The sequence below is a fragment of the Myodes glareolus genome, chromosome 7 (assembly GCF_982192425.1).
Source record: "Myodes glareolus chromosome 7, mMyoGla1.1, whole genome shotgun sequence".
Lineage (NCBI taxonomy): Eukaryota > Metazoa > Chordata > Mammalia > Rodentia > Cricetidae > Myodes > Myodes glareolus.
This window is the reverse complement of record NC_142032.1, coordinates 22,924,194-23,068,372: the sequence shown is the minus strand read 5'-3', so window position 1 is coordinate 23,068,372 and position 144,179 is coordinate 22,924,194. Positions and strand designations below refer to the sequence as shown.

Sequence of the window (144,179 nt, the reverse complement as noted above, 5' to 3'; positions counted from 1 at the left end):
TCCTTTCTCTCCTCTGTCCTTCTTAGCGGGATGTTGTTCATGTAGACTGGGTAGTATCACTAGCTGAGCTATTCTATCACCTGAGGAAATTGCTGTAATGCCTTTCAGCGATTCCATCATGATCTTTACAATGCCTGTGTAATCAGGGTCAATTATGCCAGGATGAACTCTTAGGTCTCTCAGAGTTGTGGATGATCTTCCAATTAACAGTCCTACTGTACCTGGCTGTAGGGGACCTGCAAAAATCAGAATCCACTACCTGGGCTCCCATTTGGGGTGTTAATACGAGTCTGGTGGTGGCACAGAGGTCCAACCCCGCTGAACCTGCAGTGGCTCTCCTTGGTTCTTGGAGTGCCTGAGTGTTGGCCATTGCTAGTGGCTCACTTTCTGCTCCTGCTCCTCCATTGCCCCATATATTTGTAGGTCCTGAAGGCAGGGGCCCCATTGTCCATTTTTTGACATGGGACCAAGGGGCTGTCCATTAATGTCCTTCACTGATCGACATTCATTCACCCAATGTTTTCCCTTTTTACGTCGAGGACATATTGCTGGTTGTAGCTGCTGGCCTGTTTGTGGCCCTTGGGTGCCCTGTCGAGGGTTAGATCTTCAGGGGCAGTTACGCTTTAGATGGCCTGTTTGGCCCCAAGCAAAGCAAGCTCCTGAATTCTCTCTGTCTTTTCCTAATCTCAAGACAGCAGCTGCTAAGCCCACATTTGTCAAAGGACCTCCAACCTCTCTGCATGCTTTCATCCAATACTCTAGCCCTCTGCTCCTATGCGGGTTAATTGCAGCCCTACATTCCTTATTGCACTGCTCATACACTAATTGCTTAACAAAGGGCATAGCAGTATCAGGATCCCCAAATATTTTACCTGCTGCCTCTATCATTCTGGCTACAAAATCAGAGAAAGGCTCTACGGGTCCCTGTGTGATGTTAGTTAAATTGCCAATAACTTCCCCTTCATTGGGCAGAGATTTCCATGCGCGAGTGACAAGAGCATTAATTTGATCGTACACCTGGGGGGATATCCATTTTGTTGAGCAGCAAATCTGCCCTGCCCCAATAGCATATCTGCATCCCAAGCTGCTTGAGCATCCCCAGCAGCTAAATTCCTTGCTGCCTGAACATTGGCAAATTCAATGAAAAATGCTTTCCAATCTAGATATTGACCAGGGGGAAGACAAGCCCTTGCAAGGTTCGTCCAATCTGCTGGAGTCATCGCATATCTGTGTAAGGCTTCCACTTGAGCCACTGTAAAGGCAGTGGAAATGTTGTAAGTCCGAATGGACTCTGCTAAGGCCTTAACAGTTTTGAAATCTAATGGCTCATGATATCTATTACCTTGTTGGTCTTGAAAAACTGGAAAAGCTGTCAACATTCCTGTCCTTACTTCCCTCCACACTTCCGGGTTGAAAGTCATTCCTCCTTCAGCGCCAACCACTTCTGGATACGGAGGTGGAGCCAAAAGGGTTAAGCTTCACCTTCCTTCTTTATTTTGCCCTGAATTTTATTTCTGGCCTTTTTTCTGATCTTCATCTGATACATAGACTGTTGAAGAGATTTTAAGGGATTCATATCCTCTTCTTCTTCCTCCTTATCTTTCTCTAACTCCATTGAGATGTTGGTATCTGAATCCTCTAACTCTGACAGACTAGGGTATTGTCTTGCCTGTCCTTTCCATTTCCTTCTTGTCTGACCCCGTATCTGACTTAGCTTTTTTTTCTCTGACGCCGCTTGCACAGATCTCTCTTCCTGTAATATTTCTAAAGCAGCCTGACCGTGCTCCATAGCTCTACTACACCTTTGATCTTCCAGGCACCCTCGTACTATTCTCCAAATTGGCCTAACCCCCTTTTTTTTAGCGTACCCTGTTCTGCAGCAAAATCAAGATCACGTCCCAGTTTTTCCCAAGACGCTACACTAAGATTGCCTGAGACTGCAAACCAGGGAGCCACTGTATCACATTCATTTAAAAACCTGTCCAACGTGCCTTTTCTTATTTTCAGATTCTTAGATCTAAGTAGCTCATTAAGAGCCAGAAAAATTGGGTGCGAAGAATAAGCACCCATAATCGAACTATCTCCCTTCTTTTACTCGCTACTCTTAGTTTTTGATTCGTCTGACAGCTTGCTAAGCCGCTTCAGCCTGACAGCTCACGAAACCGCTTCAGTCTGATAGCTCGTGAAACTGCTTCAGTCTGACAGCTCGCAAAACTCTAGCCCCACTCTGGACACGGTCACTGATCCCCGCTCTGGACGCGGTCACTAATCCTGTTTTTTTCGCAGATCCCCAAACTTACCTTGAGGACTTACTTGTGCACCCCTGACTGCTGGAAGTTCTGGGTTCCAGGGAGAGGAAGTGGATTTTCCCCATTTGGGCCACCACTTGACACGAACCACCTCGAACCAGCAATGACGACGCTATCACGGAGCTCTTCTTGCGCGCAGTTTATTCAGGACCTTTGCTTCTATCTCGCTTCTCTCCCGTTTCTCTCTGTCCCGGAGCAGACCTCTCCCAGCCCTTATATAGGTTATGGTCTCCTATCCCAGAGTGCCATGTGGACATCGCCCATAGGCTCAAACATACGCAAGTGACACAGGATCATAGCAGGTCACGGGCCATCACCATAAAAGGAGTTGTTTATCACAGAGAGTGCTCGTTTTCAGGCTCGTGGAGGGTGGCAGTCTGCGCCATCTTAAAGGCAGGGCTCCACACAGCTCTCTACAACAGGGAGGGGTGCAATTGCAGGGTCAGGTCATGCCTTGCTTTGCTGATAGTGTCAATAAAAGGTAAAAAGGTTTTTCCCCGTTTGACATGTTTATTTGAGTATCCAAAAACACTCTTTCCACTTCCTCCCTTCCTCCCAATACCCTCCCGCTCCCCCCACTCCCTCTCCTCCTCCCTCACCATTCCCCAGAGCAGTCAGGGTTTCCTGTCCTGTGGGAAGTCCAAGTTCCTCCCCCCTCCCTCCAGGTCCAGGAAGGTGAGCATCCAAACAGGCCAGGATCCAAAAAAGCCAGTTCATGCAGACGAAACAAGACCCAGTGCCATTTTCAATGGCTTCTTAGTCTTCATTTGGACCTTGGAGGCTCAGTCATCCCCCATGTCAGCCACATTCAGAGAATCCGGTTTGATCACATGCTCATTCAGTCCCAGTCCAGCTGGCCCTGGTGAGCTCTCATTCGATCAGTCCCCTTGTATCAGTGGGTGAACGCACCCTTCGCGGTCCTGACTTCCAGAGCTCCAATGTGGGTCTCCGTCTCTATCTTCATCCATCGTCGGATGAAGGCCCCCTCTGATTTTGCTTTCCTTGCTCACGATCTCCCTCCCGCTGTTTCTCATTTGGACCTAGGGAGTTAAGTCCAGTGTTCCAATATGTGTCTCTGTCTCTATCTCCATCCATCGCCATATGAAGGTTCTGTGGTGACATGCAAAATATCCATCAGTATGGTTATGGGCCAAGGCCAGTTCAGGCACTTTCTCTTCTGCGGCCCAGAATACAATCTGGGGACCTCTCCTTGGGCCTGGGAACCCCTCCAGAATCAAGTCTCTTGCAAACCCTAAAATGGCTCCCTAAGTTGAGATATAAACTTCCCTGCTCCCATAACCATCCTCCCTCCCTCCCCCCCATTCCCCCAAGCCATCGCCAATCCTCCCCCTCTCCTCTCTCCATAACCATCTTCCCTTACTTCCACCCCCACCCCCCATGCACCCAAGTTTGCCTGGCAATCTTGCCTACTTCTAATATCCAGGAAGATAACTAAATGATTTTCTTCAGGTTCACCTTCTTATTTAGCTTCTCTAGGATCACAAATTATAGACTCAAAGACCTTTAACTATGGCTAGAATCCACTTATGAGTGAGTACATACCATATTCCACTTTTTGGGTCTGGGTTACCTCACTCAGTAAAGCATTTTCTATTTCCATCCATTTGCATGCAAAATTCAAGATGTCATTGTTTTTTAACTGCTGAGTAAAAAACTCTAATGTGTATATGTTCCACACCTTTTTTAACCATTCTTCTATTGAGGGGTACCTAGGTTGTTTCCATGTTCTGGCTATTACAAATAGTGCTTCAATGAACATAGTTGAACAAATGCTTTTGTAGTATGATAGGGCATCTCTTGGGTATATTCCCAAGAGTGGAATTGCTGGGTCCTGAGGGAGGTTGACTCCCAGTTTCCTGAGAAACTGCTACACTGATTTCCACACTGGCTGCACAAGTTTGCATTCCCACCAACAATGGATGAGTGTTCCCCTCATTCCACATCCTCTCCAGCATAGGCTATCATTGGTGTTTTTGAGTTTAACTATTCTGACAGGTGAAAGATGGTATCTCAAAATGGTTTTGATTTGCATTTCCCTGATCGCTAAGGAGGTTGAGCATGTCCTTAAGTGTCTTCTGGCCATTCGAAGTTCATCTGTTGTGAATTCTCTGTTCAGTTCCGTACCCCATTTTTAATAGGGTTAATTAGAGATTTAGTGTCTAGTTTCTTGAGTTCTTTGTATATTTTGGAGATCCCACCTTTGTCTGATGAAGGCTTGGTGAAGATCTTTTCCCAGTCAGAAGGTAGCCTTTTTGCCTTACTGACAGTGTCCTTTGCTTTACAGAAGCTTCTCAGTTTCAGTAGGTCCCATTTATTCATTGATTCTCTTATTATCTGTGCTAGTGGGGTTCTACTTCGGAAGTGGCCTCCTGTGCCTATATCTTGTAGACTACTTCCCACTTTCTCTTATATCAGGTTCAAAGTGGACAGATTAATGTTGATGTCTTTAATCCATTTGGACTTGAGTTTTGTGCATGGTGATAGATATGGATCTACTTTCATTCTTCTACAGGTTGACACCCAGTTATACCAGCACCATTTGTTAAAGATGCTTTCCTTCTTCCATTGTATACCTTTAGCTCCCTTGTCGAAATTAGGTGCTCATAGGTTTGTGGGTTAATATCCGGGTCTTCTATTTGATTCGATAGGTCGACTTCTCTGTTCTTATGCCAATACCAAGTTATTTTCAAGACTGTAGCTCTGTCATAGGGTTTGAAGTCAGGGATGGCAATGCCTCCTGAAGTTCCTTTATTGTATAAGATTGTTTTTGCTATCCTGGGGTTTTTGTTTTTCCATATAAACTTGATTATTGTTCTCTCAAGGTCTGTGAAGAAGTTTGATGGGATTTTGATGGGGATTGCATTGAATCTATAGATTGCTTTTGGTTGAATTGCCATTTTTACTATGTTGATTTTCCCAATCCAAGAGCAGGGGAGGTCTTTCCATTTTCTGGTATCCTCCTCAGTTTCTTTCTTCAAAGACTTAAAGTTCTTATCAAATAGGTCTTTCACTTCCTTGGTTACAGTAACCCCAAGATATTTTAGGCTATTTGTGGCTATCGTGAAAGGTGATGCTTCTCTGATTTCCCTCTCCGCTTCTTTATCCTTTGTGTATAGGAGGGCCACTGATTTTTTGGAGTTGATCTTGTATCCTGTCACATTACTAAAGGTGTTTATCAGCTGTATGAGTTCTGTGGTAGAGTTTTTGGGGTCAGTTATGTACACTATCATATCGTCAGCAAATAACGAAAGTTTAACTTCATCCTTTCCAATTCGAATCCCCTTGATCTCCTTATGTTGTCTTATTGCTACTGCTAGAACTTCAAGCACTATATTGAAGAGGTATGGAGAGAGTGGACAGCCTTGTCGTGTTCCTGATTTTAGTGGAAAGGCTTTGAGTTTCTCTCCATTTAATTTGATGTTAGCTGTTGGCTTGCTGTATATTGCTTTTATTATATTTATGTATGATCCTTGTATTCCCAGTCTCTCCAACACCTTTATCATAAATGGGTGTTGAATTTTGTCAAATGCTTTTTCAGCATCCAATGAAATATCATATGGTTTTTTTCTTTCAGTTTACTTATATGATGGATTACATTGATAGATTTGCGTATGTTGAACCATCCCTGCATCTCTGGGATGAAGCCTACTTGATCATAATGGATAATTTTTCTAATGTGTTCTTGGATTCGGTTTGCCAGTATTTTATTGAGAATTTTCATGTCAATGTTCATGAGTGAGATTGGCCTGTAATTCTCTTTCTTGGTTGTGTCTTTGTGTGGTTTTGGTACCAGAGTAACTGTAGCTTCATAAAAGGAGTTTGGCAATGGCTCTTCTGTTTCTATATTGTGGAATACATTAAGGAGTATAGGTATTAGTTTCATCCAGAGAGGTGGAGATGGGCAGGTGCCAATGCAAGAATTCCTGCAACAACCTGAAAGGCAACATGACATCTCCAGAATCCGGGGAACACGAAATGAGAAGAATTGAACACCCTACTCCAGAAGAAATAGAAGAAATCGACTCTTAGTGGATCTATATGAAAATAATAGATGAACTTAAACAGGAGGTGAAAACCTGCCATAGAGAAATGGAAGACAATTATAACAAAAAGATCGAGGAAATCAGTAAAGAAATGGAAGAGAAGTATAACAAAAAGTTTGAAGAAATGAATAAATCCGTAAATGAAATTCTGGGAAACCAAGAAAAAACAATCAAACAGGTAATGGAAACAGTTCAAGATTTGAAAACTGAAATGGAGTCAATGAAGAAATCACAAGCCGAGGGCTGGCTGGATATGGAAAATCTAGGTAAACGAACAGAGACTTCAGAAACAAGCATAACCAACAGAATACAAGAGATAGAAGAAAGAATCTCAGACTCTGAGGACACCATAGAGAAATTAAATGCTCTGACCAAAGAAAACAGCAAATCCAACAAATTCTCATCACAAAACATTCAGGAATTGTGGGAAACAATAAAAAACCAAATCTAAGAATAATAGGGATTGAAGAAGGAGAAGAACTGCAGATCAAAGGCCCAGAAAATATATTCAACAAAATTATAGAAGAAAACTTTCCCAATCTAAAGAACGATATTCCTATGAAGGTGCAAGAAGCATACAGAACACCGAATAGACTGGATCAGAAAAAAAAATCCCCTCGCCATATAATAATCAAAACACAAAACATACAGACTAAAGAAAGAATATTAAGAGCTGAAAAGGAAAAAGGTCAAGTAACTTATAAAGGTAAACCTATCAGGTCTACACCGGACTTCTCTATGGAAACCATGAAAGCCAGAAGATCCTGGATAGAGGTACTGCAGAAAATAAGAGACCATGGATGCAAGCCCAGACTACTATACCCAGCCAAGCTATCATTCTTTATCAACAGAGAAAACAAAATATTCCAGGATAAAAATAAATTTAAACAATTTGTAGCCACAAATCCAGCCTTACAGAAAGTAATAGAAGGAAAATCGCAACCCAAGGAATCCAACACTGCCATCACTACCTACAATAACCCAGACATCTAGCGACCCTTCACAACCACAACTCAAAGAAGAGAAACACACAAACTCTACTACACACACAAACGCAAACAAAGTAATAACCGGAATCAACAACCGTTGGTCATTAATATGACTTAATATTATTGGACTCAACTCACCTATAAAAAGGCACAGACTAATAGATTGGATACGAAAACAGGATCCAACATTCTGCTGTTTACAAGAAACACACCTCAAGCACAAAGATAGACATCTACTCAGAGTAAAGGGTTGGGAAAAGGTTTTTCAAGCAAATGGACCTAAGAAACAAGCTGGTGTGGCCATTCTAATATCTAACAAAATTGACTTCAAACTAAAATCAATCAGAAGAGATGGAGATGGACATTTCATATTCATAACAGGAACAATTCATTAGGAGGAAGTCTCAATCCTGAATATCTATGCCCCTAATATAAATGCACTCACTTATGTAAAAGAAAAACTTTTAGAACTCAAGGCAATCATCAAACCACACACACTAATAGTAGGAGACTTCAACACACCTCTCACCAATGGACAGGTCAATCAAACAGAAACTCAACAGAGAAATAAGAGAATTACTAGAGGTAATGAATCAAATGGGCTTAACAGACATCTATAGAACATTCCACCCAAATAGGAAAAAATATGCCTTCTTCTCTGTAGGTCATGGAACCTTCTCGAAAATTGACCACATACTCGGTAACAAAGCAAACTTACACAGATACAAAAAAATTTTAGTAACCACCTGTCTCTTGTCGGATCACCACGGTATAAAGTGAGAATTCAATAACAATTTGAACACCAGAAAGCCTACAAACGCGTGGAAGTTGAACAGTCAACTACTGAATCATCCCTGGGTCAAGGAAGAAATAAAGAAAGAAATTAAAGTCTTCCTTGAATTTAATGAAAATAAAGACACAACATACTCAAACCTATGGGACACAATGAAAGCAGTGCTAAGAGAAAAGTTCATAGCACATGTTCCCATTTAAAGAAAATGGAGAAAGCACATATTGGAGTCTTAACAGCACACCTGAAAACGCTGGAAAAAAGAGAAGCAGACTCTCCCAGGAGGAGTAGAAGACTGGAAATAATCAAACTGAGGGCTGAAATCAACAAAATAGAAACACAGAAAACAATCCAAAAAGTCAACGAAACAAAAAGTTGGTTCTTGGAGAAAATCAACGAGATTGACAAACCCCTATCCAAACTAATCAAACGGCAGAGAGAGAACATGCAAATTAATAAGATCAGAAATGAAAAGGGGGACATAACAACAGACACAGAGAAAATTCAGAGGATCATTAGATCTTACTACAAAAGTTTATATGTCACAAAGTTGGAAAATGTACAAGAAATGGATTGCTTTTTAGATTAATACCATTTACCAAAGTTAAATCAAGACCAGGTGAACAATCTAAATAGACCTGTTAGTCGTGAAGAATTAGAAGCTGTTATCAAAAACCTCCCGACCAAGAAAAGCCCAGGGCCAGATGGTTTCAATGCAGAATTCTACCAGAACTTCCAAGAAGAGTTGATACCTATACTCCTTAAGGTCTTTCACAATATAGAAACAGAAGAGTCATTGCATTAGTTTTTTTTTAATGAAGTTATACCTGTTACAGTATTTTTAAAAAATTTTATTTATTTTACATATGAGCCACATTTTCTCCTTCCATTCCTCCTCTATCCCACCTGACCCTTCCACCTCACCCTGATCTACTCCTTCAAAAGGGTAAGTCTTCCTATGGGAAGTCTACAGACCTGGTATATTCCACTGAGGCAGGATCAAGCCCCTGCCCCCTGCATCAAGGCTGAGCAAAGTATTCCCCCATAGGGAATATGCTTCAAAAAGTCTGTTCATGTTCCAGGAATAGATCCTGATCCACTTCCAGAGCCCCCTCAAAAAGAATAAGATACACAACACATGTAAATGCCCTAGTTTGTTCTCATGTAGGCAGAAGAGCTGTCATTCTGGAGTTCATGAGTTCCCATGAATTTGGCTCAGTTCTATGTAGATTTCCTCATCTTAATTTTTGACTCCCCTTGCCTCTATTATTCCTCCTTCCTCTCTTCAATGACATTCCCAGAGCTTGGCCTGATGCTTTGCTGTGTATCACTGCATCTCCTTTATATATAGGAGTATAAGAGTTATAAAAACCAAGCAACAGGAATGAGACCACAAAGTTGGATGCGTTTGGAATAAAAAGCAGATATAGGAGAATATGGGAAAAGACGATTAACGCTATCCACATGTACCTCCTGTAATTTATTCTCAACAATCATCAATTCCCTTTCTGCATTAGCTGTTAATTCTCAGGGATTTTTCAAGTCTTTATCACCTTCTAAGGTTATATTTAAATGAATTATTAGATCAGGTGTTATTCTTGTTAACCGCCAGTAATAGACTGGAAATGTCTCCTAATAATCTTTGAAAGTTGTTAACTCTAACTGTTAAGAAAAATTATTTTACAATGAGAAAGTATGAATGCAAATGAAATTCTATGGCTTTTATAAACCATAGAAACTTGGGAATGTATGAAATCTTAGTATATAATAACTAAGTTATACAAAATGAAATGTAAAAGCACAATCATCATAAAAATACATATATTAGTGGAATAATATATGCTATTTTAATTACAATGGAAAATCACAAGCAAAAGGCTTGATCTAGAAACAAGTTTTCATATTTGTTCTAAACTGACTAGGCAGGTGTTCCTAAGCTTACTTAGCATGGAAAATTGTCTTTTAAGACTAGTTTATATAATATTTCATATATCATATTACATATATTATGTGAATTTTCTTGTAATGCTCACACCCATATCTCTTCTGATTCTTTTTATTTTCTTTTCTAAGCCAAAGTTATTTCTTCTAGGGATTTAAAAATGATCCTCAGTGAAGCAGTGCTTTGACCAGAGAGAGACTACTGGTAGTAGAACCAGGATTTGAGCCCTCAAACTGCACTGTTCTCTCAACAAAGACATCCAGTTCTATTTTATCCACCAATGTTCACTATGGACTGTGACTCAATATTGCCCTTAATCATTGGCAGTCAAAGCAAACATGACTTTATTTAATAATTACTGCAATAATTACATTAAAAAATAATTTTTTAAAACAAGTTTTGATATGAATGTCAGAAAAAACTTGATTTTAATGATCTTTAGAATCTAGTTAAAAATTATATCATCATTTTTTCACATGGAGGTCAGAAAAGTCTGATTTTAATGATCTTTAGAATCTAGTTAATAATTACTTCACAATTCTTTTGACATGGAGGTCAGAAAACTTTGATTTCAACAATCTTTTGACCTTTAATGACACAAAGACTTATTGCCCTGTTATCTTGAGCAAAGTAAGCAGAATTTGTTTTCTGACTCAAATTGACCTAAAATCCCAAAGACAGACAGAAAGAAAGAAAGAAAGGAAGAAGGAAGGAAGGAAGGAAGGAAAGAAAGAAAGAAAGAAAGAAAGAAAGAAAGAAAGAAAGAAAGAAAGAAAGAAAGAAAGAAAGACTTATTGGATATAGGCTTGACTAGAAAGCACAGGACTTTGTTGACAGAGTTTTTTTTTCCCCGCCCAGTCCTGCAGCCATTCAGTCCCAAAGAAACACACAAAGGCTTACATTAATTATAAAATGGTTGGCCTGGCAGCTCAGGATTCTTATTATCTTGTATATCTTATATTAGCCCATAATTCTTGTCTGTGTTAGCCATGTGGTATTCTATTTTCTGATTTATTAATGATCTTATCAGGTTTTCCCTTGAGTTTTCTCCATGATTATTGGGCTTTTCAGTTCCATATTCATTTTATCTTGATTCCTCTTCAGTATTTCCATCTCCTGATTGAATTATATTTTCAACTCCTGTATTGACTCATCATTTTCACGAGGCTTCTGTTTGGTTTTCTTGGAAGTCACTCAGGTTTCTGTTATATTTTTAATTCCATCTTCATGAGTTTCTTCTTTATGCCTTTTCTAAACTTGAAATTTTGTTGATATATTTTATGTATATAAGTGCTTTTTCTGCATGTACACTTAATACCCCAAGAGGGCATCAGCTCCCATTATAGATGGTTGTGAACTATGATGTAGGTGCTAGGAAATGAACTAAGGACATCAAAAGAACAGAGTATTCAGTGCTCTCAAACACTTAATCATCTACTCAGTCCATCCTTGATTTTTTAAAAATGAAATTCATGAGTGTTCTTTTAAATTCTTTGTCCTGGGCTTCATCTTAGGTAATTCTCATAGGAAAAAGTTCTATAGGACTGGTTACTTTTGTAGGAGATATACTGCCTTTATCGTTCATTGTTTCTATTTTTTTGTAACAATAATCTGTTCATGTTGACTTCTTCTTTAGTTCTTTCTGTCTGAAATAGACAGAGAACATTGGGATTGAATACAGGAAGTGTGGGGTAGGTTGAGTCTAAAGATTGGATATGGCTTAAATGGAATGAATACAGATGGATACATGAATTGGCTGATATGAAAGAAATGTGTCCTGGTCCAAGTTTGATGTTAAGGAGAATATCTAAAGTTGTGGAGGGTGTATGGAGAGGATTATCAAGCTGAATTACTCTGCTAAACCTTGCAGGGTATGGTTGAACATTTAGGTTGGAAAGTGGCTCAAGGGACCTGTAGGCTGAAAGCAGGTGAGGAATGTGTCTTGGTCAGTGCATGGAAGTTCGGAATCACACATAAGGAGTAACTAAGTCAACGTACTGGCTTTCACAACTGTGCAGACATGCCAAGTCTTCATGTAGAAGTTGGAAATCTGAACTCGGGTCTTCATTCTTATGGCATAATGCTTTCACCTGTTGAACTGCCTATCTAGTTCAGTAAAAAAAAATCAAAGAATTCATGAGAGTTAGGAATATAATGTTATATTAAAATGCATAAGTTAACCAGAGACATATAATATGTATGATGAAATTTATGATTTGACATGTATAAAAATATATGAATATACATGTGATATAAAAGGAATAAGAATTGTAAACAATGTAAAAGCCAAGAGGAATAATAGTTGAGGCCCACAAAGTATTCAGTAGGATTCTCTTCAATTAAAGGAAATATGTTATGAGCTGAAGAGTCTCACTACAAGTAAATAAAGAATTTTACAGTAAATATTTGCTACAAAAGGGTGAGAAAATATATTTTAGGATATCAAGGGGAATACCATAATTCAAATAAAGGGTATAGAAACAGTACGTAATATAATTTCCAAAAGTAACACAACAATTTACAACACATTTAAAAATTCCTAAAGAATACCAAAATATATTATTTATATTCTCAAAGTGTATGCTCAGCTAACTTCAAAATAAATAATAAAAGCAATGTCAATAAAATTGGAGAAGTAAGTTTTATCATCAGTACATGATATTAGTAACTGTAACCTTACCAATATCGTTTGCCCTACTCCCACCCTCCCCCCTAAAATAGAAGAATCCCAGGGGAAAGCAATGTCATCCTTTCTGAATGAAATTATTGCTATAAAACTTTTGCATTTTTAATCTGTACTTTGTGGTGTCTTCAAAACAGCAATAAGTGGCCTCAGAAATGAAATAAGTACAAACATTATGATACTATGGAACAATTCAAACTCCTTTTTAAGGCAAATCTTGGTTTAATATAAAAATTCTAACAAATTTGAAAAAGAAAAACTATGAAGAGAATTTGCTTAAATAGAAGTCATAAGCATTGTGTAGTGAAGAAATTCATTATAAATATGTGTTTATACCATATACAGTCAGTGATCTAAAGTATACAATGCATAGAACCATAAAATGGGTATAAAGAACAATTTTGAAAATAATGTATAGACTTTTGTGAATAAAATTTATCTCAAAGAGAAACTCTGTGATCCTCGGCCATGCTCAAATACAATTGACTCCACAGTAAAGTATTTCGTATACCATTAAATAAATCAGACCAAAATTTTTCATCTGATCTAAACAACTATCAGTATATCCTAGGACTTCAAAATTGATAGGGAGATATTAAAGTCACTATCATTCATCCTATTCATAAATGAGACAAGAAATGCCCATTGCAAACAGTTTTGTTCATTACCATCCTGCAATTCATCATATTGAAGGTAAACTAAGAACACAGGAATACGAAAACTTTTGCATGAAAAGTATATTGAAAAGTGTTAGCCCACATACCACCTTTAATTTCACATACATTTACAGATACATTATTATAAATAATAAAATTCACATGTTCAGATAAGATTAAGACCAAGAGAATGATTATATAAATTGATTCTATTAAGCTAATGGAAAGAATAGCAGAGGTGACACTAGAGAAAAAATAACCAAAGGATATTCACCACTTAGGAGACATCTGAAAAGATGTTTACAGACTACATCAATAAAAAGAAACAGGGCAGAGACCTAAACATCCCAAATAATCGATTGAATGACATAACCTTATTGATGAGTTGGAAAATCCATGATATCAATTCTTTCCTATTTGAAGATTTTTTTCCCTCAAAATGATAAAAAGCCAGAAAAGACTTTTAGAGAATTGACAAAATGTGGACTTCAAACAGAAATACATAAACTTAGCCAAAAACTATTTGGAAGAGAGAGCAAATGTGGGAGTGTCATTACCAGTTATATCTGCACCTGCAGTACAGCTGCCCCTCTCATCGTAAAGCAGTGTAAGCCATCAGCAGCACCACATAACTCAGAGGACTGTAACAACACTGTGAACCTGTGAGCATCAAGAGCACAGAGGTGCAGCAGGGAAGAGACAAGTTCACCTTGGGGATGATGTAGTTCCTGAATTTAATGTCACAAGTCACTGCATGGGGTACGTTGTTGGGGATGAGGCTGATGAATCTCTGGACCTCATGAATCATGGCATCTGTATAGGGCATGTGGCTCCTGTCCTGCATGCAGGGGCTGCAGCTTCTGCCAACCACATGGAGAATCTCTTCCTGGACTTTAGATATTTGGTCACAGTGACAAAAGGGGAAATAGGAGAAAAGTAACATTTTTGGCACAATGTTAGACCATACACAACACAATATGGGTATTCCAAAATAAGTGAAAATGTGCATTTTTCATTCATGGATAAAAGTATTTATACATATATTTAGACAGAAATTCTGTGTTGTGGATTTATATCACTATCCTCTACAAATATTATGATAGATCAGGATATATTTATTATTTAGTAGCTGTAATATCAAATAAAGTATAAGTAATTAAAAATATCAAATAAAACAATATAATTAGTCAAAATGTTTTAGTCCTATAGAATAGAACATTAGAAGTCAGGTCCTAAAGCTATATCTAAATACAATATTCTCTTACAGTCACATTTTATTGCATATATATTTATGAATATGTGTATGTTGCATATGTTCAATTTGAAAGATTTTTTTATTTTTGTTCCCACACTCAAATATCACACAGAAACTGTATTAATTACCACACTGGCCAACAGCTTAGGTGTATTCATAGCTAGCTTTTACATCTTAAATTAACCCATTTCTATTAATCTGTGTATCACTAGGAGGTTGTGGCCACTAGTAAGGTTCAAGCATCTTTCTCCTTCAGTGGTTTATGGCATTTGCTTGACTCTGCCTTCTTTCCTCCTCTTTCTCTACTTGGATTTTCTTCCTTGCTATATTTTGACATGTCTTAGGCCAAAACAGCCTATTTGGTAATAAAACATATTCTCAGTATACAGAGGGGAATCTAACATCAGACTGTTTCTTATATGCCCACATGCATACAACTTTTATGTCAAACAGATATTGAAATGAAATTTCAGCCAAATCTCATCATCTACATAAACAAATATATGCTAACAACACCATACACACTCTTTTCCTTTCCCCTCACTTCATTAACAATAGCATATTGGAATTTCATAAAATTGAACAGTTTTTCATGGAAAAAGACACCATCATTAGAACAAAATGGCAGGTTATAGAGTGGGAAAATATTTTATCAACTACACATTCAATAAGAGGGTTAAGATCCAAATATATAAAGAATTCAAAAAATGAGATATCAAGAAAACAAATAACATGATTAATAAATGGGATACATATCTAAGCAAAGAATTCTCAAAGATAAAATTCAAATTGCTGAGAGAAGCTTAGAAAACCGTTCAAAAGCCTTAGTCATCAGTGAAATATATATCATAACCACTTTGAGGTTTCAGCTTACAACCATCAGAATGCTGAAAATCAATTTTTGAAAAAGTGACAGCTCATGACGGCAAAGACATGGATAAATGGAAACACTTATGCATTGTTGGAGGGAGAGCAAACCTGTACAGCCACTGTGACAGTAACTAAGGAATAAGGGAATCAATCTACGTCAAGATACAGCTAAACTACTCTTGAGCAAACACACCTAGGGTTTGCGTCATCCTATCACAGACTCACTTGTTCTACCATGTTCATTGCTGTTCTTCATAAGAGTCAGAAAATAGAAATAAAGTATGTGCACCAAACCAGAGGAATAATTTTTTAATGTGGCAACTTATACAACAGAGTGCTACTCAGCCATTATAAATTAATTAAATTATGAAATTCTTAGATAAATGGAACTAGAAAGGAATAACCTGTGTAATATAATCCAGACTCACAAATGTAGTAGGAGGCCTCTTGTTTGTTTACCAGCTGCTAAGACTCTAAATAACCACATAGAAACTGTATTAATTAATGTCTGTTTAGCCTATTAGCTCTAACTTCTTATTGGCTAACTCTTATACCTTAATTTAACCCATTTCTGTTAATCTGTGTATTGTCACATGGCTGTGGCTTACCTGCAAGGTTCTGTCTGGCATCTGTTTCTGGCAGAGCTAAATAACTTATTTTTCTTACTCTGTTCCTTTTTCTACACGTTTAATATTTATTTTAACATCTTCACTCCTTTAATGTATGACTGTCTGTTCTCTGTCTCTTTAAAGACTTTGTATTATTTCTTTATAAACCATATACTTCCTTTTATAACTCTCTGTACTCTTTTTCTTCTCTCTCCTAAGTCTACATACAGTTTATAAAACACACTGTGTTTTATTTGGAGATCTTTTTAAAAATGTCTTTTACATCTGGATCTGTCCTACTGTATATCTGAAATCCTTTTCTGTCCAGGAGTGTCTCTTAAAACATTAAGCAACATTATTAGGACTAAGGCTGCTTGACTTTTGGCTCTGCCCAGCCTAACATGTCAGAGGTCCATTCATTGCCTCCAAGAGCTATTCTCTCTGCCCTAGATCCAGGGTGAGGTTGCAATATGCCTGTGTTGCCATTAAGCAAATTGTAGCTCTCTGTTCACAAACCTCATTTAAATGCTCCATAGCCAAACCTCCTGAAAAAGTCAGAGTTTCTGCTGGCAGCATAGTCCAGGAAGCTGCCATTCCAAAACTACATGGTCCTTTTTTTTTCTTTTGCTACCACTGAATCAGGAAGACCTCTCTTAAAGAAGCTGTGGCATGCTGCCAGCAAGCAGAGCCAACCCGAATAAAATTGCAGCTAAACTTTGTTTTTTAGTTTTCATGAATTCCTATGCTAGTACTCTAAGGTTTTATGTAGATTTAGCTACCACACATTGGAGCACCAATTTATTCTATGAGGCTGCTAGCTCGTTCCCAAAAATGATCACACTGCTGCTCAGAACCGAAATAATCATACAGAAATTGTATTAATTAAATCACTGCCTGGCATATTATCTCTAGTTTCTTATTGACTAGTTCTTACATCTTAATTTAGCCCATTTCTATTACTCTGCGTCACACCCCATGACAGTGGCTTATCACAAGGTTCTGTTCAATATGGCAGGGATGCCTGTCATCTCCCTGACTCTGCTTTCTTCCTCCCAGCAATCAGTTCAGTCTTCCCTGCCTAGATCTCTTCTACCCTATCACAGGCCCAAAACGACTTCTTTATTCATTAAACAATAAAAGTACCACATATACAGAAGGACTTCACACACCACACAAAGACAATTATATGTATTCACTTAAACATGGACATTGCTGTTGAATCAATGATAACAGTCTTTTTATAAATGAATACATTTTATTTGTTTGTAATTTTTCCATTTGTGAGTTACAATTATATTAGAAATTTAAGTGGATAATTTGAATTGCTGGTAATATATTCTCAATTAATGAGAACATTGCACTACACTTGTTTCTCTTTCATTCCTTTTTTATGTTCACACCTACAACACCCATATGTTAAATATTGAATTGGGATCTTCCCAGAGGTGATACACAACAACTTCTATGATACTCTTACCCTCTGACAAGTGCTGTTCATGCTCCGGGGTCCCATGACTTCCTGTTACTTTATTTCAGATAATAGGATAAAATATTGCTCAAATTTCATTTAGAAATAGAAAATTGAACAAAACTAATGGTTAACGTGGAGGTCTCTTCTGCCTTTTATTTTATAAACACATAAGAAGCAAGCTCGTATTGAGAATCATTCATTTGTGTTTCAACATTATCTTTCCTGGTCTATATTTTTCTCATCCCTCATAATAATGTTTCCGTAATTTGGTGAAGCCTTCTTGGCTGCTTGTTGTTATCTCTTCCTATTCAAAAAATATGATTCATGTTTGTGCTTTTATCAAGTTTTGGGCACAGGAGGAAGAGTGTGTTTTGTATGTGCTGGACCACTGGATCTGTTTTAAACTACAATAGACAAAAAAAAAAACCACTATCGGTACATTGAAAAGGTCATTGTTCAACGAAACTTTAAGAAAATTGACTTCTGAATTGACAAAATTTCTTTTTTTTTGAAAGTAAATTTTATTAAATTATAAAAGTTTCCATTTCCGCCCCTCTTCCCAACACCCTCCCACTCCCCCCACTCCCTTTTCTCCTCCCTCTTCGTCCCTTAGGGCAGTCAGGGTTTCCTGCCCTGTGGGAAGTTCAAGTTCCTCCCCCTCTCCCTCCAGGTCCAGGAAGGTGAGTATCCAAACAGACTGGATCCCCAAAATCCAGAATATGCAGAGGAAACAGGTCCAAGTATCATAGTCAATGGCTTTTCAGAAAGACTTCGGGCCAGCCACATTCAGAGAATCCGGCCAAATTCCGAGAATCTGGTTAGATCACGTCCTCGTTCAGACCCAGTCCAACTGGCCTTGGTAAACTCTCATTAGATCCGTTTCCTTGTATCAGTGGGTGATAGCATCCCTCGCAGTACTGATTTCGTTTTTCATGTTCTTCCTCCTTCTGCTCCTCATTTGGACCTCGGGGGGCTCAGTCCGGTGCTCCAATGTGGGTCTCCGACTTTATCGCCGTTTTTCGCCAGATGAAGAATCTATGGTGATAAGCAAAATATACATCAGTATGGTTATGGGCCACGGCCGATTCAGGCACCCTCTCCTCTGTCCAGAGAACAATCTGGGGGATCTCTCCTTGGACCTGGGATCCCATATATAATCAAGTCTCCTGTAAACCCTAAAATGACTCCCTTAGTTGAACTATATTCTTCCCTGATCCCATATTCATCCTTCCTCCCTCCCCACCCATCCCAGGCCACCGAGCTTTCCCCATTCGTCCCCTACTCCCTTTTATCTAACCCTCTCCCCTTCCATCAACCCTCCCACCACCCCCCATGCACCCGAGGTTACCTGGGACTCTTGTCTATTTCCTACCTCCTGGCGGATAGCTAAATAATCTTCATCAGGTTCATCTTCTTATTTAGCTTCTCTAGGATCACGAATAATAGGCTCAAAGACCTTTAATTATGGTTAGAATCCACTTATGAGTGAATACATACCGTGTTCCTCTTTTTGGGTCTGGCTTACCTCACTCAGTAAAGCGTTTTCTATTTCCATCCATTTGCATGCAAAATTCAAGATGTCATTGTTTTTTACCGCTGAGTAAAACTCTAATGTGTATATGTTCCACACCTTTTTTAACCATTCTTCTATTGAGGGGCACCTAGGCTGTTTCCAGGTTCTGGCTATTACAAATAGTGCTGCTATGAACATAGTTGAACAAATGCTTTTGTAGTATGTTAGGGAATCTTTAGGGTATATTCCCAAGAGTGCAATTGCTGGGTCCTGAGGGAGGTTGACTCCCAGTTTCCTGAGAAACCGCCACACTGATTTCCACAGTGGCTGCACGAGTTTGCATTCCCACCAACAATGGATGAGTGTTCCCCTCACCCCACATCCTCTCCAGCATAGGCTATCATTGGTGTTTTTGACTTTAGCTATTCTGACAGGTGTAAGATGGTATCTCAAAGTGGTTTTGATTTGCATTTCCCTGATCGCTAAAGAGGTTGAGCATGACCTTAAGTGTCTTCTGGCCATTCGAAGTTCATCTGTTGTGAATTCTCTGTTTCTTAATCTACATTTTCCACATCGGTCAAAATCATGATCTAGAGAATCTAAATATGTTGGAATCTACTCAGAATGCACATTATCCCAGCTAGACTCAGTAAAGTCTAGGCTTTTTACTTAGGTTTCAGTGAGGTCAGTTTTCTTTTCACCATCACAAAGTTAGATTCATCAGAATGACAGAAGAAAACTAAAAGGTATTAGCTGATCTAAAAACATAACTTAAGAATAAAAGGACATGTATCCACAGGACAATGGGTACTGGCCATGTCTATTTCAATTTACCCTCCAGAAATCTCAGACACTGGCTAGAATTTGATTGTTTTTCTTACAGTCTGTTTTTCTTAGTCATTCTGTTGATTACAGTCAGTGAATGGCATAGAAGGTGGAGGACTGAGACTTCTGTAATAAAAACAACACGCAGGACACTAGCAGAGTCTTTCCAGTGTCTCATAGAAACACTGTGGGTCACCACCTATGTCCTCACCTGTGACATCAGGGTGCTTCAGCAGGGGCAGTAAAGCATATCTCAGTGTTGTGCTTGTTGTCTCTGTCCCAGCACGAAACAGGTCAAACACAGTCGTTGCCAGATTTTCAAGTGTAAATTCCAATTGTTGATTGTGTCTTGCCTAAGAATAATTGGATACAATAATCTGATAAATTCTTTATCAGAACATCTGATTACAATGATTCGATACCTTTATGCAAATTTATATATTTATCACTGATAGTGTAAAATTTAAAGTAAAATTCCATAACATTCATTCCAAATGGTTATTCTAATTGTATAGAGCTTCTTGAGTCAAATAGATTTTGGTATGATATTTTATTTATATGCAAGTTTTTTTAATAATAAGACTTGAACAAAATTTTATTTTAGTTTGTTGCCAACAAAGGTACTTGAATGTAGAGTAGAGAAGAAATTAACAAATAATTTCAAAGACTGTGGCACAGATTTTAATAACTTTCTATTTCATCCTAAATTCCTGACTAGTCTAACTCTTGCAATGATGTGATTATCTGCACTTAAATGTATACAGTTTTGTACATTCATGCCTTAAAAACATAAATGAAACATTTTATTCATTATGTATTTTTCCTCTAAAAGCCATAAGAAGAAGAATGTGAGATAGGTTTAATCTTGGGATATACAGATTCATACATTAAAATTGAAGGCATGCGTTCTTGACATTGTAAAGAACAGTGGAAGACAGTGGACTCTAGCTCTGAGCATTCTCTTTTAAACTAAGATGGGTCTGTAATAAGATTCTTTGTCCTTGAAGTAAATAAACCTATTCTATCTTAATGCATTAATATCTAAATTTTCTCTTATTTTTGAAAAGTAACTTATTCTTGCATGTGTATCCACAATTCTTATTCATCCATCCATCTAGAATTGATGACTTCTAGATTGGTTACCTCAGCTATTTTAAGAAACAGAGCAGGAAACAAACAGAAATGTACAAGTGCCTTTTTTTATACTGATATTCTTTGGATACAAGCACAGATTGGGTCTAAGACCCAACTCGTTACATAAAACCCATATCTGTCACTATTATGGGTCTAAGAATGGGTGGTCAAATCTAATACTCTAGTAGACTAATGTGCATAGCATTAAAATGATTCCTAATGACTTACTACTATATTCATAGAACAGAAATCTCTTACTTTTTATTAGAGAAGCTTCTCCTTGCAGGAGATAGCAATTAATACAGAGACACCCTGTACTGGTCAATGTACAGAGAATAAAGCATTATATCCTGATCACCTAAATCATAACACACTCCTCCCCAGAAGGTTTAAGGATCTTTGTGAAAGAGGGGGAAGAAATGTAAGAATCATCTGTGATCAATCACATCAAGGAATCAGTGTTTTCTGAACACAAAAGGACAGACGAATGCTGCGGGAGTATTTTCCGCTGCTTCAGCCAATAGTCGCTGAAGCACGAGTCCACTGAGTTCGGTGCTGCGGGAGGGCCTTCCGCTCTGTCAGCCAATAGCCGCTGAAATACCAGCCCACTGGGGCGTGGTATATTTCTCTTTTAAAAAGAGTCACAGATCTCGGCTCTGGCCTCTTGGTTCTGGCGCTTGGTCCCGGCTCCTGCTCCTGGCTCCTGCTCCAGCGACTAGGCTCCCTTCCTGATGATTTATGGTGTATGTAAGTTTTACCCCCCCAAAATAAATAACCCCTTAAAACATAACTGGTGTGGAATTGATTTGCCGTTATTTGGCACCCAGCATTTGGTTTAAGAACCACCCTACCCCCCCACCCTCCCACCCCTCACTCCCCCACCCCCAGCTCGGCCTCTGACTTGGCTACCTGCCACCAGCTGGACTTGGCCAGCTGGGCTTGGCACGAGCCCTCCCTCAGCCATAACCTCCACGCCTCTCAGGATACACAGGTCCGGACAGTCTCTGCTGGCCTACTTTGCCCTGTTCTGCATGGATTTTTTAATTTTTCCTTGCAATGTTAGTCAAAGAGCTCACAGCGTGAGCTCTCTTTGAAGTTCCAGCAAGCTGTTTGAAACCCCTGTCATCTGCCATAACTGATTGGGAGTGCTGCAAGCAGCTTGACCCTTAATCCCAGCACAAAGACTCGGGGCCCAAAGCACTAGGCCTCTTTAGCAACAATGCAGTGGCTGTGTCACGACCCTCTGCATCGGGTTGAACCGAGTGGCAGGGCAGGAGAGCCCAGCCGGGGTAGGCCAGGCTGCCTTGTTTATTGGCCACTAGAAGCTCTCTGACCTTTTGTGATCTGTGAATTTAACCTCTGGATTTGAGTGTATATATTCTAGAGTTTACTTCCTGAATCGATGCCATTGCCATGTGGATTCAGGTGCACCCCACCTCCTACTGGCAGGCAACGGTCATTACAGGTAAGATCTTTCTTTTCAGTTGAAAATAAATACATACATACATACATACATACAAGTACAATTTCTTTTGATTGAAAATATCAGAAAATATTACTATCCAAAAGTTCAATGGTTTTTTTAATTGCGCTATGGAGGATATTCTGAAGGATGTCTCTGATATTCCCCTTATTTTGTTATTCCTGGGATCTGTCACTTTTCTGGTGTTTGGCTATTTTATAAGAAAGATGCAGTCCTTACAGACTGAATCTACAATGCTGAGGGTAGAGATTAAAACCTTAAGAACAATTCAGACTGATACCAACCTCCTCAAAAAATAGTTTGGAGATTTCAAGGAGGAGACTAGATCAGAGTTTGGAGTTTTCAAGCAGGAGACTAGATCAGAGTTTGGAGTTCTCAAGGAGGAGACTAGATATTTGTCTGATATGACTCGGTCGACTGACCAAAATATCAAGAAGGTACAGTCTGATATTGCTTCTTTAGAAGGGAGCTTCACTGCTCTGGAGGAGGGGACAACCAAAATGACTCATAACCTCCAGTCCATGATTGTAAGTGCTGAAACATTAGCTGAGAGGATTATAACCATTGAATGTGAAAATTGGACTTTATCAAAAGGGTATGATAGATTAATTGACAGGATTTCCATACAAGAAGGCACAGTACATGCCATGAGGATTGTGTCCAAGGAGGAAATGGTGTCTCTGACAGACAAACTCCATGCCTTAGAATCGTTAATGAAGGCTTTGGATCATAATACTGGACAGGAGATTCAGGACTTACAGATGGAAATGGTGAGCAGATTTACTAAGATTGAGGAAATCATAGACTCTGATGAACAGGAGCAAAAGGTAGAAAGGCAACATTCACCTCAAAAAGCTCTCACTCTACATAGAGTTATGCCTGCCTTTCTAGTAATAACATCAGAAAAGATAACCGGCTTCAAAAACCCTAAGGTCATTAAAGAACATACATGGGAGCCTATACGTATGAATGATCTGAAAGAATTTAAACAAGCAATTGTGAATTATGGACTATATTCATCCTTTCTTAGGGAGATGCTAAAATCCTAGGCTCTGAGAAGCAGGGCCACCTCTCAAGATTGGAACCAGCTCACGTCAGCTGTCCTAGAGAACGGACCTTTATGGCATTTCAAATGCCTATTCAAACAAGAGGCCAGACTTTTACAACAACAAGAATCAGCAAAAGGAATTGAGGTTTCTCTAGATCAAATTCTAGGTGAAGGACTTTACTCTGATCCTCAGGAACAAGTTCTTTATGATGAAAACATTTTATCCATATGTGCTACAGCAGCTCTAAGGGCCTGGGACAGGGTTCAAGACTCAGGTCAGAGATTAGAATCGTATATCAGGGTCAAACAGGGTCAGAGAGAACCCTTTAGTGACTTTTTACAAAGACTAACTAAGGCTGTACAAATAGGGATACCTAATCCAGAAGCAAGAAATATAGTAATTGAGCCTCTGGCTTATGAAAATGTCAATGTAGAATGCAAAAGGATCCTGGGGCCTTTAAAGCTCAGATCAGCACCTTTGGATGAATGGGTTTTACATACAATGAATGTTGATATATTTGATTATGGCAATGAAACATGGGTGCAAGAAGCAATTACCAAAGGTAAAAGGAGACATCAGATTACAAAATGCTTTCATTGTGGCAAAATGGGACACATGAAAAGGGACTGCAGACAATGGAATTCCAGGAATAATGCCTCTTCTAGGAATAACAGGAATAGGAGGACTTAGCCTTCAGGTTTATGTAGGAGATGTGGAAAGGGCAGGCATTGGACGAATGAGTGTAGGTCAACAAGAGATAGACAGGCAACCCGTTGCCATTGGGAAACTCAATAGGGGACCTCTCGAAGGCACCCATGGCAAATGTGGTCCAGTCATTTCCGATCACTGCAGAGAACTTGCCTCTTCAGGGAAATTAGAATGCCCCATGCCTGTTGTTAAAAGCAATAACGGATGAGTTAAATGTGGTGAATGAATCAAGAAATGTAAGAGGACAAAGTTATCGGATATTCTGGCAGACTTCTATAAATGAACAAAGACCACAGCTAAGAGTGTGTGTAAATGGCAAATTTATTACTGGCTTACTGGACACAGGTGCGGATGTAAGTATCATTACTCCAGAATCTTGGCATCCGCATTGGCCTCTTCAGGAGGTTGATATTCAGTTCTTAGGAATTGGAAGCCTATCTCGAGTAAGACAAAGCATGAAATGGGTCAATTGTATAGGTCCAGACGGACAAATAGGAAAACTAAGGCCATATGTAGCAAATATTGCAGTGAATTTATGGGGCCGTGACCTATTGCAGCAATGGAATACCCAAATTAACATTCCTGCTGCTTCCAGAGCCTATATTTCTAAGGACAATATTACAAGATATTACAGATGGTGGAAAGCAGCCATTAGAGCTATACAAGAACACAACACAATTGATGGCCCTTCAGAGATACCAACAGCCATGCCTCTACAATGGTTGACTGAGAAACCAATATGGACTAAACAGTGGCCTTTAGCTGAGGAAAAGTTACAGGCTTTAGAACAGCTGGTACAAGAGCAATTAGATGCTGGACATATAGAAGAATCTACCAGCCCTTGGAACTTTCCTGTATTTGTTGTTAAGAAAAAATCTGGTAAATGGAGAATGGTGACAGATCTTAGAGCCATCAACAAGGTTATTCAACCTATGGGCCCTCTGTAATCTGGAATTCCTCTGCCCTCCCTGTTACCAAAGGGATGGCCTCTTATAGTTATTGATCTGAAAGATTGTTTCTTCACTATACCATTACAAGAAAAAGATAGAGAAAAGTTTGCCTTCACAGTGCCTACCTATAATAACTCTCAGCCTGCAAGGAGGTACTAGTGGACCGTCCTCCCACAGGGAATGTTAAACTCTCCTACACTGTGCCAATATTTTGTAAGCCAACCATTGAAAATTATACGCAAACAATTTCCTAAGTCCGTAATATACCAATATATAGATGATATCCTGATATCTGATCAAAACAAAGACACCTTAGAAAGACTGTTTGAAGAAGTAAAAATAGTATTACCTAAATGGGGATTGCAAATTGCTCCTGAAAAAATTCAGAGAGGAGATTCTGTTAATTATTTAGGTTATAAAATAGGTTTACAAAGAATTAAGACTCAAAAGGCAGAAATCAGGAGAGACCGGTTACGAACTCTTAATGATTTTCAAAGATTATTAGGAGACATTTCCAGTCTACGACCAGCTGTTGGGATAACACCTGATCTAATAATTCATTTAAACGAAACCTTAGATGGTGACAAAGATTTGAATAGTCCCAGAGAGTTACCAGCTGAAGCAGAAAAAGAACTGACGATGGTTGAGGAAAAATTACAGGAGGCACATGTAGATAGGGTAGATCCAAATCTTAGTTGCATTCTAGTCATATTGCCTTCCAGAATTTCTCCTACGGGAATTTTAATGCAGAGGGAAGATACTATTTTAGAGTGGATCTTTTTACCACACAAACCAAGTAAAAAATTAAAAATTTATGTGGAAAAAATCTCTGAATTGATTATAAAAGGAAAATTGAGACTTCGTCAATTAGCAGGTATAGACCCAGCAGAAATTATAGTGCCTTTCACTGCTGATGAGATAAAAAAGTTGTGGGAAGACAATGAACCATGGCAAAGAGCTTGTGCTAATTTTTTTGGGAGAAATCAATAACAATTACCCAAAAAGCAAGAGACTTAACTTTATAAAGAGAACTTCTTGGATCCTCCCTCAAACTGTCCATGATGCTCCAATAACCAGAGCCCGTACATTTTATATCGATGCTAATAAATCAGGGAAAGCAGGTTACAAATCAGAAGAATTGAGTAAAGTGGAACAAAGTCCTTATGATTCTGTCCAGAAGGCAGAATTATATGACATCCTCATGGTGCTTAGGGATTTTAAAGAACCTCATAATATAATTACTGACTCACAATATGCAGAAAGAGTTATTTTGCATATTGAAACTGCTGAATTTATACCTGAGGATACAGAACTGATCTCATTGTTTATCCAGGTACAAGACATGATCAGAAACAGGATCTGCCCTATGTATATAATGCGTATCCGATCCCATACGGGTCTTCCAGGTCCTCTAGCACAAGGTAATGGAGATATTGATCAATTATTGATTGGTAGTGTGCTGCAGGTATCTGAATTTCATAAAAAACATCATGTCAATAGCAAAGGCTTGAAAAAAGAGTCTTCTATTACATCGCAACAAGCTAAAGAGATTGTAAAGAAATGCCCTACTTGTTCTTTTTATAACCAAACACCATTGCCTGCAGGAACTAATCAAAAGGGTATTAAAAGGAATGAAATTTGGCAGATGGATGTGTTTCACTTTCCAGAATTTGGCAAATTAAAATATGTACATCACACCATTGACATGTACTCAGGTTTCCAATGGGCAACTGCTTTAAGCTCAGAAAAAGCTGATTCAGTGATCACTCATTTATTAGAAGTTATGGTCATTATGGGTATACCTACACAGATAAAGACAGATAATGGTCCAGCTTATGTTTCTAGGAAAATGACACGATTTTTTACTTATTATAATATTAGGCATGTTACAGATATACCATACAATCCTGCAGGTCAAGCAGTTATAGAAAGATCAAATCGAACTATAAAAGATATGTTGAACAAACAGAAAGGGGTGGAAAATACCCCCAGGAATAGGTTACATAATGCTTTATTAACCTTGAATTTTCTCAATGCTAATGAGAAGGGGACAACGGCTGCAGAAAGACATTTGATATTGGAAAAGTCTGCTGAATTAAATCAACCAATTTATTTCAAGGATGTGCTGACCTCACAGTGGAAGCCAGGAGATATGTTGCGTTGGGGAAGGGGTTTTGCTCTTGTTTCCACAGGAGAAGAAAAATTGTGGATACCATCAAAATTAATAAAGGTTAGATCTGAAGAGAAGAAACCTCTTGGAACGGAGAAATGACAGCATCTACAATGATGATGACCATACAGGTGATAAGAAAAACATAAAATGGGGGCAGAGTTCTGTTCTTGTCTCCACAGGAAAATACTCGTCTTTGAAAAATTCAAAGGACCCTGGATGTTTGAATACTGACAGATGGATAAATAACTACCCAATATGGATTATCAAGAAAACTGAATAGGTTCTGTGAGTATGAAGCTCTGGAATATACTAAATCATATTTCTGAATTTATAGAGCTGGTTTTGAAGTTGCACTCTTGGCTCGGTCCCTCTCTAATTCCAAGCCTGTTGTTAGGAGAAAAACCCAGAGATTCTGGAGTTTCTGTCTATGTCAAGAGCCATGATATAAGACAGAAAGAAATATGAGTTTAGAAAACATCTTTGCTTTTCTTCATATCTATCATACTTTTCATTGAATATGTCTATTATACCTTTCATTGAATGTATGTTTGTACATGTCTATATAATTAATGTTGAAGTTTTCCGCAACGAACAATGAGTTCTTTCTGCACTGACATTTGAAGTTTCCAGGAAGAAGATGGGACCCCCATAACAACATAGCAACAACTCCACTCAGTTGATATGACGTCATGATACTGATAGTGCTACTACAAGTCCTGTTTCGGATATCAGCTGCACAGATGATTTCAACTTGGTTAGCTGAAATGGTGCACATCTTGTACAACATTCTGGCCAGACCTCCACCAAATACTCAGAGACTGTTTGCAATTTTAAAAGACATTGACCTTGAAATTTAACCATCATTTTAGTTTCACAGGATCCTCCAGAAAGAATCATACTCCCATGACAGCTGGAAGTAATTCTAGAGGACGATGTCCCCTCTCTCAGCAAAGTTTGTCCTCAGGTTTAGGAACAATATTTAGGGATTGATTATAATTAGTATACGGTTGAGAGTTGGGAAAGGAATTTTATAAGCTCAGGGATCTTTTGGAAAAAAAAAGGGGATAATTGGATAGATAATAATGGTATTTGTGAGTTATTGTTTATAGATAATTACATTGGCATATATTAAATATTGTATGTATGCATGCTTCTACCCGTTTAAAACATTTTTTATGTATTGATATATATTGTATTGATATATGTATACCATATTGCAGTGTACATTTATACCTCTGATTAAGATACTCATATATTGTTTATGTGTTGATATTTATTGTTTACATTTGGAGGTCATTGTCCTCATTTATTGCACAGTTGTTTATTCTCTTAGTCATTAAGTTAGATACATGTTAAGAATTGTAGATCAATAGTCATCTATGCCTGTCATATTTATGGTTAGACTAATCAGGTTCTTTAGATACATAGAGATTATATATAAATAGTCTTCAACCTCTTCGAAGAGCTGTAGAAAATGGCATTTAATTTAATCTTAGAGTTCTGTGTAGTGAGACACAATCACTCCTGGCAACACCGACCTATTCCCAAGAGATTGTTGAGCACCAAAGACACTCCAATTGGAGCTTGTCTTCTTGACAAAACTGGCCTCTGGGTAAGGAACTGCCCATACCTTAACTACTGACAAATACACAGTATCCAGAAATGGATAAACAGAACTGTCAAATCTTGCCAAGACAGGGTAAGGCGGTTTTGAAAAATCTCTTGCCTGTTAAAATCCAGAAATGGATAAAATCCGGAAATGGATAAACAGAACTGTTAAATCTTGCCAAGACAGGGTAAGATGGTTTTGAAAAATCTCTTGCCTGTTAAAAATAATCTGTCAGTTATTCTAGGCCTTAGTTAAAGTTGGTTGCTTCAATGCTGCAAACAGGTCTTTGGTGATTGCCCAGGTAGCCAGTTGTCTCTGTGATTTGTTGCATGTTTTGGAAGTTCTTTGATTGTGCTTCCTAATTACTCAGGTAACATTATTTCCCTTCTTGGATCTTCTATGGGGTTGAAGACTAGACAAATGTAGTTACTTTTCTCTCATGACTCGGCCAAGTTATTTATTATACAAGACTTTAGCTAGTTAGAATAGGATATTTGTACTTATTGTATATAATTGTGTAGGTTTGTACTTACTGTATATAAGTTCGTAGTAGGCTTAGAACTCTCTTACTTAAACAAAAGGGGGAGGTGCTGCAGGAGTATCTTCCACTGCTTCAGCCAATAGTCACTGAAGCACGAACCCACTGGGTTTGGTGCTGCGGGAGGGCCTTCCGCTCCGTCAACCAATAGCCACTGAAATACCAGTCCACTGGGGCGTGGTATATTTCTCTTTTAAAAAGAGCCACAGATCTCGGCTCAGGCCTCTTGGTTCCGGCGCTTGGTCCCGGCTCCTGCTCCTGGCTCCTGCTCCAGCGACTAGGCTCCCTTCCTGACGGTTTATGGTGTATGTAAGTTTTACCCCCCAAAATAAATAACCCCTTAAAACATAACTGGTGTGGGATTGATTCACCATTAGACAAACATGAGAACTCACAATGACTGTGATAGCCTGCCCAAAAATTGTGTAGGCCCCATCAGATAAAAGCACAACACAAAGTAAGGGGAGAAAATATGAAACCCCAATTCTAGATGATTAGTTCCTGTGAAGGGGTAGTGTATTTCCCACAATAGTGTGCCCCCCAGAAGCTTGATTACATGCCAGGTCTTAGGCTAGGTGAACAACAAACATTGTACTTAATGCTGAAAAGGGGAAAAAAGAGATCACAAAGTTTGGTAAGAAGAGTTAAGAGGATGGAGAGGAGGGTAATGAAAGTTGAGGATTTTGTTGAAATTACAACTCATGAAATTAAAATAATAATAAGATATTGCAAAAAAAACCCCAAAACAAATGTTTCAAACAAAAATCTTATTGCAAAGTGACAGTAATTAAAGCAATGAAGTGTTGACACACAAATCAATATCAATACCAATAGAGCTTTGCTAGCAAGGAGTTAACCTAAACATTTACAGTCAATATTTTAAAACTGCGTTCCAAGACTGTTCCTGATGAAGGTGGGTTTTCTTTCTATGTGTTGCTTTCATTGGTTAATTAATAAAGAAACTGCTTGGCCTGATAGGTCAGAACATAGGTGGGTGGAGTAGAGAGAATAGAATGCTGGGAGAAAGAAGGCAGAGTCAGTCAGACACCATGGAGCTAGCCGCCAGATCAGACATGCTGAATCTTTCCCAGTAAGCCACCACCTCGTGGTGCTACACAGATTATTAGAAATGGTTTAATCAAGATGTGAGAACTAGCGCTAGAACTAATGGACCAGGCAGTATTTAAATAAATACAGTTTCCATGTAATTATTTCAGGTAAAGCTAGCCAGGCGGCCATGAACTGGGCAGTGGGAATGCAGCCTGCTGCTTCTTTTACATGCTCCATCTAAAGGAAGAGTCTTTGGCAGATGATGAGAGAACAGCAGAATAACTACATTAAAGAAGGATGCTGGAAGTGTAAAGAAACATGGAACACGGATGAGCCTCATTCCTTATGATTTGTACTCATAGATTACAGATAAAAATATCAAAACCTAGATAAACAAGACTTCATCCACAACAAAATTTTAATGCATTCAGGACATAACTAAGAATGTGCAAATGACAACCTACAGGGTGGAAATTTGTTTCCATGTCATTTATGTCAGCAAGTTTCTCTCTAGATACATACATAATTCTATAGAATCACACAGCAAACAGTCAAATGGATAAAAATATTAGAACAAAAATTCTCTGAGGACACAAAAAGGCAAAACAACACATTAAAAGATGTCCATTTTCAATGTTTGTTAAGAAGATGAAAATCAAATCAGTCTAGAAGTACCACTTCGTACTAACTGAAATGTTGATATTTGTTGTTAATTATTGTAAAGTTTCAAAATTACAACTTCTGTCAGCTATTTGGAAAATAGGGGATCTCATAGTTATGAAATACTGTATTCATGTGACTTTTTAATAAGTTTCTCAAAAATAAAAACCATAAAGATATTATCATTTGACTCAGAAACCCTAGTCCTGGATATTTAGTCAAAGGAAGTTATGTCAATGTATGTTCATATATATAGCTTAGAGAAGCCTCAGGCAGAAATAACACAAATATCATCAACGAGGAAAAAATACATTGTGCTATTAATGCATGAAATTGAAGTTTGCTACAAAGAAAGGAGCAAGTACTGAAACAAAATGAACTTAGACAAATGTCCAAGATTTCATGCAAGTGCAAGAAAATAGAAATGGATATCACATATACTGAGCCTGTTTACATGATCTGTTATTCATAGTAGGCAAGTCTATACATACAGAAACTACACTAAGAACAGCTAAAGATGGGTGTGAAGGGAAAGGAGTGATCAGTAGTGGTGTGGTGTGTTTTATCATGGTAAGGGATTGCTTTCCAACTAAAAGGAGCTGGAAGTTGCAGTGCTTTGTAATCACATAAGGTACAAACATAATGTAAGTGAAACATGGCTACCATCCTGAGATAACACTTTACACTCAGTGGACTAATTCTGTGAGCTATATCTTACAAACTAGTCAGGCAGTGGTGATGCATGTTGTTAATCTCAACACTTGGGAAGCAGAGACAGACTGATCTCAGTGCATTTTAGGTTAGCCTGGTCTAAAAATCAAGTTCCAGGATAGCCAGGACTGTTACACAGACAAACCCTGTCTCTAAAAGTGAAGTAAAAGGCAAACACTAGAAAAAATATTCTGGCAAAAGAAACCAGCAACATTGGTCACTCAGATGCCAGGTTATTAAGTATTACTACACATAAGACCAGTGGAGTAGAATCAATGCCCACACTAAAACCAATAATTTAGAGTTAACTGGATTTTTCTGTAAACCCCCACCACAGCAGAGTTACGTGTATGTGGCGATTTTAAAATTTCCCAAGCTTGCACACATTCCCGCCACCCCACTGCCACATTTTCTGCCATGCAGCAACTTGCATAGCTTCCAGTTTGTGCTCCCTGTTCTTAAGTTCTCAGCTCCTTGCTCCATGTATGGAATTGATTTAATTGCTTTTAATTTGTTAAGCAAAGCATATTTGTCAGTATTCAACCAGCACCAAGGTGAAAAACAAGTGGTTCAGGACTGTTAATGGTGCTCCTAGTTGTATCTCCTCTAGTCATGACTCTGCAACCACGACACCTGCTGGACAATAAAGATTATTACACCTAAAACAATTTACAGACCTCATTGAACAAGTAAATATTTTATTAATTAATAAATCAATAAACCTGAAAGTTATATAATTGAAGACAACATTAGTACAGAAAATTCTAGTAACCCTTATACTGATACTATGGCTTGTATTCTACAAGTTTAATGATTACTATGATGCAACCATTTATTGTATATTGGGGCTCATTTTTTTCCATCATATTATTTCTTAAAGAAAATGATTTGATAACAGAATAAAAAATGAGATAATTTTAAAAATTATACAGTATTTACAGACTAATAATGAAGAGCTACCTGACAGGATTAATAGCATCAAAAAAATCAAAAGTTACCTGAAAATATTGATTCTATTGATAAAGGTAACATTAACTTGACAGACAAAATTGAATCAATGTCAAAGGGTGTTGAGAAAGTATCTGACAGAATTCATACTATTGAATTTGACAATCAAAATCTGTTAAAAAGTTATTTTAGCTTAGCAGATAGAGTATCTCTCAAGGACAGCAGTAGGCATGCTATCCAAATATTGTTCAAGGATGTCATGTTATCTTTAAAGGAAAAGCCTCAGACCTTGGAACTACTTGTGCAGAACCAAGAAAATGAATTGTATCATATACCAAGGTTAACCCTTTAGTAACTTTTTACAAAGATTAACTAAGACTGTACACATAGGCATAACAGACCCAGATGCTAGACAAGTACTTATTGAATTTCTGGGTTTTAAAAATGCCAACTGAGAATTCAAAATGATACTTGGGCCTATAAAAGTTAGATCAGCACCACTGGATGAGTGAATCCTACATACAATGAACATTGAGACATTTGACCATAATACTAAATCTTGGGTAGAACCAGCAATTTCCAAAGGTATAAGGAGACATCAAAATGCCAAATGTTTTAATTATGGTAGAAAAAGACATCCGAGAAGGGATTGTAGACAAGGAATTCCAAGAAATAATGTCATCTCTGGGAATGTCAAAAGTAAAATGTATCAATATTCTAGATTATATAGATGGTGTGGCAAAGTCTGACATTGGACCAATGAATACAGATCAAAAAAAGACAGACAAGGCAACCTGATATCATCAGGAAAATTCTTGGGGGCCTGAAAGAGGCCCCACAGGGAAAAGTGGTTCAGTCATTCCCATTCACTGTGGAGGACATGTCTCAACAGAAAATTAAAAAATCCAGATCCTTGTATATAAAAAAAACATACTGTTTAGATGAAGGAATAAACGTGGAGGATGAATCAAAAATTCCAATAGGAAATAGGAAACCTATATTCTGACAGACCTCTATAAATGATCAAAGACCAAAACTAAGAGTGTGTATAAATGGCATTGTAACTGTGTGTATGGTAGACATGGGTGTGGACTTGAGTATCATTACTCTTGAGTATCATTACTCTAGAATCTTGGCATCCAAATTGGCCTCTTCAAGAGGCAGATGTTCAATTACTAGGAATTGGAGCCCTATCTCAAGTGAAACAATGCATGAGATGGATTGAATGCATAGGGACAGAAGCATAGAGATGAAGGCTGAGGGCATACGTGGTTAATACTGCAGTGAACTTATGGGATCATGACCTCCTGCAGCAATGGAACACCCAGATTAACATTCCTACAGTTCCAGAAACTCATAATTCTTGGAAAGATATTATAAGGTACTCTACACAAAGGTCATCAGCTATTCAGGCTGTACAAGAACACAGCCTTTATAGGTATCAGTGGCCCTACCTTTAAAATGGTTAACTGAGAAACCAATACGGGATAAACAGTGGCCTTTAACAGAAGATGAACTGTAGGCTTTAGGTCAGCTGGCACAGGAACAACCAACCAGATGCTCACCATGTTGAAGAATCAACCAGCCTTTGGAATTCTCCTGTATTTGTTGTTGAAAAGAAACCCAGTAAATGGGGAATGGTGACAGATCTAAGAGCTGTAGACAAGGTAATTCAACCTATGGACAGTCTACAATCTGGAATTTCACTGCCTTCTCTACTACCAAAAGTGTGGCATCTTATAGTTATTGACTGAAAAGATTGCTTCTTCATTATACATTTACAAGAAAAGGACAAATAAAAAATTGTCTTCACAGTGATTACTTAAAATAATTCTCCGCCTACTAGGAGATACCAGTGGACTGTACTCCCACAGGGAATGTTTAAGAGTTCATTCCTATGCCAATACTATGTAAGTCAGCCATTGGAAATAATATATAATCAATTTACTGTCTATAATTTACCATTACATGGATGACATTTTGCTATCTGATTCAAACATACTTTAGAAAGAATGTTTGAAGAAGTAAAGAAAAAGTAAAGAAAGTTTTGTCAAAATGTGGATTACAAATTGCTCCTGAAAATATACAGAGAGAAGATTGTGTCAATTACCTAAGTTGTAAAATTGGTTTATAGAAAATTAGAACACGGAATCCCATCCCAGCCCTCATCCAGGTACACCTCCCTCTCTTTCTCCCCTCCCGCTGGGGCCACAAGATCTCCCCAGAGCTGCTCCCTGGCACTCTGAGCCTGGGCTGTGGGCTCAGCCGGGCAGGGGCAGTTCCTGTGCTCTGAGAGCCTGCCTGACATGCAGGCCCTGAATCACCTCAGCCACATTCCTGGCCAGCAAGAGACAGTGATCTTCTAGCAGACATCCATTGGAGGAGGGGTGAGTTGCTCCTGGCCCGAGGAATTCGGCTAGGAGGAATTCAGACTTTGCCCACCCCTCTTGACTTTCTGGTTGCCCTGCAGTGGTGGCTATACCCTGCTGAGCTCTCCCGAATCCCATCCCAGCCCTCATCCAGGTACACCTCCCTCTCTTTCTCCCCTCCCCCTGGGGCCACAAGATCTCTCCACAGCTGCTCCCTTGCGTGCTGGGACAGGGCTGTGAGTGCAACCCGGCACGAGGGAGTGCCTGTGTTTCAATAGACTGCCTGAAGAAAAGTAGACATTCTGTCAGTGAAGTCCCTGCTTAACAAGGGAACCTGACCTGGTACCAGAAGATCCAATACAGAGCAGTTGAAGGAAAAGATGGGCAGACACCAAGGCAAGAACTCCTCCAACAATCTAAAAAACAACATGAAATCACCAGATCCCAACGACCCTACAATAGAAGGACTTGAACCTCTTAATTCAGAAGAATTGGAAAAAAATGCCATGATGAAAGCAATAGAGTCCCTTAAACAGGATATGAATAATTCCCTTAAAGAACTGGATGAGAAGTACAACAAAAGGATTGAAGAAATGAGTAAAGAAATGGATGAGAAATATAACAAAAAATTTGAAGAAATGAGTAAATCCGTGAATGATACACTGGGAAACCAAGAAAAAACAATCAAACAGGTAATGGAAACAGTTCAAGAATTGAAAACTGAAATGGAGGCAATGAAGAAAACACAAAACGAGGGCCGGCTGGATATGGAAAATCTAGGTAAATGAACAGAGACTACAGAATCAAGCATAACCAATAGGATACAAGAGATGGAAGAACGAATCTCAGAGTCTGAAGATACCATAGAGAAAATAAATGCTCAGATCAAAGAAATCAGCAAATCCAACAAATTCTCTCACAAAAAATTCAAGAAATCTGGGACACAATAAAAAAACCAAATCTAAGAATAATAGGGATTGAAGAAGGAGAAGAACTGCAGATCAAAGGCCTAGAAAATATTCTCAACAAAATTATAGAAGAAAACTTTCCCAACTTAAAGAATGATATTCCTATGAAGGTTCAAGAAGCATACAGAACACCGTAAAGACTTGATAAAAAAAAAATCCTCTCGCCATATAATAATCAAAACACAAAACATTCAGATTAAAGAAAGAATATTAAGAGCTGAAAAGGAAAAAGGTCAAGTAACTTATAAAGGTAAACTGATCAGACTTGCACCAGACTTCTCTATGGAAACCATGAAAGCCAGAAGGTCCTGGATAGAGGTACTGCAGAAACTAAGAGACCATGGATGCAAACCCAGACTACTATACCCAGCCAAGCTATCATTCACTGTCAATGGAGAAAACAAAATATTCCAGGATAAGAACAAATTTAAACGATTCGTAGCCACAAACCCAGCCTTACAGAAAGTAATAGAAGGAAAATCGCAACCCAAGGAATCCAACATTGCCAACACTGCCTACAATAACTCAGACATCTAGCGACCCTTCACGAGCTTAACTCAAAGAAGAGACACATACAAACTCTATTAAACAAACAAACAAAAAATCATAATAACCGGAGTCAACAACCACTGGTCATTAATATCACTTAATATTAATGGATTCAATTCACCTATAAAAAGGCATAGACTTAGAGATTGGATACGAGAACAGGATCCAACATTCGGCTGTTTACAAGAAACACACCTCAACCACAAAGACAAACATCTACTCAGAGTAAAGGACTGGGAAAAGGTTTTCCAAGCAAATGGACCTAAGAAACAAGCAGGTGTAGCCATTCTAATTTCCAACAAAATTGACTTCAAACTAAAATCAATCAGAAGAGATGGAGACGGACATTTTATACTCATAACAGGAACAATTCACCAGGAGGAAGTCTCAATCCTGAATATCTATGCCCCTAATATAAAGCCTCCTACTTATGTAAAAGAAAAACTTTTAGAACTCAAGGCAGTCATCAAACCACACACACTAATAGTAGGAGACTTCAACACTCCTGTCTCACCAATGGACAGGTCAATCAGACAGAAACCCAGCAGAGAATTAAGAGAATTATTGAAGGTATTGAATCAAATGGACTTAACAGACATCTATAGAACACTCCACCCAAATAGGAAAGAATATACCTTCTTCTCTGCAGCTCATGGAACCTTCTCGAAAATTGACCACATACTCGGTAACAAAGCAAACTTACACAGATACAAAAAAATATTAGTAACCACCTGTGGCTTATCAGACCACCATAGATTAAAGTTAGAATTCAACAACAGTGCTACCCCCAGGATGCCAACAAATTCATGGAAGTTGAACAGTCAACTACTGAATCACCCCTGGGTCAAGGAAGAAATAAAGAAAGAAATTAAAGTCTTCCTTGAATTTAATGAAAATAAAGAGACAACATACTCAAACCTATGGGACACTATGAAAGCAGTGCTAAGAGGAAAGTTCATAGCACTAAGTGCCCAATTAAAGAAAATGGAGAAAGCACACATTGGAGACTTAACAGCACACTTGAAAGCTCTAGAAAAAAAGAAGCTGATACACCCAGGAGGTCTAGATGCCTGGAAATAATCAAACTGAGGGCTGAAATCAACAAAATAGAAACACAGAAAACAATCCAAAGAATCAATGAATCAAAAAGCTGGTTCTTGGAGAAAATCAACAAGATTGACAAACCCTTATCCAAATTAATCAAATGGCAGAGAGAGAACTTGCAAATTAATAAGGTCAGAAATGAAAAGGGGGACATAACCACAGACATAGAGGAAATTCAGATAATCATTAGATCTTACTACGAAAATTTATATGCCACAAAGTTGGAAAATGTAAAAGAAATGGACATTTTTTTTAGATAAGTACCATATACCAAAGTTGAACCAAGACCAGCTGAACAATCTAAATAGACCTGTCAGTCGTGAAGAATTAGAAGCTGTTATCAAAAATCTCCCTACCAAAAAAAGTCCTGGATCAGATGGTTTCAATGCAGAATTCTACCAGAACGTCCAAGAAGAGCTAATACTTATACTCCTTAATGTATTTCACAATATAGAAACAGAAGAGTCATTGCCAAACTCTTTGTATGAAGCTACAGTTACCCTGATACCAAAACCACACAAAGACACAACCAAGAAAGAGAATTACAGACCAATCTCACTCATGAACATTGACGCAAAAATACTCAATAAAATACTGGCAAACCGAATCCAAGAATACATTAGAAAAATCATCCATTATGATCAAGTGGGCTTCATCCCAGAGATGCAGGGTTGGTTCAACATACGCAAATCTATCAATGTAATCCATCATATAAATAAACTGAAAGAAAAAAAACCATATGATCATTTCATTGGATGCTGAGTAAGCATTTGACAAAATTCAACACCCCTTTATGATAAAGGTGTTGGAGAGATTGGGTTTACGAGGATCATACCAGAATATAATAAAAGCAATATATAGCAAACCGACAGCTACCATCAAATTGAATGGAGAGAAACTCAAAGCCATTCCACTAAAATCAGGAACACGACAAGGCTGTCCACTCTCTCCATACCTCTTCAATATAGTGCTTGAAGTTCTAGCAATAGCAATAAGACAACATAAGGGAATCAAGGGATTCGAATTGGAAAGGATGAAGTGAAACTTTCGTTATTTGCAGATGATATGATAGTGTGCATAAGCGACCCCAAAAACTCTACCAAAGAACTCCTACAGTTGATAAACACCTTTAGTAATGTGGCAGGATACAAGATCAACTCCAAAAAATCGGTTGCCCTCCTATACACAAAGGACAAAGAAGCAGAGAGGGAAATCAGAGAAACATCACCTTTCATGATAGCCACAAATAGCATAAAATATCTTGGGGTAACTCTAACCAAGGAAGTGAAAGACCTATTTGACAAGAACTTTAAGTCCTTGAAGAAAGAAATTGAGGAGGATACCAGAAAATGGAAAGACCTCCCCTGTTCTTGGATTGGGAGAATCAACATAGTAAAAATGGCAATTCTACCAAAAGCAATCTATAGATTCAATGCAATTCCCATCAAAATCCCACCAAACTTCTTCACAGACCTTGAGAGAACAATAATCAAGTTTATATGGAAAAACAAAAAACCCAGGATAGCCAAAACAATCTTATACAATAAAGGAACTTCTGGAGGCATTACCATCCCTGACTTCAAACTCTATTACAGAGCAACAGTGTTGAAAACAGCTTGGTATTGGCATAACAACAGAGAAGTCGAACTTTGGAATCGAATAGAAGACCCGGATATTAACCCACAAACTTATGAACACCTGATTTTTGACAAGGGAGCTAAAGGTATACAATGGAAGAAGGATAGCATCTTTAACAAATGGTGCTGGCATAACTGGATATTAACCTGTAGAAAAATGAAAATAGATCCATATCTATCACCATGCACAAAACTCAGGTCCAAATGGATTAAAGACATCAACATTAATCTGACCACTTTGAACCTGATAGAAGAGAAAGTGGGAAGTAGTCTACGAGATATAGGCACAGGAGACCACTTCCTAAGCAGAACCCCAGGAGTGCAGACAATAAGAGAAACAATGAATAAATGGGACCTACTGAAACTGAGAAGCTTCTGTAAAGCAAAGGACACTGTCAGTAAGACCAAAAGGCTACCTTCCGTCTGGGAGAAGATCTTCACAAACCCCTCATCAGACAAAGGTCTGATCTCCAAAATATACAAAGAACTCAAGAAACTAGGCACTAAAACCCTAATTAACCCAATTAAAAAATGGGGTACTGATCTGAACAGAGAATTCTCAACAGATGAATTTCGAATGGCCAAAAGGCACTTAAGGTCATGCTCAACCTCGTTAGTGATCAGGGAAATGCAAATCAAAACAACTTTGAGATATCATCTTACACCTGTCAGAATAGCCAAACTCAAAAACACCACTGATAGCCTATGCTGGAGAGGATGTGGAGAGAGGGGAACTCTCATCCATTGTTGGTGGGAATGCAAACTTGTGCAGCCACTGTGGAAATCAGTGCGGCGGTTTCTCAGGAAACTGGGAGTCAACCTCCCTCAGGACCCAGCAATTCCACTCTTGGGAATATACCCTAGAGATTCCCTAACATACTACAAAAGCATTTGTTCAACTATGTTCATAGCAGCACTATTTGTAATAGCCAGAACCTGGAAGCAGCCTAGGTGCCCCTCAATAGAAGAATGGTTAAAAAAAGGTGTGGAACATATACACATTAGAGTTTTACTCAGCGGTAAAAAACAATGACATCTTGAATTTTGCATGCAAATGGATGGAAATAGAAAACGCTTTACTGAGTGAGGTAAGCCAAACCCAAAAAGAGGAACACGGTATGTATTCACTCATAAGTGGATTCTAACCATAATTAAAGATCTTTGAGCCTGTTATTCATGATACTAGAGAAGCTAAATAAGAAGATGAACCTGATGAAGATTATTTAGCTATCCGCCAGGAGGTAGGAAATAGACAAGAGTCCCAGGTAACCTCGGGTGCATGGGGGGGGGGGGTGGGAGGTTTGTTGGAAGGGGAGATGGTTAGAAAGAAGGGAGTAGGGGAGGAATGGGCAAAGCTCGGTGGACCGGGATGTGGGGGAGGGAGGAAGGATGACTATGGGATCAGGGAAGAATATAGTTCAACTAAGGGAGTCATTTTTGGGATTACAGGAGACTTGATTATATATGGGATCCCAGGTCCAAGGAGAGATCCCCAGATTGTTCTCTGGACAGAGGAGAGGGTGCCTGAACCGGCCTTGTCCCATAACCATACTGATGAATATTTTGCTTATCACCATAGATCCTTCATCTGGAGATGGATGACAATACAGACGGAGACCCACATTGGAGCACCGGACTGAGCCCCCCAAGGTCCAAATGAGGAGCAGAAGGACGAAGAAAATGAAAAAAGAAATAAAGACTGCGAGGGATGCTATCACCCACTGATACAAGGGGACGAATCTAATGAGAGCTTACCAACGCCAGTTGGACTGGGACTGAACGAGGACGTGATCCAACCAGATTCTCTGAATGTGGCCGGTTTCTCTGAATGTGGCTAGCCCGGAGTCTTTCTGAAAAGCCATTGACAATGACACTGGGACTTGTTTCCTCTGCATATACTGGATTTTGGGGATCCAGTCTGTTTGGATTCTCACCTTCCTGGACCTGGAGGGAGGGGGAGGAGCTTGAACTTCCCACAGGGCAGGAAACCCTGTCTGCCCTTAGGGACGAAGAGGGAGGAGGAGAGGGAGTTGGGGGAGTGGGAGGGTGTTGGGAGGTGGGACGGAAATGGAAACTTTTATAATTTAATAAAATTACTTCAAAAAAAAAGAAAATTAGAACACAAAAGGCACAATTTAGGAGAGACTGATTGTGGACTCTTAATGACTTTCAAATATTGTTAGGAGATATTTCTAGCCTATGATCATCTATTGTGTTAATACGTAATAGTGCATTTCAACAAAACCTTAGATCGTGACAAAGATTTAAATAGTCCCAGAGAATTAACAGCTGAAGCGGAAAAGGAATTGATTGTTGTTGAAGAAAAATTGCAGGAGGCACATGTGGATAGGGTAGATCCAAATCTTAATTGCATTCTAGTCATATTGCCTTCCAGAAATTCCTTTACAGAAATTTTAATGCAAAGGGAAAATATTATCTTAGAATGGATCTTTTTAATATACAAACTAATAAAAAATTAAAAACTTATGTGGAAAAAGTCTTTGAATTAATTATAAAAGGAAAATTGAGACTTTGTCAACTTGCAGGCATAGACCCAGCATAGATTATAGTGCCTTTTATTACTGATGAATATGAAAAATTATGGGAAGACAATGAACCTTGGTAAAGAGGTTTTGCTAATTTTTTGGAGAGATTAATAGCAATTATCCCAAAAGTGATAAAATTAACATTATAAAGAGAACTACTTGGATCCTTTGCAACATTGTATGGGACACACCAATAACGGGAGCCTATACATTCTATACTGATGCAAATAAATCAGGAAAGGCAGGTGACAAATCAGAAGATTTAAGTAAGGTGGAACAAAGTCCTTAGAATTCTGTACAAAAGGAAGATAAATGCTATCTCAAGGTACTAAGAGATTTTAAAGAACCTCTTAAATATTTGTTGATTTACAATATGTAGAAAGAGTTGTCGTGCACATTGAAACTGCTGAATTTATACCAGATAACACAGAATTGACTTCAGTATTCGTACAGGTTCAAGCTATAATCAGGAATAGGCTTTGTCATATATATATATATATGCAACACACGCAGCCTATCCCATACAGGTCTGCCAAGTACCGTAGCACAAGGTAATGCAGAAATTGATCGATTATTGATTGGAAGTATGTTGAAGGTCTCAGAATTTCATAAGAAACATCATGTCAATAGGAAATGTTTAAAGAAAGAGTTTTCTATTATATGGCAACAAACTAAGGAGATTATAAAGAGATATTCTACTTGTTCTTTCTATAATCAAACACCACTTCTTGCAGAGAGTAACCCAAAGGGTACTCAAAGAATAAAATTTGGCAGATGGATATGTTGTTACACTTTGCAGAATTTGGAAAATTAAAACATGTCCACCACACCATTGACACTTATTCAGGTTTTCAATGGACAACTGCTTTGAACTCAGAAAAGGCTGATTCAATAATCACACATTTATTAGAAGTTATGGCCATCATGGATATATTGCATAAATAAAGATAGATAATGGTTCAGCATATGTCTGTAAGAAAATGAAACAGGTTTTTGCTTCTTATAATATAAAACATATTACAGGCATACAAAACAGTCCTACAGGTCAGAAGGTTGTAGAAAGATCAAATAAAACTGTAAAGGTTATGTTAAACAAACAGAAATGGATGGAAAATACCCCCAGAAATAGATTACATAATGCTTTATTGACTTTGAATTTTCTTAATGCTAATGAGAAAGGAGCAACAGCAGCAGAGAGAGATTGGATAATAGATAAGTCTTCTGAATTAAATCTGCCAGTGTAGTTCAAGGATTTATTGACCTCACAATGGAAACCAGGAGATGTGCTACGTTTGGAAAGGGGCTTTGCTTTAGTTTCAACAGGAGAAGATAAGTTATGGATACCATCAAAATGAATAAAGATTTGATTTGAAAAGGAGAGATCTCTTGAGAAAGAGAAATGATGGCTCATCAACAGAGGTGACAACAACTGAGGTGGTATAGATACCTCATAACAGTTGGGGCAGGGTTCTGTTCTTGTCTTTGCAAGAAAATATTCCTCTTCAAAAAGTCTAGATGCCGAAAGAGAAAAAGGTAATTATCCAGATAGAATCAACAAGCAAAGATAATTATGACTTATGAGTTCAGGTCACCTGAGGATAAGAATCTCTAAACATAAACTAGAATAATAGTCATGACTCACTTAAAATTAAATGCTGACTTTGAAGTTGGACAGTGGTTCTGTCCTTCTCTAAATTTAAGCATGTTGTTAAAAGAAAAATTCAGTTTATGTCTCATGTCAATAGTCATGTGGAATGGAACAGGAAGAAAAATGAATTTGGAAAAAAATTTTACTTTTCTTCATACCTATTTTGTCTATATCATACCTTTCAATGAATATATGTCTGTATAAATATGTCTGCCTCTGAAGTGCTGAGACTAAAGTGTACCCCATTTCTTAATTGGATTATTTTGTATTTTGATGTCCAGTTTCTTGAGTTTTTATGTATATTGTTGTATGAAGGCTGCTTGTTAGTTTCTGGTGGCTCTGTCTCAAAATAACCACATGGAAACTATATTAATTAAATCACTGCTTGGTCAATTATTTAATCATATTGTTAGTTAGCTCTTACAGCTATAATTAACCCATCTCCATTATTTTATACTTTACCAGGAAGTTCGTTGCCTACCCGCAAGGTTTCAGCATGTTTGTCTCTGGAGGCGACTCCATGGCTTCCCTTTACTCTACTTTCTTCAGTTTAGTTTTCCCAGCCTCGCTAAGCCTACTATAGGTCCAAAGCATTTTTTTAAATTCAATAATGGTATTCACAGCATATAGAGGGGAATCCCACATCAATATTATTTAGCAATCAGTCCTCTGTCTGAAGTGAGACTGGTAAAGATTTTTTCCTATTTGAAACTGGAGTAGGCTCCAGTTTTGGCTCATTGTGTTCTTTGCCTTACAAAAGTTTCTCAGTTTAAGGAGGTCCCATTTATTTATTGTTGTTCGCAGTATCCGTGATATTGGTGTTATATTTTGGAAGTGTCTCCTGTGCCCATCAGTTCAAGGTTACTCCCCGCTTTGTCTATGAAATTCAGTGTAACTGGATTTATGGTGATATCTTTGATCCACTTGAACTTGAGTTTTATGCATGGAGATAGGTTTAGAAATATGGTTTTATTTGCATTCTTCTATATGTTGATATCCAACTATACCTCCATCATTTGTTTAATATGCTTTTTTTCACTGTATAATTTTAGATTCTTTGTTAAAAATCAGGTGTTCATAGAAGTATGGATTAATATTAGTTTTTTTCTATTTGATTTCCATTGGTTCATCTGCCTGTTTTTATGACAATAACCATGCTATTTTCATTGCTTTAGCTTTGGAATAGAGCTTGATGTCAGAGACAGTAATGCCTTTGGAAGTTCCTTTATTATACAGGATTATTTTGTCTATCCTATGTTTTTTTTGTTTTTCCATATGAATTTGAATATTGTTATTTTGAGGTCTGTGAAGAATTTTCTTGGGATTTTGATATGGATTGCATTGGATCTGCATATTGCTTTTGGCAAGATTGACATTTTTATTATGCTGATCCTACCCATCTAAGGGAATACAAGCTGTTTCCATTTTTTTGATATCTTCTTTAGTTTCTTTTTTGAAAGACTTAAAGTTCTTTTATGCAAGTCTTTCATTTGTTTGATTAGAGTTAGTCCAAGTTATTTGATTTTGTAGCTATTGTAAAGGTTGATGTTACTCTGATTTCTTTCTTATTTCATTTATCATTTGTATATAGGAGGGCTACTGACTATTTTGAGTTGACCTTGTAGCCTGCCATGTTACTGAAGAAGTTTATCAGCTGTGAAGGTTCCCTTGTAGAATTGTTGGGGCCATTTATATATACTACTATACTATCTGCAAATTCTGTAAGTTTGACTTCTTCCTTTCCAACTTGTATCCTCTTGATCTCTTTTTTTGGTGTGTTATTGCTCTAGCTAGAACTTCAAGTATTATGTTGAATAGATATGGAGAGAGTGGATAGTCTTTCCTTGTTTTTAATTTTAGGGGAATCACTTTGGAGTTCTCTCCATTTTATTTGATGTTGATTTGTCAACATGCTGTATATAACATTTATAATGTTTAGATATATTCCTTGTATCCATGATCTCTCCAAGACCTTTTTCATGAAGGGCTGTTGGATTTCCTGAAAGATTTTTCTGCATCTAATGAGATGATCATGTGGTTTTTATCTTTCAGTTTATTTGTATGATGGATTATGTTGACAGATTTTTGTTTGTTGAACCATTTTTGCATCTCTAGGATGAAGTCAACTTGATCATGGTGAATGATTTTTTTCATATATTCTTGGACTTGGTGTGTCATATTTTACCAAGTATATTTGCAGCAATGTTCAGGAGGGAGATTGGTCTGTAATTCCCTTTCTTAGTGTCATCTTTGTGTGGTTTTGGTATCAAGGTAACTGTAACCTCATAAAAAGAGTTTGACAATGTTCCATCTGTTTCTCTTGTGTGGAACAGTATAAGGAGTATAGGTATTAACTCTTCTTAAAATTTTGGTAGAATTCTGTACTGAAGCCACTCAGCCTTAGGCTTCTTTTAGTTAGGACACTTTTGATAAATGTTTTCATTTCTTTAGGGGTTATAGGAACATATAAATTGTTTGTCTGGTCTTGATTTAATTTTAAATTAAAAAATAAACAGAAAATTGTTTCTTCCAAATGATCTGTACTTCAGTGAAAATATAAACATGATAGAATAGACAACTAGTGAGGGATGATTTTGTTGTATAAGGACAGTACAAAAAGTGCAAGGGGAAATGATATTGGATCTGTTTCTTAATTTCCATTAAAAGATGTATATTAGTCAAATAGGAAAAGCATCCCAAAACATTGTAGTCTTTTGCAGAATGATTAAAGCTTTTCACAGAAAAGCTCAGGACATGCTAAACTAGAAAGAAAAGATCATGGAAAATTGACCTGGAAGTAGAGAACTCAAGAAATGTATCAGTGATTCTAGAAGAACTTAGAAGTTTGACATTTCAAAACAACATCTTAATATGAGAATAATTAATATTTTTTCATATGAAGGTAGTAATCCTACCTCCCTTTGCCTGATGTATGTGCAATAAAAGATTAAGAAATTTGCCAGCATTTGCCTTTGTTCCTGTTTATGTGTACTTTCATCCATGCATTCATCTAAAAACCATCTGATATGTCATTAAGCACTCAAATTGTGTAGGGCCAATTAAAAAAAAAAGCAAAACTTCTTATATAAAGAGTACTTACTCTTTTTGTTTGCTGTCTCCAGGAAAAACTGACTCCCCAGCGGTGTATAAACCATTCTTTAAACCTAAATTTCCAGTATGGGCAACTGTATACCTTTGCCCGTACCATGAATCCCTGGTGTGAAACCATTCACTCAGCCAAACCTTTAGTTTTCATGGTCAAATCTACATAAAGTTAGTCCCTTGCAACTATCCTTATTGACAGTATTCATTGATAAGAAAGGAACCCCAAGTAGGAGGCACTGAGCAAGAGACACAGTATGTGTACTCTTCCTGAGAAACAAGTCTGTGTCACCTTGAATTCTCTAGCAGCAGACGCAGGAAGGTGAAATCTACTGGCCTTTTGCTCAAACATAATAAACTGTTAATGTTCGGTGTTTACCCTTCATCTTGGTTTTATTTAATGCAAGATCATAGCCCAGAAAACTAACTGCTTATGCCTTTATCCCTAGAGATACAGGAAAAAGGCTTGAGTCACTAAACCAACCCCAGAGAAAGAAATTTCTCCTCACTTGTGTGCTGGCAGGCATCCAGCTAGAGCTGGAATCAAAGTCTCCAAAGAAATTCACTTTAAACTCAGCTAGCTAGACGCTAATGCAAACTAATTACTTTCATCTTCCTCCAGGGCTTGCTGGTTACTATGGATCCCAACACTGTGTTCCCAGCCAGTGGGGATGGAGGTAGAAGTGCTCAGAAAGGGTAACAGCACTGATGCAGTTTTATACAATAATTAATCATGAAACTCTATCTTAATGCATTACAGTTAATAAATGTAGCTAGTGCACAAAAACTTCTTTTTAGAATTTTGAAATGATTTAAATTTAAAATCCTATCCTTATTTAACCCTCCAAGTGTCTGCTGGAGATCTACACAACCATGCTCCTCTCTGAGACATAAGTCACCTTCTTGTCAGATTGAGCTGTTTTTGTGATTCTATGAAATGTATGCTTAACTGTTGTGTGAGTATATAAACTAAAAACCACTTGGGCTAGGTAGAACAACGTGGAACAATGAAGAGGAATGGTGAGAGAATGGTGAAAGAACAGTGAATTAGGTAACTAATAGGAAGAATTAGTGAGGCATGATAAAGACTTATGCTGCTTATTCGTTCCCAGCTTTCCAGGTCTGAAATAATCACACAGAAACTATATTATTTAAATCACTGCTTGACCAATCACTTAAGCGTATTGCTAGCTAGCTCTTATAACTTTGTTTAACTCATTTCTATTTATCTGTATATTGCCATGAGGCTGTGGCTTACCTGCAAAGTTCCAGTGTGCTTGTCTCTGGCAGAGGCTACATGACTTCTCTTTGACTCCTCCTTTTTTTGCCCAGCATTCAGCTTAGTTTTCTCCAGTCTATCTCTATCCTGCCCTATCACAGGCCAAGGTACCTTCTTTATTCATTAACAAATAAAAGCAACACATATACAGAAGGAGTTCACACACCATGACCATAAAAATACAAAAATTATAAATATTATAATATTTATAATATTATTATAAATATTCATGGATGGCATAAATTTTGATGTAAGAAATCAGTTTATATGATGGATTGAGTGGGACAAGGAGATACACATTTAGGCCAGGCATGGCTTTCCCTGTCTCTGATAAGAGGCTTAATTGACCCACAGAGCCATAGTGATATCTGGACCTGGGCTGCTGTCAGGGCCCATGTCTACGTTCTTTGCCCTAATGTAGCCATGGTCTGTGTTGATGTCTGTGGCACCACCGAAGGCTGAAAGGATAGGACTGTACAGAGTTGGACACATCTCTCACTGGTTGTACCACTAAGAAGATCTGGTACTGCCCCTCATCAGCTGGAACACTCAGGAGAGGGGGTCCTACACATCACCTGAGCAGGACAATAGAGCTGTTCATAGGGGCATGGGAGAGTTGGCCATGAGGGTGTGAGAATGGGAGAGCAGGCTGCACCCTTCTCATCTGCCATGTGGTGATGTAGGTGATGGCAAGATGCCCTCCTCCCCTCTGTTGTCACCAGCAGCAATTGGGAGACCTGAACCAACACTCCACCAGATGCAGCACATGGGAGAATGGGTCCTATGTCTCATCTGGGCAGCAGAGTAGAGCTGCCTCTGTAGACAGGAGAGTGTATGAACTAGCCCTAGGTGTGTGATGGAGAAAAGCTAGAACTACTTCGTTGTCTGCAGTGTGGTGGTGGGGGCAAGGGAAAGATGCCATCCTCCAACCCCTCTATAACTGGCACAGGTAGAAGAGCTGGCCCTGAGGTCATAAGAATGGGACAGTTGACCCTGTCCCTTGCCAGCTGCAGTAGTCAGTGTAATAGACCCTGCACCTTGCCTTGGCAGCACAGTAGAGCAGACCCTGTTGGTGAATGATGCCATGTAGCTGCCAGATGGAAAGATGCAGGCCACCAAGTGAAAGCTTGCCGATAGGTGCGGTATAACATAAAATAATAGAAGTGGGTTAACCAAAGATATAAGAGCTAGCTAGAAATACACTTAAGAAATATGCTTAATTGGCCAAGCAATGATTTAAGTAATATAGTTTCTGTGTGATTATTTCATGGTCTGGACAGCTGGGACTGAAGAAGCGACCTCCTACTACATGCTGTCCTTTCTATAATAGGGAAAATTACTATAAAGAGTTAATATACCTCCTTGTGGTTTTGATTCGTTCTTCCTCTATGTTTTTAATATTATTTCTAACAGCGCATGGCACTTTGTGTTTAAGTTTGCCAAAAGACAATCTCTGCAGTGGAGTGTTTCTATATCACCACTAGAGGGAAACCTAAAGCTGTTTTATCTTATACACAGGTCAAGTATTTTTCAGAATGAACTGGGATACTTAAAGAGGTATAGGAACACGAGAGAAAAGATTATTGCTACTGTGGAAATGGTACAGTGAGATGGGAATACTGTGAGGTATGACTAACACTGAAGATCTAAAGACATCACATATATCAGCTATCAAACATGGAGAAATCAATCTAATATTGATCTAGAAACTTCATCTCCTTTGCTGAAGGTGGTATCCATGCTACAAGAGGAGATGGTAATCACCAGACTTTTTCACCTGTGTATGCTGTGAGCTGTAATAAAGACTACTTGGAAAGGTATGCCTAGTGGTTCAACAGTGGTACAGACATATCTGTTTTGTGATTGGATTTTAGTCCTTTTTCACAAGATTGAACTAATACCCAGTATAGCTATTATTACCAAGACCCTGTGAAATATTCATGAGCCCTAATAGACAATAACTACTATTACTCTGCTAATGTGAAATAGGATTTAGCTATTTCTTACCAAATAACCATTATACTACAGTTAAGTGAATCTCTCAACCCTCATTATAGATAACACTCTTTTAACAGTGGATTTCAGTAAATACAGAGAACCATAACTGTTAAAAATAAAGGAAGTAAGTGACTGTGGGTTGTTAATTTATAATTTAGACACCTATATCACACACACACACACACACACACACACACACACACACACACACACCTGCCAAGACTCAAAGATCATTGAGCAAGACTGAGCAGAAACAGTGTAAGAGACAGGAATAGTCGACTGTTACAGTGAAGCAGTGTTGTCCTGACACAATAAAGAAGTCAGACATAGAAACTCAGAGGAGAAGTAATTATTTTGGAGTATTAATTTGAGATGTACTACATTTGTTTACACTGCGGAATATTTGTTTTAATATTGCAAAGATGTGCTGCATTCTTTTATGTTTCATTTGTTTAACTCCGTGAAGATATTATTCTTTCCCTGCCTAAAATACCTGATGGTCTAATAAAGAGTTGAATGGCCAAGAGCAAACACTGACAGGCAGAGAGAATAAGTAGATAGAGAAATATGGGAGGAGAAGAAGGAGCAAGAGAGAACAAGGAGTGAGGATGCTAGGAGTTGGTCATCAAGCCACTCAGCTCCCCAGGCAGCCACAGAGTAAGAGTGAACGTAAGATATTCACAAGTAAGAAAAGGGAAAAGCCTAGAGACAAAAGGTAAATGGCATAATTTAAGTTAAGAGAAACTGGCTAAAATTAAGCCAAGGGAAGGCTAGGCATTTATAAGAAAGAATAATTCTGTGTCATGATTTGGGAACCGGGTGGTGGACACCCAAAAAGGATAAAGAGAAAAGAGTAAAAAGCAACAACAACATGTTGGTGTGCAACATGGGGTTAGAGTGAAGAAAAACCAACTGTAAGTAATAACATAATTAGACCTGCACAAGTTCAAGCCAGTCAAAATGTCAACATGGTGTGGGCAATTGGCAGGAACTCCTAGCTGAGAAGCTATTGGTAATTGATAACTTCTGCAGGAGTGATAGATTTCTATGAAGGTGTTGCCCCTGATAAGTGTAACACACTACAGTTGATTGTCACACACTCAAGCATATAGAGACACCAATAATAGGAGTGTAAGGGTTATAAAACCAAACAACCTGAATGAAGACACAAAGTTGGATTGTTTGAAATAAAAAGCAGATATAGGAGAATATGAGCAAAAATGATGAGCATCATCCAATTTAAAATATTTTTTTTTGAAAATAGGTTATTCTATTCTCTGGGTTGGAGTAGTCACCAAACTATGGTCAGACAGTGTGTGATGTTGCATGGTGATAGACATAGTAAATATGATGGTACCAGCAGTAACTCTAATAGGTCCCAGATCTTAGCACAACTGAATTTATAATGGAAGTACCATTCAGGTTATAAAACTTAGCACATAGATAGTACCACCTCCAGAAATGAAAACAAAGACCTAATCCACCAAAAAGCCCAGTTCTGGGTAAGTCTGTATATGTATTAACTGTGGTTTTTGGCTTCTGTAGTTATTCTTCTTGTGCTTTTGTTAACTGAAGTATATCAACCCAGAACACTGCTTTTGTGCTTTAAAAGCACTCCTTGAGAAAGACTTGGGTCTACCCTGGGATCCCAAACACCCAGTATAGTCACTAATTGGCTAATAAAGACTTCTATAAGCTCAAACACACGTCTAAGCAGTCATCTCTGATTGATAGTCTACAAAGTAATTTTTTATGTTACAGCTTGGCACACACTCCCATTTCCTCCTCTAAAGACAATTACTCTATATTGTGCTTCCAAAGTTAGGGGAGGGATGATGTGGGTAGCATGTTGGAAACCAATGCTGATGTTCTACCCTATTGTGAAGCCAATGCTCAGAACACCTGTGAGACCAGCTCAGCACTGGGGAAGGACCAAGGCCATGCTGCTTGTGTACTGATTACCTCTAAGTTTGATGTGTATCTCAAAATTTGAACAGTAAGCCACAATAATTTTAGTGGGAAATACAATAAGTTTGGAAATATGTCTCTATTTCATAGGCTCTGTCCTCAGCTAGTACTCTGGATAGGATATAGAAACCATTAGTATCTCATCCAGTTAAGATTTATCAACTTTCAACATAGGTTTTAACATGCAATCCTGTGTTTTCTAGTCAAATCTATGTCCAGTAATTGTTTCTTTCTTGTTTATTTGGGATTTTATGTCAATATGAATCAGAAAACAAACTCTGCTTACTTTGCTCAAGGTGACAGGAAAACAAGACTTTGTGTCACTGAAGGTCAAAAGACTACTGATATCAAACTTTTCTGACCTCCATGTCAAAATAAAGACCATCTAATTATTAACTAGATTCCAACAATCATTAAAATTAGACTTTTCTGACCTCCATTTCAAAAAAGATCATCTAATTATTAGCTAGATTATAAAGGTCATTCAAATCAAACTTTTCTGACCTGCATGTCAAAACTTGTTTTAAAAAATCATTTTTAATTTAATTATTGCAGTACTTATTAATTAAAGTCATGCTTGCTTTGAATGTCATTGACTAAGGTTGATATTGAGTCACAGTACACAGTGAAAGTTGGTGATGGAATAGAACTGAATGTCTTTGTTAAGGGACCAGTGCAGTATGAGGGCTCAAACCCTTGCTTTACTATTGGTAGCTTTTGTCTGGCCAATGCACTGAATCTCCAAGGCTCAGTTTTAAATCCCTAGAGAGAATAATATTAGCTTAGAAAAAAAAAGGAAAAAGAATCAGAAGAAATATGGGTGTGAGCATTTCAAGAACATTCATATAATCTGTGTAATGTGATTTATGAAATATTATATAAAGTGGTCTTACAAGACAATTTCCCATGCTATGAAAACTTCGGAATATTGGCTTAGTCAGTGTAGAACAAATATAAAGATGTTTCTTCAAATCAAACTTTTTACTTGTGGTTTGATGTTATAATTAGAATAATATATATCATTATTATATATATTCAATATATATCATTAGAGTAATAATATTATTCCACAAATGCATATATCTTTAGGATAATTGTGTCCTTACATTTCATTCTGCACACCCTAGTTATTTTATAGTAAGATTTCAAACATCCCTAAGCTTCCATGATTTAGCCAAGTCACAAAAGTTGATTTGTATCCAAACTTCCTCAATGTATAATACTTTGAGAATTGTACCAAGTATTTATTTTTTTTTGAGACAGTATTTTACTGTAGCTTTGAGGCCTGTCCTGGAACTAGCTCTTGTAAATCAGGTTGGCCTTACACTCACAGAGATCTGCATGCCTCTGCCTCCCAAGTCTGGGATTAAAGTGTGCCACCACTGACCAGCTCATGATGACTAGTTTTATGTCAACCTGACACAAGCTAGAGTCATCTGAAGGGAAGGAACCTCAATTGAGAAAATGTCTCCATAAGATTTGGTCATAGGCATATTCCAAATTAGTGACTGATGTTGGATGGTGCCATCCATGGGTTGGTGGCCTTGAGTTCTATGAACTAGCAGCCTGAGTAAGCTATGATGAGCAAGCCAGTGTGGCGCACTCCTCCATGGCCTCTGCATCGGCTCCTGCTTCCAGAATCCTGCCCTGTATGAGTTCTTCTTTGGACTTAAACGATGGATAATGATGTGGAGTTGTAAATCAAATGAACCCTTTCTTCTCAAATTTGTTTTTGGTCATGGTGTTTCATCACAGCAATAATAGCCCTAATTAAAACAAGAAAAAAAAAGCAATAGAACAACTTCTCAGTGGAGAGTATAAAGTCACGAATCCACAGTTCCTATATTCTACTTTCCATGAGATTAACTAAGGGTGTTTCTATAATCAGTTTACCAAGATAGATTAACTTCTGGAATGAAGTGAGGAGGACAATTCCAATATTTTTCTTTAAGAAGCTGTATAGCTGATAGCTTGTTATTTTTTGTGGTACTCCTAACAGTGGGAATGGTTATATATCTGACTCTTGCCTTGGGACTCTTGGGACTAAGCCCACTGTTGGGCTGCCTTGTCTAGGCTTAATATGAGGGTTCTTGTCTTTTTGTATCTTTTTTGTCATATTTGACTATCATCTCTTGGAGACCTGATCTTTTCTGAAGAGGAAATAGAAGGGGTGTGAATCTTGGGGAGAGGAGAGGTGAGGTAATCTTGGAGGAGGGAAGAGGATGGAAACTGTGGCCAGGATGTATGGTTTGAGACAAAAATCTATGTTTAAAATTAAAAGAAATGGAAATAAAACTAATAACGATGACCATCAGAAAAGTTCATTGAATTCTGTTTTTTGATCCATTTTTGAACTGTGTGATACTGGCAGTTCTTTATTTTGTCACTAGCAGAACAAATAAAAGCAGTCTTGGTTTTCTATGACTGTGTTATACAGTGGTCAAGGACAGGATAACACATGGTCTTTCATTTCAGATGTCCAAGTAACAGAAGGCATAGTTTATTGACTTAGTTGTATTTGTCAGAGTGGACTAAGTACTTATAAGGTTAAATTTACTGACAATGCATGTGCAAACATTTAAGACTACAAACAAATATATTAAATATATAGTTAAACCTGGGTATGGTGGTAGATGCATAGACTTTTAACACTGAGGCAATACAGAGGATGGGTAATGAGTTTGAGCTAGGAAAGGAGACTTTGTTTAAAGCAAACTTATTTCATAGAGATACAAAATATCCATAATGTCAATAATCCTTACCTATCACTAATTTCAGGATCAGTGGAATTAATGGATTAGAATCTTGAGGAATTTTCTTGTATCCAATCATTAACCTTAATATTTTTCAAGAATAGTGGCACCATCTAGCACCTGCTTTGCATTTTAAATTGCAATATTTGGTTATCAACCATCACAATAAAGCCAGAATCTCTAATATGTATCTTTTAACAAGGACATGCATGAAGAACATCTTTCTTTTGCCTTTATCACTAGATCAACTCCACTCAAAATAGAGATTAAAGAGCATCTAGCTCATTAGTCAATTATGACATCATTTTGATTCAGTGGGTAGTATTATGAATTTTCTATAGATCCAGTCATGATCCTGGGGCTCAGTCTCACCTGTTTCTCCTCTCACTCTGGAGACAGAGCTCTGGGAGAGTGAAGTTCACTCCTGGCCCTATTCCCTTCTAGTTATTGGCAATTTCCTCCAGATAGATGTGCAGGTCATCAGCCAATCTTTGACCAAAGTAAGTATTCCACATTTCTTTATTCTCTCCATCCCCTGTTATAAACATTCCCAGTAATTTATACTCTGAATACCAGAAATTCCATAGCCCTAGCAGGATCCAGGACTGGAATTCCCATGAAAACCAGATAAGAGTTTTCACATACACACACGCACACATGCTCACTCACAAATCCATGACTGTCAGCTCAAATATGGGAGTGGATTGGATAGTTCACATCTGGTGAACTTGTTAGTAGAGAAAGTAAAGAAAGGAATTAAGTCATGGAAACCTAGAGGGTAAGTTTAGTGTGCTATGCTACATTTCTATGTGGTAGATAAAAGATGTAAAAGGTTTATTTTCGGTAAAATTAAGAAGAGAGCACTGATTGTATTTTAAATCTGCATCCTGCGTCTCCCCACCCCTCCCCAGCACACATACCAGGTAACCAGGCAACCTTCATAAACAGTCTGAGAGAAGCCATAGTACTTGATCAGATAGCACATGCACCAGACACTGCAATTTCTATGGGTATTCAGGTCTGAAAGGGTATGAAAGGGTATGAAAGGTAGAAGGTCCTGAACAGATTGGCAGCAGACACTAAGAGACCACAGATGCAAGCCCAGACTACTATACCCAGCAAAGGTCTCAATCGCCATCAATGGAGAAAACAAAATATTTCATGACAAAATCAAATTTAAACAATACCTATCAACAAATCAAACTCTACAGAAAGTACTAGAAATAAAAATCCAACCCAGAGAAGGTAATTGCACCCCTCTTCAAGGCAACAGTTAACCTCCTACCAGCAAGCCCCAAAGAAGGGAAACACAAACACTATTACTGAAAAATAACAGGAATTGCAAATCACTGGCTATTGATCAATATCAATATCAATGCAATCAATTTGCCTATAAAAGACACAGTTTAAGAAAATGGTTATGAAAACAGGATCTATTCTTCTGCTGTATACAAGAAACACACCTCAACCTCAAAGACAGACATTACCTCAGAGTAAAGGATTGGGAAAAGATTTTCCAACCAAGTGCACCTAAGAAAGAAGTGGGTGTAGCTATCCTAATATCTAACAAAATAGACTTCAAACTAAAATCAATCAGAAGAGATGGAGAAGGACACTTCATATTCATCACAGGGATAATCCATCAAGATGAAATCTCAATCCCGAACCGCTATGCCTAAATACAAAGCACCCACATATGTAAAAGAAATATTACTAAAGCTTAAATTGTACACCAAACCCCACATACTAAGAGTTCCAGACTTCAACACCCCACTCTCTCCAATGAACAGATCAATCAAACAGAAGATTAACAGAGAAATAAGAGAACTATTAATGTCATAACTCAAATGAACTTAATAGATATCAATAGAACATATCATTCAAACACAAAAGAAAATACCTTCATCTCAGAACCTCAAAGACCCTTCTCCGAAATTAACCACATTCTCAATAACAAAGCAAACTAGGGAAGATACAAAAAATTTGGAAGAGCCCCCTGTGTCTTATAAGATAACGATGTTTTAAAATTTGAATTCAACAACAACACTAATTGCAGAAAGCCTACAAATTCATGGAAATTGAACAGTGCTCAATTGGATCATCCTGGGTTAAATAAGAAATAAAGAAAGAAACGAAATACTTTGCAGATATCAACAATAAAGAAGGCAAAATATACCCAAAGTTATGGGACACACTAAGTGCCTACATAAAGAAGCTGGAAAATCCCGCACTAGTGAGTTAAGAGAATGCCTGAAAACTCTAGAAAGAATGAGGCAAACTCACTCAGGAGTACTACATGGCAGGAAAAATCAAATTGAGAATTGAAAATCAGCAAAATAAAAACAAAGAAAACAATACAAAGGATCAATGAAACAAAGAGCTGGTTCTTTGAGGATAATCAACAAGATAGACAATCCCTTATCCAAACTCATCAAAAGGCAGAGAGAGAACATCTAAATTAACAAAAACAGAATGGAAAAGGGGGGCACAACAACAGACAAGTAGGAAATTCCGAGAATCATAAGTTCCTACTACAAAAACCTGTACTCCACAAAACTGGAAAATGTAAAAGAAATAGACATTTTTTTGGATAAGTGCCATACACCAAAATTAAATCAAGACTAGGTAAACAATTTAAATAGAACTATAATCTGCAAGGAAATAGAAGCAGTCATCAAAAGCCTTCTAAAGAAAAAAAGCCCAGGGCCAGATGGTTTCAGTGCAGAATCCTAACAGTACTTCAAAAGAGAGCTAACACCTGTACTCCTCAAATTGTTCCACATAACAGAATCAAAGGAACATTGACAAACTCTTTTTATGAGTTTACAGTTACCCTAATATACAAACCATTCAAAGACTCAATCAAAAAAGAGAATTATAGACTAATCTCCCTCCTGAACATTGATATAAAATACTCAATAAAATAATGGCAAACTGAATCCAAACTCATTAAAAAACTTCATCAAGCATGATCAAGTCGACTTCATCCCAGAGATGTAGGGATGGTTCAACATCTGAAAATCTATCAATGTAATCCACCATATAAATAAACTGAAAGAAAAATACCATTTGATTATCTAATTAGATGCAGAAAAAGCATTTGGCAAAATCCACCACCCCTTAATGACAAAGATCTTGGAGAGATCAAGGATGCAAGGAGAATATCTAAACATAGTAAAAGAAATGCACAGCAAACCGGAAGCCACCATCAAATTATTGGAGAGAACTCAAAGTGATTCCACTAAAATCAGCAATAAATAATACTATCCACTCTTTCCATATCTATTCAACTTAGTTCTTGAAGCTTTAGCTAAAATAATAAGATAATAAAAGGAGCCAACTTTTACTATTTGCAGATGATATGATAGTATACATAAGTGACTTCAAAACTCACCAGCAAACTCCTACAGCGAATAAATACCCTAAGTTATGTTGCAGGATACAAGATCAACTAAAAAAAAATCAGTAGCCCTCCTATATGCAATTGATAAAGAAGTTGAGATAGAAATCAGAGAAATATCACCTTCACTATAGCCACAAATAGCATAAAATATCTTAGGGTAACACTAACCAAAGAAGTGAAAGACCTTTTAAACAAGAACTTTAAGTCTTTGAAGAAAGAATTTGAAGAAGATTCCAGAAAATGGAAAAATTTCCCATGCTCTTGGATAAGGAGCATCAACATAAAATAAATGGCAATCCTGCTAACAGCCATTGTTAGATTCCAAGTAACCTTCATCAAAATCCCAATACGAGTCTTCATAGACCTTGAAAGAACAATAATCAACTTCATCTACAAAAATAAAAACCCAGCATTGCCTAAACAATTCTGTAAAATAAAGGAATGTCCAGAGACATTACCATCTCTGATATCAAGCTCTATTATATAGCTACAATAATGAAAAGAGCCTGATATTATAATGAAAACAGACAGGTTGACCAAAGGAATTGAACTGAGGACCTGGATATTAATCCACACACCTATGAACACCTGAGTTTTGACAAAATTATAAATTATACAATGGGAAAAGAAATCATCTTTAACAAATGGTGCTGGCATAACTGGATGTTAACATTCCAAGATTATGTAGAAAGAATGTTACCATTAGCAGGTAGATTGTTTGGAGATGAGACAACAGCCATGCCTATAATAAAGCAACTTGTATTTGAAAATGCCAATAGATATTGTAAAGAAGCATTATGCCCTCACAAAACAAAGAGTTTAAATGAATATATCAGTATATGCAGAGATATAGAAGGGAATTTCATTCAAGACCAGGTTATAGTGGCAGCTATTCAACCTCCGAGAAACATAAGAGGACTGGGATAGAGCGCCGGAGGCCGTAATTGTCTTAACTGCGGAACGCCTGGTCATCTTCGAAAGGAATGCCCACAGCTGATAATGAAGGGAAGGAGGAAACCTGGCATGTGCCCTAGATGCAGAAGGGGAGCACATTGGGCTAAAGATTGCTTCTCTAAAACAGATATAGATGGAAAACCTTGCCACGTTAGGTGGGAAATCTCTGCCATGTACCATTAATCAACAGCAAGCAAACTGGCAGAGGGCCCTGCTCTAGGGCCCCAAAACCTCAGTGTACAAAGCAATGACTGTGGGACCTCAGGGACGGTACCCCAGCAGAGGCGGTGCTCAGGTCCTTCCGCAGAGCAATCTTTTCACATTGCAGACCTTGTCAGAGCCACAACAGGGAATGCAGGGTTGGACCTCTGTGCCTCTGCCAGAATAGTCTTAACTCCACAAACGGCAGTGCAAGCACTCCCTACAGGAGTATATGGGCCCTTACCACCGGGTACCATGGGATTTATATTAGGCAGAAGCAGTACCCTTTTAAAGGGGATCCAAATACATCCTGGGATAGTAGATGCAGACTATAAAGAGGAGATTAAGGTTATGACATCTGTCCAAAAGGGGGTGGTGGTAATTCCTCAAGGTGAGCAGATAGCAGAGTTAGTGTTGATTCCCAGCAAGGTTACCAATAATAAATGAGTCCATGGCAATCAAGGGTTTGGATCCCCTGGAATGGCTACTTTCTGGGTTGCACAGTTAAATGAATGAACCCCAACTTAGAATAACTATAGAGGGAAAGGGCTGTGATGATATATTAGATTCTGGGGCAGATGTATCAGTTTTGTCCTTAAAATATTGGCCAAAGGCATGGCCCTTGGAAGAAGGTACTGTACAGCTGCAGGGAATAGGTCAAACAACACCTCAAAAAAGTTCAAAAATATTGAAATGGCATGATGAAGAAGGACATGAGGGTTTTTTTCCAGTCATATGTTCTTCCTGGCCTGCCTGTCAATCTATGGGGACGTGACCTCTTAGCAGAGATGGGGGCAGTCGTAACAACACAACCTACAAAGGTGTCCCCCTGGAAAGCCACTTCGGTGATGAAAGCTATGGATAGCTAGCCTGTAGGCTAGGGTGAGATGAGTTGTTTGTGTTTTTCGTCCAGGAGTGGACAAGCCCATTTGGGTACCAGAGCGATATGTTCGGGATGTGCAAAATAATGAGAAAGAAAGGATCCTGTGATGAACCTGAGAATGACACCTGTCATTCTCTTGAGCCTCCTGATGAGTCCCAATTAAGTAAAAACCACTGTGTGAAGGCTGGTAAGGAACCCCCTTGTATTGATCAGTGAGCCAAGCTCGTTCTTTGTATTTATCTTTCTATTCCTCAAACTGTACAGCTGGAACTGCTTTAAGCAATATGGCGATAGAACAGGCTTCTATTAATCAAACCATTTCCATTGTGAATGCTTTATGCTTTGTTACATTTTGGGTGATATGAATATTACTTTAAAGGAATCCTATACAAGTGAGTGAAGTTCCTCTCTTTCTTATTTGGAATATTTCTCTGAGAGCTCAGACACTATTAAATCCCGTATTTGTTTAGTTTTCTTTCTTTTTTCTTTTCCTTTTTGGAGTATGGAATAGAACCTTTGGGGGTAAAGATGGAAAAAACACTCACCCTTCTGGATGGAACGCCTCAGTGGAAAACAGAAGACCCTGCAGCAGAAGCTGTAGGTGCCCTACACTCCCTTGCGGGGACCTTCCAGCCTGCCTGGCTGGCAGACACTCTACATTATAATTTTAAATGAGCTGTACAAACACAACACCTTAATCAAGAGTAGAAATATTCATATAACAAAATTGACCTTAAATTTTTATCAAAAAACAATATCCATACCAATGCAAATCTCTATAGCTTATCCCCTTTAAATGTAAACCAACATTTATAAACAATATTTGGGAATTTGGGTGAAGTTGTCTCCAAACTGCTTCCTGCTTTTTGTTGGGTGAAGTAATTTTTGGGGGTGTTTGTAGAGACCTTTCAGAGGGTCTTAGTCCATCAGACCACATTAGTCTGGAAGAAATCCATAGGTTCTCATCTTCTGTGAAAACAAACCTCTTTTTCAAAGCAATAAATCCTTAGACCCAAATTCTGAAATCAAGATATCTTTAAAATATATAGGTTGATTTAGCTTAGCAGCCCATACAATGAAATGTCTCTCTGTACTTAATTCCTTCACAGTCAAAAAATTCAAAGAAAATACAATAATATACATAATCCAGACTCTCTGTGTATATACCATCTTTACATGTCTTATTCGCTTACTCTATTATTTCCCCAACAAGTTTAGTATTTATTTTATTATCTTTATTCCTTTAATCTATGTTTGTCTGTACTTTTATATTACATTTACTGTCTCTTTACTCTTTTTCTTCTCTCTCCTAAGCCTACATACATTTTATAAAAACACATTGTGTCTCATTTATAGGTCTTAGTCTGTCCTAGAGTGTATCTGAAATCCTTTTCTGTTCAGGAACATTTCTTAAACTGCTAAGCAGAGGCCCGAGTAGGACCAAGACTTCGCCTTTCGACTTTGCCTTTTGGCTTTGCCCAGTTGAACATGGCAGAGGCATGTTCACTGCGTCTGTAAGCTGTGCACACCACCCCAGTTTTAAATATGCAGTAGGTCTATGTCGAGCCATAGACCTTACAAACCCCATTTAATGCTCTTTGGCCAGACCTCCCAAAGGAGTCAGAGTTTGTGCTGGCGAACCAGGAAGCCACCATTTTGAAACCATGTGGTTTTTTCTTTCTGCTACTGTAGAATCAGGAAGACCTCTCTTAAAGGAGCCATGGCATTAAGCCATGCTTAACTCTGTTCTTATGTTGTAGAATTACTTTTTAAGCTTTCTCAGGGTTTATATGGATATAGTGAACCATGTTGGCATGCCAATTTGTTGTAGGAGGCCGCTTGTTTGGTTCCAGCTGCTCAGACCACAAAATAATCACACAGAGACTGAATTAATTAAATCACAGTTTGGTCTATTAACTCTAGCTTCTTATTTGCAGGCTTCTTTGTAGCACTTTTTTCAGGTGGGCTGTTTGCTAGAGACAAGAATGTCTCATTTAAGAGAGGCTTTCTGACTCAGTTTTAGCTGCAAAACATTGCACCTCTTTTAAGAAGCCCTGCCACAAATACTTATATGGCGTTCATATACAGCAAGCTGACAGCATGCTTCTTGGTGGTGGCAGGAACCTTGAAACTCTATAGAGCTGTGACAATAAACATGGATCTGGACAGTACCTAGACTTTATTTTTACTTTTAAAAGTAAAAATAAAAGAAATAAAGTTTAAAATAAAGCCATGTAAATATGAAAAATATACAGAGAATTAGGTACTGTAAGTTACTCTGTTGTCCTTAAGTTGTTTGATGACTGAGGAAGGAACAGCAGCTGCTAAAAGACATTTGATCATAGGTGTTGCTGGATTAATCCAACAAATGTATTTTGAAAATACCTTGACTTCGAAATTTAAGTCAAAAGATATGTTACTTTGAAGAAGAGGTTTTGCTTTTTTTCCCACAGGAAATAAGAGGCAGTAGATTCGTTTGGTTTAAGAAAAATTAAGTTTGACCAAGAAAGACCCCCTGGAAAATCTCTGATAGGAGCAGATGACCAAGATGATCCAACATTTCAGAGGACCTCTGTTGGAGTTTCCTCTGAGTACTACATCCAGAACAGCCTCAAAACTGCTTGCTGAGATGATCAAGCTTCACAGAATATTCCAGTCAGGACCTTACTATAATCTTAAATTTTCTTTAAGTCCCCATAAGTTTATCAGCACCCCCAATCTGCAGAAAGTATCCTGGAATACAATGCCCACATTCCCAAAAATACGAATTATGGATGTTTGTATTTGTTTAGAGTGTTGGTTACAAGTTGTTATGAATAATGGTCAAGAAAAAAGCTAAACAAAAGAAATTAGATTCATAGTTCTTGTCTTGAAAAAAATGGGGGAAGTGCTTTGGGACAATGGCCTTGCTTTCTATAGAGATCTGTCTGTTGTACTTGGTATTAAAATGCTGATTGGTCAAAAGACAGTCAGGGCAACCAGAACAGGAGAATTCTGGGCAGAGAAAGGAGTCAGTCTCCAGCCATCATCCAGGCACAGAGGATGCAAGAAGAGAATGTCTCGCTGATAAAAGGTACCAAGCTGTGTGGCTAACACAGACAGGATTTATGCGTTAATTAAAGATGTAAGAGTTAATAAGATTAGTCTGAGCTAATAGGCCTATTAATGTAGACCTGTGTGTTTCTTTGAGACTGAATGACTGTGGGACAGGGTGGAACAGAAATCTCTGTCAACAGAACCATACCTACTTCTCTGGAATAAAACTAGCCTGGTTGAAATTAATGAAGGTTTTAATATGATCTTGAATTCAACACTCAAATATGGATTTCAAATTTTACTGAAAACACTTTGACAATATCACCACTGTTACAATTTTGGTGGCCTTCTCTGTCAGTACCCTGTCTCCTTAATAGAGAAACTCAGCCCACTCCCAATCTCTCCCTTGCTTCCAAGGCAAGCTGATCTTTACTCTCTTCCCTTTTCTTTCTCTATCCTAATCATTCTTCTGAAGAGGCAGTTTTCTGGCTCTCTTCCCCGTCCATTTTTTCTCTCCCCCTCTTAACCCCCTCTCTCTGTTCCTCTAGCTGTCTTTCTCTCTCTTCCCCCATGCCTCCCTTACCCTCTTATACCCTCCCAATACCCACTAAATAAACTCTCCATACTTGAGCTCCCTCTGCATGGTGTATCAGTCTGTCCCTTACCCACCATGATCCCTCACCCACCAGGGGACCCACCCAGGTCCCGCGCAGTCTGGAAATTTTTCACTGGTGCTGTGAAATCAACAGGCTCTCCTGGCACCCCTCTCATTTTTGGGACTCTTGACTGGGTCCCTCCACAGACTGCTGACTACTGAATTCTGCACATGCCACCAGAATCAATTGGTGAGTCCCCTCATCTGGTCAGCTTAACCAGTTCTCTGAATCCATAGGAGTCTGGGACCCCTCTGGTGTTATTTGAAACAGGGCAAACACCCTCAGCCATAGCCTTCATGGCTACGGTTGGTCCCTTTGTTGACATTCATCTTTGATAATTTCCTGTAACTCAGGACTGATATCTCGATTCTCATCTTGGACTGTTGTTCCTTCAATCCTGGCCCCCAATCCCTTTGCTGATGGTCCTTGTATTGGTTTGTACCACTTGACTTGACCCTCGCTCTGTCTTAAAGACACTTGAGATAGTTTAGGTCTTGTTTATTTTTTCTTTCCCTCTCTTCCTCAGCTATGGGAAACAGGGCTTGATCCAAACTGGCCGCATTATGGCAAATCCCAACATGGGAGCTTTCTAATTTTTGCCAAAATAATCAGGCAGATGGAAGAGTCCCACTATATCCAGCCATGCTAAACTCTGGCTCAACAGGCCACTTCCTAACTTGGCTGAGACTGTCAGTGACAGAACCTGTCTCTCTTCTCCCTGTCTATTCATTCATGGAGCCCTGCCTCAACCACCCTGCAGTTACCAGTACCCTCTTGCTGCCTGACTTCTCTGGGCAAAAAGTGCTGAAGAATTTTCCTGTCCATTTCATGTATGGAAGAATGTGTGAATGGTGTAGCCATATGGATGTGATTCTTATTTAAATATATGTTTTACATGTCCTATATGTCTTTCTTATTATTTGTATCTCTTTAAAATTCCAGCGGCTTCTCTAAAAAGCATGTGATTTCTCCGTGCCTTTCAACATGTCGGCAGGCGTCCTTGCAACACACAAGCAACCATCATCTTTGCTTTGGGCAACCATGTGACTGCTGACTGCCAGGTCTCCTGGCTTGTTTGGACCCCAGCATCCTGCCTGCTTCACCTGCAGCTGATCTGTTCTCTTCTACCTGTTAAAAATCTGCAACTTTGATTCTCTACTTTTTTCTTTGCTCCAAAGACCTGCACATGTCTGTTTTATTACAAACTGTGAGTCAGAGATAAAATAGCCAGCTTCTTCTCACTCACTTTTCATTTAACTTTATGTGCAACATAAATTCAATGGCATGTTTATATACAGGTGCCTATTGTTTAAAAAACATTTTAAGTAGTCTTAATAAGCTCTGTTCATTGCACCTCCTTCTACAAAAAAATCAATCAGTCTGCAATATTTTTAATTGGTATGTACTTTTAAATGATGATAAATATATGGTTAAAGCTGTTATATATGTAATTCAACTTTGCTCTAAAATATATTCTTTATAGTGATAAAATTTCAGATTATAAAGATCTATTTCAGATTAAGAAAAGCTAACCTACCACCTTTCCTGTAAGCTGTTCTTCACTATTGTCAGTTTTACTGTTAAGCATCTATAGCAAACAATTTTGCTTCTTTGTCCTTCACAAGTATAAATCTCACCTATTAAGTTAAAATCCAGCACAGTCATGTTGGAGGACTCTGGATAAAATACTACTCCACACCTCTCAGCTTGGACCCAGCTCTCCTGGCAGATCCTACATTATAGTCATAACTTACGTATACTCAATAGGTAGCCTTTAAATGCTAGGAGATCTGGGGAATGTGACATTTAAATGTTTAATTATTAAAAGACTTTTCATAACAGAGAGACAGGTTGCTCCTAGGAGTACCACCCATTTCCTACAAAGAAAATAGAAGACTGATGGGCCAGAACAACGTCCATCCACCATTCTCTTCAAAAGAAAGCATTAATCACTGGAAAAAACTGTCTTTCATCGAAACTGCTAAAGATCTCCAGACAGTGAACAAAGGAAAACTGGAATGACTGCCTGACTGCCCAGACCTGGATAGTCTTGTCTCTCTACAGATTCCTAACTGTAAGATCTTCTAAAGCCTGGCAGACCCCATGCTAACAGCAGAAGGCAAATGCTACCCTTAAGACACTGCCCTCAATGACCGTAGAGAATGCTGGGGAATGGCTGTCTATGTCATCAACCGAGTAAGTTTTCTATCATGTTTTAAATCAATAACTCAGGTAAAACTCTAATCCAATTTGATGGATGAGAGGTTTTACCAGTTTAAAAAGGACAACTTCACAAAACATATTTCAGCATAACTTCATTACTATGTCTAAATAAAAGGTGTCTTAACATACAAAGCTCAAACCAAGAAGGTGTTTTAAGGTATACACATGCAAGTTAGTAAGGAGTGTACTTGCAAGTTATAAAAGTCTGAGGATAAAAATGTTTCAGAGTATAAGAAAATGATTTAAGGTGTACAAATGCAAGTTATCAAATTTCTCTCTCTTTATGCTGTCATTGACAGTCTTAACACTAATCAATAAAATTCTGATAAGTTATTAATCTAGGTATGCCGGAATCTACCACTAACTATACTGCAATATCAAGATTTTAAATTCTCTTTGGTCATTTTCTACCTAAAAGATAATTTTCATTGTGCACAAACATCTGTCACAGTCATTTCTGGCATAAATATACTGTTGTTTATACAATGTATATGTTTAAATCTTATGTTTTCACAAACTCAAAGAACTTTTGTAAGTCCCATGGAGCCAACTTGAAGGGTTTACCTTAAGCAGGTCAGATGACCCCTCCCTCAATACCAAACCCTAAGAATCCAAGCCTTTCCACCTTTCCCTGGTCCTGACATCCTCCTTAATCACCAGGACTTACATTTTTTTTCTTCCTAAACTTAACCTTGTCCTCTGCTCTGCCAACACCTCATCAGGACCAAGAGACACTGGACAATTCCACAAAGCCTGGATAACAGTGAAGCTATCAGTTACCCCAGGAATGGTCAGCATCCTAGCTTTCTCAGGTCCCCTAAGATTCCAGTGCCCACAAATCAGCAGGAAGCAGAGTTGATAACTCGATGTCCTTATTCCCTTAACCTGCCACACCTAACAGTTCACATTTTTATGATAAGAGGAAGATGGGAATGTTATAATTTTGCTGGCCTTCCTGGGCAGTACCATTTAAGGGAAAAATTCTGCCCACTCCCAGTCTTTCTCTTTCTGCCAAGGGAAACTGATCCTCACTTTCTTCACTTTTCTCTCACTTCCCATTGTTCTTCTGAAAAGGCAGCTTTCTTTGATGAATTTGAAGAATTTTTATTCATAGTTTTCCTTAGTTATGATAAAAGATAAAGTGGTTATGAATATTATAACTGTAATTCTTGCTTGATACCTGTTTTGTTGTATGTAATTTTACTATGATAAGTTAAAGAGTTCCTTTTTTATTTAAACAGAAATAGGGAAGTGATGTGGAACTTCCCTTTGTATGCTGTGATTACCATTAATGAATAAAGAAACTGCTTGGGGCCTATACCAGAGCTATAGGCGAACAGAGCTAGGTGGGAAAAACTAAACTAATGCTGTGAGAAAGGAGGCAGAGTCAGAAAGAAGCCATGGAGCCACCGCCGGAGACAGATGCTCTGAAACTGTGCTGGTTGGCCACAACCTCATGGTGATGCACATATTAATGGAGATGGGTTAAATTAATATGTAAGAACTAGCCAACAAGAAGCTAGAGCTAATGGGCCAAGAAGTGCTTTAATTAATACAGTTTCTGTGTGATAATTTCAGTGATAATCAGCTGGGAACAAACTAATGGCCTCTTCCTACATCTTTCTCAACAGGGAATAGAAACTTGTTATTATGGTTACAGTGCCCAAGGATCTGTGAGACTTATACAGTGACTGCACATGGATTGGTAGATTTGCAGTTTATGTATTAACAGGAGCATGATTTCCAGTGCCCATGAACTGTCCTTGATAAGGAGCATCCTCCTGGTCTGACCATGAAAGTGAGGCATTTAATTGTCCTATCATTATTCAATATTTAGAAAGCTAGAGTGTAGGACATTTATTAATTTATTTTCTTTCTTTAGATACATCACAGAAATACCAAAGATACCATCCTAAAGAGCAAAGTTCATCTACACTTACTCACATACCATGAAAATGGAAATTTGTTCATTATTTGCATTCATGTCTTTTTGCTGTGTTGTTCACCTTCACGCTGAACTATGTATCCATGTATCCAAAAACACAGGAAAACACCAAAGGACCTGAAGGACTCTTGGGAAACAGATGAGTGAATAATTCCTGTTAATGCAGTTGGTTCAATGCAATGTGGCCAGAGGGTTGGTGGGAAGAAATTCATACCTTACTCTTTTATATATCACATTTTGAGCACAAATATAGCAATATTCTCATAAAAGACTCTTTTTTTGCTGCCTCAAAGGGTCATAGAGCATTTTGAAAAGAAAATTCAGCTCATTTTAGAGACGGTCATGAACCACTGGAACAGGATCTTTCTAAATTCAGAATCTTCCATTTCAGGATCATTCTGGGATGATAGAGACATTGTAGATATACTATGGTGTCCATCAGTTCTCACAGCCCCCCTCTTCCCTGGATTCAGGGTATCAACAATAGATATTGAACCCATATGTACAGTATGTGTGCTATCTGCATACTGAGTTCCCTTTCTTGATTTTGTAATCTTTATTAAAGTCATAATTCCTACTCCACATACTCTCTGGTATTTTAAATACAAGTGGGAGAAAATACATCTTGCTGAGAAGTTTTTTTGAATGACATATTCCTTAAGACCACATGTTAACTGGAAAATGCCCCCTTTCTGTTTGTTCAACTAGGCTTCCCTTCACTCATTCATTTGTCTAACCACCCATCCAGTAACTCAGTAGTTACTATTATTCACTTGTATCTGTATCAGTCCAGTGCATCTCAGACTAAAACTTGTTATGTACAAGGAATAGTTACTTTCCTTGGTGTTTCTCTCTATCTCGCCCGGAAAACAGATGTGTGTAGGGGAGGTCCTGGCCTGTGTGGAGTTGTTTCTATTCCTGACTGTAGCATGAGGGCCGGCTTGTTGGGGTTTCTGTCCCGTTCCATACCCCACAACCGGCATATCCCAAAGAAAATCACTCACAAGACTCCATAAGATTATAAACTGATTGGGTCATTAGGTCAGGCTACTTATTAGCTCTTATAACTTTTGGTACCCCATTATCCTTATCTACGTTAGCCACACGACTCAGTACCTTTCTCAGCTGGACAGGTTACATGCTACCTCTTCGGTGGTCTGGGCAGGAATGGCAGAGGGAGCTTCCTGCTTCCCAGAATATTCCTGTTCTCATCGCCCTGCCTCTACTTCCTGTCTGGTTGACCCACATATACTTCCTGCCTGGCCAATCAGCGTTTTATTAAAATACGTGATTGAAAATTGGCTGCTTCTATCTGTAGATCCACTTGTGCAAAAACATCTGTGAAATCTGCCTACATCTATGAATTTGCATGTAATTTGTACATGTAATCTCATAACTATATCTCAACCTTATGCACACACATACACACAAACATCTTCTTATCAAACAATATAAGACTGATGAACAGAAATATACTAGGATACGCTTCATAACTAGATCTTTTGTTCCATGAGGATTGTAAGACACTTAGAAGCCTGACTAAATTCCCTAACAATTAACACTGCAATAATGTATAACCTCAGTTTATGATTCAAAATTCAAGGCTCAGCTACCTAACTGTTTATATTTAAGTCGTAAAATTCATATGGTGGACAAATGTAACAATTAACTTATCAACCAAGTCCGGAGAGTAATAGCTTTACATGGGAAAAGTTTCAGAGATTGTTAGGGCTATAAAAGATGGTCTGACCTCACAGTCTGACCGTCAAGGCTATAGATGATGTCCTCAACTCACAGCAATGATTAGAAAACCTTCAAGCTTCCCTCCATGTGATCTGGGGCTGCAAGCAGGATAAGAAAAAACATTTTTATGTTTGGGACGTTTTCAATGCACTACCCAGGATAATGCTGCACTTCAAGGCTGTGTCTGCCAAGAGTAAAGAGGACAGGGTGTCCCATGGCAACACTGAGTTCACAATCGAGGACATCCAGAACACTTAATGGACCTCCTTGAGCATGTGGAGAAGCAGACCTCAGTAGCTGACCTGTTGGCCTCCTTCAATGACTAGAGCACCTCAGACTACCTTGAGGTCTACCTGCGGTTCTCAACTCAGGCTACCTGCAGCAACAAAGCAAGTTCTTTGAGCACCTCGTTGAGAGTGGCCAGACTGTTAAGGAGTTCTGCCAGCAGGAGGTGGAACCTATGTGCAAGGAGAGCAACCACATGCACTTCTTCACCCTGGCCCTGGCCCTCAGCCTGTCCATTCAAGGAGAGTACATGGACCATGGTGAGAGTGGCACCACCAACCCACACGTCTTCCCTGACAGTTCTGAGCCTAAGGTCTACCTTCTCTACCTCCCTGGACACTACAAATAGGGTCTGCTGGCTTACTGCACTCTGTCTGCCTCTCCCTACCAGGTACTAAACATGTACAGAGCATTTTTGGTTTGGTTTCTTCTTTCTTTCTTTCTTTTTGTAAATGGTCATATTTTCACTCCTCCCTTATCCTGTCACACAACCTTCCATGTTTTATTAAAGGGGATGCTGGTGGTGGAAAAAAAAAAACATGGCCTGCAGATCCGGTATGTGAGTAATTTCTTTTATAGATAGAAATTTTCCTAAGTCTTTGCTGCTTTGACTGTATTCTTTCTGCAATCCTGGTGCAGTTGTGGGAGCTGGTCTCCTGGCCCTCAGTACCTATCTCTTCCTCCAACTGGTGTAGGTCGTGGTCGTGTTTGTGCCACTGGGAGCTTCTCTTTGTCCAGTTGCTGGAGGAAGTGTCTGTGCCTCTGTGGGACACTAATGCTGCTGTGGATGGTTACGTTTGTGGGGCAGAGTGAGACTTGTAGATTACAGGGTGCAATGAGGGGATGGTGAATAGACCTGCTCAGTTAGTAATGCTGTGAAGTATGGGACAGGGGCACACGATATGTTGGGGTGTTGGAGGGGAAAGCCTGCTTGTTTGTCCCAACCGCTTAGTTAGCTTACACCAGAAATAACCATACAGAAACTGTATTAATTAAATTACTGCTTGGCCCATTAGCTCTACTTTCTTAATGGCTAATTCTTACATCTTAATTTACCCATTTCTATTAATCTGTATATTGCCACGTGGCAGTGGCCTACCGGGTAAAATTCCTATCATCCGTCTCCAGTGGCTCTCTGACTCTGCTTTCTTTCTCCCAGAATTCAGTTCTGTCTTCTCTGCCTACCTAAGTTCTGCCCTATCAAAAGGCCAAGGCAGTTTTTTTTTTTAACCAATGAAAGCAATACACAAACAGAAGGAACTCTTACACCATTGGGGCCTAGAGCCTAGAGCCTGGGCTGTCTGGCTGAGAGACCAGCTACTCACCTCTTTATCCAATAGATGCAGGCGGGGTCTGTACCTCTGCCTGATAGAATTTTTTGCTTCCTATGTATACATATGTATACTTATGTATATAATCTACAGACAACACTACTTGGACTTCTTTTTTTCCAATTTGTATATCCTTTATCTCCTTCAGCTATTTTATTGTTCTATTTTGAACTCCAAGTATTGTATTACATAGATATGGAGAGGGTGGATAGCCTTGTTTTGTTCCTGTTTAGTGGAATTGGCTTCAGTTTCTCTTTATTTAATTTGATGTTGACTGTAGGCTTTCTATAAATAGCATTTGTTATGTTTAGGTCTGTTCCTTTTAGCCCTAGTCTTTCCATTTTTTTCTATATTTTTAAATGTAATATTTTTATTGATTATTTGGAAATTTCACTGAACATACCCCATCATAGTTATGTCCCCATCCTCCCAGACCCACCCTCTACTCTTGTGGCTTTTCTCCAGAAAAGATAAAAAAATGTTCAGTTTGTTGTGCCCCAAAAATCTGTATATTGGAACATGGTTAAACTCTTGTTGGGCAGACCCTTAAAAAGTGAGTCCTTCTCTCCCCTACTTCCACCAGAAGTCATCTGTATTGAAGAGGTATGGTTTATCATCCTTACAAAAAATTTATGAGTTCTCTTAGGTGACTTCCTTCCTAGGTTTCTACATTTTTGTTGTTGGGGGATAGATATTTCTATGTGTCCTTTTCCTCTGTGAGTTTGCAGTCATTTTTACCACTGCAGAAGAGGCTTTCTTGTCTTTCATAGTCAACAGGAATTCCACTTTCTTAGAAATGACTGACACCTCATGTGGGTTTCCCTTCTGTATGCTATGAATATATTTTGTTACCATTGGTTAACAATTAAGAAGTTGCTTTGACTGACCTATGGCAGGGAAGAATACATGTAGGCAGGAAAACTGAACTGAATGCAAGAAGAAAGAAGGTGGAGTCAGGGAGATACCATGTAGTTGCTGAAGGAGAAAGATGCCAGAACTTTACCGGTAAGTCACAGCCTTGTGAAGATACACAGATGAATAGAAATGGGTTAACTTGAGATGTAAGAGTTAACTAGAAATATGCCTGAGTGACTGGCCAAATGGTGTGGAATATAATAATTATTTTATGTGTGTGTGGTTATTTTGGTTTGGGGAGTGACGAAATGAAAGAACAGTCTCTACTTACCTAATGACTTAGTTGGAGCTTCTTGGTAGCTGCATATTTTTAGATAGGCATTTTTTTGCTGATGTGAGCAGAGGCGCACTAGCTTGCTCACCCCACTTACTGTATTGAAACATATGCAAAGTTAATTGTGACTGGGAAAGGTTCTGTCTACCAAAATCATCTTACTTTTACTGACTGTGAAAACAGATAAAACTCACACAAATCTCAGTTCCTTTTGGCCATGGCAAGCTATGATCAAAAGTAAGATCTCCAGGTTTCAGGAGAGTCTTAGGATGATGGTGGGTGTGGCTACATCCTGTCAAATAGCACCACGTGCAACTCCAGAGAGGTATTTCTCTGAAGTCCAAACAGTCTCAAAACATTTTCTTAATCATTACTACTATTTAAGTAAAACATAGAAAAAGACTTTGCTGAAACATTTTTCCTACTATTTCAGAACTACATGGTACATTTCCTTATATCCAGATTTGCTGACAGTCTTGAATTGTATTCCTTTGCTATTTTACCAGTGGAGGAAGACCCAAGTCCAGGTTTGTGTAAATTGGTAGCCAGTGTATGGTCCAGCATGGTCTGATAATGTATATGCAGAGGGTGCTGTCTTCTGGGGTTTTGGTTGTCAAACACACCTTTTCTACAGCCACCAGCAGATGGTCAGGACTTTAAGATTTTGCCTGACTTTAGGCAGAAAAACCACGAAGGGATAGCTTTCAGGCATTTTTAATACAACTTGTTACCACCTACTGTTTCTTTCCTCACAAAAGATATTTATGTTAAATTTGGCTTTCTGACTTTGGATCCTAGTAGTGAAGGAAGTTCTAGAGAGTCTGTTTGCCATCAAAACACTGTTCAGGTACATTATCATTTTCTAGCAATAAATAGCTACCAGTTGTTTGGGAATATGATGTAATAGTGTGTTGCTTTTGCTTATGTTGCATTTGTTTAACTCTATGAAGATGTGATACTTTACCTGTTAGAAAACCTGAGGGTCTAATAAAGATCTGAATGGCCAATAGTGAGCCAGGAGAAAGGATAGGCAGGCCTGTCGGGCAGAGAGAATATATAGTAAGAGAAATCTTGGAGAAAGGAAGGAGTGAGAGATGGAGAAGGACATTAGGGGCAGCCATGCAGCTATACAACAATCCTCAGTGTAAGACTTAAAATAAGATTTACAGAAGAGAACAGGGAAAACCCAGAGACCAAAGTAAGACAGGATGATATAAGTTAAGAAAAACTGATAAGAAACATTATCAAGCTAAGGTTGGATGTGTATAAGCCTCCTTGTGATTTATTTAGGAGTTGGTTGGCAGATCTCCCAAAAAACCAAAAGTGTGAAACATCAAACTACAGTCAGTAATGTAAGGCGTGTTTGTCCGATGGCTGCACAGGTTCCCATATGACTCTATGGCAAGACCAGAGGTTCCATCTGTAAGCCCTGACCTTAGCACAGGGACATCAGTACCTGCCTGTCGTATCTCAATGAATTGCAGCAAACACTGAAATCAATGAAAGAGTCTCTTCTAACTCCACCCACCAGGTATAGACTTATTCTTTCTTCAGGTCACAGGGTGTGGGGAGTTGGGGAAAGTGGTATTGAAAGTTCATAGTTGGCAGGTTAATGTTCCAAAAGGTCAATATGCAGACACGCAAAGGGAATGAGGCAACAAAGTGTTATCACGACTGGTTCAGTACTGGTTTAGAGTCCAAGGCAATGACTTTCCCCTTACAAATGTATCCACTGCTCCTGACTAAACTATAGGAAAGTAGATGTGAAAGAGACATGTCTTGATTCTTTTTCTAAAAATTGATTTTATTGAGCTCTACATTTTTCTCTGCTCCCCTCCCTGCCTATCCCCTCTCCTTCAACCCTATCCCAAGGTCACGATGCTCCCAATTTACTCAGGAGATCTTGTCTTTTTCTACTTCCCATGTAGATTAGATCTATGTATGTCTCTCTTAGGGACTTCATTGTTGTCTAGGTTCTCTGGGATTGTGATTTGTGGGCTGATTTTCTTTGATTTATGTTTAAAATGCACTTATGAGTAAGTACATGTGATAATTGTCTTTCTGAGTCTGGGTTACCTCACTCAAAATGATGTTTTCTAGCTGCATCCATTTTCCTGCAAAATTCATGATGTCATTTTTTTCTGCTGTGTAGTACTCCATTATGCAAATGTACCACATTTTTCTTATCCATTCTTCAGTTGAGGGGCATTTAGGTTGTGTCCAGGTTCTGGCTAAGACAAACAATGCTGCTATGAACATAGTTGAGCACATACCCTTGTGGCATGATTGAGTATCCTTTGGATATATACCCAAAAGTGGTACTGCTGGGTCTTGAGGAATGTTGTTTCCTAATTTTCTAAGAAATCACCACACTGACATCCAAAGGGGCTGAAACAGCTTGTACCTCTCCAGCAATGCAGAAGTGTTCCCTTTACCCCACAACCGCTCCAGCATAAGTTGTTATCAGTGATTTTCATCTTGGCCATTCCTACAGGTGTAAGATGAAATCTCAGAGTTGTTTTGATTTGCATTTTTCTGATGACTAAGGATGTTGAACATTTCCTTAAGTGTCTTTCACCCATTTTAGATTCTTCAGTTGAGAGTTTTCTGTTTAGGTCTGTATTCTATTTTTTTTGGATTATTTGTTCTTTTGATGACCAATTTCTTGAGTTCCTTATATATTTTGGAGCTCAGACTAATGTGGAATTAGTAAAGATCGTTTCCCATTCTGTAGGCTGTTGTTTTGTCTTTTTGACCTTATCCTTTGTTTTAGAGAAGCTTTTCAGTTTCAGGAGGTCCCATTTATTATTTCTCTCACTGCCTGTGCTGCTGGGATTACTTGCCTTGATTCTTAAATTCTTCAATGTAGCATTTCCTTTTATTTTACCTAGGTTGAACATTATAGATTCTCACTTGGTTTTCTTAGTTCTTTAACTTGGTCTAAAAACATGTAATTGAAGAGCATATCTGTAGGAATATGAGCACTGCAGAACCTTGTTCTTCACTCTTTGAAAAGTTGTCTGAGTAAGTTACAAGAACAGTCAACTACAGCAGAACATATTCATAAAATGATAAAAATATTAATTATAATCTGGAAAACACACCAATTTCAGAACATACCAATGAAATACTTGAACAAGTCTCTGCATTCCTTCTACTCTTTCTTTTTTCATTTTTAAAATGTTGAATTCAAATTTTTCTAAGGGTTAAAGCAAGGTAGATCCATAAGATATTGGCAATAAAACCATTTTCTTTATTTTAGTTGTCAGATCCTACCATGTCAAAAATGCATTGTTCTAGAGGATTTTGCTTGTGAATGTTACTTCCTTGAAAGAGAAGGTAAACATGAAGGCTGACTGACTGTTTAGAACTGCCAAACTTCCATCAAACCTGCCTTGCAAACCCCACAGCTTTGCAAACCTTTAAACACTGTCATTTCAGGGAGGCAGGGAGATTTGCCCTGGTTGGTCATGTATTATATGTCATTACCTATGTGGCTTAGGGGAAGTGAACTGGAGACTTTGTGGCCCTCCTTGTCCTCAGAGGTCAGGCTCAAACCCCTCTGGTGACCTTAGTTCTTCTCAGAGTGGAGGAGCTCACTCTAGGACTTCCTGTGTTCATAAGTGCCATATACACTATGCAGATGCCCTGGCCCTGCTGCTGAGCATCTGCTAGCTCACTTGAAATTATCATGTGGAATGAAAAAGCCAGTTTTTCTTTTCTTATTTTCTAGTTTAGTTGCACAATTTAAAAATCACTGTGATTTTTATTTATAAATCCATACATTTGCCATAGAAAAAAATTTTTGCTGTCTAATTGATAAAATAATAATATTAAGTCAATTAACAATAATTAATAATTATAAAAATCAACCAAATATATTAATTTCTGAAATTAATAATATTAATATTGTTAAGTCAATTAATAATGTTATTAATTGATAAATTTATAATATAGCACAATATGTTATAATATTAATAATAATTTTAGTAAAATAATATTAAGTTCCTTTTCTTTTTTATTATTAATTTATTCATTTATTTATAAAAAATTTCCACTTCCTCCCCTTCTCCCAATACCCTCCCATTCCCCCCACTCCCTCTCCTCCTCCCTGTCCAGTCCCAAGAGCAGTCAGAACTTCCTGCCCCATGGGAAGTCCAAGTTCCTCCCCTTCTGCCAATACCCTCCCACTCCCCTCACTTCCTCCCCTCCTCCCTCTCTAGTCCCTGGAGCAGTCAGGGCTTCCTGCCCCATGGGAAGTCCAAGTTCCTCCCCCCTCCCTCCAGGTCCAGGAAGGTGAGCATCCAATCAGACCAGGATCCCAGAAAGCCCGTACATGCAGACCAAGACCCAGCGTCATTGTCAATGGCCTTCCAGTCAGCTCCCATGTCAGCCACATTCAGAGAATCCAGCCCGATCACATGCTCATTCAGTCTCAGTCCGGCTTGCCCTAGTGAGCTCCCACCAGACCAGTCCCCTTGTATCAGTGGGTGAAAGCATCCCTCGCGGTTCTGAATTCCTCTTTCTTGTTCTCCCTCCTTCCACCTCTCACTTGGACATTGGGGGCTCGGTCCAGTGCTCCAATGTGGGAACACGAATTATAGGCTCAAAGACCTTTAATTAAGGCTAGAATTCACTTTAATAGGTGTTTCTATGTTATAAGAAAAAATGAGAACATCATGTGGTGAAGAGTCTAGAATCTTACAAGTCTAGAACTTAATGACTAGAGGCCAACTCTGCTTCCTTCATAGCATTTCCCCCCAAATCTTTATGTGACTATTAAGTAAAATTTTGAATATATATTCAATCAAAATACTATGAATTTTAGATGGCGTCTGAGGCCTGTACCTGAGTTTTCTCCGTATTTTATAAATACCTTACCTAATGCTTTCATTGGTAAACTTGACAAAGGTCTCCATTTATGGTTTTCTTTGAAATTGTTCCCATGTTAAAATAAGATATCGGGTGAAACACTATTCCAGTTTTCTTAGCCATGGTCCATCATACTTTTCTTCAGAATAAACTATTTCTTTTTGTTCCTTTGAGTGAGAACTAGTTTTTCAGACACGAAAGAGACTGTTTCAGAAGAGAAAGATGACTGGAAGAAGGAAAAACCATGGTAAATAAAGAGTGTTTATAATGTCACAGTCATGATATACTTGAAGAAAAATGACATTATAAAATCTATTTAATTGTGTGATGAATGTGCACTAGGTATTTTTTCATAAAATTGCAAAATATTTTTTAAAATTATGTGATGTTATAGTGATATTTCATTTGTATTTTGATAAATAAAGCTTGCCTGAAGATCAGAGAGTAAAACAGCCCCAATGGTCAGCCTTATAGACCTAGCAGTAGTGACACATACAATTAATCCCAGTAGTCACACTATTTTGTTATCGAAATCTGCCAGTAGTTTTGCACACCATTAATCTCAGCCCTAGACAGAAGTATAAGAAGGGAGGAGACAGCTCTCAGAGTCTGATTCTGAGATTTGTGAAGGCAGGATCACCATTTCATACTAAGGAAGAGATAAGCATCTTTGGCTAGTTGTTTATTGTTCTCACCTTAGGATGAACACTAATATCTGTCTCTTAGTTTTTATTAATCATGCTATATGATGTTGATGAAAAATTAGAGAAGCAAATAAACAAAATGTAATGAAGGGTCAATAAAATGTTCTCCCAAGAGTCAGTTCATCTTTGCTTCAGCTACAGTAATTGGTTATATCTCATGCATCACCAACAGCTCTTTTCTTAAGACACAAATCAAAATGTAGATCTGTTGAGCATAGAGATTCATCTATCTTTTAGTGTTCTTTCATTCTTGTATTTAATAAAAGGGGAAGTTGGTCCGAAGCATCGTGTTCTCTTACAAATGTGCCAGAACAAGTATCACTCAGGGCATGAAAAGAACTCTACTAAGACTCTTTTAGTCAAATCTAGTCTTTGAGATTTTAGAGCAATATGATTTGGGCAACTAATTATTGCTTACTTCATTATAAATAATAAACATAACCATGAATTTGGGAAATTGAGTTTGTAATAGCTCCCTTTATAGCTATTCTTGTGATCTTTGATCAAGATTACTAAACTTGATCAAACTTTTCTGACTTCTATGTAAAAACAATGATGACATAATTATTAACTAGATTCATGTTTACTGGGAATGTTAGTGACTATGATCAGTATAGTGCTGTAGTGCACAGTCAAGGAAATATGATGAATATAATAAAACTGAATGCCTTTGTGTAAGGAAGGGGGCAAAATACACGAAGTGTGGGTTAAATTAGAAATTTCTTCATTAGGCTCAGGCGTTTGAATACTTGTCACCTACTTGATGGTGCTGTTTGGGGAGTTTTAGGTTGTATCAAATATTGTTACTGTTTAGAGACTATTCTGCTTATATAGTTTTATGTCTGCATTGGTGGTATAAGGAGAATTCTCATACATTTCCTTAAGAAACTATGGTAAAGTCAGGGGAGTAAGTAAGTCCACTAGATAGTCAGTTTGATTTCTAAATTCTTCCAACTCTGAGCTGTGAGACACTGGTAGTTCTTTATTTCCTATTACCTTTAGGGAAAAAAGATCTTTCATGGTTGGACTACACAACATTGAAAAACAAACAACTTTCTCTAGCTAAAAAAGCTTAATATATATCTTCTGATTCAAGATGTGTGTTTAATAGCTATGTTTTGTTATCTTTGTTTTATAAATGGCCAAAGAGTTGAAATAAGGAGCTATAAGACTTACATTGATTAACAAAATATGTCCAACTGTGTTTAATATAGGAAAGATTTATTTTAAATACACATGACCATGGAGGTGCACAAATATATTTCTAGCCATCGAAAAAAAATAGCAAAATAAGTGTCAGTTTGAAGTCAACCTAAGCTATACAAGAAGAGTATGTTGACAAATAAATATATTTCATAGAATATGCAAACTATCCATAAACTTAAGTTCCTACCTGATTACTAACCTGAGAATGTAAATGTTGAGGTGTTTTCTTCCATATCAACATTAATCTATTGCTTCTCAAAAATAGTTGTTCATTATAAACATGTTTGTTTATTTTTATTAGCACTAGTTGGACAACAGTCTGTTCTGTTAAACCAGAAACTCAAATGGATACCCTGTAATAAAGGACAAGGTTAATGAACATATTATTTTTTTTATTTCTATCAGAAGGACAAAGTATACTTGAGAGGTTAAAGGTTATCTTATTGATTAGTCAGTGATGTTCCAAAGAAGGACATGTTGATTCAGCAGGTAGTGTTATAAAAGCTCCATGCTGGCTGATCACAGCTGTGTCAGGCAGAAGGATCTCCATGGATACAGCTGTGGCCCTAGTGTTTAGCCTCTGCTGTTTCCTTCTCCTCTCACTCTGGAGAAAGAGCTCTGAGAGAGGGAAGCTCCCTCCTGGTCCCACTCCTCTCCCAGTTTTTGGTAATTTCTTCCAAATAGATGTGAAGAACTTCAACCAATGCTTGACCAATGTAAGTATTCTTTGTGATCCTCCGGTACCTTGAAAAAAAGATAAACTGAAAGTTCTTTTAGATGAATATCTAGTATTAGAGGCAATATTGTCATAAATAGTCATAAAGTCAAGCTCTTGCGAAGTATTATATATCTTATGACTCTTTTTTAAAATTTATTTATTCATTTATTAAAAATTTCCACCTCCTCCCCGCCTCCCTTTTCAATGTCCCCTCCCTACCTCCCCCTCCCTCTCTAGTCCTAGGAACAGTCAGGTTTCCATGCCCCGTGGGAAGTTCAAGGTCTTCCCCACTCCATCCAATTCTATAAAGGTAAGCATTTAGACAAACCAGGTTCCCACAAAGTCAGTCCATGTAGTAGAATTAAAACCCAGTGCCTTTGTCCTTGGCTTCTCAGTTAGCCTTCATTGCCAGCCACATTCAGAGTGTCCAGTTTGATCACATGCTCCATCACTCCCAGTCCTGCTGGCCTAGGTGAGCTCCCATAGGATCAGTCCCAGTGTCTCAGTGGGTGGACGCACCCCTCGTGGTCCTGATTTCCTTGCTCATGTTCTCCCTCCTTCTGCTCCACATTTGGACCTTGGGAGCTAAATCCAGTGCTCCAATGTGGGTCTCTGTCTCTATCTCCATCCATCACCAGATGAAGGTTCTATGGTGATATGCAAGATATTCATCAGTGTGGTTATGGGACAAGGCCAGTTCAGGCACCCTCTCCTCTGCTGCCCAAGGAACAATCTGGGGACCTCTCCTTGGACCTGGGAACCCCTCTAGAATCAAGTCTCTTGCATACCCTAAAATGGCTCCCTTAATTAAAATATTTACTCCCCTGCTCCCATATCTACCCTTCCTACATCCCACCCATCCCATTCCCACAAGCTATCCCCATCCTCCCCTTCTCCCCTCTCTCTACCCATCTCCCCTTATATCTACGCCCCATACCCCCGTGCACCCAAGTTTTTCTTGCAATTTTGTCTACTTCTAATATCCAGGAAGATAACTGTATGATTTTCTTTGGGTTAACCTTCTTATTTAGCTTCTCTAGGATCACGAATTAGGGGCTTGAAGTTCTTTAATTATGGCTAGAATCCACTTATGAGTGAGGACATACCATATTCCTCTTTTTGGGTCTGGCTTACCTCACTCAGTAAAGTGCTTTTTATTTCCATCCATTTGCATGCAAAATTCAAGATGCCGTTGCTTTTTACGGCTGAGTAATACTCTAGTGTGTTTATGTTCCACACCTTTAACCATTCTTGTATTGAGGGGCACCTAGGTTGTTTCCAGGTTCTGGCTATTACAAATAGTGCTGCTATGAACATAGCTGAACAAATGCTTTTTCAGTATGAAAGGGCATCTCTTTGGTATATTCCCAAGAGTGGAATTGCTGGGTTCTGAGGGAGGTTGACTCCCAGTTTCCCGAGAAACCGCCACACTGATTTCCAAAATGGCTGCACAAGGTTGCATTCCCACCAACAATGGATAAGTGTTCCCCTTACTCCACATCCTCTCCAGCATAGACTCTGATTGGTTTTTTTGAGTTTAGCTATTCTGACAGGTGTAAGATGGTATCTCACAGTTGTTTTGATTTGCATTTCCCTGATCTCTACGGAGGTTGAGCATGACCTTAAGTGTCTTTTGGCCATTCGAAGTTCTTCTGTTGAGAATTCTCTGTTCAGTTCAGTACCCTATTTTTTAATTGGGTTAATTAGAGTTTTAGTGTCTAATTTCTTGAGTTCTTTGTATATTTTGTAGATCAGACCTTTGTCTGATGAGGGGTTGGTGAGGATCTTCTCCCAGTCAGAAGGTAGCCTTTTTGTCTTAATGACAGCGTCCTTTTGCTTTACAGAAGCTACTTAGTTTCAGGAAGTCCCATTTATTAATTGATTCTCTTACTGTCTGTGCTACTGGGGTTCTACCTAGGAAGTGGTCTCCTGTGCCCATGTGTTGTAGACTACTTCACACTTTCTCTTCTATCAGGTTCAATGTGGTCAGATTAATATTGAGGTCTTTATTTCATTTGGACTTTAGGTTTGTGCATGTTGATAGATATGGATCTACTTTCATTCTTCTACAGGTTGACATCCAGTTGTTCAGGCCCTGTTTGTTAAAGATGCTTTCTTTCTTCCATTGTATACTTTTAGCTCCATTCTCAAAAATCAGGTGTTCATAGGCTTGTGGGTTAATATCCAGGTCTTCTATTTGATTCCATAGGCCGACTTCTCTGTTTTTATGCCAATACCAAGCTGTTTTCAATACTGTAGCTCTGTAATAGTGTTTGAAGTCAGGGATGGTAATGCCTCCAGAAGTTCCTTTATTGTTTAAGATTGTTTTTGCTATCCTGGGCTTTTTGTTTTTCCATATAAACTTGATTATTGTTCTCTCAAGTTCTGTGAACAATTTTGATGGGATTTTGATGGGGATTGCATTGAATCTGTCGATTGCTTATGGTAGAATTGCCATTTTTACTATATTGATCCTCCCAATCCAAGAGCAAGGGAGATCCTTCCATGCTCTTGCGAAGTGTTCTGTATCTTATGACTCTTACAGCTGGCCATTGTCAGGAATTCAGTAATGAGTGAGGTTTCTGTTGAAAGTACATTTACTTCTTCTTATGTTATAAAAGTAAAAAATTCCACAAAATGGCAAAATTTGCGAATATTTTCTATCTTAACAAAATAAAACCCCAACCTTTCCCATTATGTTTGGTTGAAGAACAACTGTCAGTAATTTTTTTTTCAATGAGCCTTATAGAATTTTAGAAAGACAGTTTTACAAAGGTTATTTATTTGATGTTGAAACTAATGAAGTAACTAATACATTATTTAACTAATACCAATGGACATGGAATACCACAAGAAATGCAATAGAGAAACCAAGATTTTAGCATATTGGGTGGTGTTTATATCCTGTCAGAGAAGAAATTACTTATCCAGGAAATGTTGTATGTCTATGGTACAGCTCCTGTGGTGCCCAGGGCTTGCAAATTTGCATTTCAAAAGTAAGTTGGGCTTACATTGCTGCTTTATTGCTGCATCATTTTGTCTATTCCACTGGTGCACTTGCCTATTTTTTTGTGACTATCACATAAGTCTATAATATAATTTGGTATCAGTTATTGTTATATCTCAAACAGCATTTTTACTCCTTAGAGTGCCTTGACTATTCCTGGTCCTTTTATGTATTATACGATGTCCTCTGCTCTTTTCCTAAACCTGTAAATATGATATCAGATATCTGATGTATAGCATTAAATCTATAAATGTAGTAGTATGTGTGTTTTGTTACTTGGTTTCTGTTTCTTTCCTGGTCTTCTTACTGCAGTGGTCTGTGGTTGAGGAAAGAGTCTCCACACTGATATTATCAGTTTGAATGTGGTTTACTCCATGGAGATTGAAATAGCTTTTTTTGCTGGTATTTACAATTTTTTTATTTCCTATTTTCAGTTCTCAAAAGTCTATGGCCCTGTTTTCACCCTGCACTTGGGCATGATGCCCACTGTGGTGTTGCATGGGTATGAAGCAGTGAAGGAAGCTCTGATTGATCATGGGGAGGAGTTTGCTGGTAGAGGAAGCCTCCCACTTGCTGAAAGAATTAATAAAGGTCTTGGTAAGTAATTATACATGTTCGTATGAGGGGTGCAGTATTTCTGTTGAAAGTGAAGACTGAAAGGAGGGGTGGGACTTTTCCCCTAGGTACAGGTTGGACCTCTCTGTGGTTTCCACCCATAAGATCTCTCATTTGTTTATAGAAGATTTTTCCTAGTGTGGTAATTTCTTTTTTCTGAAATTTAAATTTTTTTAATAAACTATCCTTTCTCATTTTACATACCAATCCCAGTTTTCACTTCTCCCTTCCTCCACTTCCTTCAACTTCCCCTCCACCACATCCCCATCCACTTCTCAGAGAGGGTAAAGCTTCCCATGAGGAGTCAACAAAGTCTAGTACATTGCTTTGAGGCAGGAGCAAGGCCCTCTCCACTATATGTAGACTGAGCATGGTATCTCTCTAAAGAGAATGAATTTCAGAAAGCCAGTGCAAGAAGTAGGAAGAGATCCTGTTTCTCCATTTCTTTAGGCATTATTTTTAGTAATGGAAACAGATGGAAAGAAATAAGACGCTTCACTCTCACAACTCTGCGGAATTTGGGCATGGGCAAAAGGAACCTTGAGGACCGTGTTCAAGAGGAAGCACAATGCCTTGTGGAGGAACTGAGGAAAACCAATGGTAAGTGCAGATTTAAGCATTTGCATTAGTCAAGGTGTGTGTGTGTGTGTGTGTGTGTGTGTGTGTGTACATATGTCATGTTGATAACACCCATTCTAACATTTTCTTTTTAAATATATGTTTCATGTTAATTTTCTTTTGTGCTGAATAATTGTGCATTTCCATCAGCACAAGTGTACTTTGTCTTTGTGGATCATTTCACCACAAAATCGTTGCTATTTATAGTAGTGACAGAGCCCAATCAGAGGATTTTTGTTTTCATTTTCTTGAATTACAGAGGTTTGAGGAAATTAACTGAACAGTACAGGGATTCTTCTAGGCCAATGTTTACAGTTCTAGGTAACACTGATGTAATTTACACTTTAGAATGACTTTTAGGTCATTTCTTAGCCTAGTGTAATAGAATTTTCATCATTTATTTTTTTTTCTACTATAGCATGATCTTAAAATTGTATTGCCATTTTGTAAAAATTGTTTACTACATTGAGAATTTTATACAATGTGTTTTCATCATTTTCACCCACCAACGCTACTGAGATACACCTCCATTTTCTATCTACCCTACTTGTTGTTTTCTCTTTATTTACTATACACCTGACATGATTTAAGCTTTACATATAAGATTTTTGTAAGAAAATATTTATTAAAAGGGAACTAACACCTATTCTCCTCAAATTATTTTGTAAAATAGAATATGATGAAACACTTCTAAAATCTTTGTACAACGTACACTTTGTACACTTCTAAAATCTTTGTTGGGGCAGGTTGGCCACTTGTTCTTCCTGGCCATTTGACTAGGAAATAATCACACAAAAACAATAATTTTTAAGAAACTACTTAGCCCATTAGCTCTAGGTTCTTATTGGCCAACTCTTGCATCCTCATTTATCCCATGTATATTAATCTGTGTATCACCATGTGGCAGTGATTACCAGTCAAGTTTAGGCGTGTCTGACTCTGGTGGTGGCTCCTTGGCATCCCTCTGACTCTGCCCTTCTTTCTCCCAGCATATACCCTACCTTTTCCTTTCTAGTTCTGTTTTTCCCTTGCCTTGGGCTCAAAGGAGTTCTTTATTCATTAACTAATAAAAGCAACAGACAGACAGAAGGACCTCCCACACCATTTCCTCTTTTCTGTTTAAACAAAAAGGAAGGTTTTTAACATAGTAAAATAATATATAACAAAACAGGTATCAAGTAAGAATTACAGTTACAATATTTAAATCTACTTTATCTTTTATCATAGCTAACAAATTCTTCAACTCCATCAAAGACTCCAGAAGGATATGATATTACCTAAGTAAACAAAAAGTGCATTGTAAACAACTTCCAAATCTCTAGAAATAACAGAGATCTCTTGCTGGCTAGACAGTCAGCCAAAATTCTTTTGTACCATTGGGGCATCCATCTTCAGCCTACAGGCCCATAGTATTCAGCAGACTTTTCCATGAAGCAGGAAATTTCAAAGACATATCCACCTATATTGGCAGTTTGCCAGTCACTTTCTTTTGTATCCTGTAGAATGTCAGGTAGAGACTTTCATGAAGCAGGAAGCCCAAAGGACCATCTCACCTGTAGGCAAATTTAGGAGTCATTTCTCTGCTGGTCCTGCATGTCCAGTTTAACAGTTCAGATGAGAACAGTTTCTTGCCCAAATGACTAGCAAACTCTATAAGAAGCCTCTTAGATGCCCATCTTCCTCTTGAAGTAGCTTGTACTGTCAGGAGCAGATGCGTCTCTGTCATGAACATACTAACTTCTTAAAATATTTTAAATGCCATATTCTGAAGTCTTTTAAAGGTTTGAGGAATATCTTCCCATCTGAAATACATTTCTGTATATCTGGAAACTCTTACCAACATGACTACAATCTTAACTATTATAGATGAGTCTCTCTTTACCTATATTTTTAAATCATATATTACATTTTAAAATGAACTGCACAAACACAATAACTTAATCAAGAGCAGAAATATAGATATACAGTATGACAAAATTTACCTTAAATTTGTATCAACAAATTAAGATCCATAGCAAAGCAAATTATTCATCTCTATAGCATATCACCGTTTCAATGTAAAGAAACAATTATAAACAATATTTGGGAATATGGGCATAGTTTTCTCCATACTGCTTCCTGCTGTTTGGAGACACTGTTAATCAGGTCTTTCATTGTGTATCCTGTGTGCTAGGTTTATATCAGTCAGCAGTTGGGTGAAGTAATTTTTTGAGGGTGTTTACAGCAACCTTTCAGGGGGTAGTGCTCTATCAAAGGATATTAGCCTGGAATTAATCCACAGGTTCTCATCCTCTGTGGAGACAAAAGAGTAACTTCTTTTACAAAGCATCATATCCTTAGAATTTGGAAGTCATGATATCTTTATAATATATATGCTGGTTTAGTTTAGCAGCCCATACAATGAAATGTCTCTCTGTACTTAGCTGATTCACAGTGAAAAAAATTAAAAATAACAAAATAATAAACATAATGCAGAGCCTTTGTTAATTTTCCATTTTTACGTGGCTTATTATTCTTTCAGTGACTATCTGTACTCTGTCTCTTTAAGGACTTTACCCCCTTTTTAAAGCAATAACTTTATTTTATGGCACTCTATACTCTTTTTCCTCTCTCCCAAGCCTACTTACATTTCTCCAACACAATGACTCATCTGAATTTGTCTTTATTCCATATCTGTACTTCTTTTCTGTCCAGGAGTGCTTTTTAAAATGTTAAGCACTTCTTATAATTTAAGCTGTGCCATTACTAGGGTATACATGGTAATTACTGCTTGTCCCATCCAAGTTGGAGGAGCCTCTCGCTGTTTTCCTTCCAAGAGCCACATACTGCCCCACTTCCAGGCACATAGCTGGTCCAAGTTGCCAAGTTGCAGCAGTTTGCTCACAAACCCCATCCAAATGCTCTGTAGCCAAAATTCCTGCCTGAGAGAGTCAGAGTTCACATTAGAGAATGACCCAGAAAACTGAGGTTTCAAGATGGCATGGCTTTTTTTCTTTTGCTACAGCTGAATCGGGAAAACCTCTCTTAGGCGACTGTGGCAAGCCACCAGCTGAGAAACAAATGCTGCTAACTTTGTTATTTTGAGTCTAGAACTTCTTTTCAAACCCTCTCTGGTTTTACATGGATTTAGTCCACCATGTTAGCGTGCCCATTTGTAGGTATCAGGTAAAGATGGATGCTTAAAAGAAATCCCACACTAGGTCAGAATTAAGAATAATAGAGGGTTATTTATTTAAGGGTAGACTCACAAGTCCCTAATTCTCTGCTGGAATGGAAAACAGCAACCGAATCCTGCAGTCAGAAAAGAGGCTGGGTCCGTGCTTTACATCAGCATAAATAGTATAAGAGACCATGACCAAGTGGGCAGGTAACTTAAAGGCTACTGGCTGTAGGATTTCTTACAGCAGTATTTTCATAATATCAAAACAAGGCAAACTATAAAAAATGAATAAATGAAGAAACAAAGAAAGAAAGTTAAAAGGGAGGGAACAAGGAAAAAGAAAGAAAGAAAGAAAGAAAGAAAGAAAGAAAGAAAGGAAAGAAGGAAGGAAGGAAGGAAGGAAGATTTATAGGCTAATATCTCTGATGAACATGGAAAATAATTTTTTATAAAGTATTTGTAACCAAATTGATAATGCATCAAAGCTAATATCTACTGAGATTTAATTGGATTCAATCCCAAGCTTCAGGGATGGTTCAACAGACGTAAACCAATAAACATAGACAACTTCATCATTTCCTTTTACATGGCACTCTCTGTTTTGAATTACATTCTTTGTAAACACACATGACAGCACAAATCTGCAAGATACACATAGAGAAAACAAGAGAATTATTTATTAATCAAATTGTGTATTTAACTAAACATGAACTTCCTTTGGCAACCTGCTGACTTTGTCTTTAATTCTGCGAATCATTTCTGCCCATGTACACCTTTTCTTTTGTGTGTGTTTGTAGACTATGAATCAATTTCTTTTGCTACTGCTATAAAGGCTACTTACCTAAGAAGTTCCTGGCCTGAAAAAATCAGATTAACTATTTGATTTCTAAGGAATTAAAGTTATTTTTCCAAACAAAATGAAAGGAAAGATTGAAAATCAATTTAATTTGTGAACGGCATGTATACACATGAGAAAAGTTCTTTCATCCTTCACTGTTTTTGACTTTAAATAATATTTCCCTGATAACATAGAATATAATCATGTTTTCATACCCTGGTATGTGTACAACAATATTAAGGAGTACTGTTATCCAAAAGTATTATCATTTATCAATAGCGCTGTTTTTTATGTGATACTCATTTGAGGTCTATGGATTTAAATTTTAGATCAGCTTGAATGTAAAGTGTATTTATCATTTGTTCAAAGTCAGTTCACTGTATAAGAGACATCAGAAGAAAATGTGCTGAGAGCTGGAGAGATGGTTTATCACTTGAGAGAGAATGCTCCTTCAAAGAACCAGCAATGGGTTCCAATTGTTGGTATCAGGCAGCTCCATGAGTTCTGACATGCTCTCCTAGTCTCCAAAGATATAACACACACACACACACACACACACACACAAACATACACCTGTGAATTCATGAACACAAATAAAAATGAGTCTAACAAGAAATTTTCATTATGATTTTTCAAATTTTAAGCATTGTATCAGCAAAGTAATTTAATAATGGTAATTTTGTGAGATGTTTACAAATTTAGAAACTACATTGTTTCTCAAATATGCTGTGTAGAGTTTGAAGATAATCATTATTTACTTATTTTAATAATAAACATTATTGTTGCAAATACTGTGTATAGGGTGGGTTTCTTTTAGGTATTTCATAGGAGTGTAACATGTGTTTCAAACACACCTTCCTGCCATCACCTTTCTGGTCATTCCTATTTTTTTATTGCATCCTCTCCAGGGACTCATTGTTTTAATTAAAAAGATTATTTATTTTCATTTTAAGTATATAAATGTTTGCCTACATATACATGTGTACACTACTTGTGTACCTGGTGCCACCAAAGTAAGAAAATTGTATCCTGTTCCCCTGAAATTGAGGTTACAGAAAGTTACGAGCCACTGGGAGGCTACTTAGAACTGAACTTAGATCTTCTAGAACAGCAGAAATTACTTTGAATGCAGCGCTCTATGTCTAGCACTGACCTTGTTATACTTTGTGTCTTCTTTTCAAGCATGACATTTACTTCTTCTGGAGAAAATGCATTGTTTTAAATGATGAAATGAGAAAAGTGTCTATTACTGCCCTCATATTGTTTTCCCTCTTGGAATTTAACTGTAATAGGAAAGTTTTCATTTTATTTAGTCATGCAAACAAATCTGCATGGAAGTGGCTGTTCTTGAGATTACACATTATTCTCAAGTAATGAGAAAGAATTCTCCCAACAATTTTTCTTCTAATACCAGAACTCACCTGCAGTGGAGTTCCTCCTTTCTTGGATCAATACTCGCTCCTTTGCTTCACTCATTGTGGCTTCAGATCTTCCAGGTGTACACTTTTCTATTTTCATCTGAGTGTTACAGGGTCATTAGGTATTCCAGTAAGAAAGAATTCTGTTCCAAATACTAGAAATTTCAGGTTTAAAAACCTTTTGTTTTCTTTCAAGTACCATATAGTTTAAAGTGTAAAAATTGCAATATCAGATATGGTCTGTTCTACTTCAACTACTGGGGACGAGGCTACCTCAAATTTAAGATTAAAGTGATACATTGATTCTACATATAATGACTGCTTAGCTGTTAGGAAAATTGTAGATAGGATGTGTTTTACAACTTCTAATGACTCTTTACCTGTCAACAAAACCAAAACATTCTCTTTGTCCATTTTAATGGTATTTTTTCAATTGTTTTTTCAGGCTCACCCTGTGATCCCACGTTCATCTTGAGCTGTGCGCCCTGCAATGTCATCTGCTCCACTGTTTTCCAGAATCGATTTGATTATCAAGATCAGGATTTTCTTAACTTGATGGAAAAATTAAATGAGAATGTCAAGATTCTGAGCTCCCCCTGGCTGCAGGTGAAGTCAAGATCTTTTCCTTCTGAAAACATATTTTTGGTCTTTCATTCTCAAAGATCAAATTAATATGTACTGAGAAGTGAGGTGGTTAGACAACATAGTTCTGAATAACGTCTTCTGGGAAGAATATCTGGAAGGCAGGTCTAAATCCTTTGTTATACCAATAGCAAAACTGAAAGGCAGTTTCCAGATTGGTTCAAGGTTGCTATTTTCATACCTCTTGGTTTTCCATTTGATATCCAGAGAACTCTTTGTATAAAGTATTACATTTACAGCTGGAAGTGTGGCTCGTTGTTCACCGGACATTCTTCTATTAAACACATTTTCTTCATATTTCTAGACAGGAATATTTTAGTTTAGAAAGAATATTCCCTCAAAGGTGCAAGAATATTTACGGCAATGAAATCTGCCAGGAAATACTGAGTAGTTTCAGTGGTTTGATGTATCTGCTGGAATCCTAGTTAACAGATAGACACATAGAAATGAGAAGATGAGTGGTTTAATGTCATCTGGCCCACAGCCCACATACATTTTCTCAGAGTTGTCCTAGATTGAACTGGCATCTCCTGAACTCTCCCCAAGAACGGCTGTGATCCAGGCTGCCCAGTAAATCAATGCACCAGGCAGTCAGGCACTCCTATGGTGAGCAAATGTATGGTGTGGTATGGGAGAGACAGAAAGAACAGTTCATATACTGTGGAGAGAGAGGAACATCTGAAGAGGGGAAACAGTGAGGAGTGGGCTGAGTAATAGAGTAGATTTTGCCCTGATGGTGTAGGTGTAGATGAGCCAACTCTGAGGGCGTGAAAGCAGCTCTTCTTTATAAAGGGTGAACTAGCCAGAGCAATGTCAGAGAGTACAACATTGTCGCGAGTACAGGGGGAGATTTGGAGAACTGGTCAACAGTGCAACTACCTTGGCCAAAATCTAGGGTTATGAGTTGATGCACCTCAACATCTACCTGACCTGTGATCTGTTGGAGCATGTGGAGGAGCTGGTCATGCAGAACCAGGGCTTCAAGATCTTCACAGTGCAGGGTAGTGACAGGATATATAAGTCTCCCAGTAAGGGCTCAGTATTGATAGTGTAGCAGAAAACAGAGACCCTGAGGCAGCCAATGACTCTGTGCAGTGAACACTTGCCAAGCAAATGACATATGGATAAAAGGGTGTACTGCCTGACTCACTTTATCACAATACAGCTTCCATGATAAAACTTTTCTTTTATCTTTTTACGCTTAAATTTTATTCCATTTTATTTTGGGGGATGTTTAAGGACTGAGGGTGGATGCGTGGGGATATGAAGGTGAATGGGATGGAGGTGCATCGTATGAGGAACACAAAAGTAAATAAAAACCTTGTCAAAAGGAAAGAATGACTGTGATCATCGAGAAAGCTCGAAAGACTATGTCACACTTTTGCTTTCAAAGTCTTTTGGAGTCCCTCCCACTTCTAATTATTTATTCCATGTCATAGTCTACTTTATAAGAGTTAAAAATGCATGTGCTTCGTTTATGATATTAATCAAGTTGCCCAACTCTTTTTACTACAGCCATCATCTAAAAAGTATAAACAAGAATGATTTGCATCATGTCATACTTTGGAGTGGTAGAGAATAAATGGTATAAGCGATCAGTCAGTTTTAACAAATAATCTTTATATTAAGAAAGGATTCATGAATGTTGAAACTTGATCATATTCTTTCATCATTTGTGCAGGAATTCCCTCCTGCCCCAGTTCTCTCTATTACCACAGAGAATTGCTATATGTACAAAATAAAACATTTTTTACTTTTGTTGAACACTACTTTTTATTTATTTCTGAATCTATAAGTCCATGTTGGTCTTGCTATTTATTATGGATATGTGTATTTCCTCATTTAAAAAGTTCTTTAGCAAGGACTGGAGGGATGGGTCAGTGGTGAAGACTGTGTGCTGATCTTCTAAAGGATCTAAGTCCAATTTTGAGCACCCATGTTTGATGGTCCAAAACCACTAACTTCAGGTGATCTGATAATTTTGGCCTCCAATGTATGTACATAAACACATTATGCATGCATGCATACCATATACACACCACATACATGACTAAAAGTAAAATAATACATCTCAACAAAATATTTCTCTCTCTGATTTTGTAGGTCTGCAATAATTTCCCTTCACTAATTGACTATTGTCCAGGAAGTCATAACACAGTATCAAAAAATGCTCAGTATATCAGAAGTTACCTTTTGGAAAGAATAAAAGAGCATCAGGAATCATTGAATGCCGCAAACCCTCGGGACTTTATTGATTATTACCTGATTAAACTAAAGCAGGTAAAACATTAATATAAATTTATTTTATTATCTGAGCATGTTGTGCTTTGTTGAACACTGAAATGTTTGTCAGAGACGGTTTAAGTCAGTATCATTTAAAAAACAGTTTTAGTATTTATTATGTGTTGGGATGCACCATATGGATACTGATAATATAACGGGAATTTGTTAACTATAACATATTGGCTCTATCTTTAAAAATTGTAACTGAGAATAGTGATACAAAGGGCAGACAATATGGGAAAAATTCTAATCAAGTAGAAAATAATCAGCTATCATGACAGTATCGATAGTGGCATCATAAATGTGCATGTTGTGTAGCTAGAATTCCTGCATATCTAGTTAATTTAAATAGATTTGGCCATGTTGTTATTTTAAAAGAATAGATACAAAAGTTAGTTTTGGAAGGACTGAGTGATAGAAGAGAGGTATGTGGTGGGAAGAGAAGGTGTATGGAAGAATGAGCCTTTGAGTACAAGTTCAAGTGAATTTTCACCAAAAGGGGCTAATGATTGGTATCTATTAGGTATTTTGACAGCATGAATTACATTGGCATTGTGTAGTTTATTGAAAAAATAATTTTCCATTGAATTTTCTTGAAACTCAGAAAAATCTAGTTGAGTCTAGATTATTGGGTTTTGTTGTGGGCATTGATTCTACTCCACTGGTCTGACGTGTAGTAATACTTAATAACCTGGCATCTGAGTGACCTGATGTTGCTGGGTTTTTTCTCAGACTATTTTTTCTAGTTTTCTCCTCTTATATGATTTTTAGAAATAGGATTTCTCTGTGTAAGAGTCCTGGTGTCTTGGAACTTGATTTGTAGGCCAGGCAACCTAAAAAGCACTGAGATCAGCCTGTCTCTGCTTCCCAAGTGTTGAGATTAACAACATGCACCACCACAGCCTGGCTAGTTTGTAAGATATAGCTCACATAATTAATCCACTGAGTGTAAAGTAGTATCTCATGACTGTAGCCATGTATCACTTACATTATGTTGGTACCTTATGTGATTACAAAGCACTGCAACTTCCAGCTCATTTTAGTTGGAAAGCAATCCCTTACTGTGATAAAACACACCACAGCCACTACTGATCACTCCTTTCCCTTCACACCATCTTTAGCAGTTGTTAGTGTAGTTTCTGTGTATACAGACTTGCCTACCATGAACAATAGATCATCTAAACTGACTCAGTATATGTGACATTCAATTTCTGTTTTCTTGCACTTGCATGAAATCATGGACATTTTTCTAAGTTTTTTTTGTTTCTGTACTTCCCCCTTTCTTTGTAACAATCTTAATTTTCAAGTATTAATAGAACAATACACTTATTCCTCATTGATGGATATTTGTGTTATTTCCGCCTGAGGCCTCTCTAAGCTCTCTATATATGAACATATGCTGACATCCCTTCTTCTGACTATATCTCCACGACTGGGATTTCTGAGTCTAATGATAATAGCTATATGATTTTCATTTTTGAGAAACTGATTAAAAATTCACATTAATACATATTTTATATCTATGAGATCTGCTATTTTCCAAATAGCTGTCAGAAGTTGTAATTTTGAAACTTAACAACAATTAACAACAAATAATAACAATTCAGTTAGTATGAAGTAGTACTTCAAGACTGAGTAGATTTGTATCTCCTTCACAAACATTGAAAATGGACATCTAATGTGATGTTTTGCCTTTTCGTATCTTCAGAGAATTTTTATTTTAATATTTTTGCCCTTTGGACTGCTTGCTGTGGAGAACTATAGAATTATGCATGTATCCAAATAGAAACCTTTCCACATAAATAACATGGAAACATAGTTCCATTCTGTAGGTTGTCATTTGTACATTCTCAGTTAAATCCTTAATGCATTACCATTTTGTTGTGTATGAAGTCTAGTTTATCTGGGTTTTGATATTTTGATCTGTAATCTATGAGTCCTAATCATAAGGAATGAGGCTCATCCGTGTTTCATGTTTCTTTACACTTCTAGCATCCTTCTCTTCATGTAGGTATTTTGCTGTTCTCTCATCATCTGATAAAGACTCTTCCTGTAGATGGAGCCGTCTTGGAACACAGTTATAAAATATTGGTTGTAGATGTTTAGGTTAACTCCTTGCTATCAAACCTCTATTGATGTTGATATTGATTTGTGTGTCAACACTTCATTGCTTTCATTACTGTAGTTCTGCAATATGATTTTTAAATAATTATGTTATGTTTGATACATTTGTTTTACTTTTTCCAATATTTTATTAATTTTTTGAGAATTTCATGAGATGTAATTTGAACATTATCCTCAACTTTCATTACCCTCCTCTTTATCCTATTAACTCTTCTTACCAAACTTTGGGATATTTTTCCCCTTTTTCAACATTAAGTCCAATGTCTGTTGTTCATCTAGCCTAAGGTCTGAGATGTAATCAAGCAATGAGGAGCCATATTATTGTAGGAAACTGACTCCCCCTTGCCAGGAACTAATCAGCTATAATTGGGGTTTCATATTTTCCACTTTGTCTTATATTTTTATCTGATGAAGCCTACACAGTTTTGGGGCAGGCTGTCACAGTTGTTGTAAATTCTCATGCTCATCTGTCCTTTTGTGTCCAGAAAACACTGATTCCTTGTCGGGGTCACTTCTTCCATGTTTTTTGGGGTTCACGGATCAGACTCACATTCTCCTCTGTCCTTTCTCCTTCTTTTCTCAGGGTTCAGGGGTCAGCACTCACGGTCTCTCTCGTACTTGTTGTCCTTTCTCCGGCTTTTTACAGGGTTCAGTGGTACATTCTCTTTGTACTTCTTGTCCTTTTCCAGCTTTTCTCAGGGTTCAGTGGTCAGCCCCACGTTGGGAGCCTATGTTGAGGTCTGTGGCCCCAACATAGAAACTATTTTTCCCTAACTCAACCGGTACAGAGGCGCAAGAAATAACAATACACAGTTTACACAGTCATATTGGAAGGACATCTCAGGCTTCATCCATTCCTCAAGATCTACCCTCTTTTATTCTTCAAAACACCTTTTATTCCCCAGAAGGATACTCATTAATATTATCTTTCCGGGGGACCCCCGGGACTATGGAAAACACCTGCACCTTAAGTCACCAGCTTTGGAATCTACACCTCTCCCCAGGCGATCTTCATATTAACAAAAGAGAAGGAGCCATCCATCCTGAGTCTTTGTCAGATGGCTAGGTTGTTTGGCAGGATTGCAGCTGCATTGAAAATTAAGCATGGCCAGAGAGCCTGACTGTAAATATTTTGTATGAAATTTGGGCCCGCAATTCCTTGATGTTATTTATCACAGAAGATTCTTACATTTCTGCCCCCTCTTCCACAAAGATTTCTAAACTTTTTGGGGAGGAGTATTTGATGATTTAGGGGTGATCAGGACACAATACCTCATTCTCTGTACATTGAACAGTTGGGTGTCTCTGTATTAATTTCCATCCTCTGCAAGGAGAAGTTTCTCTGATCAAAAATGTGAGATTTCTGTTCTATGCACATAGTAGTAAGTCATTAGGAATCATTTTAACACTTTCCCCATTAGTATATTAGAGTAATAGATTTGAGCATCAATTCTTAGACACATAACAGTGACAGATATGGGTCTTATGGAACCAGGTGGGTCTTGGTGTGGGATAATTCTGTATTCTGTCAATTATGCTTTAAACAAATGCTGATTGGCCAGGTGCCAGGCAGGAAGTATAGGTGGGACAACTAGACAGGAAGTAGAGGCAGGGCAATGAGAACAGGAGAATTCTGGGATGCAAAAAGCTCATTCCTCCCCATTCCTGCCCAGACAAGGAAGAAAGAATTTGCGACCTGCCCTGCCTTAAGGTACCAAAAGCCATGTGGCTAACATAGATAAGAATAATGGACTAATATAAGTTATAAGAGCTAATACAAAGTCTGAGCTAATGGGCCAATCAGTTTATAACTTATGTAGACCTTTGTTCAATTTTTTGAGGCTAAATGGCTACGGGAGCAGGGCAGGACAGAACTCTCAGGCAACAGAAAGGCGCCCACGTGGACAACTGCGTCCACATAAAACCTAAGAGAACTTTGTAATCTGAACTTATATCTAAAGAATATTAGCATATGAAAAGGCACCTGTACATTGTGTTTGTTTCCTGCTGTGTTTCTCAAAATAGTTGAGATAATCAATCTAGAATTCATCAATGAATTGATAGGAATTCTGGGATACACATTCAAGGATATGTTACATTTGAATATAAGAGAAAATATAGTTATTAATGCATTAAGATAGAATAAGTTTATTTACCTCAAGGACAAAGAATCTTATTATAGACCCATCTCAGTTTAATAGAGAATGTTCAGAGCTTCACACAAATGTTTTCTACTGTTCTGTACCAAATCAAGAACACAGTCCTTCAATTTTATGTAAGAATCTGTATAGCCCAAGATTAGAACTAACTTACATTCTTCCTTTTATGGTTTTGAGAGGACAGAATACATAATGAATAAAATACTTCATTTATGTTTTAAGGCATGAAAGTACAAAACTGTATACATTTAAGTGCAGATAATCATATCATTGCAAGAGTTAGACTAGTTAGGAATTTAGAGTAAAATTTAAATTAATGAAAATCTGTGCTACAGTCTTTGAAATTATTTGTTAATTTCTTCTCTACTCTACCTCCACGTATTTTGGCAACAAAATAAAATAAAAATTTTGTTAAAGTGTTATTAAAAAACTTGCACATAAATAAAATATTATGCCAAATTAACTAGACCCAAAAATCTATACAACTCAATAAACTTCCATACAGTGAGAATAACCATTGGGATTGAATGTTATAAATTTTTACTTTAAATTTTACACTTTCAGTAATAAATATATAAATTTGCATGAAACTGTAGAGTCATTGTTATCAGATGTTCTGATAAAGAATTTATCAGATTATTGTATCAAATTATTCTTAGGAAAGTCACAATCAACAATCTGAATTTACACATGAAAATTTGGCAACTACTGTGCTTGACCTGTTTAATGCTGGGACAGAGACAACAAGCACAACACTGAGATATGCTTTACTGCTCCTGCTGAAGCACCCTGATGTCACAGGTGAGGACACAGGTGGTGACCACAGTTTTCCTGTAAGATGCTTGAAAGACTCTGCTAGTGTCCTGTGTGTTGTTTTTCTTATAAAAGTCTCAGTCCTTCACCTTCTATGCCATTCACTGAATATAATAAACAGCATGGGTAAAGGAAACAGAGTGTGAAAAAAAAAACAGTCAAATTCTGGTCAGTGTTTGAGATTTCTGGAGGGTAAACTGTAATAGGCATGACCAGTACCCATTGTCCTGTGGATACATGTCCTTTTATTCTTAAGTCATATTTTAAGTCAGCAAAACCCTTTTTGTTTCCTTACCTCGTTCTGATGAATCTAACTTTGGGATGGAGAAAAGAAAACTCACCTCACTGAAGCCAAAGTAAAAAGCCTAACCATTATTGACTTTGACTAGAATAATGTGCATTATGAGAAGATTCCAAAATGTTTAGATTCTGTAGAAAGATTTTTGATTGATGTGGAAAATGTAGATTAAAAAATTTTGTCAATTCAGAAGTCCATTTCCTCAAACTTTGTTGAACAATGATCTTTTCAACTTTACCAGTAGTATTTTCTTTTGCATTGTATTTTAAAACAGATTCAGTGGTCCACCACATATAAAACACACCCTTCCTTCTGTGCCCAATACATGAAAAAAGCACACACATGTATAATATTTTTGGATAGGAAGAAATAACAACAAGCAGCCAAGAAGGCTTCACCAAATTTCTGAAACATTATTATGAGGGATGAGAAAAATACAGAACAGTAAACATGATGTTGAAACATTAATGTTAGATGGACATGCATGTAGTAAGACACAAAAGCTGTGAATCTGTGTCTACAGACATGTAAAGATTCTGGCTCCAAAGCAATAGCAGCTTAAGAAGAGAAAATGTTTGTATATAGGATGCTGGACTTGCTGAGGTTCCCTTCCTATTCCCATTCAGCATGTCACACCCCTCCAGGAAAATAAAATTCTTACAAGAAACTAAGGGTAAGAAGCTCTTTACCTGATACATTGATGACTGACAAGGAATGAACAATGCATAAGAATGGAAGCAGAGGCTGGCAGCATTTGAGTCCCCAAATTCCAGATCTCAGAGCCCCTTCTCTGCCTTGCTCCATGAATGTGAGCAGACAAAAGGAATAAATCAGCACTTCTTATTTTACCAACATAATAGAAAATATTTTTCATGTATTTACACAATGGATTGAAAACACCCATTCAAGCCACAGACTCATGTTGTTTTCAGGACTGAGTAGAAGCATGGCACCCTTCAGGGAAATACTTGAATCACATATAAACTTTTCTTATTTAGACTACAAAAGTATTAGCCTCAAGATCAGCTGGCTTCTTATGTGTTTATAAAATAAATGACAAAATAGTTTACTATTAGTTATCTTCAATTTTTCAGTTCTTCATGAAATTTTAGAGATCATATTTTATCCTATTATGCGAAATAAACTAACAGGAAGTCATGGGATCCAGCAGTCTGAATGGCACTTGTCAGAGGGTAAGAGTATCACAGAAGTTGCTGTCATTTAGTTCAATGATGGTGATTTTTTCCATGAAGAAACTTTTTCCTTTTATGAGGTTCCAATTTGCTATTGTTAATGAAGTGAGGGGAAAGGAGAAGAAAGTATGTGGTGTGCTTAGCTTGCATTTGTTTATGGAGATGATGAGATGTAGCTGAAATCTCATTTCCAATATCTGATTGTCATAAAAGTTGTGTGTATCTGGGCATATAAGAAACAGTCTGATGTTGAATTCCCCTCTGAATGCTGCGAATATGTCTTATTACCAAATAGGCTGCTTTGGAATATGACAGGTCAAAATATAGCAAGGAAGGAAATCCAAGTAGAGAAAGAAGAGGGAAAAAGGCAGAGTCAGGCAAGTGCCATAAATAGATTAAGGAAAAAAATGCTTGAACCTTACTGGTGGCCACAACCTCATGGTGATATGCAGATTAATAGAAATGGGTTCATTTAAGATGTAAAAGCTAACTATGAATACACCTAAGCTGTTGGCCAGTGTTGTAATTAATACAGTTTCTGTGTGATTATTTGAGTGTGAAAACAAACTTGAAGAATCTTTCAAATTATACACATACAACACATACATATTCATAAATATATATATATATATATATAATGGAATGTGACTTTAAAAGAATATTGTATTTAGATACAGATTTAGCACCTGACTTCTAATGTCCTTTACCATAGACTAAATTATTTTGAGGAATTATATTGTTTTATTTGATCTTTTTAATTACTTATACTTTATTTGTTGGTACAGCTACTAAATAATAAATATATCCTGATCTATCATAATATTTGTAGAGGATAGTGCTATAAATCCACAAAACAGAATTTCTGTATAAATACTTTTAGCCATGAATGAAAAATGCACATGTACACTTATTTTGGAACACCTGTATTGCGCCGTGTATGGCCAAACATTGTGCCAAAAATGTTACTTTTCTCCCATTTCCACTTTTGTCACTGTGATCAAATAGCTAAAGTCCAGGAAGAGATTCACCATGTGGTTGGCAGAAACCGCAGCCCCTGCATGCAGGACAGGAGCCACATGCCCTATACTGATGCAATGATTCATGAGGTCCAGAGATTCATCAGCCTCATCCCCACCAACCTGCCCCATGCAGTGACCTGTGACACTAAATTCAGGAACTACATCATCCCCAAGGTGAGCTTGTCTCTTCCCTGCTGCACCTCTGTGCTTTTGATGCTCACAGGTTCACAGTGTTGTTACAGTCCTCTGAGTTACTGGTGCTGCTGATGGCTTACACTGCTTTACGATGAGAGGGGCAGCTGTACTGCAGGCACAGATATAACTGGTAATGACACTCCCACATTTGCTCTTTCTTCCAAATACTGTATGGCAAAGTTTAGGTTGTTCTGTTTGAAAGTACACATTTTGTCAACTTTCCAAAAGTCTTTTCTGGCTTTTTATCATTAAGAGAAAAAAAAATCTCCGAATTGGAAAGAATTAATATCATGGATTCTTCAACTCATCAATAAGGTTATGTCATTCAATCATTTTTTATGATGTTTATTTCTCTGCCCTGTTTCTTTTCATTAATGTAGTCTGTAAACATCTTTTCATAGGTCTCCTAAATGCTGAGTATCTTTCTGTTATTATTTCTCTAGTGTTACCTCTGCTGTTTTTTCTATTAGCTTATTATTATCAATTTATGTAATCATTCTGTTGATCTTAACCTTATCTGAACTTATAATTTTTATTGTTTCTTATAATGTATATGTAAATGTATGTGAAATTAAATGTGTTATGTGGGTTGATACTTTTCTATATACTTTTCATATTCCTATGTTCTTAGTTTATCTTCAGTATGATGAATTGCAGGATGGTGATGAACAAAACTATTTGCAATAGACATTTCTTTTCTCATTTCTGATTAGGATGAAGGATAGTGACTTTAATATCTCCCTATCAATTTTGAAGTCCTGGGATACACTGATCAGATTAAAAATTTTTATCTGATTTATTTAATGATATATGAGATACTTTATTGTGGAGCCAATTATGTTTGAGTATGGCCCAGGAACATAGATTTTCACTTTGCGCTGAATTTTATTCACGAAAGTCTGTATATTATTTTCAAAATTGTTCTTTATGCCCATTTAATGGTTCTTTGTATTGAATACTTTTGATCACCGACTGTATATGGTATAAACACACACACACACACACACATATATATATCTATATCTATCTATCTATATCTGTCTATCTATCTATATGTATATATATATATGTAATGGATTTCTCCACTACACATGTTATGTTTATGTACTTAGATACAATTAAATAATAAGTATAACAAAGGGCAAGATAGGAACAGCACATCTCCTGATATCATCATTGGGTTTAAGCCTAGTTTGAGGTGAGTGTTGTATCAGCTAAACTTCTACTCGGTCATTTTTCTCCTGCGGTTTGATGACATGACAGGTTTCTTTGGGATCTAGTCAAGTAAAATATTCTATTCTTGTACTTTATGAAACAACCAAGTTGATTCTACACTCTGAGAACTAGGATAAATGATTTCTTAGATGAGTTAGAGCCACTGATCTCATCAAACAAATAGGATAAGAAGAAACCAACGATCTTTGCCATAGTTGTTCTGGCAGATTTCAGCCTTTCTAGGCCAAGAAGATTGTGCTGCCCCTTCAGAAACTCTCATTGCAGCAGAGCAGCAGTCTGCTGCTAACATGTAAACAAGTGATTGTGAATATACTATGTTCAATGCCTCTTGACACTAGAACTTAATTTTCTCATAATTTACATATATCATTAATGGTCTTTCTAGTTTTAAAATTTTAGACATATTAGATAAACTGCTTTCTAATATGTGTCGAAAAGCTTGAAAAAGATTTTTAGACCACATTCCTAGAAACTTTGAAATGATATAAAGTTAGTTTGTGTCCTAGTTAAAGAGAACATGCCTGCACCAGCTCCCAGCAATTTCTGTGTCTTCAGAAGTTTTATTGATTTAGCTGTCATCAGATCATCTTACCTTCATCATACTTTGTTTCATGTTATTGTCTCCCTCTCCTCCTCCCCATTCCATTCCTTCCTTTTTTCTCCCAAATAGTCCTCATCCAGCATTTCTGACAAATATATATATATATATATATATATATATATATTTCTTTATGCATTTCTACATTTATGTTTGTGCATTCATTTATATACAAGACTGAACACATCTACTTTGGCACATAGCCTTGCATTTTCATTCTTATAATATAAATTCAAAGATAGATAGATTCTATAAGTGAGAGAAAAGAAGTGGCCTTTGTCTTTCCAAATCTTTCTTATTGTATTTAATGAATGGTCTCATATTCTATTCAAAGCACTTAATGAATTCTTCTACTTGGAACCCGATTCTCATGAAGGGTATGAAGACATATGTAATGAACTAGAGCAGTCAGTGTTCAGAGAAGCATGAGTTCAATCTAAAGGAAAGGAAGAAGAGACTCAGAATTTTAGTCCAAGTACTCCTGTGAAATGTCATTGAAGTCACATCAGGTACAACACTTTGACTGACTTCCTCCCTGCTGCTTACTGTTCTGCCTGTTGAAATGTCCCTACCATTCTTTGTTCTCCGTCCCAACTATGTAGCAGAAGGTAAATCTGGATATTTTCCTGATTTGTCCTAGCTCTATGATTTCTTTTAACTTTGTTTTTGTGTGTTGTTGTAGGGAACAACTGTAATAACATCACTGACATCAGTGCTGCATGACAGCAAGGAATTCCCCAACCCAGAGATATTTGACCCTGGCCACTTTCTAGATAAGAATGGAAACTTTAAGAAAAGTGACTACTTCGTGCCATTTTCAACAGGTAATAGGAATTCATTTCCATGGATGCAGGGACATGAGGATCTGTGGAGACTTACATAGGGGCTCCTTAATGGGCAGTGATCAGGAGTATGACTTTCAGTGTTTAAGCATGTATAAAGAGATTGTTTCTCTGTCAGGATATGAAAGTGAGGTTTTAACTGTTTATCCACTGTTCAAAATTCAGAAAGCTGGAGTACAGTGTGTTTGTATTCTTCCTTTAGCTACATCACAAAAAAAAACATGGTAAGCAAAGGCCATTTACACTTACACATTCACCGTGAAAATGGAGACGTCATAATTTGCATTCAGGTCTTCTTTGCTGTATCACTCACCTCTATTCTCAACTATGTAATTACAAGTCTCCAAAAATATCGAAAATTATTGAAGAGCACTAAGTTCACTTGGTAAACACATGAATGAACAATGCTTCTTAAATTTCAGTTAATGTAGGGCAATGAGAAAGATTCCCAGATCTCTAGGTTATAGGTGATATCAGTACATTTATCTCTCCAGCCTTACATATTAAAGCAAAAATGGAACACCATTCTAATAAATGACTCCCTAGTTGCCTCAAAATTCATGGATTGTGGAGAATCATGAGAAGAAATCACTTACCATTAATAGAAGTCCATGAATAGATCAGAGAGTTAATTATTTTTGATAATTAACACAGAATTCCTCCTCAATCTCTTAGGAAGCCCGATACAGATGTGAACAACTAAAACTCGTTAAAAAGTATTTTTGAACAATGTATTTCTATACTATTAGATAATAGTATGGGTTAATTGAGAAAGAAATGTATTCCACATTTTTTTAATTGCTGAATTAATTGTCCTTTCATTCATCCACACATCTATGCATCCACCCAAAACTTACCCTTCATTCATAGTCTCAGTTACAAATGCAGTGATTCTCAAGTTTACAAATGAGAATTGTAATCTTTGATTTTATCCCCCCTAGGAAAACGGATTTGTGCAGGAGAGGGCCTGGCACGAATGGAGCTGTTTCTATTTCTCACCACCATTTTACAGAACTTTAAGCTCAAATCTCCAGTTAATACTAAGGATATTGATACAACCCCAATGCTCAATGGATTTGCCTCTGTGCCACCCAAATACCAGCTCTGCTTCATTCCTATCTAAAGAAGAGCAGATTGCCTACCCCAAGCTGTATTGTTTTCTGTAAGTCTCTAGACCTTCATTCACCTCCTTCCCCATCTTGGACAAGATGTCCTTCCCTCCTCTCCTGTATTCTCATTCTGTCACAACCCAGGAAACACCTGTTAACTATTTTGCAACTTGTTGAATCACAGTAGAAACATATTGCTATATTCTATTCTCTGCAACTGTGTTATTATTTCTTTTGCTAATGTGTATCTGGCCTTTAATTAAAATAGAACTTCACTGCAAATAATGCAATAAGAGAATTCAAGGTCATTTTCTTCTGTATGTTTTCAGTAATAAATAAGTTTGATTTGCGCACCTGTTCTTAGACTTTCTTACAGTTTAGGTAAGAACAAAATAAAATAGAATTCCCTACATGTCGTGTTGGTCCACATATCATGAAGCGTGATGAATATAGGAGTGAGTGTTAGAGAGATATTTCATTGACTGAAGTGCTTGCCACGAAGACATGGTGGTGTGTTCTTGTTGTACTAACACTGTGTAAACAGAACAAGAGATCCAGGAAGCCTGCTAGACATCCAACCCAGCCTAATTACTGATTCCCCAGTGTTATACCCTGTCTCTGAAAACAAGCTTGTCAGCTCCCGAGAAACAAAGCACAAGGTTCACTACTGACATCCACATATGTGTATGTATATGTATAGATTCTCTTACAAATAGGCACTTGATTATCCACACACATTCACACACCAACATACATACAGGAAATACAGAGTGAGAAGAGGAAAGTGGTATCAAGCCTCTTTGGCTGAGCATCACCTAGACTCATCTGAAGTATGTGTATTTGAAACAAATAACCAGTGTCCAGGAGTAGCTTCGGTTACAGGATAAGTCACAGGGAGGGGTGCAATTGCAGGGTCAGGTCATGCCTTGCTTTGCTGATAGTGTCAATAAAAGGTAAAAGTTTAAATACACTTTTGCCTTGATGTTCTTAGGTTAGAACTTAGCATGCATTTTTGTTTTTCTATTTCTAACCATGAGCTCCATGTGCATTGCTTCTCTTCCCCCGAAGAATAATAGTCCCAGGAGGAGTCACATTTCTATAACTTCTAGATGCATTATTTCCTTCCCACTGCATTACAAGTAATCTAATGAGAAGTAACATTACTGATTATCCCTTCCCTAACTTAATCTTAGAGAAGTCACTTTGTCTGGAATTGCAAATTTCTAAATTGGATTCTACTGTAGATTTATGTCTGCATATGTGTTAGTGCACAAGCACACATTCACAATGCTATTTGATCTATAATACAGATTGTTGTGGTACAAAATGTGACTTTTGGTTAAAGTGGGTCAAATTACTAATATTTTTACGTTTATGAATTTTCCTAGTAAAAATATGCTGAACACCTTACTCCACTATTCTCAGGCCTTTAAACCTGCATTTAAACATGCCACCTGTTATCCTGAGTATTTATGTTGTGGTCAGATTACACAGGAAATTATCAGTTATAAGACCATGTGTACCAATAGCTTTTCTAAATTAATTCTCATTCATATATTATCTTTATGTCTCTCTATCATTCTCTGTCATATATGTAGGCATTTTCTCTCTCCTTTCTATGTCTGTCTATCAAATTATGCTTTCGCTTCTTAAGAAACCTGAGTGTAGTGGAATTTCATTTTTATTTTATTTTATTTTATTTTCTGTTTATTCAAGTATCCGAACACACTCTTTCCACTTCCTCCCCTCCTCCCAATACCCTCCTGCTCCCTCCACTCTCTCTCCTCCTTCCTCACCATTCCCAAGAGCAGTCAGGATTTCCTGTCCTGTGGGAAATCCAAGTTCCTCCCCCCTCCCTTCAGGTCCAGGAAGGTGAGCATCCAAACAGGCCAGGATTCCAAAAAGCCAGTCCATGCAGACGAAACAAGACCCAGTGCCATTGTCAAGGGCTTCTCAGTCTTCATTTTGATCTCGGGGGCTCAGTCAGCCCCCATGTCAGCCACATTCAGAGAATCCTGTTTGTTCAAATGCTCGTTCAGTCCCAGTCCAGCTGGCCTTGGTGAGCTCTCATTTGATCAGTCCTCTTGTATCAGTGGGTGAACGCACCCTTCGTGGTCCTGACTTCCAGCGCTCCAATGTGGGTTTCCATCTCTATCTCCATCCATCGTTGGAAGAAGGCCCCGTCTGATTTTGCTTTCCTTGCTCACGATCTCCCTCCCTCTGCTTCTCATTTGGACCTAGGGTGTTAAGTCCAGTGTTCCAATATGTGTCTCTGTCTCTATCTCCATCCATCGCTATATGAAGGTTCTGTGGTGACATGCAAAATACCATCAGTGTGGTTATGGGCCAAGGCCAGTTCAGGCACCCTCTCCTCTGCTGCACAGAGTACAATCTTGGGACCTCTCCTTGGGCCTGGGAACCCCTCCAGAATCAAGTCTCTTGCAAACCCTAAAATGGTTCCCTTAGTTGAGATATAAAGTTCCCTGCTTCCAGAAACATCCTTCCTCTATTCCCCCAAGCCATCCCCAATCCTCCCCCTCTCCCCTCTCCCTAACCATCTTCCCCTACTTCCACCCCAACCTCCCATGCACCCGAGTTTGCCTGGCAATCTTGCCTAGTTCTAATATCCAGGAGGATAACTATATGATTTTCTTCAGGTTCACCTTATTTAGCTTCTCTAGGATCACAAATTATAGACTCAAAGACCTTTAATTATAGCTAGAATCCACTTATGAGTGAGTACATACCATATTCCTCTTTTTGGGTCTGGGTTACCTCACTCAGTAAAGCGTTTTCTCTGTCCATCTATTTGCATGCAAAATTCAAGATGTCATTGTTTTTTACCGCTGAGTAGAACTCTAATGTGTTTATGTTCCATACCTTTTTTAACCATTCTTCTATTGAGGGGCACCTAGGTTGTTTCCATGTTCTGGCTATTACAAATAGTGCTGCTATGAACATAGTAGAACAAATGCTTTTGTAGTATGTTAGGGCATCTCTTGGGTATATTCCCAAGAGTGGAATTGCTGGGTCCTGAGGGAGGTTGACTCCCAGTTTCCTGAGAAACCGCCACACTGATTTCCACAGTGGCTGCACAAGTTTGCATTCCCACCAACAATGGATGAGTGTTCCCTTCACCCCACATCCTCTCCAGCATAGGCTATTGTTGGTGTTTTTGAGTTTAGCTATTCTGACAGGTGTAAGATGGTATCTCAAAGAGGTTTTGATTTGCATTTCCCTGATCGCTAAGGAGGTTGAGCATGACCTTAAGTGTCTTCTGGCCATTCGAAGTTCATCTGTTGTGAATTCTCTGTTCAGTTCAGTACCCCATTTTTTAATTGGGGTAATTAGAGTTTTAGTGTCTAGTTTCTTGAGTTCTTTGTATATTTTGGAGATCAGACCTTTGTCTGATGAGGGGTTGGTGAAGATCTTCTCCCAGTCAGAAGGCAGCCTTTTTGTCTTACTGACAGTGTCCTTTGCTTTACAGAAGCTTCTCAGTTTCAGTAGATCCCATTTTTTCATTGTTTCTCTTATTGTCTGTGCTACTGGGGTCCTACTTAGGAAGAGGCCTCCTGTGCCTATATCTTGTAGAATACTTCCCACTTTCTCTTCTATCAGGTTCAAAGTGGATGGATTAATGTTGATGTCTTTAATCCATTTGGACTTGATTTTTGTGCATGGTGATAGGTATGGATCTACTTTCATTCTTTTACAGGTTGACATCCAGTTATGCCAGCACCATTTGTTAAAGATGCTTTCCTTCTTCCATTGTATACCTTTAGCTCCCTTGTCAAATATTAGGTGTTCATAGGTTTGTGGGTTAATATCCAGGTCTTCTATTCAATTCCATAGGTCGACTTCTCTGTTTTTATGCTAATACCAAGCTGTTTTCAATACTGTAGCTCTGTAATAGAGTTTGAAGTCAGGGATGGTAATGCCTCCAGAAATTCCTTTATTGTATAAGATTGATTTGGCTATCCTGGGTTTTTTGTTTTGCCATATAAACTTGATTATTATTCTCTCAAGGTCTGTGAAGAAGTTTGATGGGATTTGATGGGGATTGCATTGAATCTATAGATTGCTTTTGGTAGAATTGCCATTTTTACTATGTTGATTCTCCCAATCCAAGAGCAGGGGAGGTCTTTCCATTTTCTGGTATCCTCCTCAATTTCTTTCTTCAAAGACATAAAGTTCTTGTCAAATATGTCTTTCACTTCCTTGGTCAGAGTAACCCCAAGATATTTTATGCTATTTGTGACTACGTGAAAGGTGATGTTTCTCTGATTTCCCTCTCTGCTTCTTTATCCTTTGTGTATAGGAGGGCAACTAATTTTTTGGTGTTGATCTTCTATCCTGCCACATTACTAAAGGTGTTTATTAGCTGTAGGAGTTCTTTGGTAGAGTTTTTAGGGTCGCTTATGTACACTATCATATTATCAGCAAATAAGGAAATTTAACTTCATCCTTTCCAATTCAAATCCCCTTGATCTCCTTATGTTGTCTTATTGCTATTGCTAGAACTTCTTCAAGCAGTATATTGAAGAGGTATGGAGAGAGTGGACTGCCTTGTCGTGTTCCTGATTTTAGTGGAAAGGCTTTGAGTTTCTCTCCATTCAATTTGATGTTAGCTGATGGCTTGCTGTATATTGCTTTTATTATATTTATGTATGATCCTAGTATCCCCAGTCTCTCCAACACCTTTATTATAAATGGGTGTTGAATCTTGTCAAATGCTTTTTCAGCATCCAAAGAAATGATCATATGGTTTTTTTCTTTCAGTTTATTTTTATGATGGATTACATTGATAGATTTGTGTATGTTGAACCAGCCCTTCAACTCTGGGATGAAGCCTACTTGATCATAACGGATAATTTTTTGGATGTGTTCTTGGATTCGGTTTGCCAGTATTTTATTGAGAATTTTCATGTCAATATTCATGAGTGAGATTGGCCTGTAATTCTCTTTCTTGGTTGTGTCTTTATGTGGTTTTGGTATCAGGGTAACTGTAGCTTCATAAAAGGAGTTTGGCAATGACTCTTCTGTTTCTATATTGTGGAATACGTTAAGGAGTATAGGTATTAGCTCTTCCTGGAAGTTCTGGTAGAATTCTGGCTTGCAACCAACCATCTGACCCTGGGCTTTTTTGGTAGGGAGATTTTTCATAACAGCTTCAAATTCTTCACGACTGACAGGTCTATTTAGATTGTTCACCTGTTCTTGGTTCAACTTTGGTATATGGTACTTATCTAAAAAGATGTCCATTTCTTTTACATTTTCCAACTTTGTGGCATATAAACTTTCGTAGTAAGATCTGATGATTCTCTGAATTTCCTCTGTGTCTGTGGTTATGTCCCCCTTTTCATTTCTGATCTTATTAGTTTGCATGTTCTCTCTCTGCCATTTGATTAGTTTGTATAGGGGTTAGTCGATCTTGTTGATTTTCTCCAAGAACCAGCTTTTTGATTCATTGATTCTTTGGATTGTTTTCTGTGTTTCTATTTTGTTGATTTCAGCCCTCAGTTTTATTATTTCCAGTCTTCTACTCCTCCTGGATGAATCAACTGCATTTTTTCTAGAGCTTTCAAGTGTGCTGTTAAGTCTCTAATGTGTGCTTTCTCCGTTCTCTTTAATTGGGCACTTAGTGCTATGAACTTTCCTCTTAGCACTGCTTTCATAGTGTCCCATAGGTTTGAGTATGTTGTGTCTTTATTTTCATTAAATTCGAGGAAGACTTTAATTTCTTTCTTTATTTCTTCCTTGTCCCAGGGGTGATTTAATAGTTGGCAGTTCAACTTCCATGAGTTTGATGGCTTCCTGGGGGTAGCATTGTTGTTGAATATTAACTTTAATCCATGTTGATCTGACAAGACGTAGGTGGTTACTAATATTTTTTTTTGTATCTGTGGAAGTTTGCTTTGTTACCAAGTATGTGGTCAATTTTTGAGAAGATTCCATGGGCTGCAGAGAAAAAGGTATATTCTTTCCTATTTGGGTGGAATGTTCTGTAGATATCTGTTAAGTCCATTTGATTCAATACCTTCAATAATTCTCTTATTTCTCTGTTGGGTTTCTGTCTGATTGATCTGTCCATTGGTGAGAGAGGTGTGTTGAAGTCTCCTACTATTAGTGTGTGTGGTTTCATGACTACCTTGAGTTCTAGAAGTGTTTCTTTTACATAAGTGGGTGCCTTTATATTAGTGGCAGAGATATTCAGAATTGAGACTTCGTCCTGATGAATTGTTCCTGTTATGAGTATGAAATGTCCATCTCTATCTCTTCTGATAGATTTCAGTTTGAAGTCAACTTTGTTAGATATTAGAATGGCCACACCTGCTTGTTTCTTAGGTCCGTTTGCTTGGAAAACCTTTTCCCTGCCCTTTACTCTGAGTAGATGTCTGTCTTTGTGGTTGAGGTGTGTTTCTTGTAAACAGCCGAATGTTGGATCCTGTTTTCGTATCCAATCTCTAAGTCTGTGCCTTTTATAGGTGAATTGAGTCCATTAATATTAAGTGATATTAATGACCAGTGGTTATTGACTCCGGTCATTTTTTTGGGTAGTAGAGTGTATGTGTTTTCCTTCTTTGAGTTGTGCTTGTGAAGGATCGCTAGATGTCTGAGTTACTGTAGGCAGTGTTGGGAATGTTGGATTACTTGGGTTGTGATTTGCCTTCTAATACTTTCTGTAAGGCTGGATTTGTAGCTACATATTGCTTAAATTTGTTTTTATCCTGGAATATTTTGTTTTCTCCATTGATAGTGAACGATAGCTTGGCTGGGTATAGTAGTCAGGGCTTGGATCCATGGTCTCTTAGTACCTCTATCCAGGACCTTCTGGCTTTTATGGTTTCCATAGAGAAGTCTGGTGTAAGTCTGATAGGTTTACCTTTATAAGTTACTTGATGATTATCGTTTGCAGCTCTTAATATTCTTTCTTTAATCTGAATGCTTTGTGTTTTGATTATTATTTGGCAAGGTGATTTTTTTTTGATCCAGTCTATTCGGTGTTCTGTATGCTTCTTGAACCTTCATAGGGATATCGTTCTTTAGGTTGGGGAAGTTTTCTTCTATAATTTTGTTGAATATATTTTCTGGACCCTTGATCTGCAAATCTTCTCCTTCTTCTACCCCTCTTATTCTTAGATTAGGTTTTTTTTTTTATTGTGTCCGTGAATTCCTGAATGTTTTGTGATGAGAATTTGTTGGATTTGCTGTTTTATTTGGTCCCAGAACAAGAGAGAATTGTAAAAAGGAAGAGACAGCTCTCAGTATCAGTCTCATTCTGAGGTTTTCTGGAGGCAGGTTCACCATTTTTGGACTGAAGTCAAGGTAAGAGTCAGTGGCTGGCTGCTTTGCTTTTCTTGTCTTCAGGTTGAATTACAATATCTGTCTCTGAGTTTTTATTGAATGTGTGTCACTCGAGCATTTAAAGAGATAATTTTCTTTACATTGCTTTTATTATTTCTTTTGAAGTTAACTGGGCATACACTTCTGGAGTATAAATCATTTATTTTGGTATTCTTTAGGAATTTTAAATGCATTATAAAGTGCTCTGTTGCTTTTGGGGAATTAGATTATGTACTGTTTCTATACCCTTCATTTGAATTATGGTATTACCCTTGATATCCTAAAATATCTTTTCTCGCCCTTTTGTAACAAAAATTTACCGTAAAATTCTTCATTTACTGAAGATCTGAGACTCTTCAGCTCATAAAATATTTCCTTTAATTGAAGAGAATCCTACTGAATACTTTGTGGGTCTCAACTATTTTTCCTCATGGCTTTCACACTGTTTACAATTTTAATGTTTTATATCACATGTGTATTTATGTATTTATACACATCAAATCATAAATTTCATCATACATATTATGTGTCTCTGGTTTACTTACACATTTTCATATAACACTATATTCCTAATTCTTATAAATTCTTTGATTTATTTTTATTGAACTAGATAAACAGTTCAGTAGGTGAAAGCACTTACGTCACAAGAATGAAGATCTGAGTTCAGTTTCCCAACTTCCATATGAAGACTTGCCATGTTTGTACCTTGATTTAGCCACTCCTTATGTCTGAATCCAAACTTCCATGCACTGACAAAGACACACACCTCAGCTACTTCAGCCTACAGGTTCCTTGAGCCACCTTACAACCTCAGTGTTCAACTATACCCTGCAGACCTTAACAGAGTAATTCAGCCTGATAATCCTTTCCATACACCCACTACAGCCTTAGATATTCTCTTTGCCACCAAATTTGAACCAGGACACATTTCTTTCATATCAGACAATCTCCTTGTATCAACCACCTGCATTCATTCCATTTAAGCCATATCCAATTTTTTGACTCAACCTACCCCACAATTTCTGTATTCAATCCCAATCTTCTCTGTCGATTTCAGACAGAACTAAAGAAGTCAACATGCACAGATTATTGTTGCAAAAATGGAAACGATATGAAAGATAAAGGCAGTGTATCCCGTACAAAAGTCACCAGTCCTGTAGAACTTTATCCTATGAGAATTACCTAAGATGAACCCCAGGACAAAGAATTTAAAAGAAATCTCATTTCATTTTAAAAAATCAAGGATGGAATGAGTAGATGATTCAGTGGTTAAGAGCACTGAATACTTGGTTGTCTAGAGGTCCTGTGTTCAATTCTCAGTGCCTACATCATAGTTTATAAGCATTTATAATGGAATCTGATGCCCTCTTCTGGTAGTAAGTTTACATGCATAATATATATCAATAAAATTTCATGTTTAAAAAAAAAGACATAAACAAGAAGCTCATGAACTTAAAGAGAAGGAGTTAAAAATATAATCTACACCTGAGTGGTTTCCACGAAAAACCAGACAGAAACCTGGTGAAAATGATCAACAGGAGTTGAAAATATAATTCAAATATAATACAATCAGGAGATGGAAGTACTGAAGAGGAATCGAGATGAAATGAATATGGAACTGGAAAGCACAATAACCAAGTAGAAAATTCAAGGGAAAACCTGACAATATCATTAAAAATCAGAAAATAGAATGCCATGATAGAAAGATACAGAAAAGGATTAAGAAACAATAAGAAAAGAATATGAAAAAATAAAAAAAGCATAAAATGAAGATGTAAAGAACATGAGATTGGATTTTTTTTGAAAGTAATTTTATTAAATTATAAAAGTTTCCATTTCCGTCCCTCTTCCCAATACCCTCCCACTCCCCCCACTCCCTCTCCTCCTCCCTCTTTGTCCCTTAGGGCAGTCAGGGTTTCCTGCCCTGTGGGAACTTCAAGTTCCTCCCCCTTCCCTCCAGGTCCAGGAAGGTGAGTATCCAAACAGACTGGATCCCCAAAATCCAGTATATGCAGAGGAAACAAGTCCCAGTATCATAGTCAATGGCTTTTCAGAAAGACTTCGGGCCAGCCGCATTCAGAGAATCCGGCCAAATTCCGAGAATCTGGTTAGAACACGTCCTCGTTCAGTCCCAGTCCAACTGGCCTTGGTAAACTCTCATTAGATCCGTCCCCTTGTATCAGTGGGTGATAGCATCCCTCGCAGTCCTGATTTCCTTTTTCATGTTCTTCCTCCTTCTGCTCCTCATTTGGACCTTGGGGGGCTTAGTCCGGTGCTCCAATGTGGGTCTCCATCTGTATCGCCGTCCTTTGCCAGATGAAGGATCTATGGTGATAAGCAAAATATTCATCAGTATGGTTATGGGTCAAGGCCGGTTCAGGCACCCTCTCCTCTGTCCAGAGAACAATCTGGGGATCTCTCCTTGGACCTGGGATCCCATATATAATCAAGTCTCCTGTAAACCCTAAAATGACTCCCTTAGTTGAAATATATTCTTCCCTGATCCCATATTCATCCTTCCTCCCTCCCCCCCTATTTTGTTGATTTCAGCCCTCAGTTTTATTATTTCCAGGCATCTAGACCTCCTGGGTGAATCAGCTTCTTTTTTTTCTAGAGCTTTCAAGTGTGCTGTTAAGTCTCCAATGTGTGCTTTCTCCATTTTCTTTAATTGGACACTTAGTGCTATGAACTTTCCTCTTAGCACTGCTTTCATAGTGTCCCATAGGTTTGAGTATGTTGTGTCTTTGTTTTCATTAAATTCAAGGAAGACTTTAATTTCTTTCTTTATTTCTTCCTTGTCCCAGGGGTGATTTAGTAGTTGACTGTTCAGCTTCCATGAGTTTGTTGGCTTCCTGGGGGAAGCATTGTTGTTGAATTCTAATTTTAGTCCATGGTGATCTGACAAGACACAGGTGGTTACTCATATTTTTTTGTATCTGTGGAAGTTTGCTTTGTTATCGAGTATGTGGTCAATTTTCGAGAAGGTTCCATGAGCTGTAGAGAAGAAGGTATATTCTTTCCTATTTGGGTGGAGTGTTCTATAGATGTCTGTTAAGTCCATTTGATTCAATACCTCCAATAAATCTCTTAATTCTCTGTTTGGTTTCTGTCTGATTGACCTGTCCATTGGTGAGAGAGGAGTGTTGAAGTCTCCTACTATTAGTGTGTGTGGTTTGATGACTGCCTTGAGTTCTAGAAGAGTTTCTTTTACATATGTGGGTGCCTTTATATTAGGAGCATAGATATTCAGGATTGAAACTTCCTCCTGATGAATTGTTCCAGTTATGAGTATGAAATGTCCATCTCCATCTCTTCTGATTGATTTTAGTTTGACGTCGATTTTGTTAGATATTAGAATGGCCACACCCGCTTGTTTCTTAGGTCCTTTTGCTTGGAAAACCTTTTCCCAACCCTTTACTCTGAGTAGGTGTCTGTCTTTGTGGTTGAGGTGTGTTTCTTGTAAACAGCCGAATGTTGGATCCTGTTTTCGTATCCAATCTCTAAGTCTGTGCCTCTTTATAGGTGAATTGAGTCCATTAATATTAAGTGATATTAATGACCAGTGGTTGTTGACTCCGGTCATTTTTTTTTATGAAGTAGAGTGTATGTGTTTTCCTTCTTTATTTGTGCTTGTGAATGGTCGCTAGATGTTTGAGTTATTGTAGGCAGTGTTGGGAATGTTGTATTCCTTCGGTAGTGATTTTCCTTCTAATATTCTCTGTAAGGCTTGATTAGTAGCTACGTATTGTTTAAATTTGTTTTTATCCTGGAATATTTTGTTTTCTCCGTTGATAGTGAATGATAGCTTGGCTGGGTATATTAGTCTGGGTTTGTATCCATGGTCTCTTAGTTTCTGCAGTACCTCTATCCAGGATCTTCTGGCTTTCATGGTTTCCATAGAGAAGTCCGATGTAAGCCTGATAGGTTTACCTTTAAAAGTTACTTGACTTTTTTACTTTGCAGCTCTTAAAATTTTTTCTTTAATATATATGTTTTGTGTTTTGATTATTATATGGCGAGGGCATGTATTTTTCTGATCCAGTCTATTCGGTGTTCTGTATGCTTCTTGAACCTTCATAGGAATATCGTTCTTTAGGTTGGGAAAGTTTTCTTCTATAATTTTGTTGAATATATTTTCTGGGCCTTTGATCTGCAGTTCTTCTCCTTCTTCAATCCTTATTATTCTTAGATTTGGTTTTTTTATTGTGTCCCAGATTTCCTGAATGTTTTGTGAAGAGAATTTGTTGGATTTGCCGTTTTCTTTGACCAGAGCATTTATTTTCTCTATGGTATCTTCAGAATCTGAGATTTGTTCTTCTATCTCTTGTATTCTATTGGTTATGCTTGATTCTGTAGTCTTTCGTTTACCTAGGTTTTCCAAATCCGGCCGGTTCTCGGTTTGTGTTTTCTTCATTGCTTCCATTTCAGTTTTCAATTCTTGAACTGTTTCCTTTACTTGTTTGATTGTTTTTTCTTGGTTTCCTAGGGTCTCATTCACACATTTACTTATTTCTTCAAACTTTTTGTTATATTTCTCATCTATTTCTATATTCATTTCTTCAATCTTTTTGTTCTATTTCTCATTCAATTCTTTTTTTGTTGGTTTGTTTTTGTTTTTTTTGTGTTTTATTTTTTTTGCTTTCTTTTTTTATTATTAAATTATAAAAGTTTCCATTTCAGCCCCTCCTCCCAACACCCTCCCACTCCCCCCACTCCCTCTCCTCCTCCCTCTTCATCCCCTAGGGCAGTCAGGGTTTCCTGCCCTGTGGGAAGTTCAAGTTCCTCCCCTCTCCCTCCAGGTCCAGGGAAGGTGAGAGTCCAAACAGACTGAATTGCCAAAATCCAGTATATGCAGAGGAAGCAAGTCCCAGTGTCATTGTCAATGGCTTTTCAGAAAGGCTCCATGCCAGCCATATTCAGAGAATCTGGTTGGATCACATCCTCGTTCAGTCCCAGTCCAACAGGCCTTGGTGAACTCTCATTATATCAGTCCCCTTGTATCAGTGGGTGCTCACATCCCTCGCAGTCCTGATTACTTTTTTTATTTTCTTCATCCTTCTGCTCCTTATTTGGACCGTGGAGTGCTCAGTCCGGTGCTCCAATATGGGTCTCCGTCTGTATCGCCATCCAATGTCGGATGAAGGTTTCCTGTGCCCTTGCCTTCTTTGCTCACGATCTCTTTCCTTCTGCCTCTCATTTGGACCTAGGGAGCTAGGTCCAGGGAATCATTTTAGGGTTTACAAGAGACTTGATTATAAAGGGGATCCCAGGTCCAAGGAGAGATCCCCAGATGGTTCTCTGGACAGAGGAGAGGGTGCCTGAACCAGCCTTGGCCCACAACCATACTGATGAATATTTTGCATATCACCATAGAACTCTCATCCAGTTCTTTAAGGGAGTTATTCATATCCTGTTTAAGGGACTCTATTGCTTTCATAATGGCACTTTTTTCCACTTCTTCTGGGTTAAGGTGTTCAAGTCCTTCTATTGTAGGGTCCTTGGGATCTGGTGTTTTCTTGTTGTTTTTCAGATTGTTGGATGAGGTCTTGACTTGGCGTCTGCCCATCTCTTACTTCAAATGTTCTCTATTGGAACTTCTGTTACCGGGTCAGGTTCCCTTCTTGGGCTGGGACTTCACTGACAGAATGCCCACCTTTCCTCATTCAGGCTATTGAAGCACAGGCACTCCCTCTTTCCGGGATGCGCTTACAATGCAGACTCAGCTTGCAAGGCAGCTGAACTGGGGAAATTTTAAGGCCCCGGGGGAAGGGAGAAATATAGGAATTCGTACCTGGATGGGAGCTGGGATGGCAGGCAGGAGGGGGTAGCCAGCACTGCAGGGCGACTTGGGCATCTATGGGGTCGGGGAACGCCCAAGCTCCCCCTCACCGGGACCCTCCCATGGCCCGAAGCAAACTCACCCCTCCGATGGCCCTCTGCTAGAAGTCAGGGCTGAGATTGGATTTTTGAGTTATAGAAATAGATTAGAGAGAATATTCATAGATCAGAGGCGTTCATTAGATCTTCAATAAAAACATAGAAAACTTCCCCAATAATACAAGAAGCACACACATCAAAAAGAAAAGATCAGAAAAGAAACTTCTTATGGCAGTTTTCTCAATAGAAATGTTGAAAAGCAGAAGAGCTTAGAAGGCCTTCTGCATCGGCCATGGAGAAGTGTGGGACTTCCCACACCATACCAAGACAATTATATGCATTCACTAAAACATGGATATTGCTGTTGAATCAATGATAACAGTCTTTTTTTATAAATGAATACATTTTATTTGTTTGTAATTTGCCATTTGTGAGTTATAATTATTTTAGAAATTTAAGTGGATAATTTGAATTGCTGGTAATATATTATCAATTAATGAGAACATTGCACTACACTTGTTTCTCTTTCATTCCCTTTTTATGTTCACACCTACAACAGCCATATGTTAAATATTGAATTGGGATCTTTCCAGAGGTGATACACATCAACTTCTATGATACTCGTACCCTCTGACAAGTGCTGTTCACGCTCCTGGTCCCATGACTTCCTGTTACTTCATTTCAGATAATAGGATAAAATATCCCTCAAATCTCATTTAGAAATAAAAAATTGAACAAAACTAATGGTTAACCTGGAGTTCTCTTCTGCCTTTTATTTTATAAACACATAAGAAGCAAGCTGATATTGAGAAGAATTCATTTGTGTTTCAACATTATCTTTCCTGGTCTATATTTTTCTCATCCCTCATAATAATGTTTCCGTAATTTGGTGAAGCCTTCTTAGTTGCTTGTTGTTATCTCTTCCTATCCAAAAAATATGATTCATGTTTGTGTTTTTATCCTGCTTTGGGCACGGGAGTAAGAGTGTGTTTTGTATGTGCTGGACCACTGGATCTGTTTTAAACTGCAATTAAAAAAACACTATCAGTACAGTTGAAAAAAGTTCACCGGAAGTTTAAGAAAATTGACTTCTGAATTGACAAAATTTCTTAATCTACATTTTCCACATCGATCAAAAGTCATTCTAGAAAATCTAAATATGTTGGAATCTTCTCAGAATGCACATTATTCCAGCCAGACTCAGTAAAGTCTAGGCTTTTTACTTAGGTTTCAGTGAGGTCAGTTTTCTTTTCACCATCACAAAGTTAGATTCATCAGAATGACAGAAGAAAACTAAAAGGTATTAGCTGACCTAAAAACATAACTTAAGAATAAAAGGACATATATCCACAGGACAATGGGTACTGGCCATGTCTATTTCAATTTACACTCCAGAAATCTCAGACACTGGCTAGAATTTGATTGTTTTTCTTACAGTCTGTTTATCTTAGTCATTCTGTTGATTACAGTCAGTGAATGGCATACAAGGTGAAGGACTGAGACTTCTGTAATAAAAACAACACGCAGGACACTAGCAGAGTCTTTCCAGTGTCTCATAGAAACACTGTGGGTCACCACCTAAGTCCTCACCTGTGACATCAGGGTGCTTCAGCAGGGGCAGTAAAGCATATCCCAGTGTTGTGCTTGTTGTCTCTGTCCCAGCACCAAACAGGTCAAACACAGTCGTTGCCAGATTTTCAAGTGTAAATTCCAATTGTTGATTGTGGCTTGGCTAAGAATAATTGGATACAATAATCTGATAAATTCTTTATCAGAGCATCTGATTATAATGATTCGATACCTTTATGCAAATTTATATATTTATTACTGAAAGTGTAAAATTTAAAGTAAAATTCCACAACATTCATTCCAAATGGTTATTCTAATTGTATAGAGCTTCTTTAGTCATATAGATTTTGGTATGATGTTTTATTTATATGCAAGTTTTTTTAACAATAAGACTTGAACAAAATTTTATTTTAGTTTGTTGCCAACAAAGGTACTTGAATGTAGAGTAGAGAAGAAATTAACAAATAATTTCAAAGACTGTGGCACAGATTTTAATAACTTTCTATTTCACCCTAAATTCCTGACTAGCCTAACTCTTGCAATGATGTGATTATCTGCACTTAAATGTATAGAGTTTTGTACATTCATGCCTTAAAAACATAAATGAAACATTTTATTCATTATGTATTTTTCCTCTAAAAGCCATAAGAAGAAGAATGTGAGATAGGTTTAATCTTGGGATATACAGATTCATACATTAAAATTGAAGGCATGTGTTCTTGACATTGTAAAGAACAGTGGAAGACAGTGGACTCTAGCCCTGAACATTCTCTTTTAAACTAAGATGGGTCTGTAATAAGATTCTTTGTCCTTGAAGTAAATAAACCTATTCTATCTTAATGCATTAATTCTAAATTTTCTCTTATTTTTGAAAAAAGTAACTTATTCTTGCATGTGTATCCACAAATCTTATTCATCCATCCATCTAGAATTGATGACTTCTAGATTGGTTACCTCAGCTATTTTAAGAAACAGAGCAGGAAACAAACAGAAATGTACAAGTGCCTTTTTTTATACTGATATTCTTTGGATACAAGCACAGATTGGGTCTAAGACCCAACTCGTTACATAAAACCCATATCTGTCACTATTATGGGTCTAAGAATGGGTGGTCAAATCTAATACTCTAGTAGACTAATGTGCATAACATTAAAATGATTCCTAATGACTTACTACTATATTCATAGAACAGAAATCTCTTACTTTTTATCAGAGAAGCTTCTTCTTGCAGGAGATAGCAATTAATACAGAGACACCCTGTACTGGTCAATGTACAGAGAATAAAGCATTATATCCTGATCACCTAAATCATAACACACTCCTCCCCAGAAGGTTTAAGGATCTTTGTGAAAGAGGGGGAAGAAATGTAAGAATCATCTGTGATCAATCACATCAAGGAATCAGTGTTTTCTGAACACAAAAGGACAGACGAATGCTGCGGGAGTATTTTCCGCTGCTTCAGCCAATAGTCGCTGAAGCACGAACCCACTGGGTTTGGTGCAGCGGGAGGGCCTTCCGCTCCGTCAGCCAATAGCCGCTGAAATACCAGCCCACTGGGGTGTGGTATATTTCTCTTTTAAAAAGAGCCACAGGTCTCGGCTCAGGCCTCTTGGTTCCAGCGCTTGGTCCTGGCTCCTGCTCCTGGCTCCTGTTCCAGCGACTAGGCTCCCTTCCTGATGATTTATGGTGTATGTAAGTTTTACCCCCCAAAATAAATAACCCCTTAAAACATAACTGGTGTGGAATTGATTTGCCGTTATTTGGCACCCAGCGTTTGGTTTAAGAACCACCCCACCCCCCACCCTCCCACCCCCACTCCCCCACCCCCAGCTCGGCCTCTGGCTTGGCTACCTGCCGCCAGCTGGGCTTGGCCAGCTGGGCTTGGCACGAGCCCTCCCTCAGCCATAACCTCCACGCCTCTCAGGATACACAGGTCCGGACAGTCTCTGCTGGCCTACTTTGCCCTGTTCTGCATGGATTTTTAAATTTTTCCTTGCAACGTGAGTCAAAGAGCTCACAGCGTGAGCTCTCTTTGAAGTTCCAGCAAGCTCTTAGAAACCCCTGCCATCTGCCATAACTGATTGGGAGTGCTGCATGCAGCTTGACCCTTAATCCCAGCACAAAGACTCGGGGCCCAAAGCACTAGGCCTCTTTAGCAACAGCGCAGTGGCTGTGTCACGACCCTCTGTATCGGGTTGAACAGAGTGGCAGGGCAGGAGAGCCCAGCCGGGGTAGGCCAGGCTGCCTTGTTTTTTGGCCACTAGAAGCGCTCTGACCTTTTGTGATCTGTGAATTTAACCTCTGGATTTGAGTGTATATACTCTAGAGATTACTTCCCGAATCGACGCCATTGCCATGTGGATTCAGGTGCACCCCACCTCCTACTGACAGGCAACAGTCATTACAGGTAAGATTTTTCTTTTCGGTTGAAAATAAATACATACATGCATATATACATACATACATACAAGTACAATTTCTTTCGATTGAAAATATCAGAAAATATTACTATCCAAAAGTTCAATGGTTTTTTTAATTGCGCTATGGAGGATATTCTGAAGAATGTTTCTGATATTCCCCTTACTTTGTTATTCCTGGGATCTGTCACTTTTCTGGTGTTTGGCTATTTTATAAAAAAGATGCAGTCCTTACAGACTGAATCTACAATGCTGAGGGCAGAGATTAAAACCTTAAGAACAATTCAGACTGATACCAATCTCCTCAAAAAATAGTTTGGAGATTTCAAGCAGGAGACTAGATCAGAGTTTGGAGTTTTCAAGCAGGAGACTAGATCAGAGTTTGGAGTTCTCAAGGAGAAGACTAGATCTTTGTCTGATTTGACTCGGTCAACTGACCAAAATATCAAGAAGGTACAGTCTGATATTGCTTCTTTAGAAGGGAGCTTCACTGCTCTGGAGGAGGGGACAACCAAAATGACTCATAACCTCCAGTCCATGACTGTAAGTGCTGAAACATTAGCTGAGAGGATTATAACCATTGAATGTGAAAATTGGACTTTATCAAAAGGATATGATAGATTAATTGACAGGATTTCCGTACAAGAAGGCACAGTACATGCCATGAGGATTGTGTCCAAGGAGGAAAAGTTGTCTCTGACAGACAAGCTCCATGCCTTAGAATTGTTAATGAAGGCTTTGGATCATAATACTGGACAGGAGATTCAGGACTTACAGAAGGCAATGGTGAGCAGATTTACTAAGACTGAGGAAATAATAGACTCTGATGAACAGGAGCAAAAGGTAGAAAGGCAACATTCACCTCAAAAAACTCTCACTCTACATAGAGTTATGCCTGCCTTTCTAGTAATAACATCAGAAAAGATAACCGGCTTCAAAAACCCTAAGGTCATTAAAGAACATACATGGGAGCCTATACGTTTGAATGATCTGAAAGAATTTAAACAAGCAATTGTGAATTATGGACTACATTCATCCTTTCTTAGGGAGATGTTAAAATCCTGGGCTCTGAGCAGCAGGGCCACCCCTCAAGATCGGAACCAGCTCACGTCAGCTGTCCTAGAGAACGGACCTTTATGGCATTTCAAATGCCTATTCAAACAAGAGGCCAGACTTTTACAACAACAAGAATCAGCAAAAGGAATTGAGGTTTCTCTAGATCAAATTCTTGGTGAAGGACTTTACTCTGATCCTCAGGAACAAGCTCTTTATGGTGAAAACATTTTATCCATATGTGCTACAGCAGCTCTAAGGGCCTGGGACAGGGTTCAAGACTCAGGTCAGAGAGTAGAATCGTCTATCAGGGTCAAACAGGGTCAGAGAGAACCCTTTAGTGACTTTTTACAAAGACTAACTATGGCTGTACAAATAGGGATACCTGATCCAGAAGCAAGAAATATAGTAATTGAGCCTTTGTCTTATGAAAATGTCAATGTAGAATGCAAAAGGATCCTGGGGCCTTTAAAGCTCAGATCAGCGCCTTTGGATGAATGGATTTTACATACAATGAATGTTGATACATTTGATTATGGCAAAGAAACATGGGTGCAAGAAGCAATTTCCAAAGGTAAAAGGAGATATCAGATTACAAAATGCTTTCATTGTGGCAAAATGGGACACATGAAAAGGGACTGCAGACAATGGAATTCCAGGAATAATGTCTCTTCTAGGAATAACAGGAATAGGAGGACTTAGCCTTCAGGTTTATGTAGGAGATGTGGAAAGGGCAGGCATTGGACGAATGAGTGTAGGTCAACAAGAGATAGACAGGGCAACCGGTTGCCATTGGGAAACTCAATAGGGGACCTCTCAAAGGCACCCATGGCAAATGTGGTCCAATCATTTCCGATCACTGCAGAGAACATGCCTCTTCAGGGAAATTAGAATGCCCCATGCCTGTTGTTAAAAGCAATAACGGATGAGTTAAATGTGGTGAATGAATCAAGAAATGTAAGAGGACAAATTTATTGGATATTCTGGCAGACTTCTATAAATGAACAAAGACCACTGCTAAGAGTGTGTGTAAATGGCAAATTTATTACTGGCTTACTGGACACAGGTGCAGATGTAAGTATCATTACTCCAGAATCTTGGCATCCGCATTGGCCTCTTCAGGAGGTAGATATTCAGTTCTTAGGAATTGGAACCCTATCTCGAGTAAGACAAAGCACGAGATGGGTCAATTGTATAGGTCCAGACGGACAAATAGGAAAACTAAGGCCATATGTAGCAAATATTGCAGTGAATTTATGGGGCCGTGACCTATTGCAGCAATGGAATACCCAAATTAACATTCCTGCTGCTTCCAGAGCCTATATTTCTAAGGACAATATTGCAAGATATTACAGATGGCAGAAAGCAGCCATTAGAGCTATACAAAAACACAACACAATTGATGGCCCTTCAGTGATACCAACAGCCATGCCTCTACAATGGTTGACTGAGAAACCAATATGGACTAAACAGTGGCCTTTAGCTGAGGAAAAGTTACAGGCTTTAGAACAGCTAGTACAAGAGCAATTAGATGCTGGACATAAAGAAGAATGTACCAGCCCTTAGAACTTTCCTGTATTTGTTGTTAAGAAAAAATCTGTTAAATGGAGAATGGTGACAGATCTTAGAGCCATCAACAAGGTTATTCAACCTATGGGCCCTCTGCAATCTGGAATTCCTCTGCCCTCCCTGTTACCAAAGTGATGGCCTCTTATAGTTATTGATCTGAAAGATTGTTTCTTCACTATACCATTACAAGAAAAAGATAGAGAAAAGTTTGCCTTCACAGTGCCTACCTATAATAACTCTCAGCCTGCAAGGAGGTACCAGTGGACTGTCCTCCCACAGGGAATGTTAAACTCTCCTACACTGTGCCAATATTTTGTAAGCCAACCATTGAAAATTATACGCAAACAATTTCCTATGTCCATAATATACCACTATATGGATGATATCCTGATATCTGATCAAAACAAAGACACCTTAGAAAGGCTGTTTGAAGAAGTAAAAATAGTATTACCTAAATGGGGATTGCAAATTGCTCCTGAAAAAATTCAGAGAGGAGATTCTGTTAATTATTTAGGTTATAAAATAGGTTTACAATGATTTAAGACTCAAAAGGCACAAATCAGGAGAGACCAGTTAAGAACTCTTAATGACTTTCAAAGATTATTAGGAGACATTTCCAGTCTACGACCAGCTGTTGGGATAACACCTGATCTAATAATTCATTTAAAAAAAACCTTAGATGGTGACAAAGATTTGAATAGTCCCAGAGAGTTAACAGATGAAGCAGAAAAAGAACTGACGATGGTTGAGGAAAAATTACAGGAGGCACATGTAGATAGGGTGGATCCAAATCTTAGTTGCATTCTAGTCATATTGCCTTCCAGAATTTCTCCTATGGGAATTTCAATGCAGAGGGAAGATACTATATTAGAGTGGATCTTTTTACCACACAAACCAAGTAAAAAATTAAAAATTTATGCGGAAAAAAAATCTCTGAATTGATTATAAAAGGAAAATTGAGACTTCGTCAATTAGCAGGTATAGACCCAGTAGAAATTATAGTGCCTTTCACTGCTGATGAGATAAAAAAGTTGTGGGAAGACAATGAACCATGGCAAAGAGCTTGTGCTAATTTTTTGGGAGAAATCAATAACAATTACCCAAAAAGCAAGAGACTTAACTTTATAAAGAGAACTTCTTGGATCCTCCCTCAAATTGTCCGTGATGCTCCAATAACCAGAGCCCGTACATTTTATACCGATGCTAATAAATCAGGGAAAGCAGGTTACAAATCAGAAGAATTGAGTAAAGTGGAACAAAGTCCTTATGATTCTGTCCAGAAAGCAGAATTATATGCCATCCTCATGGTGCTTAGGGATTTTAAAGAACCTCTTAATATAATTACTGACTCATAATATGCAGAAAGAGTTATTTTGCATATTGAAACTGCTGAATTTATACCTGATGATACAGAACTGATCTCATTGTTTATCCAGGTACAAGACATGATCAGAAACAGGCTCTGCCCTATGTATATAATGCATATCCGATCCCATACGGGTCTTCCAGGTCCTCTAGCACAAGGTAATGGAGATATTGATCAATTATTGATTGGTAGTGTGCTGCAGGTATCTGAATTTCATAAAAAACATCATGTCAATAGCCAAGGCTTGAAAAAAGAGTTTTCTATTACATGGCAACAAGCTAAAGAGATTGTAAAGAAATGCCCTACTTGTTCTTTTTATAACCAAACACCATTGCCTGCAGGAACTAATCAAAAGGGTATTAAAAGGAATGAAATTTGGCAGATGGATGTGTTTCACTTTCCAGAATTTGGCAAATTAAAATATGTACATCACACCATTGACATGTACTCAGGTTTCCAATGGGCAACTGCTTTAAGCTCAGAAAAAGCTGATTCAGTGATCACTCATTTATTAGAAGTTATGGTCATTATGGGTATACCTACACAGATAAAGACAGATAATGGTCCAGCTTATGTTTCTAGGAAAATGACACGATTTTTTACTTATTATAATATTAGGCATGTTACAGGTATACCATACAATCCTGCAGGTCAAGCAGTTATAGAAAGATCAAATCGAACTATAAAAGATATGTTGAACAAACAGAAAGGGGTGGAAAATACCCCCAGGAATAGGTTACATAATGCTTTATTAACCTTGAATTTTCTCAATGCTAATGAGAAGGGGACAACGGCTGCAGAAAGACATTTGATATTGGAAAAGTCTGCTGAATTAAATCAACCAATTTATTTCAAGGATGTGCTGACCTCACAGTGGAAGCCAGGAGATGTGCTGCATTGGGGAAGAGGTTTTGCTCTTGTTTCCACAGGAGAAGAAAAATTGTGGATACCATCAAAATTAATAAAGGTTAGATCTAAAGAGAAGAAACCTCTTGGAACGGAGAAATGACAGCATCTACAATGATGATGACCATACAGGTGATAAGAAAAACGTAAAATGGGGGCAGGGTTCTGTTCTTGTCTTCACAGGAAAATACTCGTCTTTGAAAAATTCAAAGGACCCTGGATGTTTGAATACTGACAGATGGAAAAATAGCTACCCAATATGGATTATCAAGAAAACTGAATAAGTTCTGTGAGTATGAAGCTCTGGAATATACTAAATCATATTTCTGAATTTATAGAGCTGGTTTTGAAGTTGCACTCTTGGCTCGGTCCCTCTCTAATTCCAAGCCTGTTGTTAGGAGAAAAACCCAGAGATTCTGGAGTTTCTGTCTATGTCAAGAGCCATGATATAAGACAGAAAGAAATATGAGTTTAGAAAACATCTTTGCTTTTCTTCATATCTATCATACTTTTCATTGAATATGTCTATCATACCTTTCATTGAATATATGTTTGTACATGTCTATATAATTAATGTTGAAGTTTTCCGCAACGAACAATGAGTTCTTTCTGCACTGACATTTGAAGTTTCCAGGAAGAAGATGGGACCCCCATAACAACATAACAACAACTCCACTCGGTTGATATGACGTCATGATACTGATAGTGCTACTACAAGTCCTGTTTCGGATATCAGCTGCACAGATGATTTCAACTTGGTTAGCTGAAATGGTGCACATCTTGTACAACATTCTGTCCAGACCTCCACCAAATACTCAGAGACTGTTTGCAATTTTAAAAGACATTGACCTTGAAATTTAACCATCATTTTAGTTTCACAGGATCCTCCAGAAAGAACCATACCCCCATGACAGCAGGAAGTAATTCTAGAGGACGATGTTCCCTCTCTCAGCAAAGTTTGTCCTCAGGTTTAGGAACAATATTTAGGGATTGATTATAATTAGTATACAGTTGAGAGTTGGGAAAGGAATTTTATAAGCTCAGGGATCTTTTGGAAAAAAAAGGGGATAATTGGATAGATAATAATGGTATTTGTGAGTTATTGTTTATAGATAATTACATTGGCATATATTGAATATTGTATGTATGCATGCTTCTACCTGTTTAAAACATTTTTTATGTATTGATATATATTGTATTGATATATGTATACCATATTTCAGTGTACATTTCTACCTCTGATTAAGATACTCATATATTGTTTATGTATTGATATTTATTGCTTATATTTGGAGGTCATTGTCCTCATTTATTGCACAGTTGTTTATTCTCTTAGTCTTTAAGTTAGATACATGTTAAGAATTGTAGATCAACAGTCATCTATGTCTGTCATATTTATGGTTAGACTAATCAGGTTCTTTAGATACATAGAGATTATATATAAATAGTCTTCAACCTCTTCGAAGATCTGTAGAAAATGGCATTTAATTTAATCTTAGAGTTCTGTGTAGTGAGACACAATCACTCCTGGCAACACCGACCTATTCCCGAGAGATTGTTGAGCACCATAGACACTCCACTTGGAGCTTGTCTTCTTGACAAAACTGACCTCTGAGTAAGGAACTGCCCATACGTTAACTACTGACAAATACACGGTATCCAGTAATGAATGAACAGAACTGTCAAATCTTGCCAAGACAGGGTAAGGTGGTTTTGAAAAATCTCTTGCCTGTTAAAATCTGGAAATGGATAAAATCCGGAAATGGATAAACAAAACTGTTAAATCTTGCCAAGACAGGGTAAGATGGTTTTGAAAAATCTCTTGACTGTTAAAAATAATCTGTCAGTTATTCTAGGCCTTAGTCAAAGTTGGTTGCTTCAACGCTGCAAACAGGTCTTTGGTGATTGCCCAGGTAGCCAGTTGTCTCTGTGATTTGTTGCATGTTTTGGAAGTTCTTTGATTGCACTTCCTAATTACTCAGGTAACATTATTTCCCTTCTCGGATCTTCTATTGGGTTGAAGACTAGATAAATGTAGCTACTTTCCTCTCATGACTTGGCCAAGTTATTTATTATACAAGACTTTAGCTAGTTAGAATAGGATATTTGTACTTATTGTATATAATTGTGTAGGTTTGTACTTACTATATATAATTTCGTAGTAGGCTTAGAACTCTCTTACTTAAACAAAAGGGGGAGGTGCTGTGGGACTATCTTCCATTGCTTCAGCCAATAGTCACTGAAGCACGAACCCACTGGGTTTGGTGCTGCGGGAGGGCCTTCCGCTCCGTCAACCAATAGCCGCTGAAATACCAGCCCATTGGGGCGTGGTATATTTCTCTTTTAAAAAGAGCCACAGATCTCGGCTCAGGCCTCTTGGTTCCAGCGCTTGGTCCTGGCTCCTGTTCCTGGCTCCTGTTCCAGCGACTAGGCTCCCTTCCTGACGGTTTATGGTGTATGTAAGTTTTACCCCCCAAAATAAATAACCCCTTAAAACATAACTGGTGTGGGATTGATTCACCGTTAGACAAACATGAGAACTCACAATGACTGTGACAGCCTGCCCAAAAACTGTGTAGGCCCCATCAGATAAAAGCACAACACAAAGTAAGGGGAGAAAATACGAAACTCCAATTCTAGATGATTAGTTCCTGTGAAGGGGTATTGTATTTCCTACAATAGTGTGCCCCCCAGAAGCTTGATTACATGCCAGATCTGAGGCTAGGTGAACAACAAACATTGTATTTAATGCTGAAAAGGGGAAAAAAGAGATCACAAAGTTTGGTAAGAAGAGTTAAGAGGATGGAGAGGAGGGTAATGAAAGTTGAGGATTTTGCTGAAATTACAACTCATGAAATTAAAATAATAATAAGATATTGCAAAAAAAACCCAAAACAAATGTTTCCAACAAAAATCTTATTGCAATGTGACAGTAATTAAAGCAATGAAGTGTTGACACACAAATCAATATCAATACCAGTAGAGCTTTGCTAGCAAGGAGTTAACCTAAACACTTACAGTCAATATTTTAAAACTGCGTTCCAAGACTGTTCCTGATGAAGGTAGGTTTTCTTTCTATGTGTTGCTTTCATTGGTTAATTAATAAAGAAACTGCTTGGCCTGATAGGTCAGAACATAGGTGGGTGGAGTAGAGAGAATAGAATGCTGGGAGAAAGAAGGCAGAGTCAGTCAGACGCCATGGAGCCAGCCGCCAGGTCAGACATGCTGAATCTTTCCCAGTAAGCCACCACCTCGTGGTGCTACACAGATTATTAGAAATGGTTTAATCAAGATGTGAGAACTAGCGCTAGAACTAATGGACCAGGCAGTATTTAAATAAATACAGTTTCCATGTAATTATTTCAGGTAAAGCTAGCCAGGCGGCCATGAACTGGGCAGTGGGAACGCAGCCTGCTGCTTCTTTTACATGCTCCATCTAAAGGAAGAATCTTTAGCAGATGATGAGAGAACAGCAGAATAACTACATTAAAGAAGGATGCTGGAAGTGTAAAGAAACATGCAACACGGATGAGCCTCATTCCTTATGATTTGTACTCATAGATTACAGATAAAAATATCAAAACCTAGATAAACAAGACTTCATCCACATCAAAATTCTAATGCATTCAGGACATAACTAAGAATGTGCAAATGACAACCTACAGGGAGGAAATTTGTTTCCATGTCATTTATGTCAACAAGTTTCTCTCTAGATACATACATAATTCTATAGAATCACACAGCAAGCAGTCAAATGGATAAAAATATTAGAACAAAAATTCTCTGAGGACACAAAAAGGCAAAACAGCACATTAAAAGATGTCCATTTTCAATGTTTGTTAAGAAGATGAAAATCAAATCAGTCTAGAAGTACCACTTCGTACTAACTGAAATGTTAATATTTGCTGTTAATTATTGTTAAGTTTCAAAATTACAACTTCTGTCAGCTATTTGGAAAATAGGGGATCTCATAGTTATGAAATACTGTATTCATGTGAATTTTTAATCAGTTTCTCAAAAATAAAAACCATAAAGATATTATCATTTGATTCAGAAACCCCAGTCCTGGAGATTTAGTCAAAGGAAGTTATGTCAATGTATGTTCATATATATAGCCTAGAGAAGCCTCAGGCAGAAATAACACAAATATTCATCAATGAGGAAAAAATACATTGTGCTATTAATGCATGAAATTGAAGTTTGCTACAAAGAAAGGAGCAAGTACTGAAACAAAATGAACTTAGACAAATGTCCAAGATTTCATGCAAGTGCAAGAAAATAGAAATGGATATCACATATACTGAGCCTGTTTACATGATCTGTTGTTCATAGTAGGCAAGTCTATACATACAGAAACTACACTAAGAACAGCTAAAGATGGGTGTGAAGGGAAAGGAGTGATCAGTAGTGGTGTGGTGTGTTTTATCATGGTAAGGGATTGCTTTCCAACTAAAAGGAGCTGGAAGTTGCAGTGCTTTGTAATCACATAAGGTACAAACATAATGTAAGTGAAACATGGCTACCGTCCTGAGATAACACTTTACACTCAGTGGACTAATTCTGTGAGCTATATCTTACAAACTAGTCAGGCAGTGGTGATGCATGTTGTTAATCTCAACACTTGGGAAGCAGAGACAGGCTGATCTCAGTGCATTTTAGGTTAGCCTGGTCTAAAAATCAAGTTCCAGGATAGCCAGGACTGTTACACAGACAAACCCTGTCTCTAAAAGTGAAGTAAAAGGCAAACACTAGAAAAAATAGTCTGGCAAAAGAAACCAGCAACATTGGTCACTCAGATGCCAGGTTATTAAGTATTACTACACATAAGACCAGTGGAGTAGAATCAATGCCCACACTAAAACCAATAATTTAGAGTTAACTGGATTTTTCTGTAAACCCCCACCACAGCAGAGTTACGTGTATGTGGCGATTTTAAAATTTCCCAAGCTTGCACACATTCCCGCCACCCCACTGCCACATTTTCTGCCATGCAGCAACTTGCATAGCTTCCAGTTTGTGCTCCCTGTTCTTAAGTTCTCAGCTCCTTGCTCCATGTATGGAATTGATTTAATTGCTTTTAATTTGTTAAGCAAAGCATATTTGTCAGTATTCAACCAGCACCAAGGTGAAAAACAAGTGGTTCAGGACTGTTAATGGTGCCCCTAGTGGTATCTCCTCTAGGCATGACTCTGCAACCACGACACCTGCTGGACAATAAAGATTATTACACCTAAAACAATTTACAGACCTCATTGAACAAGTAAATATTTTATTAATTAATAAATCAATAAACCTGAAAGTTATATAATTGAAGACAACATTAGTACAGAAAATTCTAGTAACCCTTATACTGATACTATGGCTTGCATTCTACAAGTTTAATGATTACTATGATGCATCCATTTATTGTATATTGGGGCTCATTTTTTTCCATCATATTATTTCTTAAAGAAAATGGTTTGATAACAGAATAAAAAATGAGATAATTTTAAAAATTATACAGTATTTACAGACTAATAATGAAGAGCTACCTGACAGGATTAATACCATCAAAAAAATCAAAAGTTACCTGAAAATATTAATTCTATTGATAAAAGTTACATTAACTTGACAGACAAAATTGAATCAATGTCAAAGGGTGTTGAGAAAGTATCTGACAGAATTCATACTATTGAATTTGACAACCAAAATCTGTTAAAAAGTTATTTTAGCTTAGCAGATAGAGTATCTCTCAAGGACAGCAGTAGGCATGCTATCCAAATATTGTCCAAGGATGTCATGTTATCTTTAAAGGAAAAGCCTCAGACCTTGGAACTACTTGTGCAGAACCAAGAAAATGAATTGTATCATATACCAAGGTTAACCCTTTAGTAACTTTTTACAAAGATTAACTAAGACTGTACACATAGGCATAACAGACCTAGATGCTAGACAAGTACTTATTGAATTTCTGGGTTTTGAAAATGCCAACTGAGAATTCAAAAAAGACACTTGGGCCTTTAAAAGTTAGATCAGCACCACTGGATGAGTGAATCCTACATACAATGAACATTGAGACATTTGACTATAATACTAAATCTTGGGTAGAACCAGTAATTTCCAAAGGTATAAGGAGACATCAAAATGCCAAATGTTTTAATTATGGTAGAAAAAGACATCTGAGAAGGGATTGTAGACAAGGAATTCCAAGAAATAATGTCATCTCTGGGAATGTCAAAAGTAAAATGTATCAATATTCTAGATTATATAGATGATGTGGTAAAGTTTGACATTGGACCAATGAATACAGATCAAAAAAAGACAGACAAGGCAACCTGATATCATCAGGAAAATTCTTGGGGGCCTGAAAGAGGCCCCACAGGGAAAAGTGGTCCAGTCATTCCCATTCACTGTGGAGGACATGTCTCAACAGAAAATTAAAAAATCCAGATCCTTGTATATAAAAAAAAACATACTGTTTAGATGAAGGAATAAACGTGGAGGATGAATCAAAAATTCCAATAGGAAATAGGAAACCTATATTCTGGCAGACCTCTATAAATGATCAAAGACCAAAACTAAGAGTGTGTATAAATGGCATTGTAACTGTGTGTATGGTAGACATGGGTGTGGACTTGAGTATCATTACTCTTGAGTATCATTACTCTAGAATCTTGGCATCCAAATTGGCCTCTTCAAGAGGCAGATGTTCAATTACTAGGAATTGGAGCCCTATCTCAAGTGAAACAATGCATGAGATGGATTGAATGCATAGGGACAGAAGCACAGAGATGAAGGCTGAGGGCATATGTGGTTAATACTGCAGTGAACTTATGGGATCACGACCTCCTGCAGCAATGGAACACCCAGATTAGCATTCCTACAGTTACAGAAACTCATAATTCTGGGAAAGATATTATAAGGTACTCTACACAAAGGTCATCAGCTATTCAGGCTGTACAAGAACACAAAGCAACTAGGAAATAATTAAAGGTACCAAAAGCCCAACATTTAAAATGGTTAACTGAGAAACCAATACGGGATAAACAGTAGCCTTTAACAGAAGATGAACTGTAGGCTTTAGGTCAGCTGGCACAGGAGCAACCAACCAGATGCTCACCATGTTGAAAAATCAACCAGCCTTTGGAATTCTCCTGTATTTGTTGTTGAAAAGAAACCCAGTAAATGGGGAATGGTGACAGATCTAAAAGCTGTCAACAAGGTAATTCAACCTATGGACAGTCTATAATCTGGAATTTCACTGCCTTCTCTACTACCAAAAGTGTGGTATCTCATAGTTATTGACTGAAAAGATTGCTTCTTCATTATACATTTACAAGAAAAGGACAAATAAAAAATTGTCTTCACAGTGATTACTTAAAATAATTCTCCGCCTACTAGGAGATACCAGTGGACTGTACTCCCACAGGGAATGTTTAAGAGTTCATTCCTATGCCAATACTTTGTAAGTCAGCCATTGGAAATAATATATAATCAATTTACTGTCTATAATTTACCATTACATGGATGACATTTTGCTATCTGATTCAAACATACTTTAGAAAGAATGTTTGAAGAAGTAAAGAAAAAGTAAAGAAAGTTTTGTCAAAATGTAGATTACAAATTGCTCCTGAAAATATACAGAGAGAAGATTGTGTCAATTACCTAAGTTGTAAAATTGGTTTATAGAAAATTAGAACACAAAAGGCACAATTTAGGAGAGACTGATTGTGGACTCTTAATGACTTTCAAATATTGTCAGGAGATATTTCTAGCCTATGATCATCTATTGTGATAATACGTAATAGTGCATTTCAACAAAACCTTAGATGGTGACAAAGATTTAAATAGTCCCAGAGAATTAACAGCTGAAGCGGAAAAGGAATTGATTGTTGTTGAAGAAAAATTGCAGGAGGCACATGTGGATAGGGTAGATCCAAATCTTAATTGCATTCTAGTCATATTGCCTTCCAGAATTTCCTTTACAGAAATTTTAATGCGAAGGGAAAATATTATCTTAGAATGGATCTTTTTAATATACAAACTAATAAAAAATTAAAAACTTATGTGGAAAAAGTCTTTGAATTAATTATAAAAGGAAAATTGAGACTTTGTCAACTTGCAGGCATAGACCTAGCATAGATTATAGTGCCTTTTATTACTGATGAATATGAAAAATTATGGGAAGACAATGAACCTTGGTAAAGAGTTTTTGCTAATTTTTTGGAGAGATTAATAGCAATTATCCCAAAAGTGATAAAATTAACATTATAAAGAGAACTACTTGGATCCTTTGCAACATTGTATGGGACACACCAATAACGGGAGCCTATACATTCTATACTGATGCAAATAAATCAGGAAAGGCAGGTGACAAATCAGAAGATTTCAGTAAGGTGGAACAAAGTCCTTAGAATTCTGTCCAAAAGGAAGATAAATGCTATCTCATGGTACTAAGAGATTTTAAAGAACCTCTTAAATATTTGTTGATTTACAATATGTAGAAAGAGTTGTCGTACACATTGAAACTGCTGAATTTATACCAGATAACACAGAATTGACTTCAGTATTCATACAGGTTCAAGCTATAATCAGGAATAGGCTTTGTCTCACACACACACACACACACACACACACACACACATATAATATATATATATATATATATATATATATATATATATATATATATATATATATATATTTACAACACACAACCTATCCCATACAGGTCTGCCAAGTACCGTAGCACAAGGTAATGCAGAAATTGATCGATTATTGATTGGAAGTATGTTGAAGGTCTCAGAATTTCATAAGAAACATCATGTCAATAGGAAATGTTTAAAGAAAGAGTTTTCTATTATATGGCAACAAACTAAGGAGATTATAAAGAGATATTCTACTTGTTCTTTCTATAATCAAACACCACTTCTTGCAGGGATTAACCCAAAGGGTACTCAAAGAATGAAATCTGGCAGATGGATATGTTGTTACACTTTGCAGAATTTGGAAAATTAAAACATGTCCACCACACCATTGACACTTATTCAGGTTTTCAATGGACAACTGCTTTGAACTCAGAAAAGGCTGATTCAATAATCACACATTTATTAGAAGTTATGGCCATCATGGATATAGGATATACTGCATAAATAAAGATAGATAATGGTTCAGCATATGTCTGTAAGAAAATGAAACAGTTTTTGCTTCTTATAATATAAAACATATTACAGGCATACAAAACAGTCCTACAGGTCAGAAGGTTGTAGAAAGATCAAATAAAACTGTAAAGGTTATGTTAAACAAACAGAAATGGATGGAAAATACCCCCAGAAATAGATTACATAATGCTTTATTGACTTTGAATTTTCTTAATGCTAATGAGAAAGGAGCAACAGCAGCAGAGAGAGATTGGATAATAGATAAGTCTTCTGAATTAAATCTGCCAGTGTAGTTCAAGGATTTATTGACCTCACAATGGAAACCAGGAGATGTGCTACGTTTGGAAAGGGGCTTTGCTTTTGTTTCAACAGGAGAAGATAAGTTATGGATACCATCAAAATGAATAAAGATTCGATTTGAAAAGGAGAGATCTCTTGAGAAAGAGAAATGATGGCTCATCAACAGAGGTGACAACAACTGAGGTGGTATGGATACCTCATAACAGTTGGGGCAGGGTTCTGTTCTTGTCTTTGCGGGAAAATATTCCTCTTCAAAAAGTCTAGATGCCGAAAGAGAAAAAGGTAATTATCCAGATAGAATCAACAAGCAAAGATAATTATGACTTATGAGTTCAGGTCACCTGAGGATAAGAATCTCTAAACATAAACTAGAATAATAGTCATGACTCACTTAAAATTAAATGCTGACTTTGAAGTTGGACAATGGTTCTGTCCTTCTCTAAATTTAAGCATATTGTTAAAAGAAAAATTCAGTTTATGTCTCATGTCAATAGTCATGTGGAATGGGACAGGAAGAAAAAAGAATTTGGAAAAAATTTTACTTTTCTTCATACCTATTTTGTCTATATCGTACCTTTCAATGAATATATGTCTGTATAAATATGTCTGCCTCTGAAGTGCTGAGACTAAAGTGTACCCCATTTCTTAATTGGATTATTTTGTATTTTGATGTCCAGTTTCTTGAGTTTTTTTATGTATATTGTTGTATGGAGGCTGCTTGTTAATTTCTGATGGCTCTGTCTCGAAATAACCACATGGAAACTATATTAATTAAATCACTGCTTGGTCAATTATTTAATCATATTGTTAGTTAGCTCTTAAGGCTAGAATTAACCCATCTCCATTATTGTATACTTTACCAGGAAGTTTGTGGCCTACCCGCAAGGTTTCAGCATGTTTGTCTCTGGAGGCGACTCCATGGCTTCCCTTTACTCTACTTTCTTCAGTTTAGTTTTCCCAGCCTCGCTAAGTTCAGCCTACTATAGGTCCAAAGCATTTTTTTAAATTCAATAATGGTATTCACAGCATATAGAGGGGAATCCCACATCAATATAGTTTAGCGATCAGTCCTCTGTCTGAAGTGAGACTGGTAAAGATTTTTTCCTATTTAGTAGGCTCCAGTTTTGGCTCATTGTGTTCTTTGCCTTACAAAAGTTTCTCAGTTTAAGGAGGTCCCATTTATTTATTGTTATTCGCAGTATCTGTGATATTGGTGTTATATTTTGGAAGTGTCTCCTGTGCCCATCAGTTCAAGGTTACTCGCCCCTTTGTCTATGAAGTTCAGTGTAACTGGATTTATGGTGATATCTTTGATCCACTTGAACTTGAGTTTTATGCATGGAGATAGGTTTAGAAATATGGTTTTATTTGCATTCTTCTATATGTTGATATCCAACTTACCTCCATCATTTGTTGAATATGCTTTTTTTCACTGTATAATTTTAATTCTTTTTTAAAAATCAGGTGTTCATAGGTGTATGGATTAATATTAGTTTTTTTCTATTTGATTTCCATTGGTTCATCTGCCTGTTTTTATGACAATAACCACGCTATTTTCATTACTTTAGCTTTGGAATAGAGCTTGATGTCAGAGACAGCAATGCCTTTGGAAGTTCCTTTATTATACAGGATTATTTTGTCTATCCTATGTTTTTTTGTTTTTCCATATGAATTTGAATATTGTTATTTTGGGGTCTGTAAAGAATTTTCTTGGGATTTTGATATGGATTGCATTGGATCTGCATATTGCTTTTGGCAAGATTGACATTTTTATTATGTTGATCCTACCTATGTAAGGGAATACAAGATCTTTCCATTTTTTGATATCTTCTTTAGTTTCTTTTTTGAAAGACTTAAAGTTCTTTTATGCAAGTCTTTCATTTGTTTGATTAGAGTTAGTCCAAGTTATTTGATTTTGTAGCTATTGTAAAGGTTGATGTTACTCTGATTTCTTTCTTATTTCATTTATCATTTATATATAGCAAGGCTACTGACTATTTTGAGTTGACCTTGTAGCCTGCCATGTTACTGAAGAAGTTTATCAGCTGTAAAGGTTCCCTAGTAGAATTGTTGGGGCCATTTATATATACTATACCATCTGCAAATTATATAAGTTTGACTTCTTCCTTTCCAACTTGTATCCTCTTGATCTCTTTTTTTTGGTGTGTTATTGCTCTAGCTAGAATTTCAGGTATTATGTTGAATAGATATGGAGAGAGTGGATAGTCTTTCCTTGTTTTTGATTTTAGGGGAATCACTTTGGAGTTCTCTCCATTTTATTTGATGTTGATTTGTCAACATGCTGTATATAACTTTTATAATGTTTAGATATATTCCTTGTATCCATGATCTCTCCAAGACCTTTATCATGAAGGGCTGTTGGATTTCCTGAATGTTTTTTCTGCATCTAATGAGATGATCATGTGGTTTTTATCTTTCAGTTTATTTGTATGATGGATTATGTTGACAGATTTTTGTATGTTGAACCATTTTTGCATCTCTAGGATGAAGTCAACTTGATCATGGTGAATGATTTTTTCATATATTCTTGGACTTGGTGTGTCAAATTTTACCAAGTATATTTGCAGCAATGTTCAGGAGGGAGATTGGTCTGTAATTCCCTTTCTTAGTGTCATCTTTGTGTGGTTTTGGTATCAAGGTAACTGTAACCTCATAAAAAGAGTTTGACAATGTTCCATCTGTTTCTCTTGTGTGGAACAGTATAAGGAGTATAGGTATTAACTCTTCTTAAAATTTTGATAGAATTCTGTACTGAAACCATTCAGCCTTAGGCTTCTTTTAGTTAGGACACTTTTGATAAATGTTTTCATTTCTTTAGGGGTTATAGGAACATATAAATTGTTTGTCTGGTCTTGATTTAATTTTAAATTAAAAAAATAAACAGAAAATTGTTTCTTCCAAATGATCTGTGCTTCAGTGAAAATATAAACATGATAGAATAGACAACTAGTGAGGGATGATTTTGTTATATTAGGACAGTACAAAAAGTGCAAGGGGAAATGATATTGAATCTGTTTCTTAATTTCCATTAAAAGATGTATATTAGTCAAATAGGAAAAGCATCCCAAAACATCGTAGTCTTTTGCAGAATGATTAAAGCTTTTCACAGAAAAGCTCAGGACATGCTAAACTAGAAAGAAAAGATCATGGAAAATTGACCTGGAAGTAGAGAACTCAAGAAATGAATCAGTGATTCTAGAAGAACTTAGAAATTTGACATTTCAAAACAACATCTTAATATGAGAATAATTAATATTTTTTTCATATGAAGATAGTAATCCTACCTCCCTTTGCCTGATGTATGTGCAATAAAAGATTAAGAAATTTGCCAGCATTTGCCTTTGTTCCTGTTTATGTGTACTTTCATCCATGCATTCATCTAAAAACCATCTGATATGTCATTAAGCACTCAAATTGTGTAGGGCCAATTAAAAAAAAACAAAAGCAAAACTTCTTATATAAAGAATACTTACTCTTTTTGTTTGCTGTCTCCAGGAAAAACTGGCTCCCCAGCAGTGTATAAACCATTCTTTAAACCTAAATTTCCAGTATGGGCAACTGTATACCTTTGCCCGTACCATGAATCCCTGGTGTGAAACTATTCACTCAGCCAAACCTTTAGTTTTCATGGTCAAATCTACATAAAGTTAGTCCCTTGCAACTATCCTTATTGACAGTATTCATTGATAAGAAAGGAACCCCAAGTAGGAGGCACTGAGCAAGAGACACAGTATGTGTACTCTTCCTGAGAAACAAGTCTGTGTCACCTTGAATTCTCTAGCAGCAGACGCAGGAAGGTAAAATCTACTGGCCTTTTGCTCAAACATAATAAACTGTTAATGTTCTGTGTTTACCCTTCATCTTGGTTTTATTTAATGCAAGATCATAGCCCAGAAAACTAACTGCTTATGCCTTTACCCCTAGAGATACAGGAAAAAGGCTTGAGTCACTAAACCAACCCCAGAGAAAGAAATTTCTCCTCACTTGTGTGCTGGCAGGCACCCAGTTAGAGCTGGAATCAAAGTCTCCAAAGAAATTCACTTTAAACTCAGCTAGCTGGACGCTAATGCAAATTAATCACTTTCATCTTCCTCCAGGGCTTGCTGGTTACTATGGATCCCAACACTGTGTTCCCAGCCAGTGAGGATGGACGTAGAAGTGCCCAGAAAGGGTAACAGCACTGCTGCAGTTTTATACAATAATTAATCATGAAACTCTATCTTAATGCATTACAGTTAATAAATGTAGCTAGTGCACAAAAACTTCTTTTTAGAATTTTGAAATGATTTAAATTTAACCCTCCAAGTGTCTGCTGGAGATCTACACAGTCATGCCCCTCTCTGAGACATAAGACATCTTCTTGCCAGATTGAGCTGTTTTTGTGATTCTATGAAATGTATGCTTAACTGTTGTGTGACTATATAAACTAAAAACCACTTGGGCTAGGTAGAACAACGTGGAACAATGAAGAGGAATGGTGAGAGAATGGTGAAAGAACAGTGAATTAGGGAACTAATAGGAAGAATTAGTGAGATATGATAAAGACTTATGCTGCTTATTCGTTCCCAACTTTCCAGATCTGAAATAATCACACAGAAACTATATTATTTAAATCACTGCTTGATCAATCACTTAAGCGTATTGCTAGCTAGCTCTTATAACTTTGTTTAACTCATTTCTATTTATCTGTATATTGCCATGAGGCTGTGGCTTACCTGCAAAGTTCCAGTGTGCTTGTGTCTGGCAGAGGCTACATGACTTCTCTTTGACTCCTCCTTCTTTTGCCCAGCATTCAGCTTAGTTTTCCCCAGTCTATCTCTATCCTGCCCTATCACAGGCCAAGGTACCTTCTTTATTTATTAACAAATAAAAGCAACACATATACAGAAGGAGTTCACACACCATGATCATAAAAATACAAAAATTATAAATATTCATGGATGTCATAAATTTTGATGGAAGAAATCAGTTTATATGATGGGTTGAGTGGGACAAGGAGATACACATTTAGGCCAGGCATAGCTTTCCCTGTCTCTGATAAGAGGCTTAATTGACCCACAGAGCCATAGTGATATCTGGACCTGTGCTGCTGTCAGGGCCCATGTCTACGTTCTTTGCCCTAATGTAGCCATGGTCTGTGTTGATGTCTGTGGCACCACCGAAGGCTGAAAGGATAGGACTGTACAGAGTTGGACACATCTCTCACTGGTTGTACCACTAAGAAGATCTGGTACTGCCCCTCATCAGCTGGAACACTCAGGAGAAGGGGTCCTACACATCACCTGAGCAGGACAATAGAGCTGTTCATAGAGGCATGGGAGAGTTGGCCATGAGGGTGTGAGAATGGGAGAGCAGGCTGCACCCTTCTCATCTGCCATGTGGTGATGTAGGTGATGGCAAGATGCCCTCCTCCCCTCATCTGTTGTCACCAACAGCAATTGGGAGACCTGAACCAACACTCCACCAGATGCAGCACATGGGAGAATGGGTCCTATGTCTCATCTGGGCAGCAGAGTAGAGCTGCCTCTGTAGACAGGAGAGTGAACTAGCCCTAGGTGTGTGATGGAGAAAAGCTAGAACTACTTCGTTGTCTGCAGTGTGGTGGTGGGGGCAAGGGAAAGATGCCATCCTCTAACCCCTCTATAACTGGGACAGGTAGAAGAGCTGGCCCTGAGGTCATAAGAATGGGACAGTTGACCCTGTCCCTCGCCAGCTGCAATAGTCAGTGTAATAGACCCTGCACCTTACCGTGGCAGCACAGTAGAGCAGACCCTGCTGGTGAGTGATGCCATGTAGCTGCCAGATGGAAAGATGCAGGCCACCAAGTGAAAACTTGCCGATAGGTGCGGTATAACATAAAATAATAGAAGTGGGTTAACCAAAGATATAAGAGCTAGCTAGAAATACACTTAAGAAATATACTTAATTGGCCAAGCAATGATTTAAGTAATATAGTTTCTGTGTGATTATTTCATGGTCTGGACAGCTGGGACTGAAGAAGCGACCTCCTACTACATGCTGTCCTTTCTATAATAGGGAATATTACTATAAAGAGTTAATATACCTCCTTGTGGTTTTGATTCGTTCTTCCTCTATGTTTTTAATATTATTTCTAACAGCGCATGGCACTTTGTGTTTAAGTTTGCCAAAAGACAATCTCTGCAGTGGAGTGTTTCTATATCACCACTAGAGGGAAACCTAAAGCTGTTTTATCTTATACACAGGTCAGTCAAGTATTTTTCAGAATGAACTGGGATACTTAAAGAGGTATAGGAACACGAGAGAAAAGATTATTGCTACTGTGGAAATGGTACAGTGAGATGGGAATACTGTGAGGTATGACTAACACTGAAGATCTAAAGACATCACATATATCAGCTATCAAACATGGAGAAATCAATCTAATATTGATCTAGAAACTTCATCTCCTTTGCTGAAGGTAGTATCCATGCTACAAGAGGAGATGGTAATCACCAGACTTTTTCACCTGTGTATGCTGTGAGCTGTAATAAAGACTACTTGGAAAGGTATGCCTAGTGGTTCAACAGTGGTACAGACATATCTGCTTTGTGATTGGATTTTAGTCCTCTTTCACAAGATTGAACTAATACCCAGTATAGCTATTATTACCAAGACCCTGTGAAATATTCATGAGTCCTAATAGACAATAACTACTATTACTCTGCTAATGTGAAATAGGATTTAGCTATTTCTTACCAAATAACCATTATACCACAGTTAAGTGAATCTCTCAACCCTCATTATAGATAACACTCTTTTAACAGTGGATTTCAGTAAATACAGAGAACCATAACTGTTAAAAATAAAGGAAGTAAGTGACTGTGGGTTGTTAATTTATAATTTAGACACCTATATCACACACACACACACACACACACACACACACACACACACACACCTGCCAAGACTCAAAGATCATTGAGCAAGACTGAGCAGAAACAGTGTAAGAGACAGGGATAGTCGACTGTTACAGTGAAGCAGTGCTGTCCTGACACAATAAAGAAGTCAGACATAGAAACTCAGAGGAGAAGTAATTATTTTGGAGTATTAATTTGAGATGTACTACATTTGTTTACACTGCGGAATATTTGTTTTAATATTGCAAAGATGTGTTGCATTCTTTTATATTTCATTTGTTTAACTCCATGAAGATATTATTCTTTCCCTGCCTAAAATACCTGATGGTCTAATAAAGAGTTGAATGGCCAAGAGCAAGGACTGACAGGCAGAGAGAATAAGTAGATAGAGAAATATGGGAGGAGAAGAAGGAGCAAGAGAGAACAAGGAGTGAGGATGCTAGGAGTTGGTCATCAAGCCACTCAGCTCCCCAGGCAGCCACAGAGTAAGAGTGAACGTAAGATATTCACAAGTAAGAAAAGGGAAAAGCCTAGAGACAAAAGGTAAATGGCATAATTTAAGTTAAAAGAAACTGGCTAAAATTAAGCCAAGGGAAGGCTAGGCATTTATAAGAAAGAATAATTCTGTGTCATGATTTGGGAACTGGGTGGTGCACACCCAAAAAGGATAAAGAGAAAAGAGTAAGAAGCAACAACAACATGTTGGTGTGCAACATGGGGTTAGAGTGAAGAAAAACCAACTGCAAGTAATAACATAATTAGACCTGCACAAGTTCAAGCCAGTCAAAATGTCAACATGGTGTGGGCAATTGGCAGGAACTCCTAGCTGAGAAGCTATTGGTAATTGATAACTTCTGCAGGAGTGATAGATTTCTATGAAGGTGTTGCCCCTGATAAGTGTAACACACTACAGTTGATTGTCACACACTCAAGCATATAGAGACACCAATAATAGGAGTGTAAGGGTTATAAAACCAAACAACCTGAATGAAGACACAAAGTTGGATTGTTTGAAATAAAAAGCAGATATAGGAGAATATGAGCAAAAATGATGAGCATCATCCAATTTAAAATATTTTTTTTTGAAAATAGGTTAGTCTATTCTCTGGGTTGGAGTAGTCACCAAACTATGGTCAGACAGTGTGTGATGTTGCATGGTGATAGACATAGTAAATATGATGGTACCAGCAGTAACTCTAATAGGTCCCAGATCTTAGCACAACTGAATTTATAATGGAAGTACCATTCAGGTTATAAAACTTAGCACATAGATAGTACCACCTCCAGAAATGAAAACAAAGACCTAATCCACCA

At 37.8% G+C, this 144,179-nt stretch overlaps 1 protein-coding gene and 2 long non-coding RNA genes across 3 annotated transcripts; all 3 read left to right on the top strand.

The window, feature by feature from the left end:
- Positions 1-52,098: 52,098 nt before the first annotated feature.
- LOC148121321 (uncharacterized) lies at positions 52,099-65,283 on the top strand. Its single transcript, XR_015738248.1, has 2 exons — positions 52,099-52,184; positions 64,985-65,283. It is a non-coding gene; the product is annotated as an uncharacterized LOC148121321 (long non-coding RNA).
- A 211-nt stretch (positions 65,284-65,494) lies between these two features.
- LOC148121320 (uncharacterized) lies at positions 65,495-68,669 on the top strand. The gene is made up of 3 exons (XR_015738247.1): positions 65,495-66,238; positions 67,897-68,063; positions 68,148-68,669. It is a non-coding gene; the product is annotated as an uncharacterized LOC148121320 (long non-coding RNA).
- Positions 68,670-80,052: 11,383 nt separating this feature from the next.
- On the top strand, positions 80,053-104,778 carry LOC146893651 (cytochrome P450 2C27-like). The gene is made up of 9 exons (XM_087907920.1): positions 80,053-80,256; positions 83,700-83,862; positions 84,331-84,480; positions 90,360-90,520; positions 92,660-92,836; positions 97,782-97,923; positions 100,432-100,619; positions 103,157-103,298; positions 104,258-104,778. Exons 1-9 carry the CDS (start codon positions 80,089-80,091, stop codon positions 104,437-104,439), a joined length of 1,473 nt encoding a protein of 490 aa, XP_087764046.1. The 5' UTR covers positions 80,053-80,088; the 3' UTR covers positions 104,440-104,778.
- The last annotated feature ends 39,401 nt before the right edge of the window (positions 104,779-144,179 follow it).

Bases quoted from the DNA above. Each gene is read 5' to 3' on its own strand.
- LOC146893651 (XM_087907920.1), top strand. From the start codon at position 80,089: ATGGATACAGCTGTGGCCCTAGTGTTTAGCCTCTGCTGTTTCCTTCTC. The intron at 92,837-97,781 runs GTAAAACATTAA...AATTATTCTTAG, and splicing joins ACCTGATTAAACTAAAGCAG to GAAAGTCACAATCAACAATC. The intron at 100,620-103,156 runs GTGAGCTTGTCT...GTGTTGTTGTAG, and splicing joins GGAACTACATCATCCCCAAG to GGAACAACTGTAATAACATC.